Raw genomic sequence first — 144,179 nt, 5'->3', positions numbered from 1 at the left:
CATACGACAACCAACTATCGTACAGAAGATAACGAGCAAAAGAATACAGTAGGTGGGCCATGTAGCCCGTATACCAGATGGAAGACAGGCGAAGACGGCACTAGCGGGGAAACCAAACACCAAACGCCCCATTTGACGGCCAGGACAGCGCTGGATGGAGGACCTGGCGAAGGACCTAGCAGCCCTGGAAATTGAAGACACCTGGAGGAACCGGGCACAAAACAGGAAGGTTCAAATGGCTCTGAGCACTATGCGACTTAACTTCTGCGGTCATCAGTCGCCTAGAACTTAGAACTAATTAAACCTAACTAACCTAAGGACATCACACACATCCATGCCCGAGTCAGGATTCGAGCCTGCGACCGTAGCGGTCGCTCGGCTCCAGACTGTAGCGCCTAGAACCGCACGGCCACTCCGGCCGGCAAAACAGGAAGGAATGAAAGCAGTTTGTGGAAGCAGCGCGTGGTCTGCAAGGCCTGTGATCGCTGAATATCTATTTATCTATTTCACGTGTCTGAAATGTTTGTAATACACACGTGCATGACATTTTATTTATAGGCACTGATTTGAACGTGAGGGATGCTCTCAGGTCGTGTAATTTGTCCATTAAGCTGAAAGAAATTGGCTAAGATAATTTTTTTTCTTTGTAGTTTAAATTATCGTTTTTCCTTTCTCCGATGACGGTTTCGAAATAACGAGGACATTCTGTTGTGATCTTGGTAGTTTTCGCAACAAAATAATGGAAACTTTTTTCTCAGATTTCATCTAGGGTGAACATGTATAGGGGCTGTATAGCCCATCCTCTGTCATCTTTAATAGGCGGCAGTGTTGTAGTTTTTTTTTCCACTTCACTGGACGCCACAATATAATGGGGTGTGAATTGAATCCTGCAGTCGAACGTAAGTTCTATGACGAATTTGCTTATAAAATAAAATGGACTCTACCTATTTTCGCGGTAAGAGGACATTTATTATCGTTTCGATTGTGTTCCTTTTTAATAGATGCTCGATTATAAGGGATGTGTTAGCGTTAAATACATCTGTTACAGTGAAATGTCTTCCTCGCAAAACGGCGGGCCTATTGGAGGCACTGAGGGTGTGCCTATTCTGTCTGCTTGCCGACACAGCTGCGTCCTGTTCAGAGAAGAGCGTGAGGATTTTCCCCGCTCGTCCGCCGCCGGGAATGTCGTAGAGAAACTGGGTGACGCGCGATAGCAGCTGCCTTTTTCCGATCAGCAGATGTTTAAAAAAGCTATCTGTAGAGTTCTCTGGAATTTTTCTTATGTTCCCCGGTGTCCAGTCTTTCCAAGAAATACGTTTAAAAGATTGCATGAAGTGTCCTGTTCTTGTCTTTTGTTAATCTGTGACTGATGTGTAATTAGAACAGTGAAGTATTTTCCATCAATTGTGTTAGCGTATAATGGCTTCAGTTATCTGGGATGCAGGGCGATTGTCAAGCAATTTAGGGGGATTCGTTTGCAGCGAAATCTGACGTTAGAAGCGATAGGTACAGTCATTAGCTGTATGCTTACAGGTCATACAATAATTAAACTCCCCTCTGTCCAACACCAACTCCTCGTCAGTTAAACAACTTCCCACCAAATATATAAAGATAGTACCTGCGACACCATCCTTTTTCCTGCCAGCTTGTAGGCGAAGGGTAGAGTTTTAGCAAGTCTGCCACCAGTTTCGAGGGCTATTGTAAAATTTTCTCCCAGGAGGAGAACACCTGTTGTATGGAAATGTCAAGTTTTGAGCTGTGTTGCGATTTTAGGCACTCCTTGTGTGTGCTATGCATATGGTTGCATAATTAGAACCGATCTTTATGTTTAACTATGCAATCAGGGCCGATTTTTACTTCAGTTATCCAATCAAAATAAATAAAGTGTACTTATCTAACCTTCCTTTCCTGCATCTGGACAGTTTCGATGTGTTAGGGGTGCATTTGTGCATTCTGTCCAGAAGGATCAGGTTTCGAGTCACAGAAAGGGGGCCGCCACTTTTAGTTTCCCACCAATTCCCTGATAGGGTGGGACGTCAGCACAGCCCTTCGACAAATAAATATTTCTGCCAAAATTCGAAATTCCTGCCAGTAGGGTAGGTGGGCAGGGGGCACGAACGCACGTGTCAGCTGAGGAAAACACATGACATCACCTCGGGGTGGGGTGGAGGTGGGGGAATAATTAATTCATCAATTTAATTAATTTGCATATCAATTTAATATCAAAATTTGGATCAGAGACTCATCACCCTAGTACAGGTGGTTACAGCACAAGGTGCACTTTAATTACAACCACCAAAGCGTACGGCATTTAAATCCGTAGAAACAGTAATATTTACAGACAATGCACAAGTCACATCCTCATCTATGACAAAAGGAAAAGAAAAGGTAAGGGAAAGAAGTAGACAAAGTCGGAAGCTGCATACTGCGGTTTCCAGTGCCGCTTCTTTATGTGATTCTAAAATTGGTCACTGGACCGTATCGCTGACCATATAACATCTTTTGTTGTAGGTTCTAAGTGCACTATACGCCAGATACAACACTCTCCCCTCCTAATAAAATAAAAGCTTAGGAACTTGACAACGAAATTTCTATGTGCATTTCTCACTAAGATTAGATACCAAATGAGCATAAGAAATTTCAGTATAAGTTTTTGATATTTAAGAAACCGCAGTATTATGAATGGCGATTATCATAATCAGTCAACGATGACGACGGACAGAGTATCTTAGAGCAGTAGCGTCATTATGGTAAAGCCATAGGGCTCTGTTACGTAGATGAAGAAATACATACTACTGGCTGGTACTGCTGCAGTCACCCGACGTATAATGAGTGTTGTGCAACACAAATAGTGCGCACAGAAGGCCTGTGAAAGTGGTATGCACGTGAGGTGACCAACCGTCATCAATTTTCTGTGCAAGTAGTTATAGACAGTCTATCTGAAGTTACATGCTAGTGAAACAGGTGTTGATTTCACCCTAGTAAAGAGGGTTTGGTTTCTTGATGGATATCTCAAAGGCAGCAAATCATTTAGTGCTTGGAGTTGAGAAGCCCATCTCACAACCTGACTCCAGCAATGCATATTTGCACAGCTGAGAGGAGCACGGAATTAGCAAAGATTTAGTTTCTTATGAGGGTAATGGACACCATCAAGAAATATATTATTCACTGTTAAATATGTCATTCAATTGATTGGGTTACTAATGTTGGCATACAAGTAAGCATATAGTACAGTATGGTTGTAACTGAGGCTCCTGAACTCTTTGTGGCTGGTAGGTGGTCACAGACTCGAGTACGTAGACACACTGGGGAGGAACAGACATGCTTTACCCCGCTCAGTATTATATTTATTGATGTTTCCTCTGTTGTGTTTATCTCATACTGTATATGATGGGTAAGGGACAAGAACATTTTGTCGCTTAACGTAATAATTGTATGTGTTAAATTCAGTTTTATTGGTACCTGTTTTCGGTAAATTCTAGATTCATAAAAGGAAATTCTACAAAATTTATGAGAAAGTTTCACTGCTACTGTTTGTAAAAAACTACCATCATATACCACGGTCCTATAGCAACCACATCCACGCAGGTAAAGAACTGCACTATATCGTATCGTCAGACACTAGGCTTCATGCTTGTCTTCTCCTGATACGTAACTATTCAACCATTCATACAGTATAACATGGATGCTTGCATAAATGTGATAAAACTTGTTTTTTTTATGCAATTGCACACATCCTGATTTCCAATCTAAACGACCTGAACATTCTCACTGACGCCATCATAGCACCTTTACACATTAAAAATATATTTAAATTTCAAACCCAGAACACAGGGTGTATCAAAAAGAATCATCCGATTTCGCACTTCTATATTTCTGAAACTAATAAACATACAAAATGAATTTTGTTTGACATACACAGTGAATTTTGTTTCTTGGTGAACAGGAAACCCAAAAAGTTTCTTTTCGTACCTTTTCATAGGTGTTCTATGTGCCCCCCTTGAGATGCACGGCATACGCCAATGCGGTATTCAATTTGTTCCGACACTGCAGAGAGCATGCCTTGAGTTACAGCTTCCACAGTTGCTGTTATGCGATGTCTCAGTTCATTCATTGTTGTTGGTGACGGAGGCTCATAAACAGAGTCGTTGATTAACACGCACAATAAATAATCACATACAGTCAGGTCCAGTGACATTGGAGGCCACTAATGTAAGGCTGAATCATTTGGTCCAGTGCGACCGATTCAGGGTTCAGTAATCCCTTGATTTAAAAATTCCCGCACTTCCAGATGGCAGTGTGGCGGTGCCCCATCCTGTTGGTAAATGAAGCCGTTCGAATCAGTCTCCCACTGTGGGAAAAGAAAATTCTCACGCATATCGAGATATGTGCTTCCTGTAACAAGGTTCTCAGGAAAAAAAAGGACCATACACCTTTTACCGTGAAACTGCACAAAACACATTAAATTTTGAAGAGTTCCTCTCATGCTTTACATGTGGTTGTTCCATATCACAATTTCTCACATTATGACGGTTCACCTTTCCATTGAAATGGAATGTTGCCTCGTCACTAAACAGTCGAAGAAAATTGTCATCCTGCATCTTCCCAAGAACGAAATTACAGAACTCCACACGTTGTTGTTTGTCACCTTCAAGAAATGCTAGCAGTAGTTAGATACTGTATGGCTTCACGTGTAAACGTCGACGTAACACACTCCAGACGGACATCTGGGGCATGTTGATCTGTAGAGATGCGCGGCGAACGGATTCCTGTACACTCCTTGTGAAACTATGGCGCAAGCGTTCGACGTCTATGTCTGACACCCAGGGACTCCCCGGCGATTTGCCTTCACACAAACAAACTGTGTCTCGGAATTGTTCATACCATCAACTAATGCTCTGTGCTATACGAATATTCACACCATACCTAGCGCGAAAGTCGCGCTGAATGGTTATTACTGACGAGCACTGCGGAAAACGTAGAAAACAAAATGCTTTCTGTTGTCCCGACACAATTTTTACTAGGAATGAAGTGGGCGCACACTGTTGCTACCTAACGGGCACCGTGTAAGACGCGAGAGTTTGCTCTTTCCAGCAGTATGTTGTTCACTCACTTATCTCAAATAACATAACAGTTATGATTTTTCTAAACCGAATGATTCTCTTTGATACGATCTGTATGATTGCCGAAAATCTGCACACCTATAATAATCGTGTAACTGATGAAAGTAATAAAATGCTGAAGCGGTTATAAATTGTCATTAACTATAGCTACTTCAAGTTTGGTGATTTTTTTATTCAAAAACAGGGACTAGCTATGGCTTCTCCATTGTCTAACTGTATGGCAAACATTTTATAGGTTTCAACACGATTTGGAGCAACAGCAACCATATTACGGTATAGAAATCCTTGCTCCCTTTCGTTATGTTGATGACGTTCTCTTTACAAATAAAGATCAGGCTTTTTGTTGTTCCCTAGTTGACCACCTGAATTCATAAGAGTCCGCTATTCAATTTATAGCCGAAAGTAGTGATCATGGCACATTCCCTTACGTTACCGTCTTAATCGCATTAAGAAACAGTATTTTTTTCTGATATTTACCGAAAACAGTCAGTAACGAGAACGTGCTTCATCGTTTTCCACATTATCGCATGAAGTGTAGAAAGGCTGTTCTCCGTTCGTTTCTTCACCGCATCCATTAAGTTCCCCCAAGCCCCAAAGGTTTCGACTGTGGATATCAGGTATACAAAGTATTGCAATTGATAACGATTACAATGTAAATTTTGTTCACAATATTAATAAAGAATCATTGAGGAAAACAATTTCGTTCACTAAGCACTCCACATTTTCTTCCACTTCTTCAATGGTTGACCAGGATAATAATGAGAAATACTACCGCGTTCCTTAGTGCGATCCCTTTTCAGAAGGAATCGGTAAAAATTTAAAAAAGAAAATGCCGCGTTTTTTATACCGCAAATTGTAGGTGCCAAATATAGACACAATGAACAGTCACACAGCCAACCATGTAACAACAAAGGGGTTAACTCGATTTCTTGTGATGACTGCCCTCAGAACTACATTAGACAAACTGGCAGAGGTGTCGGCATTCGCTTCAAAGAACATTTCAATTTCATTAGTTTGAAATCCACAGTAGCATCTCACTTACACGATAAACAACACTCTGTTTCAGATCTTCATAATAAATTCAAGATACTATATAAATATATCAAGGGTGGTGTTTTAAATGTTCTTGAGAAGGCGTATACCGTGAAGTCCTTAAGAGAGTGCCCTCATGATACTCAAAACAACTAAACGCGATTAAGACAGAGAGCTTTTCTAAGCGATTCTAAGTATTTGAATTTTCGAAGTATGGGATCTCAGCATCTAACTAGTTGGACAGCATGCTGCAGGTTTTTTTTTTCCATTTTATAATAATATCCAGGTTACTCCTACTGCCGGTCGACGTATTGGTCATTGTGATTCATTTATTGTGTGCACTGTTTTAATTTTGCGCAAATTAATAGCATGATTTTAAAAAAAATCACCTTGATAATACTATTACATTTGCATCACCCACGTTCTATCCTTAAGTAATACAGATAGCAGAGTCGAACAGTTTGCGTGGCGACCGCATTTCCTCAGCATAGCGCTAGCAACGCGTTTCTCGTATCTTCCGTGTTGCTCGCGTTGGTTCGATTTCCTTAACCGTCTCAGCAGCAGGATGGGAGCCATCGCGCACAGCCCGGCAACGTACCGGGACACCTCCTATGTTGTGTTGTCAGGCACTTTGATTACTATTTTGTTACTGAGAAACACATAAAAGTGTGTCGGCTTCCGATAAGGTCAACCTTCAGCATAATCTGGTCCCTTTTGCCCACTGGTGACCCTCAAAACATGTTTAAAAATAATTTTATACGGTGTGTTTGCATACATTAATTTTATTAGCTTCATCATTAACTTTATTTATTTGCAGTCTTCAGTTATTACAGGATTCAACATTTTCCTGGGTAGCATTAACAAGGGGCATTACCCATTGCTTGACAGAGACCACAGGTACACTTTTTAATCGGTCAGGTGATGCCAATTTATTGTGATTTTGACACAAGTCCCATTTCTGTCAGTTGTTTCCACCTCATACAGATTTTAATTACTGCTCCACTGCTTATTAGTCAGTGATCACGTTCTGATTATTTATTCCATTCCTTCGCTCTTATAGACTGGAGATTCATCAATGATGATGGTTTTACCATTGAAGAAGACTGAGAACTTTGCCTCTCGACGCCAATTGTTACTCTGCGGCATTTCGTAATAGCTTCATATATCATAGGACATACCACAGTTAGTAACCATCTTTTGCCATTAAATTACAAACCCTATTCATTCTACACGAATAGGCCCGTTCTTTGTCGGGTCTACGTGATTCACATCTAGTTTCCTAACCGGATAGATAATATTTTCTTCCTCGGTTAAAGTTATTGACTCAGTAATTTAAAATATATCAGATTAATTCATTTCCGCGTTATTAAACTATTCATTTGTAAAAATGTCTGTACAGATATATACCATAACTGCAACTTAAACGTTGCGAAACCGGTTTTGCGATTCTGTGATCGACTTCAGGAAATGCAGCTACTGCGGACCACACGACTCTTAATTCAGTTTCATATTTTAAAAGTATTAATCTATATGTAAACAGCTATGTTATACTTTAATAATGGTCAGCCAACTACACATAATTACATCAGTTGTGGCTGCCCTAGTTTTAAAATTATCTTCTCCTGGTAACCAGCATAAATTTCGCAAACGTCAATCATATTATGCTAGATTCGCATTCTGCGCGCTTGGTATCCTTACGGATCAAGATAAGTGGGAAAATTCAATACTCCAAGTTTTCAAAAAGTTTTTTGTTACAGAAGGCAAAGGTATAGTCCTTATAAATAAAATTCACGTGGGATATTTAACGTTGCTCTGAGTTCAACCGTAACGAGGTGTCTTGAACATAATGACGTCACCAACTAGCATGCGTTCCAGAAACATCGATCATGCGAAAACAAAACTGGCACTCTAGCCCTATGACGTACAACTATCGAATAGACGAACATAAACGGTATCAAAGGAAATTTGTGAACTGACTGAGAATTCCTTCGTAGGGAGGACGCGGGATGTTAGCTTGCAGGTAACTTACAGATCTAGTTTCCTAACTGGATAGATAATATTTTCTTCCTCGTTTAAAGTTATTGACTCAGTAATTTAAAATATCTCAGATTAATTCATTTCCGCGTTGTTACACTATTCATTTGTAAAAATTTCTGTACAGATATACACCATAACTGCAACTTAAACGTTGCGAAACCGATTTTGCGATTCTGTGATCGACTTCAGGAAATACAGCTACTGCGGAACACACGACTCTTAATTCAGTTTCATATTTTAAAAGTTTTAATCTCTATGTAAACAGCTATGTTATACTTTAATAATGGTCAGCCAACTACACATAATTACATCAGTTGTGGCTGCCCTAGTTTTAAAATTATCTTCTCCTGGTAACCAGCATAAATTTCGCAAACGTCAATCATATGATGCTCGATTCGCATTCTACGCGCTTGGTATCCTAACGGATCAAGATAAGTTGGAAAATTCAATACTCTAAGCTTTGAAAAAGTTTCTTGTTACAGAAGGCAAAGGCATAGTCCTTATAAATAAAATTCACGTGGGATATTTAACGTTGTTCTGAGCTCAACCGTAACGAGGTATCTTGAACATAATGACGTCACCAACTAGCATGCGTTCCAGAAACATCGATCATGCGAAAACAAAACTGGCACTCTAGCCCTATGACGTACAACGATCGAATAGACGAACATAAACGGTATCAAAGGAAATTTGTGAACTGACTGAGAATTCCTTCGTAGGGAGGACGCGGGATGTTAGATTGCAGGTAACTTACAGATGTGCGTCAATAAAATGTATTGGGACCCTTCCTGTGCATGTTGTGGGAGAAGAGTAAGTCTCACAGGTCATCTCATGCTGAAACCACTGCGGACGAGTGACGCATTGTCACAACAGAGTACCTGCTATGGGTTTCCTGCAGAGAAAGCCCTGCTGCGGTACGGGTATCAGGTGCATCTCAGTGTGGGAGTGAGATGGCGCGGCAACTGTAAACGTATTCCAAAGTTGTGAAACGGGGGCCAGTACAATTGTTGTGGCCGAAACCTCTAAACTGCACACAGTTTCAGCGTGAAATTCTGGCGGTGTATAGACCAGATGCGCTGTTATGTTCAGCCGTAGAGAAATTCTGCAAACTACTGAACGAAGGTCGCAGAGACGCGGGTGAAGTAGATCGTGAAGGAAGGCCATGCATATTGGCCACAGACAACAATGACCAAACAGTGGAGGAACTGATTCGCAACAGTCACAGATTTGACGACTATGAGGACGTTCACACAGCGGTTCTCGAATCGCCTCGTGATAAAGGGACGGATTTCTATCATCGTAAAACTGAGTGATTGGCACAATGCTCCGCCTGTTGTTCACATAAACTTGGTGACTATGTTGAGAAGTAGTGTCATGCATCTGTGTCAATATCAAATGCAATGCAGCAATCAATAAAAGTTTCTTGGCCTGCCACAACAATATTTAGCTTATTTTTGAAAGAGTTACGTTAATGTGCTTATAGATTATATGAATAGTAACACCAGATATTTTGCATATGATGTAGCTATTCGTAATGAAATAATCGCTGAAAAAAACTGCATAAATGAACGGATACTGACAGTAGAAGGAATTTTTCACTCTATAGCTGAGTATGCGCTGATATCAAACTTCTTTGCAGATTAAAGCTGTCTGCCAGTCCTAGATTCAAACTAGGGGCTTTTGCCTTTCGCAAGCAAGCTCTCTGCCAGATGAATTAATGTTTCTTTCAGAAGTGCTACCCCTACAAGTGACTCGGACAACTTCTACGAAGTTCGACAGATATCTGACTAGGTAATGGTGTAAATACAGCTGTGAAGACAGGTCGTTAGTTTTACTTGGGTTGCTGAGTTCGTAGAGCACGTTCCCGTTAAAGACGAAGGTCCCGAGCTCGAGTCTCGGTCAGGTAGGTAGTTTTTGACGTTGATGTCATTTCAAAGTAATACTAATGTTAGTAACTAGCTCAAAATATCAAAAAAAAAATTAAAATTTTGCGGTCCACAGAAAATTGGTATCGCATTTTTACAATATTATAATGCAAATCAGTATAAAGGCATCGGTATTGGTAGGAAAATTTTGTCGGTTTGGATAGTTATGCACAGTGTGTATGCAGTAGTATGACATCCAGCATACCAACGAATATAGTCAAATGATATCACTTTTGAAGTCAATATGCAACACTATCATTGATATTACCTATATCGCGTCATCGAACTTCTTTGCTTTTACTCATTATGAATTTTGTAACACTAATCTCTTTGATGTAATATTCATGTAAATGTTTCATTCATTATTTATGACAATTTATGTAATTGTAATGAATCTAATATAATATTCTCTAAAATTATTTAAATGTTAAAACTGTACTTGTTATACCGGTAGATGCATAGGGAAAGTAGGGAAACATGAGGGAAGACCCTCTGCAAGGAAACTAGGTTGTCGGGAATAGAAAAGGTGGAACTGATGGTTGAAATGCACAGTTCCTTTGTAGAATGAGTTAGTTGATGGCTATTAGGCAAAGTACGAGCATCTTTTGAACTGAAACAGGATATAAGACTGCAAGATTATATAACATAGCTTCGGATGTGGAACTAATTTGGGTTGTCATTCATGGCATACTTTTAATGCCTTTGTTCTACGAAAATCTGACGCTAAGCAAATAACTTTGAGAGCGTGTTACACAGCAGGAAACATGGATACTTTTACAGTCTTTTTCGAATAGCACAGGAGATTGACACTGCCACCACCTAAATCACATTTTATCATTTGAGTAGTTTAATTGCCTGGACCAGTTATATGGTCCTCTTTTAAATAGTACGTTTCCGTTCCGTAAACTTTGTGAGGAGTCACGTTGTTTTATCCTTAGTCGTTTACCTAGACAGGGTCATATCCCAAGTGCTACGACAATTCTGAGTATCCTATTTTTCTGAACTGAAAAACAATTGTTTTCCTTAACAAAAGTTAGTAAACTTTGTGGAGTGGAACCGTAAAGTACATAATTATTTAATGAGGATAAGTTTTGAAACACTGCAAGCAATTTTCGTAAAGGAATAGTTAAATTTTCGTCAGAGAGATTGATAAGAGAATATTTAAAGTATTAAGTTTAAAGATGTTTCTTAATGGGATAGCAGTGTTTATTATTCCACGTGTCATTTAATCAACAGTGTGTTGTTACTTAAATGTTCGGGCTAGGTCGGAATTGACAGCCAATTGTTGCCCAAACGAATTAATATTCCTCCTGTGTTCATGTCAAATCACTGTTACTTTTCTTGTTACTGTCTTGTATCTCATCAGCAAAACAGCGTTACAGACAGGATCAACTAACGTAAATCTCAGTAAATAACTTTCCTTACGAACCATGCTAGTGCTTGGTACAACTTTGCCTAATTACACTGGCAACAGTTTTAGTTTACATAACTACAGTTTATTTGCTTACTAATAGAACCTTCGTTCGATTCCCGTTTGTTCTGATACTTCTCCCTTTCTACAGAAATCTTTAGAGAACCAAACATAGTGCGATACGTTTTCATTACGTACGATCACGGTCAAATAAGTATCCTTTCACAGGAGTAACATTCTCGATGTATTACTAGGATAGTAGTAGCTCTTAGTGTTATGAGTAGTGCAGTATGTAACAAGACATGAACGATTCACGTAGTAGAGAGTGGAACTCGGTATGAAGACAGTCGGCTCAGTAGGGTGTTAACGTGCGCGTATGTACTTTATTTGCAGAAAGGAAACAAAACCGTAGTGACAGTGCGTGTTGTATACATAAAGCCCGACTGTGACGATTCCACGTGGAAAACCGTTACCATGTGTTGAAAAAGCAAAGCTCGATGCCCAGAAGGAAATGGGACTACCCTCTCGTCATATCACCAAGGCACTGAACCGTTCAAATGCAGTGATTGACAATTTAGTTAGAATGGGCTCACGATATGGACAGAGAGGAAAATATGAGAAAAGTAGAAAATTATCTGAGGTATTGAAGCAGTTATTTCTGCGCGAAGCAAGGGCCAAAAACATGATTCTTCTCAGCTTGTTGCTGACTTGCAGTTGCCAATCACTGCCAGACGTGTACGACAAATTTTATCAAACGGCAAACACCTTGTATTCAAGAAACGAGTGCAGAAACCTGCTCTAACGCCCAAAAGTAAACAGGCCGGATTACAGTTTGTTAAAAAACGAATATAATGGTCTTCAGTCGTGAGAAGCATAATGTAGGTGGTCTGGTGGCTTCTCAATATGATTGGCGTGATGTGAGAACAGAGCAGCAGGTTTGAAAGAGCAGATATTTTTGAAGTGGAAGTGCTGTGATTTGAGCAGTCATCCTGCGCTGATGGTAAATCACGAGGTGCTCGGCTGAACACTAACATGATTTGTAACATGTTAACTAAGTTGCTAGAGACATGTAGAATGTATGAGATCGTAAGGGACGTAGGTCTAATGTTTCAACAAGATAATGCATCTGTCCACATTTCTCATCCAACCAAAATACGATCTGAAGCCGGGTTGGCCTGCACGTAGCCCGTGTTTCAGCCCCGTAGGAAATCCTTGGAGAATACTTTCGGGACGTGTTTAACGCAGCGGAAGACAATTCGAGACAATATGTGTGTGCTACAACGAACGATACGAGGAGAGTGGGCGCCTATTTAACTGCAAAAACTATGAACCCTAACAAAATCAGTCAACAGAAATTTTGAGGTAAGTAGGAAGGACGGAGATTACACAAAGTACTAACAAGGCAGCAACACAACAGGACAATAAGTGCATTCGTGCCAGTCTCCGTCACGGAAATGCAAACGCCTCATTGTGCTACTTGTGTTATAACATACGTATGTGTTACATATATCTACTACGTTCATAATAAATTCCATGCATGTGCGCTCCAGATATTGTACTAGTTCTTTCTTAGGAAACCTGTCTTTATATTGTGTCAATAGGTCATACCTGGAAGTAGGTAACCCATACAAACACTTGTATGAAACAATTCGTGAGCATATGAATAGAATTATCACAAAGGCTCATTGTCGGTAAAGCAGGTAGTCGACTCACTTCATTGGTAGGATACTGGAAAATTGTATTTCTGAATTTCATTACGAGAGAGAGAAACGTCTCCTGCTCGTATCTCATGAGAGGGTAACGATAGCCGGCTGGAGTGGCCGAGCGGTTCTAGGCGCTACAGTCTGGAACCGCGCGACCGCTTCGGTCGCAGGTTCGAATCCTGCCTCGGGCATTGGTGTGTGTGATGTCCTTAGGTTAGTTAGGTTCAAGTAGTTCTAAATTCTAGGGGACTGATGACCTCAGAAGGTAAGTCCCAAAGTGCTCAGAGCCATTTGAACCATTTTTGGTAACGATACACTAAGAACGAGGACGGAGGAAAGCTACGGTAGAATGTTTACTGTCTTGCTTATCAGCTAATACTTCTAAGAGTTAAAATGAAAACACAGATTTCTACTATACGTATACTGACAGGAGCATATTACCTGTGACACACTGAAGAAATGGTATCTTTAGACGTGGGATGTATAAACGGCATGATGTACCCAGTATACACCTCATTCCTATAAGATTTGAACTTAGGTAAGTTATCGTTGACCCACTATAGCAGTCAAACACTAAACCTGTGTCTGGTAAACCAGTGCGGAGATGTGACCTAGGTTTGATATCAAAACGTAAGTCAAAGTCTTCTTCTCTATCACTAAAAATGGTTGCATTATCAGTGGAGTATCGAAATATCCACAGCCATAACCCTCAAAAATTGATTCATATTCATGGTCTCTGGTGTCAAAAATATAATGAACATACGCGATAAGATTAGTACTACTCCTCGTTCGCAATTTCTTCAACAGTCTCTCACGGCAGTTAAAAAAATAGTTTATTAAATAGTACTATTTGACAACGAGCAAGCGAAGAGTCGGGAGGGTTCGCAGAAACGCGTTTTTGGTCTGTTTAATGTAAGATATACTAAATAAGAGCCGAGAATGAGCCCCTATCGTAACCGCTGAGGTGAAGTCCAACAATGATGCTGAAGGTTCACTTGCTGGCGCCACTCTGTGAACATGTTATTGTTGCAGTCTTCAGTCCAAAGTCTGGTTTGATGCATCTCTCCATGCTACTCTATCCTGTGCAAGCCTCTTTACCTCCGAGTAACTACTGCAACCCATATCCTCTGAATCTGCTTGCTGTATTAATCTTTCGGTCTCTCTCTACGGTTTTTACCCCCACACTTCCCTCCAGTAGTAAACCCTTGATGCCTCGGTATGTGTCCTACCAAACGATCCCTTCTTTTAATCAGGTTGCACCAAACTTATTCACAGTTGTATTCAGTACCTCCTCATTAGTTACGTAAACCACCTATCTAATCTTCAGCATTCTTCTGTAGCACCACATTTCAAAAGCTTCTATCCTCTTGCTGTCTTAACTGTTTATCGTCCCTGTTTCACTTCCATACATAGCCACACTTCTTACAAATACTTAAAGGAAGGACTTCCCGACACTTAGATCTATACCCGATGTTAATAAATTTCTCTTCATCAGAAATGCTTTTCTTGTCAATAGCCAGTCTACATTTTATATCCTCCCTACTTCGACTATCATCAATTATTTTGCTTCACAAATAGCAAAACTGATTTACTACTTTACAGATTGAATAATATCGGGGATAGGCTACAGCCCTGTCTCAGTCCCTTCTTAACCGCTGTTTTCCTACCGTGGCCTTCGACTGCCATCTGGTTTCTGTAAAAACTGTCGATAGCCTTTCGCTCCCTGAATTTTATACCTGCCACCTTCAGAATTTGAATGACAGTATTCCAGTCAACATTGTCAAAAGCTTTCTCTGAGTCTACAAATGCTATAAACGTAGGTTTGTCTTTCCTTAACCTATCTTGTAAGATAAGTCGTAAGGTTAGTATTGACTAGCGTGTTCCTACATTTCTCCGGAATCCAAACAGATTCTCCCCTAGGTCGGCCCCTACCAGTTCTTCCATTCTTTGTAACGGATTTGTGTAAGTATTTTGCAGCCGTCACTTATTAAACTGGTAGTTCGGCGTATTTCACATCTGTGAGCAGTTGCTTTCTTTGGAATTGGGATTATTATATTGTTCTTCGAATCTGAAGGTATTTCGCCTCTCTCATATATCTTGCTCACCAGATGGAAGAGTTTTGTCATAGTTGCCTCTCCCAACACTACCAGTAGCTCTAATGGGATGTTGTATACTTTTGGGGCCTTGTTTCGACTCTGTCAAATTCTTCACGCAGTATCATATTTTCCTTCTCATCTCCCTCTACGCGCTATTCCCTTTCCATAATATTGCCCTCAAGTATATCTCTCTTGTAGGACTCACCATATACTCTTTCCACCTTTCTGCTTTGCCTTCTTTGCTTAAGACTGGTTTTGCTTCTGAGCTCTTGTTATTCACACACGTGAGTCTCTTTTCTGCAACGATCTCTTTAATTTTCCTGTTGGCAGTATCAAACATACATGCTTCTACATGCTTACATTTGTCCTCTAGCCATTCCTGCTTATCCATTTTGAACTCCCTGTCGATGTACTTTTTTAGACGTTTGTATTCCATTTCCTCTGCTTCATTTATTGCATGTTTATATTTTCTCCTTTCATCGATTAAATTCAGTATCTCTCGTGTTACCCAAGGATGTCTACTAGCCCTCGTCCATTTACCTACTAGATGTTCTGCTGCCTTCACTATTTCATCTGTCAAAGCTATCCATTCTTCTCCTTCTGTAGTTCTTTTCCCTGTTCTTGTCAATCGTTCCCTAATGCTCCCTATGAGACTCTCTCATAACTCTGGTTCTCTCAGTCTATCCAGGCTCCAATTCCTTAAATTGCAGTCTTTCAGCAGTTTATTCAGGTTTATCTGCAGTTCTCAAGCAGTAAATTGTGGTCAGAGTCCACATATGCTCTTGGAAACGTCTCACAATTTAAAATTTGATTCATAAATCTCTGTCTAATCATTATATAATGAATCTGAAACCTTTCGGTGTTTCCTGATCTCTTCCACGTATACAGCATTCTTACATGATTCTCGAACAAAGTGTTAGATATGCGGCTCCCTCCTTCATTCCTTTCCCCCAGTCCATATTCACCTACTACTTCTCCTTTTCTCCCCAATGACTATTAAATTTTCGGCTCCCTTAACAATCTGAACAATTTCCGTGACTAAAACCAGAAAAATAAAATACTTTCAAATCAAGGGTAACAATTTTGGAAACTTTTCAGTTCTTCGAAGGTTGTTCGCAATAATAAGGTGAAACCCCAATAGAACTTGAAAAATGAGAGTGTACACTGAGGTTTCGAAAGTCATGGGATAGCGATATGCACATATACAGATGGCTATCACGTACACAAGGTATTAAAGAGCTATGCGTTGGCAGAGGTGTCATTATTACTTAGCTGATTAATATGGAAAGGTTTCCGACCTGATTATCGCCAGACGATGGGAATTAACAAACATTGATGGCGAATAGGTTTTTGGAGCTAGACGCATAGAACATTCCATTTCAGAAGTCGTTAGGGAATTCAGTGTTCCGAGAGTCACAGTGTCTAGAGTGCACTGATAATACCAGATTCAAAGCATTACCTGTCACCATGGACAAGGCAGTGGCCGAAGGATTTCACTTAACGACCGAGAGCATCGGTGTTTGCGTAGAGTTGTCAGTGCTGAAGACAACCAACACTGCGTGAAATAGCCACAGAATTCAATGCGCGTCGTTCGACGAACGTATTTGTTAGCGCAATGCGGCGAAATGTGGCGTTAATGAGCCATGGGAGCAGACGTAACAAGCGAGTGCATTAGCTAACAGCATGACATCGCCTGCAGCGCCTCCCCTGGGCTGAAAACCATATTGGTTGAATTACGGACGACTGGAAAACCGTGGTCTGGTCAAATGAGTCCCGATTTCAGTTGTAAGACTGATGGTAGGGTTCCAGTGTGACGCAGGCCACACGAAGATATGGGCCCAAGTGACAACAAGGTACTGTGAAAGTTTGTGGAGGCTTCTTTTATGTGAGCTGTATTTACGTGGATTGGACCGGATCCTCTGGTTCATCTGAGCTGATCATTGACTGGAAAAGGTTATGTTCGGCTACTTGGAGACCACTTCCAGCTAATCATGGACTTCATGTTCCCAAACAACAATGGAATTTTTATTGATGAAAATGCGCCATGTTATCACGCCACATCTATTCACAACTGGTTTGAGGTATATTCCGGACAATTCGAGCGAATGATTTGGGCCACCCATATCACCCGACATGAATCCTATCGAACATTTGTGGGTAACAAGCGAGAGGTCAGTTAGTGCATGAAATCCTAGACCGGCCACATTTTCGTAACTACGGATGGCTGTACATGGTGTTTCAGAAGTGATGGTCAATATTCAGGCATATGACACGAATGATTATTCGAAACAAAAAAGTCAAATAAACCAGATCTCTAAAATGCATACCTTCAGAGCTATCAGCAATTCTTGATTTTTGGTATGTGAAACAAATCTCTTCTATTGCAACATCTTTGCTTTCCATTTTTTGGGAAGTTATAAGCTCTTATCATTACAAGAGTTGTGCTTAAAAGTAGCGAAGATGATCAAGTGCTCATAGCTCTTAACTTATGCATTGTAGAGCACATGTTTACTGGACTTTTTTTTCTTTTTTTGATCCACACTACCCCTTCCCAAAATATGGAAAGCAAAGAGCTTACAGTCGAGGATATTTGTTTCACAGTATCAAGATCAAGAGCTGCGCGGAGTGGCCGCGCGGTTTGAGGCGCCATCTCACGGATTGGGCGGCCCCTCCCGCCGGAGGTTCGAGTCCTCCCTTGGGCATGGGTGTGTGTGTTGTTCTTAGCATAAGTTGGTTTAAGTAGTGTGTAAGTCTAGGGACCGATTTAAAATGGCTCTGAGCACTATGGCACTATGCGACTTAACTTCCGAGGTTGTCAGTCACCTAGAACTCAGAACTAATTGAACCTAACTAACCTAAGGACATCACACACATCCATTCCCGAGGCAGGATTCGAACCTGCGACCGTAGCGGTCGCTCGGCGCCAGACTGTGGCGCGTAGAACCGCTTGGCCACTCCGGCCGACTAGGTACCGTTGACCTCAGCAGTTCGGTCCCCTAGGAACACATTTTTGGAGATCAAGAATTGGTCATAAGCTCTTAAGGTATGCGCTTTAAAGCCAAGGTTTCCTTGACTTTTTTCCTTCGAATGATCATTCCTGTAATATCCTTGAATATTAACCATTAGTTCTGAAACGCCCTGTACAGACAGCATGGCTCAGCATTTCTGAAGTAAGCTTCCAACGGCTTGTGGAGTCCGTGCCTCGCTGAGTTGCTGCACTACGCGGGGAAATTGGAGCTTCCACACGATATTCGGAGCTATTCCAAGATTTTTATCAGCTCATTGCATAAGCGGCTAGTGTTGTCAGTCGTGGCATTTCCAGTCGAGTACGCAGTACCCAACGCCGAGTCATCAGAATCAGTACAACAACGGAGCCTCGAGGTCACTATGAAGTGACACATTGATGGAGCAGTAGTAAGGCTCATAGATGTCTGTATACAGTCAATGAAGGGCAATAGAATTTCCGACTCCACCAACTCCTGCCTGTTAGAGAACAAGCACTGTAATTCTTGTGTCTAGTCGCAACGATAAACAGTTAACATTTTCTATGTGACAGAATGTAGTGAGGAACAGGCGCTGTCTTGCACTTTTCTCCAGTTGTGAGCAAATAATCAGATTGTGTATTGCCAGGTTACTCGTCTCTGATTGCGAAAGGTGCGACGCAAAAACCTGAAGTTGCTTGAAAGGGCCACACTTCAGAGTGGTGCTGTTTACTCACTGATTCGGAAAGATATGCAGCGCTGTAAAAGACCTCTCGAATGAGGTTAAACTATTGGGAAAATAAATCGTTTTTAAACTGAATACATAAGTGATTGCATCCCTATTCACTTCCTACGAATCACTACGTACACCTACATAATTACTCTGCAATTCGCAACTAAGTTCCTGGTAGAAGGTTCAACGAACCGCCTTTAAGCCACTTGTCTACCTTTCAATTCTCGAACAGCTGACGGTGAAAACGACCATTGAATCTTTCCGCCTGCACTCTGATTTTTCTTATTTTATTTATGATAGTAATTTATCCCTATGTAGGTGGGCGCTAGCAAAATATTGTTTCATCTTTGCCTAGGTGGTGTGTCGTCTTCCGGAGCCTTGGCTTTGCTCTACCACGATTGGTCCGTTTGCTTTTAAATTTCGGAGGGCGCTGCGTTCTGTGGAGAGATCTGCTGACGACGAGAGTATCGAGTGCTGCTGCCGGAGTGTGACGGGCAGTTGAGTTTCCGGTTGTGTGGCAGCGCAATGTTGCGGGAAAGGTGGTATAACTTCCTGTGAACGCTCGTGATTGCTACGAGCGTGTGTACTCGGGACGGCGGCAGTCGTTCTGGACGGCCTGTGTGATAAGGAAGCTCGGCGTGGCAACTGTTGACGCGGAGTGTCCGCGTTGCCATGGCGGAACTGGGGCGATTGACGTAACTCGATTTGGTTCTGGTTGCAACCCGTCGCCGAATGCTTGTATACCTTGTGGACTAACGGTGAGAATTTCTTGACTTGATGTGTCTCACTCAATTTCTGCCAGTGTCTTCGGGTGTGTTTTGCTCTAAGGTCGTGTGCCATGGTGTTTCGCAATTTTATTAGGCTCAGGCGTGCCCGAAATCCCGATTCAGTGATCTGCTGTTATATTGTCAATTGTAACTATCACTAGAAAAGATTGTTCACTCGCTGTGCCGTAATAACGGAACCTAAAATATTATGTGGTTGAAATTTTATACTGACCCAAGTGCAATAACGATCTTGTATTTTACTGAGTGGGATTATTATTTAGTACTTGCCGTCACATTTACTAAGTCGAAGATTTACGAAGGCCAGTGGGCGTCATTAACAGTTCCTGCCTAGATAGGCTTTATATTTTGAACCATGTGTTTCAATGTTTAGTAATTTTTATTTTGTGTTATAGAGAGTTGCTGTCATGCCCTATGTGGACGATTCGCCACGTTGAAGTTTCTAGTTCTGCTGGTCTGTGCCATATTGCTAAAGCAGGCAGTCCTAGCACAGCTGATTGTAAATTTTTCCCCCGGTGAGGAGCATGGGCTAATTTAAAGTGCTAACTCAATAACTTCAACCATTCTCAAATATTTATTACTGCTGATGTTCAGGCCCTTCAGGCCGAGTGGCGACGTCACTACCCCTGGTTATTAATTTTATATTGTTAGCTTGTTTCATGAAAAAAACCTTTGGTATATGAATTTGTCTTTTGGTCTTTACTGCTCCATTGGACGAAGTAAATCAACTGTTTGCTTTGCATTCTTGTAGCATTATCAAAACAGTATTTGTGGTTATGTGATTGGTCCTTCTGGCCGAAAAATTCAAGTCATTCCTTTCAGTAACTTATTCTATTGGTCAATAATTAATCAAAAGTGTTGGGTCCTTCAGACCGTGATTATCTCCTTATGTTGTGAATGTTCAGCGGCCCTTCAGGCCTGGAGTCTAAAAAAAATTTATTGTGTTTTATATTTCACTATACTTCAAGCATACGATTGTTGTGATTATATACAGGGTGTTTCAAAAAGACCGGTATATTTGAAACGGCAATAAAAACTAAACGAGCAGCGATAGAAATACACCGTTTGTTGCAATATGCTTGGGACAACAGTACATTTTCAGGCAGACAAACTTTCGAAATTACAGTAGTTACAATTGTCAACAACAGATGGCGCTGCGGTCTGGGAAACTCTATAGTACGATATTTTCCACATATCCACCATGCGTAGCAATAATATGGCGTAGTCTCTGAATGAAATTACCTGAAACCTTTGACAACGTGTCTGGTGGAATGGCTTCACATGCAGATGAGATGTACTGCTTCAGCTGTTCAATTGTTTCTGGATTCTGGCGGTACACCTGGTCTTTCAAGTGTCCCCACAGAAAGAAGTCACAGGGGTTCATGTCTGCCGAATAGGGAGGCCAATCCACGCCGCCTCCTGTATGTTTCGGATGGCCCAAAGCAATCACACGATCATCGAAATATTCATTCAGGAAATTAAAGACGTCGGCCGTGCGATGTGGCCGGGCACCATCTTGCATAAACCACGAGGTGTTCGCAGTGTCGTCTAAGGCAGTTTGTACCGCCACAAATTCACGAAGAATGTCCAGATAGCGTGATGCAGTAATCGTTTCGGATCTGAAAAATGGGCCAATGATTCCTTTGGAAGACATGGCGGCCCAGACCAGTACTTTTTGAGGATGCAGGGACGATGGGACTGCAGCATGGGGCTTTTCGGTTCCCCATATGCGCCAGTTCTGATTATTGACGAAGCCGTCCAGGTAAAAATAAGCTTCGTCAGTAAACCAAATGCTGCCCACATGCATATCGCCGTCATCAATCCTGTGCACTATATCGTTAGCGAATGTCTCTCGTGCAGCAATGGTAGCGGCGCTGAGGGGTTGCCGCGTTTGAATTTTGTATGGATAGAGGTGTAAACTCTGGCGCATGATACGATACGTGGACGTTGGCGTCATTTGGACCGCAGCTGCAACACGGCGAACGGAAACCCGAGGCCGCTGTTGGATCACCTGCTGCACTAACTGCGCGTTGCCCTCTGTGGTTGCCGTACGCGGTCGCCCTACCTTTCCAGCACGTTCATCCGTCACGTTCCCAGTCCGTTGAAATTTTTCAAACAGATCCTTTATTGTATCGCTTTTCGGTCCTTCGGTTACATTACACCTCCGTTGAAAACTTCGTCTTGTTGCAACAACACTGTGTTCTAGGCGGTGGAATTCCAACACCAGAAAAATCCTCTGTTCTAAGGAATAAACCATGTTGTCTACAGCACACTTGCACGTTGTGAACAGCACACGCTTACAGAAGAAAGACGACGTACAGAATGGCGCACCCACAGACTGCGTGGTCTTCTATATCTTTCACATCACTTGCAGCGCCATCTGTTGTTGAAAATTGTAACTACTGTAATTTCGAAAGTTTGTCTGCCTGAAAATGTACTGTTGTCCCAAGCATATTGCAACAAACGGTGTATTTCTATCGCTGCTCGTTTAGTTTTTATTGCTGTTTCAAATATACCGGTCATTTTTGAAACACCCTATATATATATATATATATATATATATATATATATATATATATATATATATATATATAATACCAGTGAACAAGTGTTTTTTTAATGTTTAATAAAACTAAATTGTGTTTGAAACTGTAACCTGATTTGGGTCTTCGCTTTCACTCCCTGCAGCCTTTGAGCTCTGCTTACCTTACGTTTTGGTTAAGTTTTCCCATACCATGACGTTTCAATTGTGACACTCCGAGGAAAAAGTTGCTGACTGAAATTTCATGAGAAGGTCCTGCACCAGCGAGAAACGCCTTTATTTTAATGACTGCCACCCAATTCGTTTATCATACCTGTGGCGCTCTCTCCATTACTTCGAGATAATGCGAAACGGGCTGTCCTTCTTTGAAGTTTTTCCTATGTCCTCCGTCAATCCCGTCTGGTGCGGATACCACACTGCAAAGGAGTACTCCAGAAGAGGGCGGAATAATTTATTATGAGCAGTCTCTTTAGAAGACATGTTACATTTCCTGAGAGGTCTGTCAACAAACCGCATTCTTTGGTTTAATTTCGCACAACATTATGTACGTGATCGTTCGATTTTGTTACTGTAGTTTTAAGTATTTAGTTGAGTTTCCAGCCTTCAGATTTGTGTAATTTATCGTGTAATAGAAATTTATCGGAATCCTTTTAGTACTCATGTGGATGACACTTTTTATTATTAAGAGTCAACTGCCACTTCTTAAATCATACCGATGTATTGTCTAAATCATTTCACAATTCGCTTTGATCATCTGATAACTTTATAAGCTGGTAAATCACATCATCATTTACAATCTAAGAGCGTTGCTCAGAGTGCCTTTAACACTTCCGTGAGGAACCCCAGATAGTAGTTCTGATTTCACTGGATGATTTTCCGTCATTTTTTTAGGATCTGTGATCTCTATGACAGTAAATCACGAATCCAGTCACACAACTGAGAAGATATTCCATAGGCACGCACCTTAATCAGAAGACGCTTGTGAGGAACGATGTCAAAAGCCTACAGGAATTATTCTCTGAAAATCTAAAAATATCGAATAACTTTTAAACGACCCCTGTGGATAGGACTCATTATTTGGTGAGAATTAAGAACTGTCTGTTTCACAAGAACGATATTTTCTGAATACGTATTGGCTATTTGTCAATAAATGGTTTTCTTCGGGATGATTCATAATGTTCGAGGACAGTACATTTTCGAAAATCCTACTGCAAATCGACGTTAATGATATGCGTCTGTAATTCTACGGATTACTCCTATTTCTCTCCGTGGGTATTGGTGTGACTTGTGCAACTTTCTAGTCTTTGGATACCGATCTTTCTATCAGTGAGGAGTTGTATATGATTTTTAAGCACAGAGCTGTTTCATCAGCTTACTCTGAAAGGATCTGACTGACATACAATCAGGACTGGAGGCCTTCCCATTCTTACATGTTTTAAATTGCTTCCCTGTGTCGAGGATGTCTGCTACTAAGTTCCTCCTATTGGCAGTTGTTCTTGATTCTAATTCTGGAATATTTTCTTCGTCGTCTTTTGTGAAGTAATTTCGTTCGATAGACACCAGCGCTAAGCAAGCCAGAAGACTATCTTCCCCTTATTCCGTTCAAGGTTAACTGACAGGCCTCACTTCATGATAAACACTTCGCCATCAACACCCTGACTGCGTTAGGTAGGCCACAATTGTACTCCATCTGGTAGTAGAATCCGTGCCGCAACGTGACGTAAATGGGTACTACTTACAGTTATAAATGGGCAGCCGATATGCTATCTTCATGTCACAAATGGGCTGGCGGATAAGTCCAGAAATAGTTGTTGTAGGGGTACGGCGTGAGCAGCACTTCGGCAGCTCTAAAAGACAAAAACGTGTTCAGTAAGACGGGTCTGCTATCGTCGGCTGGCAAATTCTGACAAGAGGTACTAACAAAAGTAACTTTTTACTGTGAATTTACACTGTAAGTTTAAGTAGTAGATATATTTTGTCTATATAAATCGTAGGGAAGCAAATAAGATTTTATGTCTTACAAAAATACGCTTTTGATAAATGTCGTCTCACAAGATTCTCATTGACCATGACAATAAGGATAGGAATTTTAGTGTTTTAAATGTTATTAAGCGCAGATTTTAGAATTCAATATAGGGGAAGGAAATATGTTCTGCGTAATGTTCTTGTCCGCTCTGTGCCATTTATATCGTCATCCAGAACTATGACTTCCGTCACCGTTTATTTTTCTGATAGAAGTGAGTAGCATGGAGGAACGGCTTCGCGAAATTGTTGACTGACTGACTAACTTACTCTGCAAAGATGTTTCTTGACTAGCTTTCGATCGTGGTATTTAGGGGCAAATCGAAAAACAAAGCCGTTCTGGATTCGTCAGCCACCGCAGTCTTTAAAACATCTCTGTGACACTGACGCTGAGCATACGAAGGCGTCGTCCATTTTTAAGAATTTGACCCATCATCCCCCTCTCGTGAGTATTATCCAATTTTTAATAAAATTCCATGTACTTATTATGTTCACATTTTTACTTCATACCACTGAAAATATCTATTAGGATTCTCGGAATTCATTATATAAAACACGGTGTTATCGGTCATAATAATGGACATTCTCTAGATTAAAATGTTGGGGTGGTATTTTCGTAACCACCTCCTCCCCCCCTGTTGCCCTTAAATGAGCTTTGGAGAGATTCTGCTGGACCACTACCCCACTCCCCCTCCCATCATTCTGAGCCCACGTATTAAATGGGCGTCTCCAAACCACGACGAAGTGAGTGGCTTTTCTATGAATCTTTACTATCTCCTCCGTTAACCGAACTTGATAAGCTCGTGAAATAAATGCTGCAAAACAAATTTCTTCTTCGAAAAAGGGTTCGGAATATATCCCCTGTAGATCAAAGTATGTTTTCCTCTTTCGATTGAATCCTGGAAGCGCACGTCTCAGAATGTAAATTACTGAGACCCGAATCTGAAAACTTCTGAACCCATTCGACTAGATGAGGTAGATCCATGTAGAATATGAGGAATAAATGATTTCTTTTGTACGAATAGTTTATTGTTCGTCGCTGACAAAACGGAATGTGCCACGTTATTGAAAAATCAACATTTGGTCACTTGGGTATTTATGATGGAATATGACAGGACTTCAGCCTGCTAGAAGCTCTCCATCACTGCGCATACGACCTTCCATTGCCGTCCTGCACTCAGATACGCAGTTTTATCCTACAGAAAGCGAATATTAGCGCCGCTGTTGTACATGAGGTTGCTTGTTGAACCACTACCGTCGTTACAACTCGTGACATATATCCCTGTCCACTTACCTGTGTTATCCAGAGCTATTGGTGTTGAGTGTTTATTCCGAACTCACAAGAAGAGGGAATTATTAATTTTGTGGTAAAGTATGAAAAGAATCATAAATTGTCAGAATATGGAAAACATTTCTTCACAAGAGGAATGCATCATTTATTAAAAGTCGATTGCGAGGTAAGTTTAGGATATGACCCACTACCTAAGGAACACATTATTTAAGGGATATATATCTATGATTTTTTCAGGGTCGTTTTTTATACACTTGTGATATTTTTACTTTAGATTTCATAGTAACTTCGTCCTTAAACATTACGTGATAATAACATGATCGATATTCTTAGCGTATCGCAATGAGTTATAATTATCAAAATGAGGTTTCCGGCAGGTAAGGACGTTCAAAGGAGAGAATATTTTCCTTCGCAGCTTTGTCTTTTTTTAACAACAAACTATAGCTAGTGATATATTACAGGGATATATTAATCGTAGTTCCATGGGAGAGAAACACAACACTACTATGAGCCAAAATGTACTTCAAGCTCCAAAAGAAATTAATTTTCTGGACAAACTGTGTATCCAATATTTAAGGCGATTCGTCTGTACACCACGGTCGAGCAGTTCATATCCCGCTCACGACAGTAAGGAGACGTGCACATTTACTTTAAGGTCAGAACCACCGATGAATACGAGAAGTTACTCTTCAATAATACTACCGCCTTATTTTGAAGAATAATGGTGATCTGCGGTTAGTCTGAAGGTACGGTGCAATCACTGATAGGGGATAGAACGAGACCACATCGACAGTGACAGGACCTACAGAGGACAGTCTTCGTAATGCATGAACGCACAGTCGGAGGATCACGTTTAGCACATAAATTTTCAGGGATGAAGTAGTGCAATTACATGTATGACCGTCATACAATCAGTGTGCAGCACCATTTTTGCATTTGGTGGCCAAAATTGATGTGTAAATCGATTTTGCATTGGCCATTAGCGTATTATTTCGCTGCTATACGATAATTACAGCCTACACTGGACCTTCGTGAGTAGCTACACTTTAATTATAACCATCCGGTAGTATGTGATATGTCTCCAGTAGCGACTGCCTTAGTTCCATACTCAGGAGCTTCTTAGGCGAGACGACAAGCCCTATGTTTAACTTGTTCATAGACAGGCATACTTTCCAAAGGTGGCAGCGGAGGCAGACACACAATATTTTCGGTACTTATGCTATAGCCATATAGAGACATTTACGTGAAGAGTCTTCTGTGTTCACTAGGAGCAGAATATGAGTTTTCGAAGAGACTTCGGTAGAAAAAATTACATATTTTCCTACATTAACCCTGCAACAGATACAGTCAGTCGCTTTCATGATTATACATCTTTCCGTGAGTATTAAACAATGTTACAATAATATGTGTAGTTTCAGCCTACCAGGTCTTCGAGTTTGCAAGATAATGACACCTGAAGGCAGTAAAAAACGTTCTGAGAGAAACGGATTTAAAGTATATAAGTCCATAAAACAAATACTTATATTACATTAATACATTCCTAAGCCATAAGCAGTATCGTGGTCATCGTCTGCATCTTAATTGCCTGGCAACTTTACGATATTTGTGATTTTATAGCTCTTCTGTCACTGAGACTTAGTTCATACATAATATACTAATTAACGATGTTAAAAACTTTAGTCCTTGTTAACACTCCACCACACAAACAAAACTGCATTATGGGCACCGGATTTTATTCTTTCATACAATAGGAACACATTTTAGGTACTCTAGCCCAGCTAAAAAAATTTCAACTCCCATTTAAGGTTTTGAGTTTTTCTGTGAAACTATTTTCTCAAAAAAGTCTGTCTCTGAGAGATGTATGAACATTGGCGTAATGGTGTTCGTAACATTCGCAAGAAATGAATGTTTTTGCTGAGACATATGTTCCATAAGCATTAATTTCTGATTCCAGAACCTTTTATGAGCCGAGCTATAGCTGAGGATTTTGATTTGTTAATAGTTTGTAAAAATAGTGGCCCATGCTGCCGTAATAATTCTGCATCAAGTCTATGTGTGATTTGGTGAGGCAACTGTTGCCGTCCAGCACTCTCGTATCTCAAAGTTCCTAATTAGTTCAGTCATTCATTAATTTTCTCAGTCTTAAACGCATTCTTTTCAGCACATGTTCTATATATGCATTTGTTGGAACTGATCGATATATATTTTCTGTAACAGCTGTATCATTATGCTTTGCTGTTACAGCCTGATAGGCCGCCAGTATAACGACGCCCAGTATCTCAACTGAACGTTCGCTAACATTCAACGCACGAGACACATTCATTTCACCAATCCCCTCGTCATAGTTTTTATGACAGTTGTAATCAATGGCAATACAGATGAAACACATTTTTGGCGTTATTTCTACATTCCTCAATTTTCCCTGTATCAAAGGAGGGGCCTGAAAGTATTCCTTACATTGAAGTGTGATGACATATCTGCCAGCTGTCATCGAAAAATGTGGACCTGTGTTGGAGAGTGGCGTTTGGAAAATTCGAAAGAACAATTACATTTATCAGGTAATGAAGCAACCCACTATCATTCAGAAATTAAAAAGTAGGAGACTGCAATGGGCTGGAAAAAGAGATGGGGCCCCTCCACGCCCGCACCAACGTGGTGACCAAACCAAAAGTTCTACTGTCACCTCCGTAAACGTGTTAGTTGTCTAGTAAGTGGATCACAGGATGCTTGGCTGTGATGTTGTCCGTGCGTCTGGGTAAGGCTACGCATTAACACGGTCCATCAGGTGATAGATAGTGGACGAAACGCGAGTGAGGGTAGCGATTTGAAGAGCAGAGGGAAAAAAGTGCCATGGCTCGTGCCGTGGGAAAAAAACCTCTGCGACAGTGCGATGGGTAGTAAGAGCAGTAGTGGCTTACTAGCTGCGATAGCTCATGCAAGGTTGGATTTGTTAGTATAGGTATCATGCATCATTACCGTAACAAGCGATGGCGCTGTGTCCCAGTTGCTGCAGCTGCTACATTCCTGGAACAATCAAGATCGTTATACAGTAGTGGGAGATCGGCCATAGATCATCTCACTGTGTGGGGGATGTGTGGAGCTTGTTTGCATGCAGTGTACGGTACGGTGTGGTGCCAGTTATTCGACAGTGTATTTCAGCTGGATATCCAGTAATGGCGTCTGATTAACAGGGGCTCACCTGTGCCGTTATGTTTGCGTATGCTTGGCCATAGATGTTATGTCCTTACAAGTATGTCTTTTGGTCTTTTATGTTTCCATCTATGGTTGTGGTCGTAGTTCCCCAGATTCAGAATAAACGGGTTCTGCGAATGTCTGGAATTTCTGTATAGTCTTGTGGTGAGTTTGTGGATTAGCTCCGTGAGGGTCTCAAGTCGGTATTCCCGGTGAAGGTCCGCGATGCGTGTGTATCGTGGAGCATTGCTTATGATTTTGAGTACTTGGTTTTGTATGAGCAGCAGACGGCGCAGGCGTGTAGGCGCAGCGTATCCCCAGACAGGAGCTGCGTACGTCATCAGGGGTCGGATAAGTGTCATGTACATGGACCTCGACACCCTTCTGTTCAGTGTGCTACGCCTGTTGAGCATAGGATAGAGCTGTTTGAGCCTCGCGCTAGCTCGGTTGGTCATGTGTTGTATGTGGTCCCCCGAAGAGTAATTTCCGGTCCAGCCGGAAAGGTATTTGACTTTCTCGCGGAAACGTATTGGACGTGCATGTAGAGTTATTGGTCTGCAGTAGCGGTGTTTGTGCAGTTGCTTCGGTCTTCTGGTGAACAGAACGGCTTCGCACTTGTCGACGTTTACTCTAACACGCCATTTCTCCAACCAAGGCTCGGCCACTCTGAGTGCAGTCTGTAGGCGTGACGTAATGTTTGATGGTTTCCAATCTTGCGCAAGGATGGCTGTGTCATCCGCGTAGATTGCCATCATTGTGTTGTGTGTGGTTGGGAGATCGTTTATGTAGAGGTTAAACAGTAGGGGCCCTAGGATGCTTCCCTGGGGTACTCCCGCGTGTATACCGTGTCGTGTTGATTGTTTTCCCTGCACGTCAGTGTTGAAACTCCTGTCTGTGAGGTATGAGTGTATTAGACGCAGCAGCCCGTCGGGGAATCCCGGGTCGCTGAGTTTGCGGATGAGGCCGTTGTACCATAGACGGTCGAAAGCCTTTTCGATGTCCAAGGAACACTGCCCCTGTAGCTTTGTTTATGTTGAAGCCATGTGTTATATGTTCAACGACCCGTAGGAGTTGTTGTGTTGTGGAGTGGTGATTCCTGAAGCCGAATTGCTCCGGTCTCAGGATGTCATTTGTTATGCAGTGCCTAGTGATGCGTTTGAGAATCACCTTCTCAACAATCTTACTGAGCGAGCTCAGAAGGCTGATGGGTCGGTAATTTTGTCGGAGGCTGTGGTCTTTCCCCGGCTTCCTGAACATCAGGGCCTTGGCCGTCTTCCAAAAGGCGGGGAAGTGTTGGTGTTTTAGTACGGCGTTCGTTATGTGTGTTAGGTACTCAGTTGCTTTATCCGTGAACTCCTGAAGGACACGGTTTTGAATGCCATCATGACCAGGGGCTTTCCTAGCAACGGAATGCATTATAGCCCAGGAGACTTCGGCTGTGCTAGCATGTCGAATGTCGTCGCGCGATGGTTTGGCTAGAATGCGTGTAACCTCTTGGTCAGTAGCAAGTTTGAACACTGGATCTGATGGTACCAGGTTCGGTGTGAATGACGCTGCGAGTGTTCGAGCCATTAGCTCTGCTTTCTCTTCCGCTGAGTATGCAGGTCCGTCAGGCCCTTGAAGCGTTGGGGTGTATATTTTCTCCCTGGTGAAGTGTCGGGCTAGTTGCCACACGCCAGGTCGTGCGGTGTCCAGCCCTTCGAGTTTTTGATTCCACTTTTGTGTTCTATGTGTTTGTATTTTATCGTGTATGATGCCCTGTAGTCTGTTAATGTGCCGTTTGAAGTATGGACGCCCGGTGCGCTGCCATTGTCTCCTGAGGCGATTCCTCATTGAGATTAGGCCCAGGATTTCCTGGGGCAGGGCCGCACTGCGTTGTTGTGAGGTGCGATCAGGTATGGTGCCTGCCATTGCGTCCCGGACGGCGTTAGTGAGGGTTTCTACTGCCTCGTCAATTTGTCCTGTTTCGTTAATTTCGTGTATAGGTAGGATGACTATCAAGCGTTTGCTTGAACAGTCCAATTCGCACGCCCGTAGTCCTACATCTTGCGTTGTTCCATGTGCTGCAGTGTTTCCTCAATGTATAGTATTACAGGTTGGTGGTTTGAGGGCAGATCGTTTTCAAAAGCAACGTTGAGTGTCGCTGTAATGCCCTTGATGATGGCTATGTCTATCACGTCTGGCCTGTGTCCCCTCTGATAGGGAATGTGCGTCGGTTCAGTCGGCGCTAGTATAATGTAGTTTCTGCCTAGCGAATGTTCGTACAGTTTTTTGCCGTTGGGATTTCGTATGCGTGAATTCCATTCTGGGTGTTTTGCGTTCAGATCTCCAGCGACTATTACTCGCGGTGAAATGTTGAGTAATGTGCTGATATCGCGTGTTGAGATGCCTACAGGACTGTTGTATACCGATATCAGTGTGGTGTAGGCTCCGTTGAACTTGACTCTGACGGCCGTAGCCTCGATTTTTTCCAGTTCAGGGAGCTCTATGTTTGTGTGCTCAATGTCTTTGTGTATGACGATTGCAGTTTCACCTGCCACGGCGTCGCCTGGTCGGTCGGTACGATACACAATAGCCAGGAAAGTTTAACTGTTTGTGCGATTTAAGTTTAGTCTCGCTCAGTAGCGCGACAAGGATTCCCTTGCGCTCCATGAACGCGGCAAATTCTGCCCTTTTGTTGTGGATCGAGTCTGCATTCCAGAACAGGATCTTTGATAGTGTATGCGGGTCTGCGTTGTGGGCCGGGTGTGGTATATTATTCATGTAAGAGTGTGAAAGAGTGTTGTGATGGCAGTGTGTATGACAGCCCAGTATTGCCCGGGTTCGGCGCTCATGAGCTGGGTGATGAGTGTAGTGACGGCCGTCAGCACCTTGGTAAGGATTTGAACGGTCGTGTGTCGGGGGAATAGTGTTTCCAGTATTCCCCCAGGTGGTGTGTTGGTGTTGGGTGTGGCAGCCTGAGGTGCTGTTGTGGAGTTAGCGGCCGCTTGTGCGGGTATTGGTGTGTTGTTAGGAGCGGCATTTGTGCTTTGTGACAGAGGTTGTGGCGCCTGTGTTACTTCTGTGGTGAGGGGGATGGTAGTGTGAGTTGCAGTCTCGGTGTCTTGTTGACTGTTTTCCTGTGTGTTGCTGTTCTGTTGTTGCTGTGTGGCCTGTTGTGGTGATTTCGTGTTCCCCGCCCTGTGTTTGCGTGTACATCTATTCCTCCTCTGGGCTTGGGGTTCGGGGGGTTCTTGTGTGGGTGTGTTTTCCTGTATATGGTGCGTTTCTTCGCAGCACGTGATTTCCGGGAGTGGGGTCGTATTGTTTGGGGGCATAGGTGTTGGTACCGATGCTTGGTGGGTTTCAGGTGTTGCCTGTGGCTGTTGTGTGGCTGTTGCAGCGGTTGTTTCACGTGTGTGTGTAGGGCGCTGAGGTTCCGCAGCCTGTGCCGTTCCGCCAGGGCGTGCAACCGTGGCAAACGTTACGCCGTTCCTTACTGGGTTCGGCGCTGGCCTTGTTTTCGCTTCAGCGCCTGTTTGTATGAGTTGCACTGTCTGAAGTTTGCCGCATGGGGCCCACCGCAGTTGGCACAGAGTCGCTGGTTTGGTTGTTTGTGTGCAAGTGTTGGATCTGTGATTGCCAGCGCATCCGCGGCAGCGAGTTGCCAGGCCGCAGCGGAGGGCCGAGTGGCCGAAGCGCTGGCAGTTGTTGCATTGTTGGGGGACGTTGGGTGGTTCGTCAAGTTCTACACGTACGTCCATCCGCAGAAAGCTCTTTATCTGCAGGATGGCGCGGGAATCAGCCGAGTCGGCTAACTCAACCATGTAGTGTGGTAACGGTGCGTGTGTACGGAACCCTGTCATCCGGGAGGCACTTTTACAGTCGAATCCCAGATAACAAAGGGCCGCATGTACTGTCTCGTTGGGGGTACTGGGATCCACTCCCTTGATCACGTACTGCTGGGTTCTCTCGTCCAGCGTTCTGTACGTGTAATGTTCGATCTTTGAGGAAGGTCAGAAGATCTTTATATTCGTTGTCTGTGGCAACGTACAGTGAGGCCCTATCCCCCGAGTACTTTGCATGTAATGTGCTGTTTATGTGCCTTGCCGCGAATGCAGTGTTAAGGGCACTAAGGTTCCCATAGTTTGTGTGGGCACTGCTGTGGCTTTGTGTGCTTTGTTGTTGTTCGCCACAACTGTGTTTGCGTTTTGTTTTGTGTTAATGTTGCTAGCCTGAGATGAGCTAGTGGGTGTAGGCAACAGCGCCTTTCGGTTGCCTAGCGAGTTTGGTTGCTCGCTTGTTTGTGCTGGTATTTTTTTGGGTCTGCGTTTTGGGCCCTCCACCTGCCAGGGCTCTGTGTAGTGGTTTTCTGTATCCACATCCACCGCCGCTGCCTCGGTCTCTTGAGGCTGCGGCGCCGGTGGGAGAATGGTACATGACTGTCCAGTGACAGGTGAGTGTAAAGTGATGTTGAGTGTATTTGTTTTGGTGGGAGAGACGTCCGCCCCGAAAAGTTCGGTGATTACGCGGCGCGACTCGAGCTGCTTTTGCGCTTTCGCGCCAGCCGCTTCCTTCGGTAGCGGGCGGGGCGCGAGTTTCGGCGGGTGCAGTCGATCCTCGCGCCTCTTGTGTTGCAGCCTTGCTGCGGGTGACAGCAGGGGAAGTGCTAGTAGCGTCCGCCATCTCGCACTTAGGATTATTTATTTGGTGGGAAGGGGGAAACGACAATTTTACTTTTCTCGATAGGCGAGAGAAGTGTTATTTGTTCCATATGGAAGTGGGTGGTCCCTACTTTACCCTAACATGCGCTGTTCGTGCAAGCGCGGCACCTAAAGGAGGTGCGGAAGAAGAATGGCCTGCAGCACGCGGGCTTGGTCCCGTGAAGGAGCCCTGGTACTGCCTCAGAGTCCCTAAAAGAGCGTGAGAATCACGTTGGGGGCGTTGGGTAACCGGAGGCTACCGGGAGCTGCGAGCCGAAGCTCTTTCGCGGCAGTCCGCGACTGGTTGCGCGGCTTTGCGTCGAAGGGGAGCAGGCTCAACCCTTCGGCGCTCGGCCGGTTGCCGCTGGACATGTCTTGAATGGTAAACAACAGAATCACCAAAAAAGCATTTGAAGGAACTCTCCAGGCAACAGTACAATTGGACCGACCTCGTACAACGTTGAAAGGAGACACAAAGAAGGACATCGCAGCATTAGGAATTTCCGCAGGGTGGAGAGAGACTGCGAGACATAAAAGGCGGTGGAAGCTGATAGTCGATGTAGCGCGTGGTCTACAGGGCTTGTGATCGCTGAGGACAAGAAGTCGTGGTATTGCGGTGAAGGAATAGGTGGTGATTTTCGCGAGGTGTTGCTTTCCTTATGAATGTAATTCAAATACGACGAGATTAACAATTTTTTGTTTGTCTTACTGTCTGGATGAAATGGTCTTAGATAACAATCTAAACTGCTTTACCTTTTTGTGTGTGTGAAATCTTATGGGACTTAAACTGCTAATGTCATCAGTCCCTATGCTTACACACTACTTAACCTAAATTATCCTAAGGACAAACACACAAACACACACACACACACACACACACACACACACACACACACACCCATGCCCGAGGGAGGACTCGAACCTCCGCCGGGACCAGCCGCACAGTCCATGACTGCAGCGCCCAAGACCGCTCGGCTAATCCCGCGCGGCTTTACCTGTTTGTTGGAGAGATTCATGTTCTGTACCTACTTCCATGCCGACTATAACACCTGAGGAATGAGATGCACTCTTCTTTCCCTACGGAAGGAAATTATGTTGCAAGACAAATAGTTTCTAGTGTAGGACAAAAAGGGCGAAATAGAGCTGGGCGTTCCAGAACGGCGTAAAGGTGAAACTACTATCAGGCGGCTGGCCGCTACTGCGGTCGCACTGCATCTGACTTTCGCGTCAGACAACTAACGAGTGGTTCTCACGAAGCAGCTACGGCTTGCGGCTGATAGCAGTACGTGAGAAAAAAAGAGTTTTCCGATATTCGTGCAGTAAAATGGTCTGTATATAAATGAAGCAAAGCTACATCAGCTCTTGAGTTTCCTGATAGAGGTCCTGCTTTTCCTATTACAACTTAAAAAACCACTTCTTTCAGATTTCCGTGTTTTCTTCACTACGTAATACTTCTCATTTGATTCTGAAATAATTAAGACATGCAAAATCCACTGTTTAGTATCTTATAGTTTCACATTATAGCTTGATGATGAAGTGTCTATTTTTTCGATTTGGTTATAGTTATTGTGATTACTGATTTCCAGTTACCCTATCGCATAAAATTTGTGCTGTTTGCAGTGTGGTCGTTGGATACTTTACTTTTGGTTAATTTTAGGTGATACACCGGTGTTTACGAAATACAGATAAAATATCGAATTTTCTTAACGCTGTAACGAATGCCATATCACACTACACTATGGAGAAAATAGGGGTTGAATAACTTAATCTGAATGACCTGGCATCGAGCACCCTGCGTGAACACGCCATGTGCAAGCAGTCAGCAGCCCAGTCGTGAGAAGTTGGTGGGTGTAGACACTCATTTCTCAAAATGAGTGAACGCGATTTCTTGTTGTACATACTGCTGCAAGAAAGTGATGAAGAACATATTCTACTGCAGCATTTAATAATGGAAAAGCTGAATCACATCCAATATTTAGGTCGAGGCTTGATTGCCATGATTGCTAGTTGAAGCAAGATTTTCTGGTGATAAAAATGTTTCATTATTAATTTCTGGGGATGTTGAACATGCTGTTTGTTGGTTAGAATTTTCTAGACAAAAAGTTCATACTCAGTATTTTCACGGATGTAGCTGTATATCTGAAAAATGAATCGCCATCGTCATCAGTTATCCGAAGATTTAATAATCTTTTGTCATTCGATGCACGTAGCATAAAAAAATTCTGAAATTGACTCCTGCCTTTTACTAGTAGATGAAACTGAATCGACATTTGTATCGATATTCTTCACTGCAGTTATTGTATCATCTTCATCTTCCTTGGCACTGACGTAAGAATGTTGAATGTTGAATATACACTACAGGCCATTAAAATTGTTACTCCAAGAAGAAATGCAGATGATAAACGGGTATTCATTGGACAAATATATTATACTAGAACTGATATGCGATTACATTTCACGCTATTTGGGTGCATAGATCCTGAGAAATCAGTACCCAGAATAACCACCTCTGGCCGTAATAGCGGCGTTGATACGCCTGGGCATTGAGTCAAACAGAGCTTGGATGGCCTGTACAGGTACAGCCGACCATGCAGCTTCAACACGATACCACACTTCATCAAGACTAGTGACTGGCGTATTGCGACGAGCCAGTTGCTCGGCCGCCATTGACCAGACGTTTTCAATTGGTGAGAGATCTGGAGAATGTGCGGCCAGGGGAGCAGTCGAACATTTTCTGTGTCGTTAGAGGCTCGTACAGGACCTGCAACATGCGGTCGTGAATTATCCTGCTGAAATGTAGTGTTTCGCAGGGATCGAATGAAGGGTAGAGCCACGGGTCGTAACACATCTGAAATGTAACGTCCACTGTTCAAAGTGCCGTCAATGCGAACAAGAGGTGACCGAGACGTGTAACCGATGGCACCCCATACTATCACGCCGGGTGATACGCCAGTATGGCGATGTCGAGTACACGCTTCCAATGTGCGTACACCGCGATGTTGCCAAACACGGATTCGACCATCATGATGCTGTAAACAGAACCTGGTTTCATCCGAAAAAATGACGTTTAGCCATTCGTGCACCCAGGTTCGTCGTTGAGTACACCATCGCAGGCGCTCCTGTCTGTAATGCAGCGTCAAGGGTAACCGCAGCCATGGTCTCCGAACTGATAGTCCATGCTGCTGCAAACGTCGTCGAACTCTTCGTGCAGATGGTTGTTGTCTTGCAAACGTCCCTATGTGTTGACTCAGGGATCGAGACGTGGCTGCACGATCCGTTACAGCCATGAGGATAAGATGCCTGTCTTCTCGACTCCCAGGGATACGAGGTCGTTATGATCCAGCACGGCGTTCCGTAGTACCCTCCTGAACCCACCGATTCAATATTCTGCTAACAGTCATTGGATCTCGACCAGCGCCAGCAGAAATGTCGCGATACGATAAACCGCAATCTCGATAGGCCACAATCCGACCTTTATCAAAGTTGGAAACGTGATGGTACGCATTTCTCCTCCTTACACGAGGCATCACAACAACGTTTCACCAGGCATCGCCGGTCAACTGCTGTTTTGTATGAGAAATCGGTTGGAAATTTTCCTCATGTCAGCACGTTGTAGGTGTCGCCACCGGCGCCAACTTTGTGTGAACGCTCTGAAAAGCAAATCATTTGCATATCACAGCATGTTCTTCTTGTCGGTTAAATTTCGCGTCCGTAGCACGTCATCTTCGTGTTGTAGCAATTTTAATGGCCAGTAGTGTTCTTTTGAGAAGTAAAACGAAATTAAAAGCTTATGTCCTAAAAAAGTGCAGTATTATTTCATGATTAAGAGTGAAAGTTAATGGCACAGGCAACGGTGTACCATAACACTCTCTCTAATGGTTTACTCTTCCAACAAATGTAAACTTATCGACCAGTCACCAGTTCTTACATTGATTTGAAGTTGAAGACCCATTTACTTGTTCTTTACTCTGTCCTTTTTTGTACCTATCTTTGGTATTCCAACATCTTCTCTTATAATTTTCACCTGAAATGTGTCAGTGTTAATTAGGTTCATGGGGAAATGATAGCCTTTTACATCATTAACGTTTGCGTTCAGAATACAGCACAGTTACATAGAATAGAACACAGCACATTGTCATTTCTTCTAAAGAAATTAGTGTCTGTGTTTTCTTGCAGCCACCCCCATCTAAATAAATAAGACGAAATATGAGGTCTTTGAACGTAAACGAAGTTTCCCAAATTTGTGTTTGAGCTATCAATGGAAACGTGCGTTTTTGCTCCTGCCCGCAATGGCTCCCTGTTCTATATTTACAATCATTTGTTTCTCCACTGTGCTGCTTGCTGTAGTCGATGCTAACTACAAGTTCATGCTCAGTAATGTTGTCTCTTGTGAAAGAAATGTGATAGGGGAATTTTTGACAAGAGTGAGTTGGGTAACATTTAATATGTTACAGTACGTTTCCATCTCGATGTAAACCGCCCTATTCTGACGCCGCAAAGTCCGTCCTAATCTTAAGCTACAGTTTCAGTACTTACAAGCAATCACAGTAACTCACTGTAGCCAGCTTATGGTTTTTATACTAACCAGTTACCAGAAAGGATTACAAAACGGAGAGTCTGTGACAGAATGCTCGATCTAACATTATACAAGCCTATCTCATTGTACGTTCAGCTGTCGGTCGCGACTTGCACAACACACTACGTGGACTTTACTCACCTCTAAAATGACAGTTTACGAACAAAATCCGAACCTACAAGTGTTCGTCTTTCTTACATGTTTCACGTTCACTTTGCGGCTCTCCAAGTTCAAGTTTGTCTCATTGTTACGTAAAATTATTACACCTACTCAGAGCTCCTTATACAAGTGTCCTTACATGATGATAGCTGAGCTCCAAACTTCCTTACACTTTTGAAAGCAATTCCTTTAGCCCACAAAATACACTCCAATGTCCTGTCCTATGACTGATATACGTCATAGCCAATCCGATATCAATGGTAAACCCGCGCTGTCCCGTGTCGTACATATGCCCAACTTAATAGCTTTTGTGAACAGTTTATTGAGTAAACAAGTTTGGAAAATAGTTATCAAACTGACTTCCTTAAAAAACAAAATCATCATGAAATGTTTCTTGTTTTCCAGACCTATAAACTGCCTAGTTGCACATTACTATATTTGTTTGATAGTAGAGTTCACTCTGACAACCACTAACGTATACTCAGTTAACAGATATATCAGTATCCATTTGTTATATTTCTTTACATTCACTGTATCATTCACACTAGTAACAAAACTTACTAAACCATAAAAAATTCATAGAAAGTCGTAATAGTAACAACTAATACAATTTTCTTTCCAAAATGTACTGGTTTAATTACGTATGATTTCATTGGCCGTAAGATGCTGTCATCTTTCGGCCTTAGCCGTATCTACTTGCAGCTAGCTACTGGATGGGATCGCACATCTGTTACGTTGGAGCTATGACTCATGTTTGAAGCTATATTCTCCCCACTCGCTGTCCCAGGCATGATATGAGGCGCTAAGCCTCAGTACCCATTATAATATATATTTCTGGTGTATAAAATTTGATGTAATTGCAGTAGACACTACTAATAAATCACTAAAATAGAGTGAATACGGTGTTGTTCTCCAGTTTCCTTCCCACGCCGTCTTTCACATTCTGATCTTTATACAAAACATTGGGTACATAAGAAATACATGGAAACTTGGGAACCATTTCCACCAATGTGGATTAAAGGCATCAGCTGACCTTGGCAAAACAGCACCTTTCTCATATTTAAATAAAGACCCACACATATTTTGTGGCACACACAGAAAACAGATAATCGCCCGCAGAGAAACCTAGTAAGAGCTTGAAAGGGTTTCAGAGAGAGGAGCAATGGCGAGATAGATTCACCTTTTGTGGAAGATCTACTCGCATGTTAGTGCGACTCTCGATGCACACGACCGAGACAGAGGCTGAGAGAACGGACAACTGTTCTCTGGACAACGTTCCTTTTCGGTTTGACAGTTTCGTCAATTAAATTCATCCGATAGTGACTTTCCGACAACCTGACTCTGGCTAACAACTCAAGCTGGCACGTCCTGAAAGAACTATCCCCGCAGGGCAAGGGCAAGCATATCCAACAGCTGGCACGTCGCGGGTCACAGAGAGCAACAACCAGCTGGTGTGTCCTGGGCGCTGTGTCTCTGGCGCCAGACTGTCGACGAAGTCAGTATTCATCCACCTAACGGCCGAAATCGGCGCATCTTTCCTTGCACCAACGCTTGCAAATCAGCAATCCTGGACTCCTTTTCTTGACATGTTACTACTAATTTCACTGTTTTAGTTCTTCCATTTTGAAAGGAGGTGAGCTAACAGCGACTATGTTTTCTTTCTTTCTTTTGCTGGTGCCTCGTCCTGCGGTTTCGCAGGGTCGGCACGGTTAGGAACAGATTTGGCAAGGTTAGTTGTAAGCGGTGGCCGGATGCCCTTCCTGCCGCCACCCCGTACCCCCCCCCCCCCAGGTCGGAATTGGTGTACCCCAGCTGTCTGCGTCTAGTGTAATCCATGAAAAAGTGCGAACGTGTTCAGATGTCTGCGAGTCGAGTAACTGAGGCGGAACGTGGGGACCAGCCCGGTATTCACCTAGCGGGATGTGGAAAACCGCCAAAAACCACATCCAGGCTAGCCGACACACCGGCCGCCGTCGGTAATCCGGACGGATTCGATCCGGGGCCGGCGCGCCTACCCCAGTCCAGGAAGCAGCGCGTTAGCGCTCTCGGCTAACCTGGCGGGTCTAACAGCGACTATCTAACATCTGGAAATGAAGTGCTGCAGCTTTCCCTGAACAAATGAATACGATGCACCACTAATTTTCTATATTAGGTTGGTGCATAGGTTTCGTAGCGTTTTTATTTAGCATGTTGGTATTACGATTGCTAAAGGTATATTTATCGATTGTCGTTTTCCGTATTTGTAGCTCACTGTTGCTATTTGAGTTCACATATTGTCATTTCGTCATTTGGAGACAGCGAATGGAGCTGTGGACTCTAGAAAATGGAGTGCCAAGTGGAGAAACAGGAACATTTCCGTCGTGTTCTTCTCTTTGAGTTCAATAGGCAGGTGACAGCAGCGGAGGTAGCCAGAAACATTTGCACCGTGTATGGGGGATAATGTCATGGAACAGAGCACGGCAAGAAAATGGTTTTCTCGTTTTAAAGAGAATATTTTCCGTCTTAGTGACTCTCCGTGTTCAGGAAGACGTTCAGGGTTTGATGAAGATCGTTAAAACGCATTCATCTAAAATGATGCACTTCATTGTATTCGATAACTGGCAAATGTTATGATCTGTGATCATTCCACCATCTTGCAACATTTGCATACAATTTATTTAATCGTATGGCTAGGGCCCCCCGTCGGGCAGGCCGTTCGCCACTTCGGCGACCTGCAGTCGATGAGGATGATAGGATGATGATGACAGCACAACACCCAGTCCCTGGGCGGAGAAAATTCCCAGACCCAGCCGGGAATCGAGCCCGGATCCAGAGAACTGACAATCTGTCACGCTGACGGTTCAGCTACCGGGGACGGACTTTTACATACAGTGGGGAAGCGTCAAAAGTGTATAGGTACGGGCTTCTCTCATCCAAAATGACAAAAACCAGTTGCTGGCCATATACGCATCTCTGCTTGCTCGTCATCAATTGGCTCGTGAACAACAGCGACCATTCTTATCCTGTATCGTTACTGGTGACATACAAGGAAAAGAAAGAAGTGGCTGAGCCGAAACAAAACAGCAACTCCCACTACAAAGACCTGTGCGCATCCACAAAAGATAATGTTTTACATCTGGTAGAACAGTGACAGTGTGGTGAACCCCGAATTGCTTCCCCGAGGTGTAAGCATCACTGCTGACATTTATTGTCAACAACTGAGACGTTTCGCAGACGCAATCCAAGGAGAACGACCAGAAAGTCTGCGTGAAGTGATGCCCTCAGATTCTCGCCTTTTCCATTCTCTGTCGAACAACCGTTAATGAACTTCCTTTCCGGGTAAAAAAGCTCTCCGAAAATTGGTCGACGAGCTGTTCCGCTCAAAACCACGTTATTTCTACAGTCGTGGAACCGGAAGTTTATCCCAGTATTCGCAGGCTGCTGCAAATAGTACAGGAGAATGCATTATCGACGACCAAAGTCTCTGTTAAGTGTTTATTAAAAGTGTGTTTATTACAGTTATCGATAGACGCTACGAACCAGTGAAGTAACCTAATAATACGTTCGATATCAGTAATCAACTCCAAGAACATGCAGTATCAGTTTTCGACTCACAGTAAGCCTTATACTAGTGACTGCAAGTTGCTGTCTGTGTCACCCACAGGGACGCGAACATCCATCTGCAGCACACAATGACTCGCCACACTTGCACCTTGGTGCTCGTGTTGCTGGTGTCGGCTTGCGACGCCCATCGGTTTCGACCACGTGGTCCAAGATGGGGCACTCGGCATACGGTGCCGATGACGAGCAGCAGGATGCTGAAACAGGGCAGCCACATCCACAGAGGACCGGCGGGGGCAACTCGCAGCGTGGCACAGAGTGGCAGTCACCACACTCCAGCCCTGATGACCGCCAAGGCGGCCAACCTCGTCAGGTTCCACTTTGCAGACGACCAGACGACGGAGCAGAACCTGTTAGCCAGCGGTCGCTACGTTCCCAGGTCCGCCGTTCCGTTTGACGTAACAGGTCAGTCTCCAGCAGCTCGCTTGTCATCAAATATTATTCGCGTAATTCAAAGACGCTGCTGGACCAGTACCACCCTTTCTAGCGCTCTGCAGAGCAGTCAGAATTTGCTCCTGCCCCGAACAGTCCGCACACTGTGTCAGCGCTCATCACCTCCAGAAGACGCATCCGTCATACGTTTACAGGTCGGCAGGGTAGCAGTGGGCTTACGATATGAACTTGGCCTTGAGTACCAAGTTACAGTTGTAGCAGTTGTGATTTTATCTTCAGGCCACCGACTGATGTGGTGCAGCAGTTAGCACACTGGACTCACATTCGGGAGGACGGCGGTTCAAATTCGCGTCCTGCTACCCTGATTCAGATTTTCCGTAATTTTCATAGATCGCCTTAGGAAAATGATGGTACGGTTCCTTTGAAAGGGCATGACCGATTACCTTCCCCTTCCTACTCTAATCCGTTTATGCTCCACCTCTAATGACCTCTTTGTCGATGTGACGTTAAACACCGATCGCCTCTTCTAGGCAGTCCATCCTTCTCCCCTCCACATCCTCCCCCCGGCACTCCATGCTATCCTTTTGGTCAATAGCGTTACGTGAAAATGTAATCATACGCAGTTATTCTCGACCAATGGCACATAAGTGTTATTAACTGCAGTTGCTCTTTGCCTATAGCCCCAGTGTCCCGCAGCTATCGTGCAGTTTGTTCTCGACTAGCTGGAATGATTGAAGGTCTCTTCCCTGTAGTGAGAGGACGATAATTAATTTGGCCAACTGTATGGCGCCAAAACCATTAGTTGGTAGGCTATGCCATAAAATTTCAAATTGACAGGGTGGGCCATAAAATTAGCAGGAAATTGGTAGGAAAGCCAAATTTACAGGAAACTGGTAGTATAAGACGTAAAATTGGCAGGACATTGGTAGGATAGGATGTAAAATTGTCCGGATAGGCCATAAAACTGGCCAGTTCCACGGATAGACCACATTTGGTAGGACAGCCTAAAAATTGGCAAGAAACGATGAAATAGGCGGTAAAACTGAGCAGTGAGGCCCCGCCGCTGTGAGACAAGTCCAACGGCGCATGATGAGGTTGACGCTTGACAGCGTTGGCATTTATACGTAACGCTGTTGGGTAAATGCTAAGTGGGTGGGGAGGAGAGGAGAGGAGATGAGGGGAAGAGAGTATTAGGAGTGGAAAGGGTTAAGAGGGGATGGGAGGGGTAACCTTGGAAGGTAACAATTGCATCAACTGTAAGCTGATACTTAAGGTGAATCCTATCTCATGTGCCCAAGGTACCCTTTTCAGTTGTCTCGTCCAGTGCGTCATGCGGCGCACCATTTGGCTAAAATTCTATCAGGTATAGCAGTGTTGCAAATAAATGACAGCATTTGCATTTTAAATCTTAATAAAAGGGTCCATATTCGTCTTGAACTGATGATGACTGAAACCCCTTGGTTATATAGCATTAGAAATTTTCACAACTAAACTCATTACCTCTAATGGTTAATGAAAGCACATTTTTCTTTCGAATTTATCAATGTATGGGAGTTGCAAACACATAAATAGTCCGTATTCTGTGTATAAGACGCCCTACCAAGCCACTGATTGCTCCATTCATAGCTAGAGTGCCGTCTGTTGCCTCGAAAGATGATAATCCCAAGGAAGACCAATCTTCTCTGTAACTGCACCAGTAACGTCAAACCTAATTCTACAAAATGTTGGTCTCCATCAGCAAACAGCATATTGGTTGTCTTAAAGTGCTATAGATGGCGAAAACTAGTACCAGGCGACCATGCGAGCTCCATTGCTGATGTAGGTCATGGCTGAGAAGTGGAGTGTATGTGTCAGTTCGCAGTCATATGTAAGGAAGCAGCAAAGAAAGATGGCAGAATGGCGGAGAGGTAATGCTGTGTTTGAACGCGTGAATTAAGATGCCCAATTTGTTGCTGTATTATCACTTACGTTCAACGTTTCTGCAAGTAATTGTATAGCACTCGCAGCTACAGCTTTTTTTTTTTTTTTTTTTTTTTTTTTTTTGGGAGTAAGGACGGTGGTCGTAAACTACATCCTAACCAGCAGAGGCTGTAGACAGGTGTTACTCCTTGTCAACGACATTTTGTTTCGAAGGCGACAGGAATTGCTGCTGTAAGTGTATGCAGTTTGTGAGGACACACAGCGAAGGGAGCAGCTCGAAGTGAACGCATGGAGTCGGGAACCTCGCGAAAGCCATTGCTCAAGCAGCACGTAAGGCTGCATGTTTTCGACGGTCCGAACAACACAAAAAAATGGCCGGTAGGTAACTGGAGACATGTGATATGGTCTGACGAAGCACTATTTGCCTCTGGTTAAATGATGAAAGTGGTCGGTTGCTCCGATGGTCTCATGAGGCAAAGCACGGTAGGTTCCAATTGGTCCCGAGATTCTGAGATATCGTTGGTACAGTATGGAGTGTATAGTTTAGGCTGCAGGTGGTTCTGTGATGTTTTCGGAGTGTATTTCGTGTCATGACTTGGGCTCATCCGTTCAGGTGACTGTGTCCATAGACCTATTGGTTTTTTCAACATTCTTGCTGGCCAGTTTATTCTTTCATTCTACATTTGACATTCGTAGCGCAGCGCGAAATGTCTGGCACTATCTGGAACAGCAGGTGGAACGTAGGAGTCAATATCCCCGCATTTAGTAGCTCTAATACAGCTAATCGTGAGTGAGTGGATTCAGCTGGACATGTCATACCTGAAAAAGCCTGTGGATTGTTATTCTCGCCGACGCCGTTATCGAGGCCAGTGTTGTTGTGCATATCTTGCCTGGAATGAGGTATGATATCTCCTCCCTGTCCTAATAAGAACTGCTAGCTGTGCTGCGTCTGGTAAGTCCAGCGGCTCGTCCAAGCACAAAGGAAACTGTAAAATATTGAACTGAATACCCTGTTTCTCTTTTCTAGTCTTTTATTTTATTTATTTATGTTTGACTGGTTAGATATGGGCCTTCACGAATTCCTCTCCTACGCATCGTCACATGCTCGAAGTGGCCTTGGCTTGTTGTTCACAACGCGGTCGAGATGTTGTGACTCAAGGCTGTTCCACTCTCCGATGGCGGCCCACCTGAGGTCGACAATGTGTGACGACGGCTGCCGTAACAAAGCCTCGTAGGTTCCAACTGGTCCCGAGCTTCTCACATAACGGTGGTACTGCCATTCCGTGGAATCTTACCTCCTGGAGGAAGATGTGCCCAAGACGGACGCCGTGTGCATGTTTATTATTATTCTGAATGATGAAACAAGCGGCGAGCTGTTGACCGTTGCGCTGGACAATAATCCAGATGACCCTGTTCCAGTACTGAAGAGCCACTCAGTTACCTTTAATAGTGATGAGAACCGTCAGGCACCTGCACATGATACTGCAGCGACACGTGACTGAACTGAATCGTATGACTTTTTTTCGTGTCTGAGAGAAGCATTAATATCTGGCCCCTACCCCACTCTTCTCCTATGATCATCATGCATCAGACAAGCACGGCTTTCATCCGTCAAGAGGCATCACTGTCAAATGTTCTATTCCAGACGTTCCATTATCAACAGTCTTCATGTGCCACAGAGATAGGGGCATTCATTCTTGTTCTTAATACCTATTTGCTGCTGAGTTGATACAGTAGGAACTTTTGTGTAAAGGCCCCCTGAATTCCAGTTCCTTCCTGTTCTGGATGATCTGTATCCATAATTTACAGTACGTAGAGGGTGAAAATGATTTAAACTAACAAACGCTGGGAGGTTGCACGGAACATTAAAACAAACTTTCTCTCTATTGTCATAATTACCTGTAAGCATTTTTCATCCGGCGTACGGCCTAATTGCTGTCAGCACTCAGCTCCTTCCTGAGCAACTGTTAATCCATTTGGCGTCTACACAACCTGGAACCGGATGATTAACACTCCCGTTCTCTGTGCTGTTTACAGATGAAGCAATGTTCTGATGTGATGGGTCTTCAACGTCCACAGTTCCCATGTTTTGAGTGAGGTTAACCCACATTCCACGTTTACTCGCGTTCCTCTCTGTTGCGGTTCCACATGAAAATGTGTGCAGATATTGTTGGTGACTATGGAATTAGGCCGTAACTCCTATTTAAGCCATTAAATGGCTGGAATTATTACAGCTTCTTGGCCAGATAATTGTCAGAGTTGCGGTTTGTTGTGCTTCTCGCTACACGACAGCGCATCTGGTTCCGGCCTGACGGAGGCCGGCACATGTCAGTCGTCCTGGGCCTCTCGAACTGACAGTTTCCAGAAAAGCGGAATGGCAGTGGTTTCCCGTTGTCTCGATCACGTTATTTGACCCCTATGGACCATTTTCTGTGGCGAGACTTGTGCACCCTTGTTTACAAAACCCCTGTTCAGTGATAAGAGGATCTTGCGGGCCTGATAGTAGCAGCAGCAATAGGAATTAAGGACTTTGACCGTGTTAGCCGGCCGCTGTGACCGAAAGGTTCTAGGAACTTCAGTCTGGATTCCGCGCTGCTGCTACAGTCGCAGGCTCGAATCCTGCCTCGGCCGTGGGTGTGTGTGATGTCCTTAGGTCAGTTAGGTAGTTCTAAGTATAGGGACCTGATGACCTCAGATGTTAAGTCTCATAGTGCTTAGAGCCATTTGAATTTTTTTTTCTGTGTTAGACGGAACATGACCCACCTGTGTAACCTCTGTTCACAAGTCAATAGAGGTGTTTTGGAACCTCTGCTGAAGCTGAAGCAATTACGTTGCGTAAACATGCTTGTTTCTTGGTAATAAAGAATTGAAATTTGTTTGCGTTCATTTCTGTCACCACAGGAAAACACATTACAATAAGTGCTTTCAAATCCCATGCAACCTCCAAAAGCTAACAGCTTAGTTAAATTCCACCAAGAGGAAACTCTATCAACTTCGGAAATCATCACAGGAAAATATAACTTACAGAAAAATATTGGTTTTAACTCTTTATAATGTATATACACACATAAAAATGATTTTGCATCACCCCAGCTCCCAGAACTCCCTAAGATAGACATTGACACTGTTCAGAGATGTAAAGAACCATGCATGTGCAACTCCTATTACAGAGGTGGTCCGACAGTCGATCAGTTCCAGTCATTCCACAAGGAAGGAGGTACACGGCTCGTGTTGTCTGTCGTTCAACCATGCCTAGGTGGTCAATACCGCAGTTCGATCACGTCCGCATTGTTACTTTCCGCCAGGAAGGGCTCTCAACAAGGGAAGTGTCCGGGCGTCTCGGAGTGAACCAAAGCGATGTTGTTCGAACATGGAGGAGATACAGAGAGATAGGAACTGTCGACGACGTGCCTCGCTCAGCCCGCCCAAAGGATACTACTGGAGTTGGTGACCGCTACCTATCGATTGTGGCTCGGAGGAACCCTGACGCCAACGTCACCATGTTGAATAATGCTTTTCGTCCAGCCACAGGACGTCGTGTTACGACTGAAACGGTGTGCAATAGTCTGCAGGATGCGCGTCTTCACTCCTGGCGTCCATGGCGAGGTCCATCTTTGCAATCACGACACCATGCAGCCGGGTACAGATGGGCCCAACAAAATGCCGAATGGACCGCCCAGGATTGGCATCACGTTCTCTTCACCGATGAGCGTCGCATATGCCTTCAACCAGACAATCGTCGGAGTGTCTGGAGGCAACACAGTCAGGCTGAATGCCGTACACGCTGTCCAGCGAGTGCAGAAAGGTGGCGTTATCCTGCTGTTTTGGGGTGGCATTATGAGGGGCTGACGTACGCCGCCGGTGGTCATGGAAGGCGCCGTAACGGCTGTACGATACGTGAATGCCATCCTCCGACCGATAGTGCTACCATGTGGGCAGCATATTGGCGGCGCATTCTTCTTCATGGACGGCAGTGCGCTCCCCGATCGTGCACATCTTGTGAACAACTTCCTTCAGGATAACGACATCGCTCGACTAGAGTGACCAGCATGTTCTCCAGACATGAACCTTATCGAACGTGCCTGGGGTAGATTGAAAAGGGCTGTTTATGGACGACGTGGCCCATCAACCACTCTGAGGGATCTCCGCCGAATCGCCGTTGAAGAGTGGGACAATCTGGACCAACAGTGCCTTGATGAACTTGTGGATAATATGCCACGACGAATACAGGCTGTACCTGTGTGTACAGCAATCTGGACCACCATCTTTGAAGGTCTCGCAGTATGGTGGTACAATATGCAATGTATGGTTTTTACGTGCAGTAAAAAGGGCGGAAATGGTGTTTGTGTTCTGTATTCCAATTTTCTGTACAGGTTCCGGAACTCTCGGAACCGAGGTGATGCAGAACTTTTTTTAATGTGTGTATATAGGTTACTGATCATGGCCGACCACTCTAACACCGCTTATCAATATTTTGAAAATTCGAATGACTTCGCTATTTACTTATTTTTATTTATGTATTTATTTATTTACTCAATTAATACTAAGTTCACTTGGCTTTCTCATGCTTCTAACCAGGCATTCAACGTATTCTGTATTACGAGGAGCACTGTATGTAGAAATTTGGGATCCAGCATTCGAAAACTACTATAGTACAGAAAAAAGTATAGTTTACCTTTATTCATGAAAAGTACAGAAATAAAGACAAAATGCTGGAGGGTGGATTAAAAAATTGAGCGCTAGCTGCAATGGACTTGACAGATGGGGTCGAAGAGCGTCAGAAATAAGAATGTGATTGTGGCGGTAAGCTCACATAACTATGGGTCAAGTAATGAGTAGTTTTGTGTGAGGGTAATCTGTATTCTCTTTCATTTCAACTGTAATGGTGGCCTCATAGTTGAGGATTTGATCCTGACTTAAACAGCAAGTAACTTCGCTGGCCAAATAGAGTGTTTCTTGCTGTACTGTAACTGCAGTTTCTAGATCAGTACTTACGAGCAGGTCCTGGCTGCTTCCAGCTGCAGGAGACGCCAGCTACTCTTAAGTGTTAAGAAAATGCCCGCGCTTACGCCTCTGGTTGTGTTGTACCGATAACAACTTGACCCATTCTGACTATAGGCGAGCTAGAAATAACGTAACTGCCACAAATTACGGAAAACAAATGATTCAGAGCTATCGTAATAACAAATTATCACTATCTGCTTCCAGTAATAACGAAAACAATTCACCATCTGTTTCACGACATTCATCCAAACATAGGCATCAAATTTTACTTCGACTGGAATATTTTACGTCTGTTCTCAAGAACAATATACACTACTGCCCATTAAAATTGCTACTCCAAGAAGAAATGCAGATGATAAACAGGTATTCAATGGACAACTATATTATACTAGAACTAACATGTGATGACATTTTCACGCAATTTGGGTGCATAGATCCTGAGAAATCAGTAGCCAGAACAACCACCTCTGGCCGTAATAACGGCCTTGATACGCCTGGGCATTGAGTCAAACAGAGCTTGGATGGCGTGTACAGGTACAGCTGCCCATGCAGTTTCAACACGATAACACGGTTCATCAAGAGTAGTGACTGGCGTATTGTGACGAACCAGTTGCTCGGCCATCATTGACCAGACGTTTTCAATTGGTGAGAGATCTGGAGAATGTGCGGGCCAGGGCAGCAGTCGAAAATTTTCTGTATCTTGAGAGGCCCGTACAGGACCTGCAACATGCGGTCGTGAATTATCCTGCTGAAATGTAGTGTTTCGCAGGGATCGAATGAAGGGTAGAGCCACGGGTCGTAACACATCTGAAATGTAACGTCCACTGTTCAAAGTGCCGTCAATGCGAACAAGAGGTGACACCCCATACCATCACGCCGGGTGATACGCTTCCAATGTGCGTTCTCCACGATGTCGACAAACACGGATGCGACTATCATGATGCTGTAAACAGAACCTGGATTCATCCGAAAAAATGACGTTTTGCCATTTGTGCAACCAGGTTCGTCGTTGAGTACACCATCGCAGGCGCTCCTGTCTGTGATGCAGCGTCAAGGGTAACCGCTACCATGGTCTCTTAGCTGATAGTCCATTTTGCTGCAAACGTCGTCGAAATGTTCGTGCAGATGGTTGTTGTCTTGTAAACACAGCCATCTGTTGACTCAGGGATCGAGACGTGGCTGCACGATCCATTACAGCTATGCGGATAAGATGCCTGTCATCTCGATTGCTAGTGATACGAGGCCGTTGGGATCCAGCACGGCGTTCCGTATTACCCTACTGAACCCACCGATTCCATATTTTGTTATCAGTCATTGGATCTCGACTAACGCCAGCAGCATTGTCAGTATACGATAAACGGCAATCGCGATAGGCTACAATCCGACCTTTATCAAAGTCGGAAACGTGATAGTACGTATTTCTCCGCCTTACACGAGGCATCACAACAACATTTCACCAGGCAGCGTCGGTCAACTGCTGTTTGTGTATGAGAAATTGGTTGGAAACTTTCCTCATGTCAGCACGTTGTAGGTTCCGCCACCGGTGCCGACCTTGTGTGAGTGCTCTGAAAAGCTGATCATTTGCATATCACAGCGTCTTCTTCCTGTCGGTTAAATTCGCGTCTGTAGCACGTCATCTTCGTGGTGTGGCAATTTTAATGTCTAGCAGTGTAACAGCTAACCCTAGCATTATAGCTTCCGAAGCTGCTTACCATCTACTGGCCAAAATTTGTACTTCTTTCCGAAAACTTTCCGTCACGCTATTGGCTGTTACGTTATTTTAACCTTTCTCGAGAACATTTTCGATGCATATTACTAAATTAAAGTCCTCCGCGGTGTTTGCCTCTTTGTAAGTGAGCGATTTTTGCGTCACCAAGTAAACACTTCCAATCAATCTATCAAGCAAGGAAAGAAAAAAAAAAAGTTTCCGAGGATGATAGGTTTATGTGCACTGGGTGGTTATAATTAAAGTGTAGCTACTCACAGAGATCCAGTGTGAATTGTAATTATGGTATAGCAGCGAAATTGCTATATGTTAACGCGTAACCGAATTCTAACAGAAATTCATTCCAGTTTTGCTACCGGAAGCAAATGTGGCGCTATACACTGTTTGCATGACGGTATAACAGCTACGTTGTCATTTGACAAGGTATAACGTGAGTGAACAGTATGGTTGTCGAGAGGGGAGACCGTGCTGTTAATGAAATTGTTTTGTGAGAGCGACAGGCATTACATTTGGGTGTTAACTGAGGATCGCCAGTTGAAAGATCTGAGGAGAGGTCTGATCTCATAAAACGTCTTGAAGAAGATGATAACAGAATTCGAAAACACGTGTGAGACATGTGTGGGATCTGGAAGAGAAAGATGTCCTGTCCCACTGGAAGCTACCGACGGAAACACGTGCCTTAGGCGGTCCTAGTGCTCGTGGAGTGTTACGAAAATTATCCCTCCCATGGTCTACAGCAGCTGAAATTTTGCGGTCTGTATTACTGTGGTAACCGTACAAGATCCAGATGTTGCAGCAACTGGATCTTCATGATCCACAGCAACGTTCTGAATTTGTTGAAAAATGTTCAAATGTGTGTGAAAACTTATGGGACTTAACTGCTACGGTCATCAGTCCCTGAGTCTACGCACTACTTAACCTAAATTATCCTAAGGACAAACACACACACCCATGCCCGAGGGAGGGCTCGAACCTCCGCCGGGATCAGCCGTACAGTCCATGACGGCAGCGCCTAAGACCACTCGGCCAATCCCGCGCGGCTCTGAATTTGTTCCTCGGTTTCTAGCAAGGACTGAAGTTGATGAGACGTTGCCGGCCTATATTCTATGGAGTGACGAGGCATTTCTATACTACGTCGTGCAGTCATTATACAGATTTGCTGAATTTGGGGTACTGTTAAACTGCGTGTTGTTCACGAGGAGCCATTGCTGTGTGTAACAGTGTGGTGTGGATCACAAGCACGTTTATTCTCCGTTTTTCTTTGAAGAGAATACACCTAGAGGGACTGTCAGATACCGCTATGCTGCACATTATCGAGGCCTTCTTGTGCAGTATATGAATCCATTCAAGACTGTGCAACACCACATGTCGTTCTGCCGGTGAAAGATATGTTTAATGGAACCTTCCAAATGCAGGGCCTGCAAGATCACCTGATTTGAATGCATGTAATTTTTGGCTCTGTGGATATCAATAGTAAAAGAACGCGTTTATGAGTCACAGGCACGTTCTCTACCTGATCTGAAGGCCAGTACACAGGGACGCGTTGTTCATCTTACACCGGAACAGCATCTCGTCGACGTCTGTTGTGCTCACACTGAAGTGGCAGTTTGTAATATAATCAACATTATGAATTTCTCACTTGTTTGACCTTTTCTCATGTTTAGTTTCTAATCCATTACATATGGAAACATATGCACGTGCCTTTCGGGAATTCACACTGGCAGATTTGCACCTGGTGTCCAAAATTCGGACTACCTATTTTCCAGCGTAAAACGGTACTGCATTAACGTATTAGAATTATAAGTTTTCTGCGATAATATTATTACAGCCCACACTGGATCTTCATGAGTAGCTACACATTAATTATAATCACTCAGTATGTTGAATGATACATTATTAACTGACATTTACTTATTACTGAAAACAATTCTCAGACTAATTACGTGACGTCATAGTGCAGTGGCTACAGGTAGAAAGGTAACGAAGACGACCACTCGTCGCTCACAATTTTCAAAAAGAAACCACAACCAAATGTGAAAAAAATATTAATTAGTTACACAGATATAGAATCTAAGCACAAAATTTTTCACAATTTTTAGGGAAATATAACGGTTCGTCATAACTGTGAGGTTTAGGAATGAATCAAAAGATGGAAAGAGCCCAAAATGTTCCAATGTTGGCATGTTGCCAAGACTGATTGTATTTTCGCATAAAAAAACATTTTTGTTCTGGATCCTCTTTTAAAAGTACATCAGTAACACCGAGAGATCATAATAGGTAGTATGAGATTGTAAGAGTACGGAAACTTAGTTTTGGGTCCAGGCTTTTAGTTTCATTTACTTCTTCTCATCAGCGTTTCGAAGTGCAACGCTCCCCATAAATCTAGATTCCAGATTGAACGGCAGTTTCACGTCACCCGTTAATGTCATGGTTGGCATTGTGCTGCGATATTGAGTCTGCCACATATTACCTAATGGGAGTCCGGCGTGGGAGCTCGCTGTTGCCGGTATCAATGTGCGATCACTCACATTACAACATGGACTCGAGAAAACATGTTCAGTCAGTCCACGTGGATAAAAGAGCGCTTGCAGATAAAATAGCTATTCCACAGTAATTATCCCATTTGCAGTAGAAATCCCGCCTTCTAATTTCATCTCTACGAATAATATTTGACTAAAAGTAGATGTTACCGATAACAGTGTAACAGCTACGTTGATAAATAGCAGCAGGGACAGTTACAATTTTGGTTATAGCAAGTGCTGAGGGATATATTTTATTAATTCCTAAAATACTATTTAATACTATTATACACTCCTGGAAATTGAAATAAGAACACCGTGAATTCATTGTCCCAGGAAGGGGAAACTTTGACACATTCCTGGGGTCAGATACATCACATGATCACACTGACAGAACCACAGGCACATAGACACAGGCAACAGAGCATGCACAATGTCGGCACTAGTACAGTGTATATCCACCTTTCGCAGCAATGCAGGCTGCTATTCTCCCATGGAGACGATCGTAGAGATGCTGGATGTAGTCCTGTGGAACGGCTTGACATGCCATTTCCACCTGGCGCCTCAGTTGGACCAGCGTTCGTGCTGGACGTGCAGACCGCGTGAGACGACGCTTCATCCGTTCCCAAACATGCTCAATGGGGGACAGATCCGGAGATCTTGCTGGCCAGGGTAGTTGACTTACACCTTCTAGAGAACGTTGGGTGGCACGGGATACATGCGGACGTGCATTGTCCTGTTGGAACAGCAAGTTCCCTTGCTGGTCTAGGAATGGTAGAACGATGGGTTCGATGACGGTTTGGATGTACCGTGCACTATTCAGTGTCCCCTCGACGATCACCAGTGGTGTACGGCCAGTGTAGGAGATCGCTCCCCACACCATGATGCCGGGTGTTGGCCCTGTGTGCCTTGGTCGTATGCAGTCCTGATTGTGGCGCTCACCTGCACGGCGCCAAACACGCATACGACCATCATTGGCACCAAGGCAGAAGCGACTCTCATCGCTGAAGGCGACACGTCTCCATTCGTCCCTCCATTCACGCCTGTCGCGACACCACTGGAGGCGGGCTGCACGATGTTGGGGCGTGAGCGGAAGACGGCCTAACGGTGTGCGGAACCGTAGCCCAGCTTCATGGAGACGGTTGCGAATGGTCCTCGCCGATATCCCAGGAGCAACAGTGACCCTAATTTGCTGGGAAGTTGCGGTGCGGTCCCCTACGGCACTGCGTAGAATCCTACGGTCTTGGCGTGCATCCGTGCGTCGCTGCGGTCCGGTCCCAGGTCGACGGGCACGTGCACCTTCCGCCGACCACTGGCGACAACATCGATGTACTGTGGAGACCTCACGCCCCACGTGTTGAACAATTCGGCGGTACGTCCACCCGGCCTCCCGCATGCCCACTATACGCCCTCGCTCAAAGTCCGTCAACTACACATACGTTTCACGTCGACGCTGTCGCGGCATGCTACCAGTGTTAAAGACTGCGATGGAGCTCCGTATGCCACGGCAAACTGGCTGACACTGACGGCGGCGGTGCACAAATGCTGCGCAGCTAGCGCCATTCGACGGCCAACACCGCGGTTCCTGGTGTGTCCGCTGTGCCGTGCGTGTGATCATTGCTTGTACAGCCCTCTCGCAGTGTCCGGAGCAAGTATGGTGGGTCTGACACACCGGTGTCAATGTGTTCTTTTTTCCATTTCCAGGAGTGTATATCAAAACCGGAAATACCAGTTATCTAAAGGTAACGTTAATGGGGGCAGTAGTTGTTAGAAACTAAGCCCAGTCGTACTTCTGATCTCGTTTTGCAGAGAAAGTGGTCTACATTAGGACTACCATTTAGTGTTTGAGACATAACTCATGTTTTGTTCAAAATAAATTAAAGAATGTTGGAGTAAACAATGCTTTGAAGTGGTCTGCTTTAAACCATTACTATTAAATGCAACATTTATTATTCTGTGTTTAAAAGCATATTAGTAAGCTGTCACAATTTACAGGTTTGATCTAAAGTATAATTAGCCCTAAAACTATTGATGTATCATTGCAAGAATTTATTGAAATGAGTGAAATACAATTTATACATGTGTAATACAATATTAAAAACACGTTTAAAGCAGATGAAAAATAATAGTGCTTATTTTTGTTTTCAAATCACAGAGGTTTATCTAAAATGTGGTCAAATGATGTAAAACTTTGTTTTGTTGACAAAAGTCACAAATATAAGTATTTTTACAATCCCCCGCACATTTATTGTGTAGCCACATATTACACATGATGTAGATAACAGACAGCTCTCTTTGCACTTCACCAGAAGTTTCCTGCACTAAAACGGCGTTCTGCGTCGTCAATGTCTGTCTTGTTTTTCGTAATGGGGAAGTCTAAATCACTCAGGTCTCACCAACGAGTGGCGTGACCGGTTCACCAACCTGTGATTCATGTGTAGTATCTTCATGCTTTTCTCGTAGTTTACTTCTGTATTTTTTATTTTTCTCTTCAACGTTTTTGGAGGATTTTTCACACTCTTTCTTAAACGTCAGTTAATTTTTCACAGAGTTTCGTTTGGGAACATAAATAGAGCTTATTTCTTGAGTAACAATATTTTTTACATTCTTTTGTAAGAAGTGTCAGTTACCAGGGCAGATCCCATTGCTTTATGTCCTTTGTCGCTTTTTGCTTTGTTTGTCGTAAGAACGGGAATATTATCGTAAGGACCATCAGCCGATAAGGTTGATCTGATATATTAAAGAGTGTGACACCTCACACGTTAACAAGATAGACCTATCCCAAGTGGATGGGAAGTTTTGTGAAGTTTGACCCTGCACGAATCGCTTGGTCGTATCTGTTTCGTTCCATTTCTTCCTCTTTCCCAGCGGGATAAATTTTGGCTTTGTTCTCGGTACTGTTGAATGAACACGTCTCAGGGTAGTCATATTGAAAAAATGGTAGAAAATCTGGCTATAGTCCAAATTTAGACTGTACGTAATAGCGCGAATTTAGACCATTAGTACTAAGTATTTTTAGTTTAGTTACGAAACAACGAAAATAGCAGCTATTGCGGATAAATATATTCTGAAAGGGAAGATTGCTTTTAATACGACATACGAGAGAGGAAAATATTCGTAAGCACAGAAACTGGATGAAAAAAATAACGAATGCATATCTGCAAAGGTTTTGAGATGGTAGATATCGAGTTTAACTACATTCGCATGTGTCAATGAACTGCCGTGGCAGTTTTACAGAACAACTAATGTGGCCTGAAGCATTGTTTTGCATTGTTTCCGCTAGGCTGCCTTACCTTCCAGCGTTAAATATCAATCTAGCCCCGTTCAGACCCTAGCCTAGCCGAAATCTTCTTTCCTCTCCTACACACTGCCGTCCCTCTTATTTTTACCGAATTCAGACGGTAACATTCTTTGCCCTCCCCTCGTCGACGCTAGGCGACTGGTTTAGGGATGAATCAAAAGACGCGAAGGACCCCTAACGTTACAATACGTTATATGGAAGGTGGGTATTAATATGCCTTCTCCCAAGGAAGTAGCCAAAGGGGATCTTAGGAGCTCCGGACGTCCTTATCACCTAAATGATGTCAGACACGACGTACTTGTTGTGCAGTGAAACTGGAATATATTTTGATTTTCGATGATACAAGGAAAAGACATACGCACTGTCTACAGTCAACAAGGCCATCGACCGATTTAAATAATCGATGTATCGATATCAATGTCAGATATTGCCCATTCATACTTTAGCCGAGATCAACTACTGCACTTTGTTGATGTTACTTGAGCTCAAGTGTTGTTTTGCTGATCAGTTCAGCTCTTAGTTGCAGTTGAACTTAGTGCTGCGTTTATCGCGTTTCTTCTGTGTGCTGTTGTGACAGTTTCTAATTACAGGTGAGTTTGTAAGAAGAAAGGAGAGAAAAACCAATTTCGATTCTTCCACTAGCGATACGGTAAATTAAAAATATGTAAGCACTACTGTAACAGCCTAATTACCTAACTATAGCAGTTTAATGTTAGCACTGTAGTCATTATTTGGAGACTGGCACAGCTTTGGGGTTGCAATATTTCAGTATTTTACAAGGCAGCGGAGCGCAAACATAACTACAAATAACATTAAATATAAATCAGTGCATGATAATACACTTCACTTAGCCTGTGTCACCCAAAAATTGCGTTGATCATCAAAAATATCGGCTAAAGGGCGCATTTCTTCAAAAAATCTACTCAGAATTCTATCACCAGTAGCCTAAGTGTCAAAATATCGCCCAATCTGGTCACCCGGACAGTACGCAGTTACGAAAACCAGTTTAGATACGGAGCAAAGGGACGGGATTTGTGGAGAGCGGGAGGGGCATGTGATGACAGCGCATTCTATTGTTCGTTCATTCGTAAAAGATTCTTTTCAGCGGGTTGCTTAAATTCGTCTGAGCCAAATTCTCTCTGCATCCCCTCCGTCTCTGCCCCTCCCCTTCCGTCAGTTACTGCTTACGCTCTTGTAATACTGTAATAACTGAAGCTTATCAGGTGTTCCACGATTTTCTTCAAACTGCAATGTTTTAAGTTGTAGGAACAATTCTACGACAAATACATTTTTCGTTGCTTTTGTGACAGTACTTACCTTGATTTGAGGAAGAGTTATTTATTCCTCGGGAATACAGTACTCAGTTTTCATGATGGTTTGAGCTTACCTGTACATACAGGTGGCTCGCTTGTGAAACGGCGATATATCAGGTCTAAAAGTTCTACGGTGAAACGTTTTATTAATAATATCCTTGGAACAGTGAGTCCAACCGTCACAACTCTAACGTATTTGCAAATAAGTCATATAAGCGACAACGTGTTATAAACCACAGAGGCGTTTATTAGTATCAAAGACCGTATAACCATGTTATCTTGAAAGAACGTTGACTCATTTGCGAGGTCGCATACGTTGCAAGTCTAGTTTAAATCTATGTGTGAATCAATGTTAAGAACCCAAAACTGTGGCTCATAGTGTTTGTGTATTTCATCTTGTTTTATAAAGAAATTTCATTGCTACAATATCAGGCTGAATGTTCAAATAATAATTTAAAAAGTATTTCTTGACCATTTAAATATACTGAAGAATTTTAATGACATGAAAATCACTTTAATAAAATTTGAGATTGATTTGAGGAACTTAGATGATTTCATGTGCTGAAGGAATTCGGACTTGATTTCAACTGAGATGGAAGTTTAAATACAAGATTGTCAAAAGAGATTTGAACCCTTTAGCATTATAAGTTATTACACCCAACGTTAATTTCCTCTGCCCTGAGATAGTGAACCTTATATTAGAAGACTGAGCAGTTGGCAATAGAGTGAAGTTATCAATTGCAAAAAAAAGAAAGGTTTATTTCACACATACATAGGCTGCAGTAGCTCGTCGTTGCATACCATCAGGTGTGGTTAGTATGTCCATTCCCCACAGAAAAATGTTACAGGCTTCATATCCGAGACCGGCCAAGGTACAGGTCCTATACGTCCAGTCCAACGACATGGAAACAATTCGTGAAGACATGCTGTAGCGCTTTCTGTGCTGTGGACTGGGCAGCCATCATGTTGGTGTCACAGATCCCTTCTAATCTGCAGAGGAACGTGTTCTATTATCTGTGGAAGATGACCTGTTAGGAGGCTACGATACTTTCGTGTCTTCATTGTTCCGTGTATGAAAAACGAGTCTATGAGCTGATGGTTAATTATCTCACTCAACACATTTACATTGCATGGACGGTTGTGTGACACCAGACGAAGCCAGTGGAGATTGTCAACAGACTAACAGTCCATGTTTCGGCGGTTTACCTGGCCATGATTGGTAAATGTGGGTTCATCACTAAACAAAACACGTGGTACATCTGGGGTATCCTGTTATAGTGACCATGCGCAGAAGGTAACGCGATCCTCACCATCGTTTCCTTGCAGCTCTTCATGGAGTGAGGTGTGGTATGGATAGAAGCTATGTCGATGGAGAATGCGTAGGTTACTTCCCTGACTCATGCCCTTTCTTCGAGTGATTGCGATCTTGAGTATCCTGTTCTAATGCCTTAGTACTGCAGTTAACACGATTCTTATAATTGTTTCCATGCAGCTCTTGACAGGAAGAGATGTGGTAGTGATGGAACTTATGTCGTTGAGGAATATGTAGAACACTTCCCTGACTCACGCCACTTCCTCGAGGGATTGGCTTGGAGCTAGCGTAAGGTTCAGCTGCAACAGCAGCTAGAACATTAATTTCTCCCTCTTCTTTCCTCACTTGTTTCCTTCTGTTACTTTGTCTAGGTGTCACACTAATACTTCCAAGTAACTGGCTGAGGAGGTGATAATGACTGCCGAGATCGTTGACCTTATTGGGGTATTTTGCCGCATACACTGTGCAAGAACGAACTGGGTTCTTCCTACATTCTCCTTACACCAAGAGCATGTCGATTTCTTCTGCAATGGTGAATTTCATCGTCCACTCACGAGCTACTGCTTGGACGGTCACACACTCAATAGCAACTCGCTATTCACTCAAGGAACACACAATCACATTGTAAACAGATATAACATCATACCTAGAAACTACGCTGGTTTAATGGCACAAACAAGTGTCAGTATGGGAACTTTTGAAAACACGGCTCGCACTAGAATCCTCCAAGAAACGCCACTGAAATTCTGATTTACTGTAGTTTTATTTTGTTACTGTCCATAGACATCCACTTAAAAAGTGTATGTTTGTTCAAAATACAGAATTTCTAAGTGTTATTAAAGTCTCTTTTTTGACTAATAATACGAAACCTAGAATACCAAGGCTTTCTGTGAAAACCGGACACTAGTAGCACTTTCCATTTCCGCAATATTTGCGGTGCAAGATTTAGGTGACATTCTCTCTCTCTCTCTCTCTCTCTCTCTCTCTCTCTCTATCTATCTATCTATCTATCTATCTATCTATGTATGTATCCCAAAAGCAAATTATGTACATAAAATAAAAAAAAATTAGTAAATTTGATTTCAGAATAAATAAAGACATGGGCCTTTCTACTTCAACGAATCGGACTCATGTACAACTAGATCCTGGCTACGTCCTTGCTTCGTCTCCAAGTAATACAATATGAGCGTGTTCTGTGAGCCGGCATGACGGACAGCCTGCTGTTCTTCCGCAGCGGACGCCCTGAGCCGCGGCCGGCTGTTCGTGTCGACGCCCTCCACCAGGCTCGGCATACCCGCTTCGCTGAGCACAGTGCCCTCTGGCGGCGCCGCGGACGCCCCTCTGACACCCTACCCCAGCCTGGAGCTGCACCGCACCACGGAGGACTCCATCACCGACTGCAGAACGCAGCTGGTGTCCATCACGGCTACCGCGGTGGGTAGCCATCCATGTAATGTCCGTCAAGCGTTCCCAGTGTCATAAGGTTTTACAGGCATGTCCTGAGAACGTTATGAGGCTTCGTGGTGTAGCAATATTTATACATTAGGTCTTGTGACACCTGAAACTCTATTACAGACATCTTCAATATTAATTGGGTGTGATATAGGAGCAATTTATGTAGAATAATTCATAAATGGGGACGAACCTTCTGTTAAAATGTAAAATTAAAAAAAAAAATTGAGCCGTCTGTATTTTCAATGTAAGTTGTTTATGCGACCAGTTTCGGGTTTCTCTTCGCCATCCTCAGACATCTACGTAAAGAGAACAATAATAATGACAGTGTACACTAATGAATTATGTTTATGGTTTATTACATTGTTTCATTAAAATGTTACTAAAAAAGTGTCAACTTATGAATCTGTGATCAATATATCATTTTGACGTAATATTAAATTTATGTTTTTATTAGCACACTACTGTTTGGAAAAGGTGAAACACCAAGGCCGAGAGATGTGATCACAATTAAATTTATTCCATCAGTTAGGGTCATGACACTACAGAAGTAATTAGCATTACAGACCCGTAAATGCACTAGGACTGTAGAAATCCAGTACGGAGTACCGGCTTCATGTCCAGCCATCAGTGCCGCTAGACGTCATGTCACGGGATCGAAGAGTGCCTGAATATGCTGCTGGGGAATACTCTGCCACGCGATCTGTAGGCGCATCCACAAAGCATCAACTGTGGCTGCAGGAGGACCTGAACGAACAAACTGTCAACGGTCCATATTCCAGACATGTTCGACGAGCGGCGTTACTGGAAACAGTGGTACCCGTCGTTATTCGAAGAAGCCTTCTCATTGCTCGTAACATACGGCAGGGCGTTGTCCTGCTGAAATATGGCATGCGGAACGGCCTGCAGGAGGTGCGGTGCCTAGGGCTGTAAAGCCTTCCTGCTGTAGCAATAGCTGTTAAGATTGCCCTCAAGATGTAAGAGGCGAGATCGAGTGATACAGGCAATGATGCCCCAAACCATCATACCCGGCGTTTGTACGCTATGGCGCTCACCAATACACTCCGTCCGATTGCGTTCACGGCGGCGCCGTCGAAGGCCTGTGCGACCATCACTGTAGAACAAATGGGAAGCCGACACAGTGGCTTGCGTGCCACCAGTCTAGCCCACAGAAGAGTGTGTCGAACGGTCCACACCCGTCCACACTCGTTGCAGTTGCAGTTCTCCAACGCCGCGGGTGTTCTGTCTGTTATGGCCAAGAGGACACGGTGGCGGTCATCACGAGCTTTGACCGTAGTTTTTTATCTAGTACCCTGTCGGCGCTGTGTAAGGCCCTCTTCTCTCCAGTGGTTCTATGTACGTCTCACTGATTAAGCAACGTGCCATATGCTTCACGGAACGACAGACCCGATTCCCGCAGGCGAAACATTCTGCCCCGTTTCACATCCTCACATGCCGATATTCCACCCTGTGCTGTCGGCAAGGCATGTCGGCACTTCGTTACACGTTTCCACTTCGTATGACGGCTACGCACCAACGGAGCATCGCGTAACGTAGATGTGTCCGGTCGCGCCAAAGAGGGCGCTGTTGGCCCTACGTGTATGCCATTTCGCCTGCATTTAAATTACTTATAATGGTTTCGCTGTTCTGTTCATCCTCATATCGTGGCGTTTTGAGATAAATGCTTCTGAATGTTTCACCACTCACGAACAATAGTGTACATGATACGCGATGATACAGGCAGTTAACGTGGGGCTGACATCCGATAAATTACATTACATTTTACTATTACACGACAGCATAAAAATGCTCTACTCATCAATGTACAACTGTCATTGTTTTGCTTCAATTTATTTACGGCATTTGACATTAGCATGACATAGTATTATTTGTCATATGAGAACAATACTCAGCACTTAATAACCATTCAAAATTACATAAACACTGTAACAAAAGTCAGGAATGGTGAAGCCTTTCAGAAAATCACGAAACTCTATGAAAGTACTTTATTTGCAACTACGGGTTTCACTTCAGTATAGGTGCATCTTCAGGCTTGTAACAGTTACATTTCCACACTGTGTATGGACAACTGCGGAGTCCCAGCTTCCGATAAGAATCAAACCACATTGGTAGGCTGTCATAATAAAATTGAGCACACCAAAAACTGTTTGTGAAAATCTACAAAGTATTACTGTGTAATGTGGCAGGCCGGACAATACCTCATAGAATATATTATAATATCCGGTATACACCAGCTGCATAAACCGTATCAATAAAACTTAAAATCCCGTGTATTGTGCTCACTTCTGCATCTATAGCTAACAGGCCGATGTAATGTAAGAAGCCCGTGGAGGCTGTGATTTGGCTTGTAACGTGGACAACTTTCCGAAAGCTGGAATTTCGATATTGTTGATCTACAGTACGGAAATGTAGCTATTACAAACCGGAAGAACCGGTAGTTGGGAATAAAGCACCTTCATGCGGCTTTGCGGATTTTGGAAACACCTCATCAGCTCGACTTTTTAATTGTTAATGTTTTATGATAATTTGAATGTGTATTGAGTGTTCAGTTTTGTTTTTGTTATTCATAATGTCTCTGAGATGTTTTTGCCTCCAGAGAACGTTGTCTGTCGTAGCTATCTACGAATGATACGTAATTCTGACCTCCAATCATTAGGTTCACTTCACAATGATATGGCGCATATATTGTGTGTTCGAGCACCTCGAGTACCTGCTTTAAGTAAACAATGCTGTAGCTACATAAAAATTTGCAAAAGACTTTCTGTACGCGAACTAACAGCTATTGATGGCTTTGTCCCCAGTACGTCTTATCATGAAACTACAATGGATGTGTCGGGGTCCCGGCGGATTCGCCCTCTGGTCCCTAGAGTGGAAGTCTGGCGCGCTACCACTGAGCGAGCGGGTCGCCTTGAAAACATCGCGATCTCTGGCAGGTACAACATACGCTGTGATTCTTTGTCCAGATCATCTGGCAACAGGGAAATCTCATGGCCACTTGGAGAGCGTAGCGCCATGTTCCCTTAGTTTAAAAATGGTGCGTTGTCGACCTACACAACGTTAGTAATTTTGGTTCCTATTGGCATCAGCTATCCAAGGTTAAAATTTCGTGACACAATTTTTCTCCGGCCTGTATATTTACGCATTTTGGAAATTTGTGGTAAGTTCCTATGGGACCAAATTGCTGAGATCATCGGTCCCTACGCTTACACACTCCTTAATCTAACTTAAACTAACTTACGCTAAGTGCAACGCACACCCATGCCCGAGGGAGGGCTCGAACCTCCGACTGGAGAGAGCCGCGCAAACCGTGGCAAGGTGCGTAAGACCACGCGGCCCCTTGCACATTGTTCCATAGTTTATATTCATACACTGTAATCTCGTCTTATTCTTTATCAAATTATTTTTTGATTCCATACAATGTACAGTTTGTTTACTGTTAATAGTTTATTACATATTACCACTGTATTAATTTGTTTCTTAAATTTTGCACCGCCTCTTTTATTATCTAGTTCACTATTGTAGTTATTTTTACATATGCGCCTGAAGATGGCGTAGTAACCAACCGAAACTGTTGGTATAAAAATATTACCTTAAAAATTCAAACGGCTGAAGGTTTTTTTAATATTACATTTATACTCAACAGCCGAGGTACCTGAACCATGTTGTACGAAGACAGGCTTACAGAAATACTCCGATGATCACTGCTGCACAATAACTTAAGAACAATTCTAATGTTTTCTCTTGTGCTTATTGTTTGCACAACAAAGAAAAACCTAATCATTTGAGGACAAAGAGAAACGTCGTCTTTTACACACTATACGCTTTCAGAGATACTATACATAGCACACAGCCGGCCGCGGTGGTCTCGCGGTTCTAGGCGCGCAGTCCGGAACCGTGTGACTGCTACGCTCGCAGGTTCGAATCCTGCCTCGGGCATGGATGTGTGTGATGTCCTTAGGTTAGTTAGGTTTAAGTAGTTCTAAGTTCTAGGGGACTGATGACCACAGCAGTTGAGTCCCATAGTGCTCAGAGCCATTTGAAACATAGCACACATCTCTGTCCTGTTTTGCATTGGCAATCGGTTACGAGATATGCGCATAAATATTTGTCATGACAGAGCACGATGATAATAGTATACGCTATAGACGGATGTAGTATTTCTTTTCATCCTAATCTTTTTCAGCATAGTGGACATGAAATATTCTTCCATGAAGGTACTCACAAGATAGACGAATCTCATTCTATTGTATCATGATTTTATTCCGTAAAATATTTTGGAAAATTCGACATTTGAGGCGAGGAACCTTGTGACATAACTGGTCGTCCAGAACTACATGCCTTGACTTCGTCTTTCACTATCCAACTATACTCTCGTGATGAACGTCACCTGTAGGAACTGAAAAACGTTGCGTCTGGGGAAAAAACAAGTGAGAATAAATACGGTGTAAGCTGGTGTTATATCCTAGCCAGTAATGCCAACCGAGCCCGCTGCCAAAAAGGTTGGCAGCATCAAAGTCCGGACGCCGTCCGCATAAGCAGCGCCAGCGATACAGGAAATCGCCGCAAGTCTGTGCGCGCCACCGCTGGCTTCTGGCTTCTTAAGCGCTGGAGTCGCGAGCGCTAGGACAGTTCTGTATTCGCCGCTCAGTTGTATACTCGACCGAATTGTGTACTTCCTAGTCAGTTGTGTGTTCATCGCAGCAGAGTTGTTGTTTGTCGTCAGCCGACGCTGACCTAGCCGCTCCGACTCGAACTAGACAGATTTCTGTAGACCATGTTCACCACTGTGTTCTGTATCGTCGTTAATAAAGATAAGTACCGACTTTCATTTAATCCGAGTGTTTGGGTTTTCATCTTTCTGTTCACTGTTCCAGCGGACCGGTCGGCCCGCTGTTAAAAGTGTGGCGGTGACTTCGTAGGCCGTTTCTACAGCGAAGTGTGGTCGCTACGAAGGCCGTCACAAAAGCTGGAAATTTCCTAAAGAGATCGGTGTACTGTATGAGTGACAGAAAAACCGGCAACTTTGCAGAACTATTCTTTTGTATTTTCAGAGTCTTCGGCTTTAAATTCTCTATTTCCTTCTCATTCGCAGGATGTATGATCAAGGAAACCATAAAGCAGATGAAAACACGATGCAAAGGAAAATGACATGGTTTCTGATTTTTCCGTCGCTTCTTGGTGGGACAACTTCACAACGATCAAATTAAAAACAGAATATTGTGAACGTTTTTCAAAAGAACATCCAGAATACTGTGTCTTTTTTTATGAAAAAGAGGGCTGTAAACTAAATTATCTAAAGATCCGATTATCTTACACAAAGTGATTCATATAAAGTGTATACCTCTGTAATCTAAAAATAATGGGCAGCAGGAATATTTACTGAGATAGGTCCACATAAGGAACGTTACACTTTTTTCAGGGTTAAGAATATGGTTTATGGAATTATTTCCAGAGAGCTACTCCAACCAGATGATGATAAGTCCCATACTCCTTTACAGAGCGTAGGGGAGCAACGCAGGAGACCCATTGCCTTCCTCCGACCGTAATGGGGATGAATGATGATGATGATGAAGACGACACAACAACTCCCAGTCATCTCGAGGCAGGAAAAATCCCTGACCCCGCCGGGAATCGAACCCGGGACTCCGTGCTCGGGAAGCGAGAACGCTACCGCGAGACCACGAGCTGCAGACTACAATTTCTTAAATAGAACATTAGTTTTTTATCACATAACTGAGGCATTAAACCAGCTAAATTCAATCCATTTTAAAGCACAATTCTTTCAGGTTTAGTTTGGGAGCTAGAAACTGTCAGTGTCAGGGGTGTGTGCAGATGAATGATCTGGTGGAGGAATGTTGATTCAAGTGAGGTATTTAAATGTGTGCCCGTATTCCTGAAGGCGCAACACAGTGATCCTTCTAAACGACCAGCAGACGAAATGTAACGACGCTGGTGCCATGGAAACAAAAGTTTACTCGATGCGGCCTTTGAAGTCATCTGTGGTTATAGGTTCAGTGACATAAACACTATTCCTTAGCCATAAATATACGGATGTTATGTAGGGTGACCATGTGTGCCGTTCCTGAGGACAACGGCACCCCATCCGTCTTCCAGGTAATGTGGCTGCCTAGACTCTTCAACCCGGAAATCTCATGGCATACGCAATGGCTGTCTCATTGGCATCGTGTCGGTATTCGCAGAGCATCAGCAATATTTGAGTGCACTTGTCGGATGTGTATGCCATGTAAATTCGACGTCAATATCCACGGCACACTGAACCCCGTTTGTTTGTGCAGTCCGAGCTGCCGTGTGTATGGCGGTATAAGGCGACAGTCGGCTGTCTAACCGAACATGGCATCTAGCAGCGCACAGAGGAAGTTTGACGCGCCATGACACCGGCCGGCGACGTCACATCCCGTGCACAGGTCCTTTAGAAGGAGCACTGCGTTGTGCATTCAGGAACATCGGCACACATTTCAACATCTTACTCAAACAAACATTCCGGAACCAGAACATCCATTCGCATACAGCCGACTGTGAATGTTTCTAGCACCCAAATTAAACATGATATAAATGTGATTTAAATTGATTTGTACACAGCTGGTTTACGTACATCAGCCAAATACCAGAAAAAGCTAGTGTTCTATTTAAAAAATTGTATCTCATTGCTGTAACTCTCTGGAAAATAACTCAATAAACTAGGTTTATGATCCCGCAGAAAGTGTAACATTTCTTTCAATAAATAATCCTGTCACCTATTATTTTCTAAGTTACAGAGCTATACACTTTATCTGAAACACCCTGTGTACTGTAATTGGTCAGGCAAATATAGTATTAAAATATGAAATGACGGTTTATTGAAATAATTCTTATACCATCTCCGTCTCACAAGCGGGAGGGAAGTGATCGTTGGAGTACTTTTGACTCTCTGCGAAACCGACTGGACGGCAGACATGAACAGAGAGAAACACCTACACGAACAAGGGTTAGGTAATGTTTCGGATCGAAGATACTTGAACAAATGTCGACAATGAAGACGCGCTAGCTATGATGGTTCAAATGGCTCTGAGCACTATGGGACTCAACTGCTGTGGTCATAAGTCCTCTAGAACTTAGAACTACTTAAACCTAACTAACCTAAGGACAGCACACAACACCCAGCCATCACGAGGCAGAGAAAATCCCTGACCCCGCCGGGAATCGAACCCGGGAACCCGGGCGTGGGAAGCGAGAATGCTACCGCACGACCACGAGATGTGGGCGCTAGCTATGAAACTAGTCTGCCGTCAAAGACGAGTCTCGTCAGATCTTCAGATATCCAGATTTGAAAGACGGTGAAATCGTCATGCGACGGCAAAGTGTTAGTTGTCCCAAAAACATTCATAGGCATGGACCTAAGAACTTGACGCTTTGGTGAGGCATGCGAGGCCGCCATCAGTGATGGACGTTGGTTATAGTGTTAAACGTAGCAAAAATTTCTTAGAGAAGAGTGTACATTAACGTTGTTGAAAATCAAGCACCTCTGCAAATAATCCATACTTACTTTATTGTTAATGCAAAGATGTAATAGGGTACAGCAGCAGTGGTCTTGGTCTTGCCCTCACGATGATTCAGTGGAAATAATCTGAATGGTTAGCTGAAGCTTCTGCGTGCATCGCATCGGCGAATGTTTCAGACAAAGGTCGTAATTTACGAGTATGCTGCCTCAGCACATGCATTACAGCTTGTAGACAGGCACCACTGAACTCTTTGTAGAACATTAAATCTTGGAAACAATGCACCACGAAAACTATACGCTACGACAGGTTTAATCATGTTATTTGATGGCTTACATGGACATTCGCATTCCAGTGTAAAACTAGTCTATGATACTAGTCTAGAATCCTCTTAGAATGATTGAAAGAGTTTGTGATGATGAATACAATTCACCAAAAATCAACAGCAGGTAATGATCAGTATATGGTCGACCAACGACACTGATTTTGAAGTGACTTGCACTTATGGTTCCGACGCAGTCTCCTTGCAGATCAGTGTACTTTGTATAGTGTTAACCCACTAAGCGGATTCCATCTCTAATGTATGTGCCTACCATGTCAGAAAAAGTACCCATTGGTTGATACAGTCACCTTCTCATTGATCTCAGAAACGTTAGCGAGTCACGAATTTCTTCCGGTGTTAAAAGGTGTGATGGTCAGAAGGTGCCAAATCTGGCGAAATGAGTGGATGAAGCAATAGCTTCCCCGTAGACAATGAAATTTAGCGACGGGTGATGGTGTTCACTGCACTCTCTTTCTTTCCATTCTAGCCCCCCCCCCCCCCCAATCCCGTATTCTCACAGACTAATGGCTCGAATGATTAATCAGTTCTTGTTTTACCTCCAGAAAATTATTTTTCATCCTGAAGACGCTGGCCATAACACTTCCAGCAGATTGAAACTTCGCTTTTTTTGAGACAGTACGACTGCTGTTAATGGCTGTCAAGTGTTTAGTTTAAAAAAATCTATCCTACCAATTTTTTTCATTAAATGTACCCATTTTGTGTGACATTTGTCGAAGCCTGTGATCGTGTTACAAAATTTATAAAATAATTGTTTTCGTTTCGCTTTCTTTTTATTTACCATAGACAGGACGGGTACAATGAAACTTTCAGTACGTAGTCATGTAGACGTAAGTCTATTAACAAAATGAATACCCACCTTTATAGGAATAATATTCAGATTGTACGCTGCAGGATTCGCGTTGTTAGCAGTGTTACAGTCGTAATTTGCCATTATACGCTGGTACTGGTCCGGATACGTAGGGCTGGAACACGTGTACCAGTGTCCATTACAGTCGCAGACAGCCGATATCGGTCTGGACAAGATGAACAGGGCTTTACTCTTACAGTTGTTTTATCATCGCTGCTCTTCGCGAGTCACTAGGCACTAAAGGAATGTAGGGAGATCCTCTCTCCGCACCGGTGTCGAACATGATTCGGAAGTTTGGGTTAACTGGCAGTTTAGGAATTGTCCTGAGAGAGGCCGACGGCCAATCGCGTCACAAATTGTTGAAAAGATTCTGTTGCCATATCTGAGAATGCTGGACGTGACGTGCGATATTCAAGCGGTTCACGAGTTGGGTTACGACAGCTGAACATTCCACAGCCCATCGTTGTTTCAGGTAGCAACAGATAAAACACTACTGCGGTTCTAGGCCGTCGTGGATGCAGACGCTCGTCACAAAGAGCAACGTATGTATTTAATTTATATATCACCAGCCACATGTCAAGAGCTTAATGAGTTCGTGCTACAACAAAATACAGGCGTTTGGCCAGTCAAACCCATGCGGTGTAACAGTGACGTCATAATACTCTGGATGACGATTGTTATCGACCCAGTTCATCTCCAGATATCTTCTCAGCGAGTTGAAACGACATGATATCTGGAGGGCAGAATGAAGATGGATGTTGTACCGGAATTGTGATGTAAGAGGTTTAGCTGTCTGACAGAACTCTCCTACTTCAGCCACTCGATACGCTACAGTGGCTCACGAGAAACTATCATGTCCCTAATTTGCCTTCACGTTTAGATTCTAGTTTGCTGTTGATTAGTGGCGAGGCTCTGTAGAGTTGCGAGAGCTCAATACGATCTAAATTCGTGCTAGTGAAAGTGAAACATAAGTGCGTGGTTGCTTTAGTTTTTGTGAAGTCACGTTTAAACGTCTGACTTTCTAGAGAGTTGTAAACGTAACAAACATTAAATTAGAGTTATGTTAGTGTCTGACCTGTGTTAGCTCAAGGAATTTAATAACGAGAGTCTAGCCTGTTTTTCCACACTGTAGTTTTTCTTCTTTGGTGCTGTAGCACAATATTGTTCTAGCTGTTTGTTTCAGAAAACGTGGTCCGACGATGACACGCTGTACGCCCTCGACTGTGGCGTCGTGGAAATAACGACGAATCCTAAAAATGTGTGTCCACCGAAAATTATCATCTTCGACTTGCGCACTGACGAGATTGTAAATATCACAATAATAGAGGACGCATTTTTGGAATCGCAGTATGCTATAATTTGGGTAAGTTTTGATTTATATGCTAATGTTAATTGTTATTAGTTTTACAATGGAAAAATCTTTCGGAGGCACTAAGATCTACTCACAATTAACATCACCGCAAATTTAATAAACATCTGTATACGAACTCCCTTGGCGTGTTCTGAAGTTACCTCAATATACGCTTGTAATATGTCTGTGCATGGTTAAGCTATTAAGACCAGAAAGAATGACTCCCGCCAGGTAATAACGCCCCAGGCACCTCCATAGATGCAACTTTTAGTTGTGGAAGAGACCATACGTTGTTGTTGATCTGCAGCTGAACAGTACTGCACGAAGTCCGTGTTTTTCTACGGACCACACAATTTTACGATCGTACAGAATATCTTCTGTAAGACTAAGGGACAGACATCGAGAAAATTATTTCACTATATAGAATTTTCGAGGACAAATTTTTGATAAGTATGAGCATTGCGTGTGTGAAAACGAAGTATGTTATTACTTCATTTAATCACGAACATATGCTACCGTCTCATCCTAGGAACGTGCGTCTAAAGCAGATAAGGTTTTTGCTACAAGCAACAACCCCTGTTCAAGAATCGCACCGAGTAATATCAACAAAGCGCTGCTCTAATACTTATTTCCTTCTTCGGAACTTTTCTGCAAACCGTTCACGAATGTATGTCTGTACTTTATATGGTACTAGAAGCTTCCAACTTACTTAACCACATTTCAGAAATCCTCTATCTAACTTACCATCTACCATTAATCCTCACTACCTTAGATTCTATCCAATCTGCAAATCTGTAGATATTCACAACAGAAGCCACTCACTGACATTCCAACGCCTTGATAATGTCCTTCGTGGCGCCGCTTTCCAAAGTTTGTAGCACACTGGGTCCACCCTTATTGTTATCAAGCCCGTCCATACCAACATTCTTGATCGCCATCAGCTACGAATCTATGACAAACTTATTACACACTATGAAACACCAGGATTGGCATCGAATTCGCCCCGTGCTTAACTGCTCGAAGTAGTGAAGAGAATTCTACGGACCTGCTAGAAGGCCAACTGTTACTCATTTCTCTATAACAACACGTTCTACCTGTCGACCAGCTGAAGGCTATTCTCTTGACATTCTAGTTCTCAGTAACTTTAACTACTCCCTTATCCTCATCGTTCACCGACATCTCATCGATACAGCAACTAATAAGCAGTAGACACCATAAAAGAGACTGAGTTAGGTGTGTCTATAAGAGAACACGACATTAACAAATCAATAAATAAATAAAAATATGAATAAAATATAGATACCACTGCCTGTTGTTTCAAACTTAAAAAGCTATGCACATGTCTCTCACTTGTCACCATGAACAACACAAATTACAGCACCTTCGATATTACTGCAAGCGCATCCCTAGTCTCTGTGGTTTATACGATCTTATAATTGCTTTACACTGCGACGCACCCAAATCATCCCCCTCTTGTCCACATACCACACTATTAAACAAGATAGTTTGTGAAGGGTAAAATAAACAGTTACGAAAAAACTTTGTCATAAGAATAGCTACGGCTCTTTAAGGTAAACCGTATCGTAACGTGAGCAATAATTACAAGAGTTATAATCAGCAGCTTCTGTTCAAATCATTCAAATGTGCTCATGCTACTCCTGCTTTCACATCTTGAACATAACTATTTTCTGCACTTTTGATTAATTAATTAACACATTAGATGTCTCATGCTTACTGTCAGCTGGAAATTAATACGAAACCCGCTCCTATCTACGGTGAACAGGAGGTTCACAGTTCGAACGTTCTACTGAAACCACTCACAAGTCAAACAGGGCTACCGTAAACCCCACGGCTACAAATCGTTGATTCAACCTGGTATCTCATATTTGAATAACGCCTAAACTCCAGTTCGCTAGAATTATCACTTCCATCAAACTCATGAACAACGTGCACCCAATATAGCTTTCCAGTTGTGCTTACTGTCCTAATCGAGTCTCTTATCAGCAGTTAAGGTTTTCCCTCTTCTATTCCACACTGAACCCCCTAACACGCCCACACATGTTGCAATTTTAAACCTCACGATCGGCTTAATATGCAGTGCTACTAGGTTGCTGTATATACACTCCTGGAAATGGAAAAAAGAACACATTGACACCGGTGTGTCAGACCCACTATACTTGCTCCGGACACTGCGAGAGGGCTGTACAAGCAATGATCACACGCACGACACAGCGGACACACAAGGAACCGCGGTGTTGGCCGTCGAATGGCGCTAGCTGCGCAGCATTTGTGCACCGCCGCCGTCAGTGTCAGCCAGTTTGCCGTGGCATACGGAGCTCCATCGCAGTCTTTAACACTGGTAGCATGCCGCGACAGCGTCGACGTGAACCGTATGTGCAGTTGACGGACTTTGAGCGAGGGCGTATAGTGGGCATACGGGAGGCCGGGTGGACGTACCGCCGAATTGCTCAACACGTGGGGCGTGAGGTCTCCACAGTACATCGATGTTGTCGCCAGTGGTCGGCGGAAGGTGCACGTGCCCGTCGACCTGGGACCGGACCGCAGCGACGCACGGATGCACGCCAAGACCGTAGGATCCTACGCAGTGCCGTAGGGGACCGCACCGCCACTTCCCAGCAAATTAGGGACACTGTTGCTCCTGGGGTATCGGCGAGGACCATTCGCAACCGTCTCCATGAAGCTGGGCTACGGTCCCGCACACCGTTAGGCCGTCTTCCGCTCATGCCCCAACATCGTGCAGCCCGCCTCCAGTGGTGTCGCGACAGGCGTGAATGGAGGGACGAATGGAGACGTGTCGTCTTCAGCAATGAGAGTCGCTTCTGCCTTGGTGCCAATGATGGTCGTATGCGTGTTTGGCGCCGTGCAGGTGAGCGCCACAATCAGGACTGCATACGACCGAGGCACACAGGGCCAACACCCGGCATCATGGTGTGGGGAGCGATCTCCTACACTGGCCGTACACCACTGGTGATCGTCGAGGGGAACCCATCGTTCTACCATTCCTAGACCGGCAGGGAACTTGCTGTTCCAACAGGACAATGCACGTCCGCATGTATCCCGTGCCACCCAACGTGCTCTAGAAGGTGTAAGTCAACTACCCTGGCCAGCAAGATCTCCGGATCTGTCCCCCATTGAGCATGTTTGGGACTGGATGAAGCGTCGTCTCACGCGGTCTGTACGTCCAGCACGAACGCTGGTCCAACTGAGGCGCCAGGTGGAAATGGCATGGCAAGCCGTTCCACAGGACTACATCCAGCATCTCTACGATCGTCTCCATGGGAGAATAGCAGCCTGCATTGCTGCGAAAGGTGGATATACACTGTACTAGTGCCGACATTGTGCATGCTCTGTTGCCTGTGTCTATGTGCCTGTGGTTCTGTCAGTGTGATCATGTGATGTATCTGACCCCAGGAATGTGTAAATAAAGTTTCCCCTTCCTGGGACAATGAATTCACGGTGTTCTTATTTCAATTTCCAGGAGTGTATGTAAACCCATAAGTCTTCCTCCAACGTAATTTCAACATACTTCCATTCCTAGACATTCTAATGTAGGTCCTTATTTCTGGAACGTATCTGTCTTATACAGCTCCAACCATCTACCCTCTCATTAGGGAACTCTGCCCTCTGCCACATTTTCCTCTACGTGAAAAGAGCCCGGCCTTCGTTTTTTGAATCATGTCATACAACCTCCCTCATATTAAGACTGCTCCTCATGAACCAAGTAGCCTCCTCGATTGTTACCCCTAGCTATACTCCACTACAGTTCTCTTCCCATCGTATCCTATGCACGTTTCCATTTCAGAGCTGCTAACAGATTAATTTAATCACATTCTGCACTATCATAATTCTTATCACAACATGTGGTTTGTAATATCATCGACATTTAACTAATCGAGGACTCAGAATTTGACATATAACAGGGCTAAGTTTGAAACTTTGGTATGCTTTAGTTACTAGCGTACACGCATTATAATTTGGCCCGACAACGTTAGGGTGAGCATTTTTATTTAAACTATTGCTGAAACTGGTGACTGAGACCAACACTGGTCCGTAAACAGATGAAACGACCAACTTTTCTTGTGCCTAGGAGCTTATAAAATATGTAAATTATTACCTATTTTAGTCTATTACAGGTGGCCTATGTTTATGTATGTATGTAATTGTTTCGTTATTTTCCTAGTGTTGATAAAATGACGGAATAGCTCCTTCGGAAGACCACGGCCCTTTTCATTCAGCATCCTAACGTAATCCGAACTTGTGCTCCGTCGCTAATGGACTCGCTGTCGACGGGACGTTAAACACTAATCTCTCCCTCCAGTATAGATATAGCAAATTAGCGGTTTCTGGAGACGTGCGTCTTATACATGAGGAGCATAAAAAAGTGTGCAGATGTACTTCTGATCTATGTGACCCGTTTTGACCCTTTGAGTCATCGTATTACACTTTTACTGGTAGGCGATCGGGTGAGAATGTGTACGTCCAAGAAAACATCCGCGTGTCATCTCCTCAGATAAGTTCCCTCAGTCACCTGTCTCTGCAATACATGGGGTGTCTGAGCTACAGCTATACAAAAACATTTGTTTATATTTCAGTACCTGTTAAGATTTATAACTTATCTGTCCAGGCCGGCCGAAGTGGTCGTGCGGTTAAAGGCGCTGCAGTCTGGAACCGCGTGACCGCCACGGTCGCAGGTTCGAATCCTGCCTCGGGCATGGATGTGTGTGATGTCCTTAGGTTAGTTAGGTTTAAGTAGTTCTAAGTTCTAGGGGACTGATGACCACAGATGTTAAGTCCCATAGTGCTCAGAGCCATTTGAACCATTTGAACCTTGTTCTGTAAACAATGTCCCCGATGAAACCCGCATGTATTGAAAACCAGGGGAATCACATCGGGAGTCTGAGGTGGCCAGGTAATTTGAACCCCCTAGCCCCTTCTCTCCATCTTCCGATCCTACGTCAGGAAACATCTCATAGACAAATGTTGTAATATCCCTATGGTCATGGGATGGGGCACCATTCTGCTGGAAAATGTCGTCGGGAGGTTTTGTGGAACTGCATAGTTCTCCAATATGTGGAAATATGTGCTCTCTGTCACTGACCGAGCAACCTAAAATGTCGAGTTCTTTCGTTATAAAGATTTGTTTGTGTATACGTATATCCCGGTCACACTGCACTGTCCCGTGAGGCCAGTCTCCTTAAGCGTCTGTTACACAATGTGTAGAATCACGTCTCTGCGGATCTTCATTATCACGACAGGTCAATGCGCGTGACGTTGTACATCTACATCTACAAGGATACTTTGCAAATCTCATTCAAGTCCCTGGCAGTGGGTTCTTCAAACCACCTTCAAAATTCTATATTATCCCTAACTCGTATAGCGCGTGGAAAGAATGAACACCTGTACCTTTCCGTGCGAGCTGTGATTTCCCTTATTTTATCGTAGTGATCGTTCCTCCCTATGTAGTTCGGTGTCAAAAAAATATTTCCGCATTCGGAGGAGAAAGTTGGTGATTGAAATTTCTTGAGAAGATTCCGTCGCGACGAAACACGCCATGAAACTTCCTGGCAGATTAAAACTGTGTGCCCGACCGAGACTCGAACTCGGGACCTTTGCCTTTCGCGGGCAAGTGCTCTACCATCTGAGCTAACGAAGCACGACTCACGCCCGGTACTCACAGCTGTACTTCTGCCAGTATCTCGTCTCCTACCTTCCAAACTTTACAGAAGCTCTCCTGCGAACCTTGCAGAACTAGCACTCCTGAAAGAAAGGATATAGCGGAGACATGGCTTAGCCACAGCCTGGGGGATGTTTCCAGAATGAGATTTTCACTCTGCAGTGGAGTGTGCGCTGATATGAAACTTCCTGGCAGATTAAAACTGTGTGCCCGACCGAGAATCGAACTCGGGACCTTTGCCTTTCGCGGGCAAGTGCTCTACCATCTGAGCTACCGAAAAGTAAAGTTTGGAAGGTAGGAGACGAGATACTGGCAGAAGTAAAGCTGTGAGTACCGGGCGTGAGTCGTGCTTCGGTAGCTCAGATGGTAAAGCACTTGCCCGCGAAAGGCAAAGGTCCCGAGTTCGAGTCTCGGTCAGACACACAGTTTTAATCTGCCAGGAAGTTTCATATCAGCGCACACTGCGCTGCAGAGTGAAAATCTCATTCTGGAAACACGCCTTTCTTTTAATGATGTCCAACCCAAATCCTGTATTATTTCTGTGACACTCTTTCCCATATTTCGCGATAATGCGTAACGTGCTGCCTTTCTTTGAACTTCTTCGATGTACTACGTCAGTCCTACCCGATAAGGATCCCACACCACTCAGCAGTATTCTGAAAGAGGACGGACAAGCGTAGTATAGGCAGTCTCCTTAGTAGATCTGTTACATTTTCTAAGTGTCCTACCAGTAAAACGCAGTCTATGGTTAAGCTTCCACATAACATTTTCTATGTGTTTCTTCCTATTTAAGTTGTTCGTAATTGCAATAGCTAGGTATTCAATTGAATTTACGGATTTTGGATTAGACTGATTTATCTTGTAACCGAAGTTTAACGAGTTGCTTTTAGCACTCATGTGGATGACCTCACACTTTTAGTTATTTAGGGTCAACTGCCACTTTTAGAACCATTCCGATATTTCTTCTAAATCGTTTTGCAGTTTGTTTTGATCTTCTGATGACTTTATTAGTCGATAAAGGACAGCGTCATCTGCAAACAACCGACGACCGCTGCTCAGATTGTCTCCCAAATATTTTATATAGATAAGGAACAGCAAAGCGCCTACCTTGGGGACCGCCAGAAATCACTTCTGTTTTACTCGATGACTTTCCGTCAGTTACTACGGCCTGTGTGTCCTCTCTGACAGGAAATCACAAATCCAATACATAACTGAGACTATATTCCATAAGCACGAAATTTCACTACAAGTCGCTTGTGTGGTGCAGTGTCATAAGCCATCCGGAAATCCAGAAATACGGAATCGATCTGAAATCCCGTGTCAATAGCACTCAACACTTCATGCGAATAAAGAGCTAGCTGTGTTTCACAGGAACAATGTTTTCTAAACCCATGCTGCATGTGTGTCGATAGACAGTTTTCTTCGAGGTAATTCATAATGTTCGAACACAATATGTGTTCTAAAATCCTGCTGCATGTAACTTTAGGTCGCTAGGCTCTGTCTCTATGAGAGCCACTTTATCGCTGTCTCCAGTGGGCTGCCTGCCCTGTTTTCATAGCATCCATTTGAAGTGATGAAAGCGTTGTTTTCCGTGAAGGAATTCCACTATTTTTCTTGTGTTATACGTCTTGCATATGCCACGTAACAAAATGGCTCTGAGTACTACGGGACTTAACTGCTGAGGTCATCAGTCCCCTAGAACTTAGAACTACTTAAACCTAACTAACCTAAGGACATCACACACATCCATGCCCGAGGCAGGATTCGAACCTGCGACCGTAGCCGTCGCGCGGTTCCCGACGGTAGCGCCTAGAACCGCTCGGCCACTCCGGCCGGCGAGCCACGTAACAGACCAGCAGAATTTAGGCAAGGCAAGTTGTCTCTCTACACAGGTGGAGGAGTGTCCAGCTGGCCGTGTGGTAGTCTACAGTTCCGACTCGCTGGGCTCCACATTGACAGTGACTGACCTCATCATGGGAGTCTCCAAACACCTCACCAGTCCGTACATACACCCAGTACCGGAGCTGTTCTACTTTGCGGCCGGCGGTCCCCCGTACTACATGGGAGATGGCTCGTACGGTGTGACGGGTGACAAACGCTGTGATGGTAAACTCTACTTACAGGCCTTCTGCAGTAACATCCAAGCTGCCTTGGACAAAAAGATCATCCTGGACGCAAGCGACGGTGACATTCTAGATGCCGTGACACAGGTAACGCAATTTTTACCCTAATGTTAATCAGATATGGCTCTCTAAAGGTGGGTTTACACTTGTGCCCCTTGTGGTGAGTCGCTGTGCGGCTGTAGCTTGCTCCATACTCAAGCAGAGGCGCCCAATGTGAACACAGGTATGAATGGAATTATGGAATTACTCGTACGCATATGTGGAGGAAGTGGCATGCAACATACATGCGTGCCTCTGCCTGCCTGTGGGAGAAGCACAGTCGCTCGGCAACTAGGTGCAAGGCGCTCAGATGTAAATGCACCTCAGACTGGACTGCTTAGGAACTGTATTGAAGAGAAGAGCCGTAAGAGTACAACGAGAGGTAACTCAGCTTTCAAAGAACTTCATGTAACGTCATTAAAGGATGTTTAGGGCCTAACACCTCATTGACGGTTTGGTGAATAGATACACAGTAAGAGTTAGGACAGATGAGTCAAAGAACCAACTGTATCGATATCGAAGAAACCATAGCGGCGATTCCGAGGATGATTCTCTAAAATCACAGGAGACATGATTCGGAATGGGCGGTGATTCGAAATGGACAGGACAGAATTTTAACTCTGTTCCTCGTCAATGCGAACCCAGTGCCTTAACGCTCCACCATTAGGCTCAGTATCTAGTAAAGAACTGCTAGCATCTGCGTCGTGAGAAGTACCAATGCATCGTTTGAAATTTGATAAAGTCTGTCTTTCAGAGAATGAGACTGATATTCACGTATAAGGTAACGCTCGACTGACCTGCTGGACATTACCTTACACACACTTTGTGACAAATAAAGTCGATGCCATCGTCGTCTTCGCTATACAAAAATGAAACGTTTTAGAACAGAATGTGATGTAGGAAATGTCTTGTTTTCAGAATTAAAGATCAAAAACTGAAATATTTATTAAATCCGAAAATATCGCACATACAGTTTCATGGGCCACCCTGCATCCTAACTTCTATTGATACACTGTTTAGTTAAACGTCCCAATAATAACCAGTAACAGAGAACATGTCTGTTCATTTCAAGATCACCAGTCAATTAATTGAGCAAAATCCAAGAACAAGCAATGTTAGGCTAGCCAGGAAGGTAGACAAACGAGTTAATTTGAACACTGATTTTATCTGTTTAAATATGAAGGTAACTCAATTTCATGAACTTAAAATCAGGAATCACTGGCACAGTAACACGAGAAGTTCATACAGTTTATTTAAATCAGAACTGCAGATGGAAAGAAACTTTAAAAGCAGTTCATATAGTCTCATACTCACACATTTGTTTACAGTTCATTACGAGCCACAAAAAAAAATACTTTTTAGTTTTTACCATTATCTGTATGATTTCATATTCGAATGGGATTAGAAGATTACGATTGGACAATTATAGAAGTAAGATTTATATTTGATTACTATGTTTTGATAATCTACGTCGTATTAGAAACAAGTGGTAAGAACTGGTGAAACCAACTGCTTAATTTACAGTACTGGGGAAGAATACCTAATAGGTAAGCCAAGGGAGTGAAGGTAAATAGGTCAGAGTTCAGCGTCCCTTGGCATGGCCGACACTACATAACCTTAGGTGCAGACAGAAAATACGAAGACAAGTGTCCTTGTTATTTCTGGAAGTCATTACCAGGATATTTCGTGTTCATGTTGTATTTAGTAGTCAATCCGCGTTTGCCTCCAGCGACTACTACAACACGCTGCGTGTATCAGTTCTTCACACTCTCCCCAATAAGATCACATATTGTAAAGCACTGTGAAGTCCTCTCTTAGTGTCGACAATTGCTTTAAATCTGAAGGAAGAAATTGAAAGAGGCCTTGCACCCTCATTTTCTGCATTTTTTGCGTCTTTCTCCATGCTTCCCAGAACCCAAATCACGTATCTCAAATGCTGCACCACTTCACTTGGTCACAGGAACAGCTTCAATATTGCTTTCCTGTCTGGCTTTACTAATCTGCTGATTCTACAGATTTTGTTCGTTAAATCGCAAAAACATTTCAATTCTTAGTTAACATGTGGTCACGATTGCTCAATATTCTCAAAGCTATTTAAAAGTGCAATAACTATAAAGTTCCAGGAAGCGATAAGAAACTTTTAATTTTAATACCAATTCTTCTATCTTATGTTTGACGGGTAGACAAGTTTCGCAGCGTGCAATATTTGGTGTGGAGCTATGTCACATAAAAGACGAATTTTACCATTAACAGAAGCTGTGACATAGTCACGAAAAATTTTTCAGGGAATGACGAAAATATTTGATTTCTTATAATTACAGTCTTGGGTCACTACGTTTATTTGTAATGAGCTAAGTGAGACAGCTGTTGTCAACTTCATGTGCAGTATGTACGCTTAAATTGTGCCCTTTACATATTACAGAAAAACATTGCGATCCGAGACTAGAATTACAATAAGGCAAACATTTTATCAGTAAATTCAATGTGTCACGTGATAGATTTCAAAACTAGGAATTCAGTGATGAAGAGTTTTCTGTTTCACCAGAGAATATAGAGATCGAAACTTTCTGGCAGATTAAAACTGTGTGCCGGACCGAGATTCGAACTCGGGACCTTCGCCTGTTAAGTTTGGAAGGTAGGAGACGTAAAGCTGTGGGGACAGGGCGTGAGTCGTGCTTGGGTAGCTCAGTTGGTAGAGCACTTGCCCGCTAAAGGCAGAGGTCCGGCACACAGTTTTAATGTGCCAGGAAGTTTCAAATCAGCGCACACTCCTCTGCAGAGTGAAAATCTCAGTCTGGAAACATAGGGATAGTTTATACGGTCATTTAAGTGACACGCAAAATCCAAAAACATCTAAGAAAAAGTGGATTGTTCATTTAGTCATCTTTCTTGAAGACAGGATATATATTTCAGAAATAGCGTTATGTTCTGAAGTAGAAATATTAATCAAGTGTAGCTGTTGCTTTCCCTCTGAAACAGAATTTGATTTTCTTAGATGAGTCAACACTATTAGAAGATATACTTACTTTGTGTCAGTTTTGATATCGCAGATAGTATTTCGAATTATGGTGACAGCAGTTACTGGCGTTATGTGAACAGGCTAAATGAAAATAAAATTTCCATAAACAGCGTAAGAGAACACAGAATACAGATTCCTTAATATTCTAATGTGGTATTAAAAATATAGCGGCATAGAAACAAACAATGGTATTGATGTTAACTTCCTGATACAAAGCATAGTCTCCGTTACCAGTTAGCGGCTTTTGCTGCTGGTAGCCTCATGAACTAGCGTATGTTTGGCTTTCTTGTTTGTCAACACATTATGTGATATTATGAGGTTAAATATGGTCTTAGAGTGGCAGTATACCTTCACTGAACACCGGTTCAAATAAAGCTGTCGTTATAACTGTGCGAGTAGATCGTACTGGCGAGGTATGTTTTCTCCCAAACTTTCAGACATTTCCAACGGAAGTTTCGCTTCATCTGCGGCAGTAAAAATCCTTTGTCAGCACAGTGCCTGTCCTCGTATGTAATCTGCTAGGTCCCAGCTCTGAGGTTTATCCTCTGCCCATCCCTTTCCCGCAACAACTGCAACACCACACTGCACTGAAAAAGTGCATTTCAAATTCTTCAGCAAACTGCAGATACACAATTGATACCACGTCGGTGGCAGGCATCACTGAACCAGCCTTCTCTGCACTTGTCCCAGGAAGACTATAGCATCCGCACACTATTTCCAGCACTCATTTTCTGAATTTTGAAGCTTGAACCTGTATAGAACTGATGGTATATACTATTATTACCTTCCTGAACTGCTAGTCTCTTGTGATGGCATTCAAAGTCGGACACATGGCAACTTCTTTCGGCTCAATTCGTCATTCCCAGTATGTGGGAGATTATTTCCTTACCTGAAATGAAAAAAAAGAAGAATCCGATTAGTTTCACCTTATTCTGTCAGTATCACTGCACAGAATTTAATTATTGCATGTAAAGTAATTGCGTAAGTCCTATCCGTTATCTCTCATGCAAGTTACAAAGTAGAGCAATTTCCAGCTTCTATCACAGTACTTACAAGGGAACCTCTCCATCGCACCCCCCTCAGATTTAGTTATAAGTTGGCACAGTGGATAGGCCTTGATAAACTGAACACAGATCAATTGAGAAAACAGGAAGAAGTTGTGTGGAACTGTGAAAAAATAAGCAAAATATACAAACTGAGTAGCCCATGGGCGACATAGGCAATATCATGGAGACAGTTAGCACATGAGCGCCGTGGTCTCGTGGTAGCGTGAGGAGCTGCAGAAGGAGAGGTCCTTGGTTCAAGTCTCCCCATCAAGTGAAAATTTTACTTTCTTTATTTTTGCATAGTTATTATCTGTCCGTTCGTTCATTGACGTCTCTGTTCACTGTAATAAGTTTAGTGTCTGTGTTTTGCGACCGCATCGCAAAACCGTGCGATTAGTAGACGAAAGGACATGCCTCTCCAATGGGAACCGAAAAAATTTGATCGCAAGGTCATAGGTCAACCGATTCCTCCACAGGAAAACACATCTGATATATTCTATACGACACTGGTGACGGCATGTGCGTCACATGACAGGAAGATGTTGTCGACCCACCTAACTTGTACACTTGGCGAATGGGTAAAAAGATTCTTCTACCTTGCCCGATTTAGGTTTTCTTGTGAATGTGATAATCACTCCCAAAAAAGTGATGAAAACATAAGAGTTTGTCACATAAACTGAAAATAAAAAATTAAACTTTTCACTCGATGGAAGATTTGAACAAAGGACCTTTCGTTCCGCAGCTGCTCACGTTACCACGAGACCACGGCGCTCATGGGTTTCCGGCGTCCTTGATGTTGCCTATCTTGCCACGGACTACTCAGTTTGTATTTTTGGTTATTTTTTCACAGTTCCACACAACTTCTTCCTGTTTTCTCAATTGATCTGTGTTCAGTTTTTCAAGGCCTATCCACTGCGTCAACTTATAACTAAATCTGAGGGGGGTGCGATGGGGAGGTTCCTTTGTTAGCTTGCTGAACATACACTTGCAGTATGTTCATTAATCAACAGAGATACATTAGAGAAATTGAGCTTCAGACAGAAAGACATACATTGCATGCTACGGTCAATGTGGAAGTTATCAACTAGCATGAAGAGTCTATAAGTGTCACACCATTAACCTAGGACTTACGAAAGTTTCTGGGACTGCGCACAAGAAGCACCACTTAACCAGCAAGTAAAGGGAGGAGTGTGGGAAAACAAGAAAGACAAACCAGAAACTATTTGGTATAACAGAGACAAATTAAGTCACCAAATGACTCACAAAGTACAACACGCAAAGACAAAATAACTTGTGCTGATCGACAGTGGTTTGTTTATGTGAAAAATGGCAAATGTGTGATTTAGGCTATAATTGTGAATAAATTTCTTCCACTAACGACATCGAGTTTCATGTTCATTTCGACGTTCTCGTTAAATGGCCAATATACAGCAACTGAAGAATACGATCTTCTGACTTTTACGTAGGCTATACTGTCCACCATTCTTCGGACAGAGAACGGTGTTCATTGCAACAACAGAGTTCCGAGAACACCGTTAACGCTAAACAGACTTGCGTTAATTATGCCCAAAATCGTAAGCGACGAGGTATTCTACATTTTGAAATGGGAAGATTTTTCTGTAAAATGTATAAATTCTACTATTCTAAAATCTGGCAAAAGAGTATTTGTGGCTACGTACATGGAAACATTGTTACTCAGATTTTACAGTCGTATGATATACATCGGGCACCCAGGAAACAACTTCTGCTAGGAAATTCAAGGAAGAACATTAAAAATGGAACAAATAAGTTCAAGTAAAATCTACTAGCGGTCTCACCGTGAAGTCTGGCAGCATCACAGTTCTCTATGATCAGTATTCGCTACCTCTACGTTCACTAATTCTTGTCTAAGACGACGCAGTCGTACTAAGTTTTTTTGTTACTACATATTTCCTCTCGTAACTATAATCATAGTTGTTCTTCCGTTTTCAACCACCACTTAGACATGCTTACTTTTTCACAATCGTAGTATTACAAATTAAGTAGTTTTATGTCGTCTTTTTATGACTGCAATAAAGTCTTATTAACACGAAACGCGTTTCGATTTATTTTAAAGCACCATCAGGGCTCAATGTAACAATATTCCTTTTACTAAAATTTTGTTTCCAAGGCGCATGAACAGTTCTCATTCTTTCATTTACCACAGCAAATAGCATTATATTGTCATCGTTACTGACTTTTATTTATTTATTTATTTTTGATATAATTCTTCAAGTTCATAGACATATATGAGGTAGATTTTAGCGAACGGCACTTTCACTGACACTAAGTATATTGTGCGAAGCACACTTGCGTTTAGCTGACACCGAAAATGGCAACACCCCTCTCTCCTATATATTGCACGAAGTTGAAGAACACACTAGTAGTCCCATAAAACCGTTAAAGAAAAGACAGAATAAACAAGTAATGACACTTACGGACAAAGAAATAAGTCAAAGAGATAAGTCAAGAGAGACAAATACGTCAGTTCTACGCGTGTTTCACATCCTCGAAAACACCAAACTTGAGGATGAATAAACACTATTACTACCGAAAAGTTTAGAAAACCATGTGGGCCCAAACACAAAAATTCATCGATATTACTTATAAATCATTATCACAGACTCTGAAACATAATGTTTCGAGAACAGACACATGACAAAAACACCATGATCATAGACCTAACAAGAGGACTAATAGGCAAATAAATTTAAAACATTTTAGGTAAACGGCATGAGAGCTGTTATTTTTTATTTTGGATGAGCTATTAATGATAAATTTCATAAGTGAATATAGGTATTGAATAGGTACTGTGAATACCTCGAGTTCCTTAAATAACTGTCTGCAACGTGATCTTGGGTGGGTTCCTTCTGTTATTCTGATTACACATATTTTTTCTCTTAATGATGAATTGCCCCAAAATATGATGTTAACTGGAATACTCTCTTTCAAATTCTGAAGGTGGTAGGGGTAAAATACAGGGAGCGAAAGGCTATTTACAATTTGTACAGAAACCAGATGGCAGTTGTAAGAGTCGAGGGGCATGAAAGGGAAGCAGTGGTTGGGAAAGGAGTGAGACAGGGTTGTAGCCTCTCCCCGATGTTATTCAATCTGTATATTGAGCAAGCAGTAAAGGAAACAAAAGAAAAATTCGGAGTAGGTATTAAAATTCATGGAGAAGAAGTTAAAACTTTGAGGTTCGCCGATGACATTGTAATTCTGTCAGAGACAGCAAAGGACTTGCAAGAGCAGCTGAACGGAATGGACAGTGTCTTGAAAGGAGGATATAAGATGAACATCAACAAAAGCAAAACGAGGATAATGGAATGTAGTCGAATTAAGTCGGGTGATGCTGAGGGAATTAGATTAGGAAATGGGACGCTTAAAGTAGTAAAGGAGTTTTGCTATTTAGGGAGTAAAATAACTGATGATGGTCGAAGTAGAGAGGATATAAAATGTAGACTGGCAATGGCAAGGATATCGTTTCTGAAGAAGAGAAATTTGTTAACATCGAGTATAGATTTAAGAGTCAGGAAGTCGTTTCTGAAAGTATTTGTATGGAGTGTAGCCATGTATGGAAGCGAAACATGGACGATAACTAGTTTCGACAAGCAGAGAATAGAAGCTTTCGAAATGTGGTGCTACAGAAGAATGCTGAAGATAAGGTGGGTAGATCACGTAACTAATGAAGAGGTGTTGAATAGGATTGGTGAGAAGAGAAGTTTGTGGCACAACTTGACTAGAAGAAGGGATCGGTTGGTAGGACATGTTTTGAGGCATCAAGGGATCACAAATTTAGCATTGGAGGGCAGCGTGGAGGGTATAAATCGTAGAGGCAGACCAAGAGATGAATACACTAAGCAGATTCAGAAGGATTAGGCTGCAATAGGTACTGGGAGATGAAGAAGCTTGCACAGGATAGAGTAGCATGGAGAGCTGCATCAAACCAGTCTCAGGACTGAAGACCACAACAACAACAACATGATGTTATACGAAAGCAGACAATGAAAATAGGCAGAATACAACAATACTTAGATACCTACAATCAGTTACTACAGGAACACGTAAGAGGAATAGAATTCTTCTTAGAAGAAGGATTGACAATGGGGTGTCCCCTTCTCAGGAAAGTTAGGAAATATTCTGATGAACAAAACTTAAGAATCAATATTCCATAAGATAGTACCAGGAAAATACAATATACGATACGGGTGAAGATACAGGGACGATATCTTGTATTTGGTAGGTGAACCAGAAAATAAGATAGAACGACTACATATAGAGGTAAAAACACTGCGCAAAAACATAAAGTTGGCTTTAGAGAAAGAACAAACGGGCCAAATGAACATTCTAACTACAGCCTGGCTAGATTTAAACTTTCGCGACTTGAGCCAATGTAGATTGGAAAAATATTTACCGTATCGTACCCCACTTTATAGACATGATTTTAAGACTGTGCACGACAAGGTTTGTTTTGTTAATAGTGTGCACTGCAGCTGCAGACAGTCAATATGGATCTGAACGAGGTGAGCAGCGCTTTACTTGTAAAGCTGTTTTATTAAAATAAAAGCGGTAGAGCTGCTTCTTTTCGCGAGTATCGGAGCATTAAAGGCACATGGAGAAGTCATTTCTCCGCACCATGATTGAAGAAGATGATTCGGAAGTTAGTTCTAACTAGCGATTCGGGAACTGCTCCTGGAAGAAGCATATGGCCAACAGCGCCACAGATTAAACTGTTGAGTAAGTTACTGTTGCCATGGCTGAGGATGCTAAATGCAATATCTATCTTCAAATAGTGCACGAGCTGTGTCACGAAGGTTGAAAATTCGATGGTTCGCCCAACAGAACAATGTTTAGCGCGGTCCAGGCTGTCGGTGATGCAGATGATTGTCGTAATGAGAGACCTTTGTAACCTGGAACGTAAACACGGTACGCTATTAGCAAATGTTTCCCCGTGATGTGGAAATTAGACATCGATTGTTTCAATGGTTTATTCGTTATTTATCTTCACATGCCCTTACAAATGTTTCTGCAAAGCGCTGTCGTGTGGTTACTCGTGTTTCATGGGAGTCCTCACTAGTAGCAAATGTTTAATTATAATCACATTGCATATCCATCACTAAGATAAATAAACAGCAATCATCAAGAACATACAGGAATAGCACCACAATAGACGAAATACTGCCCTAGTCGTCTGAACAATCCCAGTACCAAGAACAGGCAGCTCTAAAGATATGCAGGGTGTTACAAAAAGGTACGGCCAAAGTTTCAGGAAACATTCCTCACACAAAAAGTAAGAAAATATGTTATGTGGACATGTGTCCGGAAACGCTTACTTTCCATGTTAGAGCTCATTTTATTACTTCTCTTCAAATCACAATAATCATGGAATGGAAACACACAGAAACAGAACGTACGAGCGTGACTTCAAGCACTTTGTTACAGGAAATGTTCAAAATGTCCTCCGTTAGCGAGGATACATGCATCCGCCCTCCGTCGTATGGAATCCCTGATGCGCCGATGCTGCCCTGGAGAATGGCATATTGTATCACAGCCGTCCACATTACGAGCACGAAGAGTCTCTACATTTGGTACCGGGGTTGCGTAGACAAGAGCTTTCAAATGCCCCCATAAATGAAAGTCAAGAGGGTTGAGGTCAGGAGAGCGTGGAGGCCATGGAATTGGTCCGCCTCTACCAATCCATCGGGCACGGAACCTGTTTTTGAGAAGCGTACGAACACTTCGACTGAAATGTGTCAGGAGCTCCATCGTGCATGAACTACATGTTGTGTAGTACTTGTAAAGGCACATGTTCTAGCAGCGCAGGTATAGTATCCAATATGAAATCATGATAACGTGTTCCATTGAGCGTAGGTGGAAAAACATACTGACGAAACTAAAATGAGCTCTAACATGGAAATTAAGCGTTTCCGGACACATGTCCACATAACATCTTTTCTTTCTTTGTGTGTGAGGAATGTTTCCTGAAAGTTTGGCCGTAACTTTTTGTAACACCCTGTATACTACGCAGACTAAACACAGTACCACTCGACAATCACAGTTAGAATAAGGAGCTGGACATAATAACAGGGATATCAGAAATAACGGATAACAAGAATCTCTAATTACAAAACTGAATAAATAAGGAAAAAACAGAGATCTACAGCAGCCACCACAAACGCACACAGCTACAACACCACCACTATACAACACAGTTGCTCAACAGACAAGCTGGTACATACTCACACACAAAACCAAACTGATACACACAACTGGCAGCATCCTCAACAAACAAAGGACAAAAACAGCATACCAAAGGAATAACTCAATTCAGAAATGTCTAAAGGAGGATAATACTGATATATACAAAAAAAAATCTGGCGTTTACCAACTCCAATGTAATAGTTGTGATACTCTGTACTTAGGACGCATCAGCAAAACATTCTAAATAAAATATAAAGGGCATAAAAAGCATGGAAATACGGCATCAGGGATTCATCATAGGCACAACTCCTCCGACAAGAAAAACACCACCCTACCACAACAGAAACAGAAGTGAAACTTACCGTATTCAGTAACAAGAAGTATATTCTGACCCTACAAGAGAAGATCCAATTTAAAAAGGCAATGACAGAGAAGAAACATTGATCCATAGAACTGGGAGCACAAACGTTAGCAACCAAATGTTATTAAAAATTAATAAATTCATAGTACAAGGAAAACATCGCTCCTAAATGCGACAAAATTGTTATCACATAAACAAGGCAATATATACACTCAAGATCATCTACTATTGTATCCTGGTGCCGCAGTGAAGCAACACACGCGCACAAAATGTAGGACATATTAGCTATCCTTACACACTCGCTCAAACACACACACACACACACACACACACACACACACACACGCACAAAGACCACACAAGCAAACCAGGACATGACATCTCATTCCCTTGTCCATACATGTAATTCGCAAATTCTCGAAACATAAAAACATACACTTAGAACAGTAGCAACGCTCTTGCTGCTACGAAAGCAAAACAAAATCTTACCGTAATATAAACAAATAGTACTCGAAATAGTGAGATGACAGGACACCTTCGCAACACAAAAACTTTAATATATTTAGTGCTACTGAAAGTACTGTTCCAGAGGTTGCCCCCTCAGTCTGCAAGATCAGGGCGGTCGCAGAGTGTGGGCTTACTGGTAGTTGGGAGCTCCAACGTCAGGCGCGTAATGGGGCCCCTTAGGGATATGGCAGCAAGAGAGGGGAAGAAAACCAATGTGCACTCCGTGTGCATACCGGGGGCAGTCATTCCAGATGTGGAAAGGGTCCTTCCGAACGCCATGAAGGGTACAGGGTGCACCCATCTGCAGGTGGTCGCTCATGTCGGCACCAATGATGTGTGTCGCTGTGGATCGGAGGACATCCTCTCTGGCTTCCGGCGGCTATCTGATTTGGTGAAGACTGCCAGTCTCGCTAGCGGGATGAAAGCAGAGTTCACCATCTGCAGCATCGTCGACAGGACTGACTGCGGACCTTTGGTACAGAGCCGAGTGGAGGGTCTGAATCAGAGGCTGAGACGGTTCTGCGACCGTGCGGGCTGCAGATTCCTCGACTTGCGCCATAGGGTGGTGGGGTTTCGGGTTCCGCTGGGTAGGTCAGGAGTCCACTACACGCAGCAATCGGCTACACGGGTAGCAGGGGTGGGGTGGCGTGGACTGGGCGGTTTTTTAGGTTAGATGGCCTCGGGAAAGTACAGAAAGGGCAACAGCCTCAATGGGTGCGGGGCAAAGTCAGGACATGCGGGGACCAAGCAGCAATCGGTATTGTAATTGTAAACTGTCGAAGCTGCATTAGTAAAGTACCGGAACTTCAAGCGCTGATAGAAAGCACAGAAGCTGCAATCGTTATAGGTACAGAAAGCTGGCTGAAGCCAGAGATAAATTCTGACGAAATTTTTACAAAGGCACAGACGGTGTTTAGAAAGGATAGATTGCATGCGAACGGTGGTGGCGTGTTTGTCGCTGTCAGTAGTAGTTTGTCCTGTAGTGAAGTAGAAGTGGATAGTTCCTGTGAATTATTATGGGCGGAGGTTACACTCAACAACCGAGCTAGGTTAATAATTGGCTCCTTTTACCGACCTCCCGACTCAGCAGCATTAGTGGCAGAACAACTGAGAGAAAATTTGGAATACATTTCACATAAATTTTCACAGCATGTTATAGCCTTAGGTGGAGATTTCAATTTACCAGATATAGACTGGGACACTCAGATGTTTAGGACGGGTGGTAGGGACAGAGCATCGTGTGACATTATACTGAGTGCACTAACCGAAAATTACCCCGAGCAATTAAACAGAGAACCGACTTGTGGAGATAACCTCTTGGACCTACTGATAACAAACAGACCCGAACTTTTCGACTCTGATGATGGCACTGAAATAGAGGATGACAGGCGTAAAGCTGAAATACTAAACACCTTTTCAAAAGCTGTTTCACAGAGGAAGACTGCACTACAGTTCCTTCTCTAAATACTCGCACAAACGAAAAAATGGCTGACATCGAAATAAGTGTCCAAGGAGTAGAAAAGCAACTGGAATCACTCAACAGAGGAAAGTCCACTGGACCTGACGGTATACCAATTCGATTCTACACAGAGTACGCGAAAGAACTTGCCCCCATTCTAACAGCCGTGTACCGCAAGTCTCTAGAGGAACGGAAGGTTCCAAATGATTGGAAAAGAGCACAGGTAATCCCAGTCTTCAAGAAGGGTCGTCGAGCAGATGCGCAAAACTATAGATGTATATCTCTGACGTCGATCTGTTGTAGAATTTTAGAGCATGGTTTTTGCTCGAGTATCATGTCGTTTCTGGAAACCCAGAATCTACTCTGTAGGAATCAACATGGATTCCGGAAACAGCGATCGTGTGAGATCCAACTCGCTTTATTTGTTCATGAGACCCAGAAAATATTAGATACAGGCTCCCAGGTAGATGCTATTTTCCTTGACTTCCGGAAGGCGTTCGATATAGTTCCGCACTGTCGCCTGATAAACAAAGTAAGAGCCTACGGAATATCAGACCAGCTGTGTGGCTGGATTGAAGAATTTTAGCAAACAGAACACAGCATGTTGTTCTCAATGGAGAGACGTCTACAGACGTTAAAGTAACCTCTGGCGTGCCACAGGGGAGTGTTATGGGACCATTGCTTTTCACAATATATATAAATGACCTAGTAGATTGTGTCGGAAGTTCCATGCGGCTTTTCGCGGATGATGCTGTAGTATACAGAGAAGTTGCAGCATTAGAAAATAGTAACGAAATGCAGGAAGATCTGCAGCGGATAGGCAGTTGGTGCAGGGAGTGGCAACTGACCCTTAACATAGACAAATGTAATGTATTGCGAATACATAGAAAGAAGGATCCTTTATTGTATGATTAAATGATAGCGGAACAAACACTGGTAGCAGTTACTTCTGTAAAATATCTGTGAGTATTCGTTCGGATAGATTTGAAGTGGAATGATCATATAAAATTAATTGTTGGTAAGGCGGGTACCAGGTTGAGATTCATTGGGAGAGTGGTTACAAAATGTAGTCCATCAACAAAGGAGGTGGCTTACAAAACACTCGTTCGACCTATACTTGAGTATTGCTCATCAGTGTGGGATCCGTAGCAGATCGGGTTGACGGAGGAGATAGAGAAGATCCAAAGAAGAGCGGCGCGTTTCGTCACAGGGTTATTTGGTAACGTGATAGCGTTACGGAGATGTTTAATAAACTCAAGTGGCAGACTCTGCAAGAGAGGCGCTCTGCATCGCGGTGTAGCTTGCTCGCAAGCTTTCGAGAGGGTGCGTTTCTGGGTGAGGTATCGAATATATTGCTTCCCCCTACCTATACCTCCCGAGGAGATCACGAATGTAAAATTAGAGAGATTCGAGCGCGCACGGAGGCTTTCCGGCAGTCGTTCTTCCCGCGAACCGTACGTGACTGGAACAGAAAAGGGAGGTAATGACAGTGGCACGTAAAGTGCCCTCCGCCACACACCGTTGGGTGGCTTGCGGAGTATGAATGTAGATGTAGATGAAATATGTATACGATTTTTGACTTTCCGATGAAATAATACCTGAATCGTAAACTGGTGTATTAACTCGCTGTAATATTGTATACTTTTGAAATGGTTCAAATGGCTCTGAGCACTATGGGACTCAACTTCTGAGGTCCTTAGTCCCCTAGAACTTAGAACTAGTTAAACCTAACTAACCTAAGGACATCACAAACATCCACGCCCGAGGCAGGATGCGAACCTGCGACCGTAGCGGTCTTGCGGTTCCAGACTGCAGCGCCTTTAACCGCACGGCCACTTCGGCCGGCTATACTTTTGATCGTTGGTTTCTATTTATGGGCTCAAAGGTATTGACAGTCCATTGGTGGTCTGAAAACAGATTGTTATACGTTATGATGATTGCACATAGAAAATTTTTCTTACTTTATTGACCTGTTTCAGAAGGATAACTGGCCACATTAATATACAAAATTAGGCGTATGAATGAAACTCTGTATGCACATTTACAATTGTCCTTTCTAACTCTATAAGTATTTACTGATTAATAAAGATATGTGACTCTCATATTTGTTGACAAAGAAGTTTACTACAAGATTTATGGTCGTGGTTAACCATATTCTTTGATCTTTGATGGTCATATGGCTATGCTGAGTTTTGTATACGCTATCTTTGGCAGTTTGTCATGTTATAAAATGTGAACTGATGAGCACGATTACCATCTTTCGAGTTTTGTGATCGCGCTCTTTTCACACACATTTTTCTAATGATCAGCAAATATCATACGTTTTTTGAGTTCTATTTTGCTACATTTGGCACTTCGCCACGATATAAGGCGTAACCTGACGAGCTTGATTACCATGTTTCAGGTTTGTGATATTGATCTTGTGATAAAACTTATTTACAACGCATTGTTTCAATAACTTGATAGCTGTAGACTGTTGCTTGAAGAAAATTATAATCCTCAGTATTTGCTGGGGACGTTAGTTTACAACATTTGTCTTGCCCTGCAGTTTCTACAGTCTACAGCTCCCTCTAGTACAATGGAAGTTAGTCCCTCACGTCTCAACGCATTTCATATCATCCGGTTCCTTCTTACTTCATTGTTTCATACACGTTTTTGTCCTTTTCAATTCTGTGGAGAGCCTCATCATTTCTTATCTTATCAGTCCACCTTTTTTGGAAATCCTTCTTTAGTTCCACTATCTCATACACTTAAATTCTGATATTTTCTGGGTTTCGCACAGTCCATGATTCACTTGTATACAATGTCGTGCTCCAAATGCACGTCCTCAGAAAATTCTTCCATAGTCGAGGCCGAGCACGTGGTATTCTCGGTAAAGCAACCTCGTGTTGTGCCAATTGCTAGCCTCTCAGGGAGCGCACTTTTCGTTGAGTGTATTTGGGTTTGGCGAGCCCCGGTTTCCGTAGTTGAGGAATGGTTAATGCCGCCATCCGCTTCAACCGTAAGCTCTGGAAATGCTTCAGCGTCACCATGAGGTGCGGCGGTGGAACACTGTATGCCAAAGGGATCTTGTTCTGGACTTAACCGTCCGGATCACGAGATTGGTACAAATCTCCATGAAAAAGTTCACCTTCAAAGTTTGCTGTGTGCTGACGAGATGGATAGCTGCTAAGATGCTAAGGTGGGACAGTCGCTGGCGGGCAACGTGTGGTGAGGGGGGGGGGGGGGGGGGGGGGGACTGACCACATCTCTCTTTTTTAATGCTAACCAAGGCAAACGGAGTCTGTTTGGGTGGATTTGTGTATTCCTAGTAATCGTGGGAACTCCATGACGAATCCAACACAAGAAAAAACACACTCCTAAACGCATCGGTGTAGCATCTGGGAGCAGTAACGCCCAATGAGTTTTCGGTAGCCAACCGCGAGCTAGAGCTCACAAAAGAACGCCTATTAGTAATCTACATTATTGGGTTCCAAATATTTTTCTGGTGTGGAAGAGATGGGAGAAAGGCTTCGAAAACTTGTCGCATTTCCATGTAAACAAAGGATTACAATAGATAGCAAACACATTAATACCTGCAAGAGCTCGAGGAACGGCACATGACTGTCGGAAAATGCCGCATTACGTCAAGCTGTATCACTACAGCAAGCCGAAGTCTTGGGGAAGGCCAAATTGCTAATGAATCATATAAGACGAGTAGTAAGAGACTTATTGGATATCGACGTAGACGAACTGAAGAAAGAGTGGAGATATGCGTCATGGAGGTCAAAAATCAGGTGAAGCGTGTGAATGAAGAACTATTAAAGACGCCTACATTTATTCTGCTCTTTAACTCTCCGGGCATATTACAGCAGGATTCATCCACTTGAAAGTGAGAGGTCATGTCCTCAACCAAATCACTGCTTCAAGTGTCAGCACTAACTACACACCACAGAAGCACCCAATGGATGAGCAGCATGTGGGGAATGTAGTGAAGTTACACACAGAGAAGGGAACCATTGTTCAGCTCCCCCGCCACTTGTTAACTACGAGGCAAGTGTGCTACTTGGAGCCACAGTTGCCAAGTGTTCCTAGATGGTAAGCAGATTAAGGAGAAAAGACACGAGGAAATTATTATACTCGTATGTGGATGAAAAAGAAAGCTGTATGTAGCACACAAATCACTTCCTTTTGCAAGTTCATTTGCTACAACGGTGGGAAAGACATTTCAAAAATGGGACTCCTCAACACCGGCTTTGTCAATGGAAGCTATCACAAGTTCTGGCACCTGCATGAACTCTTGCAATAATGGTTTGCTTTAAAGGTTCTAGTCCGTCCTCCCCCACCCCCCACCACCCCACTTTTCCTCTAACCCCGTTCTCACGGACATAAACCAAAGTTCAGCAGTGTGTGCACGATAACAAAATCATCAACTCTTCCATCTAAGGAGAAATGCACGCTGAGCAAGTCTATATCGAAGAAAAGTACTTCAAACCCGTCAGACCACACCGCACTTGTTAGGTAAATCTGATGCAGAACAAACTGTAGACAATATGGCCATTAAAATCTGACTGAGGAAACAAACTAGCCCTTTCAACAAACCTCCTTGACTCGTAACATCCCCACGTCAACTGGCGGACAAGAAAAGCAATCAACCTCTCAGTTTAAGATGGCTCTTATTTTAAAGTGAATCGCCGGCCGTGGTGGCCGAGCGGTTCTAGGTGCTACAGTCTGGAACCGCGCGACCGCTCCGGTCGCAGGTTCGAATCCTGCCTCAGGCATAGATGTGTGTGATGTCCTTAGGTTAGTTAGGTTTAAGTATTTCTAAGTTCTACGGGACTGATGACCTCAGAAGTTAAGTCCCATAGTGATCAGAGCCATTTGAACCGTTTTTTAAAGTGAATCGTGAAACCTTATACAGACATGGAAGAAGCTAAACTTCTAGCTCAGAGAAGGCTTTAGAATTTGTACTCACAAGAAACCTTTTCCGTTATCTGACACCAATGTTCTACGTTATTACACACACCACATTAACGAAGCCAAAAGCGGAGATAGAGCTAGAGGGGGATTCACCATCTTTGTAGATGATATATATCATACCTTCTCAACATCCACCTCCAAGCATACATTAAAGCACGACGCAGTACGCGATTGAAAACACCAAAAGATTCCTTCTCAACATTTTTTGAGCTTCACAGCTCCTTGACATGTGGAAGAAAGCTGATTTAATTCCCCTCGTCAAATATGGGGAGGTTTGTATAAGCCCAAGTACCTGCCGTAGTGCTGTCCTAATCAGCTGGGAGGCAAAGACCTTGGAACTAATGTTCAGCCACCGTCTTTTCCGGATGTTAGAATCCAAGCAGCCCTTTAGCCGCATCACTGCGACTTCAGAAGGTATCGCTCCTCCACAGATAAAGTGACTCTGATGGAGGCGACTATACAACAGCCTTTCTTGCGTAGGCACCACATAATAGATATCTTTTTCGACAATGACAAGGCGTTCTATACTGCTTGGATGCTTAATATCCTCGAAAAATTACACATATGAGGCTCTTGGGGACGTCTTCCAGATTTTGCCGTGGCTTCTCCTGTCTCCACGTTACTTTAAATACAGAGACGGGTAACGTTCTACCAAATCGTTTCATGATATCAAAAAATGGTTCAAATGACTCTGAGCACTATGGGACTGAACATCTGTGGTCATCAATCCCCTAGAACTTAGAACTACCCAAATCTAACTAACGTAAGGACATCACACACATTCATGCCCGGAGCAGGATTCGAACCTGCGACCGTAGCAGCAGCGCTGTTCCGGACTGAAGCGCCTAGAACCACTCGGCCATTGCGGCCGGCACAAGAGAAGTTTTAAGAAATGTTTCATCATTTTATTTCACACGTTTTAATACTTTCACTCATTTTAACTAAGATATACAGGTCATAGAGGCCCGTCTGAGGCCTGCTATCATTTTCATGTTAATAATTGGCAACCACTGCTGTACAATCGCAATAAAGTCATGAGATGTTCAACTGACTCTTTTATTAGAACATGTTATGCGTTTCGGGATTACACCTATCTTCAGACATCACAAACTTCAACTCCTTCCTAATCATCTAGGCGTCCAGCCTTGACAACTCAAAGAAAGTGTCCAATATCATACGACTACAACTGCGACAGGAGCAGTCTTGACGCAGAGCGTATACTCTGCTTCAAGAGCGCTTGTGATGCCTGAAGATAGGTGTAATCCCGAAACGCGTAACATGTTCTAACAAAAGAGTCAATTGAATATCTCATGATTTTATTGCGGTTGTACAGCATTGGTTGCCAGTTATTATCATTTTTAACTACCTTCAGCTCCCTAGAGTTCATTAACGGCAATGAAAATCTCAGTGGTGTGCTTCCAAGTAATTCTGTCTTCATACACATCATCTTCTATTTATTGTGTTTTACGCCTTTCCCTAATGTTGAAAACTATTTTTTCGGAATTTAGCACATCCTGCACAATTTTACACTATCGAATGCTTTCTCTAGGTCACCATATGCTATGAACGTTTAAGGTTTATCTTAAGCCATACTGCATTATAATACCGTAATAATTTCGTAATTTACTAGCAGTTATTTTGGAACGTAGACAGAGTGATTCTCACTGAAGTTTAGAAACCCCCGAAGCGACACAGATGACGCAGAGATAATTAATTTAATGTAAAACACATGGGGCCACAGACGTCGGGAAACATCCGAAAAGTTGGTTATAAGTATTGAACGTCGCTGGAGCGATTGGGATTGATGATCCTACTTACCCTCGTCAGTAGGGTAAGAGCTGTACGTTTCTCCACCACACTACTTTGTTTTCGAAGAACTTTTCTAAATGTGATCTGAAGTAATCTTAGAAATTACGAAACTGTTGTCCTCGCTGCAACCAATCAAAAGCTGACATTACCTTATATTTCCGTCCTTTTCTCCCTTCTTTTTCTTTCTTGTTTACAGACTTCATTTAATAAAGAACACGTAAGTCAATTACTGGTAGTGGAGCAATTTCGAATCTTAAGCCTACTTACTTGTGACGCAATACGGCAGCATTTTGTTGTACTGTACTATACACATGACCAGCGAAGACCACAAGACCGGTAAATAAAATCACAAATCTTACCTCAATTTACACACATAACTGTCCAACGCAATTCTAAATAACACTGCTTGCCAGACGCAAGACGCTAAATTTGCCCCACGCGCTAAAGTCGCACACGTAGGCCTTCAGCCGCACCGATGTGAATACTTGAGTTTGGTTGGGATGATCAGGTGCGACAGGCCGATGGATTCCACCGCTGCACGTGCGGCGACGTACGTCGTCTGGAGACGTCACATTTTCGACATTTGTCATCCACTCTTAGGGTATTTCCCGACATCTGCGATCCCATGAGTCTTATATTAAAATGGATGTCTCAGCGTCAACTATCTCGCTTCGTGGGTTTTTAAACGTTGATAAGAATCACCTTGTATAGAATAACCATCGCTTCTAAGCGGAAGGGTTAACGATGCGTCTATTGGAAGATTTTGGTCGACCGATGCGGGAGAAAGATGCGGAATGTGTACACCGACCATGAAGACGATGAGGCCATATTAGACATTCCCGGTATGGACGCTTGTCTCATCAGAGAGATTTGTGAAAATAGTCAAATGTTCAAATGTGTGTGAAATCTTATGGGACTTAACTGCTAAAGTCATCAGTCCCTAAGCTTACACACTACTTAATCTAAATCCTAAGGACAAACTCACATATCCATGCCCGAGGGAGGACTCGAACCAAAATAGTCTTCCATGCAGAATTATGTGGGATGTGAAAGATATGCCGTGACTCGACAACCGTGTTATTAAGCTACTGGGAATGGAAAGAGCATCTACCCAGTTTCAAACGTAGCCAATTAGTAGTAAGTAAGCAAAAAAAGAAATGAAACCAAAATCAGCGCAAAGACACGTTCTACAAATTCGAAAGTAAACTTCTATCTACCGTTCTGAGAGCAAATTCCAAGACGTTTTGGTCCTACGTCTAACCAGTAAACGAACCAAAGCCATGCGTTCAGACACAAGTGGTTATAATACCAACGCAACGCCGGATCACAGAGAGAAGGTCGAAACAGCAAATACCTTTCTACTTTATTGTTTAACTGAAAACAATTGTGGTGTGGCAGTTCTCTGAAATAGTAACATGAACGCCAGAATGACATATCGAAGTAAGTGATAGTGGAATACATAATCAAGTAAAATCGCTCGACAGGAAAGATGTCTGTACTTTGTAGGATGCCTATATGATTCCACATTACAAACAAGAACTTGCTCCTCTTCTAGCAGCAATCTACCACGGTTCCTGGGGGAACGAAGAGTTCATAGCGACTGCAAAAGGGGACACATCGTCCCCGATTTCAAGAAGGACCTCTGGATAAACCCACACAATTGTCGGCCTGTAACGCTGACGCCAGGCATTCTCAAATTTTGAAGCATGTCTTTACGACCTTTCTGCAGACCGAAAATCGCCTCTGTAGGAATCAACACGCATTTCGCAAACAACAATGGTGTGAAACCCAGCTATTTCTGTTCGTCCACGAGATCTAGAAGGTGGCAGATATGTATGTCCAGATTACTGCTGTTTTCCTTAACTTCCAGATGGAACTAGGTATGCTTTCACGTTGTCACCTAGTGAATCAAATGACTGAACTGATGAGTTTCTATAAAACTGAACATAACATTTCCTTCTTAGCAGAGATAGATGCGAAGACGTAGAAGTAGCTTCTGGCGTACGGTTGTGTACATAGGATGTTCAGAACCCCCATCAAACTTCCAGATCTTGTAGAGGAGAGCGAGTACATAATATCTGGATAGGAACCGACGTCTGTAAACGTACCGCTTCCGTTCTATGGCGGTTTCAGTTCAGGTGTGTAACACATCAACGTCTCCTGAGGCAAACAGAAAAGTTTCAGAGTTGCTTGTCCTGGTATGTGATAGGGTAGACAGCATGACGTGTACTACGGTAGACGATAGATGGTCACCTGATACCACTGAACGTCTGCCTTGCTGCGAAACATATTCAATGCCCGTGCATCTCCTATACAATAAACATGGTTCGGTACACGTTTTCGGAATACACATACATGCTCCTTGTGTATGGGGAAGCTCGAGGAAATGGAAGAGATGCTAGTCGGCTGTATCACGAGCGTTTACCGCAATGTACCACGCCATCGCAAAAGCTTTTGCAAAAGTTACGCAGTGGCTCAAAGAAACATGTACCTTCATCATGAGGAGGCAGGACTGTGGTGCTTCACAGGTACATCTGTCGTCTGAGACGTTCTTCGTGCACAACAATTATATACCTAGTACTTACAAAGGATACACGCTGTGTACCCAGTCGATTTTCCACAACGCGTTGACTACTGCACGTGGTTCCTGCACACTCCTCCGTTTCCACATCGAATTCTGTTCACAGATGAATATAAGTTCAATAGGAACTGTACTGAATTCGCAAAAAAGGCATGTCTAGGGAGACGAAAACCCTCGTGCTGCTGATGTTCATGGCTTTCAGCACCGATTTGGTACTGACGTGTGGGCAGGTATTCTGGGCGGTCTGGTGATTGGGCCATATCTCCTTCCACTGAAGCTAACTGGTCCTGCATTAGTGACGTATCTACAAACGAGGTAGTCCAACCTCGCGCCTCGTGGCCGCCACGGTCGCAAGATTTAACTCCTATGGTTCACTTACTTTAGGGTCGAATTCAAAGTTTAATGTACAAGACTCCTGTAGGGACAGAGGGAGAGACGCCGGCCTCTGTGGCCGAGCGGTTCTAGGAGCTTCAGTCCGGAACCGCGCAACTGCTACGGTCACAGTTTAGAATCCTGCCTTGGGCATGGTAGTGTGTGATGTCCTTAGATTAGTTAGATTTAAGTAGTTATAAGTTCTAGGGGACTGATCACCTCAGCTGTTAAGTCCGATAGTGCTCAGAGCCATTTGAACCATTATAGACAGAGGAAGAACTGCTGGCACGAGTTCTGGCTGCTGCACTGGAAACTGAAAAAAAAAAACCCGGTGAGATTGAGAGCGTGTACTAGAACATGGTTTGCAGGGAAAATGTCTAGTGAAGCTGGTGGTTGCCACTTCGAGCCGCTGTTGTAACGCGTTAGTACTGTTCTCTACTCACAGTATTCTGGGTTCTTTTATGATTTGAAATCATGTGAACACGTAATATTTAAGTATTAATACAAACAAATGTGCTTAAGTTATATTCAATGTTTAATTACGTTCCTTTTCGAATTGCTACCTAATACCTGTACTGTGACACCCTGTTGTGTACATAATTCCGCTTAGTCAGCGCATACACAACTTTCCCACTAGAGCGCGCCCCGCCAAGCCCAACAGCGCAGGCGCAGCGCTCGTCCGTCTCCGCACTACGAGATGGCGCTGTCTTAGAGACGGACCAAATTCTGCTTCCGCCGATCCGCGTATTAATATGTTACGCAGCCAATGAGATTTCTGCTAATGTAGAACCTTTTCTCCTCGCGGATCACACTCGCACAGTGATACCTGAACACTCGAGGTATTATAACGAGTGTACAGACCTCCGATTAGTCATTCTGCATTAGTCTGCATCAGTCTGCATTTGTCTGCACCAGTCTGTACCAGTCTGCATTAGTCTGTAGTCACGTTTCAGTCTGCGCCTAATAAGATTACCATATTCCAGTACATAGCCATGAAGATAAATGTATAGACACTTTGTCAAATATCGGAGATATGTGAGAATAAGATAAACTTACCAAGACCAAAGGAACTTCAGATTGTCAATTGTAAATAGCATCCAGAATCTAGTTAAGTAAGGTTTATCATTGTTATTATTTTAATAAATGTGTGTGAAAATTAATCAAGTTCTGTTTAAAGTTGGTCACCATCAATCTGCTACTCTAAGCGTGCAAGTGGCATTTCTATCGTCTGACCTAACGGCAGAAGATAAACACGCCACGATAAGACCACGAGACATAATGCTGACTCTCGCCTACTTCGCTAGAGCGACAAGTCAAATAATCTGATGGTGTGTGCACTGAAGGTCTTACAGTACGCACACCACACACCCCTAATGCAGTTCTTCAAACAGAAGTGGATGAGTGAAACGCCTTAATTGAAACCATTGTGAAATGAAAACTATATCTTTCTGGAGATGAGCTTCTTTTCAAAATATTGTGTACCTACTCCCCTGTACAAGTCCTAGAAGTTCGTTAAGGGAATTTCCGAACACCCTGCAGAGAAGCCAGAACGGAAGAAGAATTTAAGCAAAATGAAGGTCGATCTGTGGAAGATCGACGCTTCTTGGATGGATTATCAGTTGACTTTAACATAGAAAAATTTCATGTACTGTGCATAAATAGGTGTAATGACCCTCTATTGTATCATTGCTCGATCATCGAGTAGCCACTGGAAGCAATCACGTCCCTTAACCATCACGAAGCTTGTCTACAGAGCGATTTGAAACGGAACGACCTCATAGAACTAATCATAGGGAAGTCAGATGCAGGAATGAAAGAATCCTCAGGAAGTGCAGTCCACTCATCACTGGAGGTAACCGCAAAAACCCTCGTTCGACCGAAACTTGCTCGCCATTCTGGAACTCTAAATTGGTACAACTGAGAGAGGAAACAGAGAAGGTTTGTAGAAGAGCAGAGGATTTTGATACGCGTCAATTTAGTAAGCACAAAGGCGTCAAGGACATGCCCATTCAACTCCAGAGGCAAGCACTAAAGAAGAGGTGTATGCAGCATGTTGTGGTTTATTGTTAAAATTCCGAGATCGCACGTTCCCGGAAGAGTCAATTAATTTATAGCTTCCTCCTATATTTTTCGCAAAGACCATAAACGTAAAATTAAAGTTTTGAGCCGATACGAAGGCTTACCAACAATCGTTCTTTCCGTGCACCATTCACGACTGCAACAGGGAAAAAGGAAAAGTGACATGGTCTAGAAATACCTCCCGACACACACGCTAAAACTCTCTTACTGGGCATAGATACAGATATAGATATAAACGTCTATGCGTCAGTGTATATCATGATTTCACGATTTGGATGTTTTTTTCTGTTCACTAGCAGTGACAGTAGCTGAGCAGAGTGGGAATCGTGTTCCAGGCGGCGCTCCCAGGAAAGCTGTCTGGGATCAGCGGTCCACTGGCGGTGGATGCCAACGGCGAGCTGCTGTTCTTCCCTATCCAAGACGAGCTAGCCATCTACTGCTGGAACACCAGCAAGCCGCATCGTCCGCACAACTTCCGTCTGATCGCTCAAGATAGCAAACGTTTGCAGTTTGTCGCCAACATGAAAATAGATCCCACGAGTCAGCTGTTGTATATCCTGACCAACAGATTTACTTCGTACGTGTGGAACGTCACCGACTATTCTGAGGACAACTACTATGTTTTATACATCAACATAACTGGAGTTAAGTGCTAAATATGGTTTCTATAAAACGTATAGCAGGAAAAAGTTGGAATTTGCACATCGACAATATTCTAGACAATACGAAAGTAAATGCTTGAAATTTTTACGATGTGTCTCTAAGATGAAGATTTTGAAAACGAAACTTTTCTTCATATTTTTATCCGTTTCCGAGATACAGAAGTTCACATTTACACTACTTCTAAACGTAAAATACGCACGTAAAGTTCGGTGTGAGGCGAAAACGTAGTTTATAAAGTGACGTAGAACGGAGAAATATGCTTCAACGTGTTTCCATTATCATCCATGTTGTAAGCTGAAACACATGCAAAATTTTTGTGCAAGTAAAATCCGGTGAAGGGTGTAAGACAAGTTTTGTGTTATTTCTGTTTCGTGTAACTTGTTTACCAAAGTTTTACTGACCCATGCTAACATGCTCTGCTGTGGCAGGGAAAATAAAGAAACCTGCGGTTAAGTGCACTTATAGGAGCACAAAAAGGCGGTTATGTTAGTGTTTCAAAAACGCTGACTGAATAGTGGGGTACCAGCTGCCTCATTTTTTCTTCCTTAGCACATTTAAACTTTTTCCAAAAATTTTGGCATCCGAATATATCGCGCCTTTTTTGCTGAGAGAGGAGTAGACAGTGGCAGCAGGAAAGTGACAGAAAAATAATAAATACTGGAAGACACTAGACAACGTTTGTTGTATAGAAACAGCCAAGGATACCATTGCAGTGTGAGAGAAAGAGAGGGATACAGTGACAGAGGAAAATATTTGACAGTGACAGAATAGTGCTAGGATAAGAGTGAAGGATACGTCGCCAGTGAGGCGCGGATAAAAAGATGAAATGGGAAGGGGGTGAGAGCCAGTGATAACAGAGTCTATTACAACGGCAGCGAGGAAGAGAGGTACAAAGACAGTGAGAAGAGACAGCAGAAATGGAAAGGATGAATGATGTAGGAGCAGTAACAGAAAGGAAGAGGGAGATAGTGACAATTAGAAGAGACATATGTAGTAAGATAGAACGTAGGAGACTGCGACTGTGAGACGGGAAACAGTGACAATTGAAGACTAAAAGCGATAATGAAGATGAGTTGAGCTGAATGAGTGAGGGAGTGAGTGAGAATGGGAAAGTGGGAGGGAATGGGTACGAGCGACTTATAGCGATGAACTATTGCCACGGTCGTCAAACCGCCTCCCGCGCACCGCATGTGGCCCGAATCAAATACTTGTACCCTTTGTTATCTTACATACTTTGTAACAATATGCATCTAATAACTGACAGCCGTATCAAAAAACGTCAGCTAAAGTTATGAGCTACTTAAGGGTGTGGGTGTTTTGCCATTAGCTGACAAAAATACTTACAGAGACCTTAATATTTTAAGATGTGCTTAGTTTTAATTGACGTTTGTGGATTGCGTGCGTGAATAATGTTAAGATGGCTACTAAAATCAGGGGCAGAGCGATAAGTACCGTCGCCACTGTGGGATGAGGAGACGTCATAGGGGGAATGTTTTATTGTTCGTCTCCTAGATCTGGAAACCCAGAGGCATATGTGCCTTCTACAAATCACCTGAATAAGAGGAGAGATTAGATGAGCACCTCGCTGAAAGTGTAAGGCGGGCTCACAAGCAGATATCTAAGATTACTGGAAGCAAAGAAGCATATATTTTACGTTAGAGTCAGGTTACAGAAAGAGGGCACTGAAAGAAATTGATCAGTATAAGATAATTACTTGTGTTCAGTTTCAGAAAAATAAAATTAATTTGTTTCATCAGAACATTACAGGGCTGAGAACCAAAACATTTGAGCTGATTGCATGCGAAGAAGATGTCGAAAATTCAACTGATAGATGTTCTGTGCCTCTCTGAATAATATGTAACCACAGTGATGGGCAATTTAAATACCATTTGGTTGTACACTTAACACGGAAAAAGGAGAAATTGCCACCACAAACTCAAAAATATTGAATCAAATAGCTTTCGTATTTATCGGAACCTAGAAGTATGTGCTTGTGGGTTGTTACTGCAGAATACTTCTGACAATTGCAACAATCTACAGATCCTACTGAGCTACCTGTCAGACAAGAAGAAACAGTTACGACTTTGTGGAGATTTCAGTGTAGATCTCTTGAAAGATATGGACAGGAAAAATGATCTAGAATTATTATTTTTGTGTTTAATCTAATTTCAGTATACAGTTATTCACCTCATGAGCAGAAAAACAGTAGGACACAAATTCTTAACATTTTTATAAACAACGCTCAAGCTGAAACAATTAATGTGTACTTAACTGCATATCGGCTATCTCATCATGATGCACAATTAATAGAAATAAAAAGTATGGTATCTTGAAAACCTGAAGCAGATTCATACAGATGAATGAGGCTTATTAATGAGATTGGGACAGAACGTTTTAAGAGTAGGTTAACAGGGATGGTATTGGATGAGGTTTATGCAGAAAGAGATGTGTATGTCATATGCAATTCTCTTTATAGTAAATTTGTACCGGTATTTGAAAGCTGGTTTTCTAAAAGAATATCCAAAAGATCCATTAAAAAGCAACAAATTTGCTGTGGATGAGTGGGGGAATTAAAATCTGATGTAAGAAAAAAAGGGAAATACTTGTATAGGCCAGAATAATTCAAGATATGACATTAACTGCATACTAAGAAAAGAAATACCGTAGCGTTTTAAGGTTAGTCACTGAAATGTCCAGAAGAATGCATGTATTGACAGAAATAGATAATGTAAATAACGAACTGAAGACTGTGTGGGACATTGTGAAATACGAGATATGATAGCCAGGTAGTTTACAAGGTTCCATCAGAATTACACTAAATGACAATGTTGCAAGTACTTTCCAAAAATAGCAGCAAATATAGCATTAAGTAGTTCACTTTAAAAAGATAGAGGATATACTGAAATTGTTATTCCACAAAACTTTACGCAATTAGAAGTAGACCAACACCGTAAGCTGAAATTAATACAATTATAAAAATTCTAAAAACCAAAAGCTCATGTGGGGTTGATGGAAATTCAGACATAATTATGGAATGTTGTTCCAACTTAATAAGTAATATGCAAAGTGATATATGCAATGCATCACTGGCAGATGCAATTTTTCCAGACAAGATAAAATATGAAATTGTTAAATCACTTCATCACAAAGCGACAAGACAAACTTAACCAATTAAGATTCAAATTCTTACTGATATGTTTTTCCATTGTAGTCAGAAATGTAATGTACTCAAGAGTAGTCACATACTTAAGTGGAAACAATTAACTTAGCATATCACACTTTGGATTCCAGAAGGGTTGCTCACCTGAGAATACTATTTGTACAATCACTTAAGGAATAGTACAAGAGTTAAAAAATAATACATTGCCAGCTGGTATTTTTTCGATCATTCCAAAGCGTTTGATTGCGTAAATCATGTTACTCTATTAGAAAACTCAATTTCTATGGGATTCATGCCTTTTCTACAGCTGGCTTGAATTGTACTTAACAAACAGAATGCAAGAGGTTGTGCTGAATAATGCGGACAAAGTCGGAAAGGTAGAAAATTTTAGTGATGCAGAAAATAGAAATCATAAAGAGAGTCCCCTTAGTCTTCAGTTTTGGGTCCAGTCCTATTCCTTATATATCTGAATGACCTTCCACTTACCATTTAACCACAAAACTTGTACTTTTTGGAGACGATACTAGTGTTGTAATAAATCCCTTTAGAGTGAAAGCAAGAGAAAAGATGGTAAATGATACTTAACAAAAAATTACTTAGTGGTTTTCTGAAAATGGTCTCTCCCTACATTGAATTCTGTATAACAAACAGAATGATACCAGCAATTGATGTAGCACATCAGCAGGAGTCAGTAAATAGGGTACAACGCTCCAAATTTTTGTGGCGTACATACTGATGAAAACTTGAGATGGAAGAAGCATAGTACTTAGCTTCTCAAGCAATTAAGTTCAGCTAGTTTAGCTCTTCGTATAATTGCTGATCTTGGCAACATAACTATGACTTTCCTGACATATTTTGCATGTATCCTCTCAATGATGTCTTACAGAATAAATTTCTGAGGATAACTCATCACCTAGTAATACTGTATTTATTGCACAAAAGCGAGCAGTAAGAATAATGTGTAGTGTTCACCCATGGATGTCTTCAAGGAGCTAGGCATTTTAATTGCGCCATCACAATACATATATTTGTTAGTGAAATTCGTCATAAGTAATACCTCACAATTTGGGAAGAAGAACGAAGTGCATACCTACAATACAGGGAGATATGACCTTTTATGCCACTAAAATGACATTTCTGACAAGAAGCAAAAGAAATTTTAAAAGTAATTTAAAATCATTTCTCCTGGACAACCCCTTCTATTCAACTGATGTATTTCTACACAAATGCTGGTAGTTGCAAGAGTAGGACTAAAAAAGTAGTGTGCTCATTTACGTCGACACTAATCAGGTACATATACCATATGAATTGACTCATTCCATATCATTTCGATAAAAGAATCGATCAAATAATCTGAAGAACTTGTAACTAGTTGAGGTGGTATAAATTTAAAATTGAAGTAACAAGAATGCGCGAATGCGCTTTATAGAGACAGATATCTTCAAAATGCGGTTCATATTTGTTATAAGCTATATGAAATGAAATTAAGGCTTTCGTAATACAAAGCAATAAGAAGAAAAATTACATTCAAACACTTAATGAACATTCGTAATAGTGTGTCATGCTACATAATGCATTTAAATACACAATGATCAATGCTTAATGCAACCACCTGGTGCAGATTTTGTTTCCGGCCGACCGGCAGCGGCGCTGGCAGTGAGTGCATTTACCCTTTCTCTGAAGCTTTTGTTTGCGCAAGTATCATGTGTTTATTAGGCTACACAGTACAAAGTGTTTTGAGTGAAAATGTTTCAAGTAAAATGGCGAAACACCAGCATTCCTTTCCCCAAAAAGTGTTCATAGATGATTCATGTGTACGTACAGTATCAGCTCGAACATACGGAGATTATTTAAAGAGGAATTTCTTTATGTTCGAGTTCCTAATCAAAGTATAACTGATAAATAAATTTCGCAAAACAGGAAGTGTTCTTGACCAGAAGCATAGACAACCATGTACAGTATATACAGAAGAAACTCTTTATAATCTTGGGTATGGTCTGAAAGGTCTCCTAGAAATTAAATGCGGCATCTTTCTCAGCAAATGGGGATTTCCTACGCATTTGTTCAAACGGCTACCATGTTACTGAAGTTACGGCCCTGTAAAATAATGGCAATGTAAGAACTTCAACGATGTGACCCTGCGAAAAGATTGCGGTTTTATGAATAGATTTTGTCAGGTTTCATGATTTAGATATTGGTCCTCCTCTAACTTCCTCTTCTGAAAAATCGTGGTTACATCTAAGTGGATATAATAATTCACAAAATAATCGTTGTTGGAGTTCTGAAAAGTCCAACTCAATACACGAGGCACACCGGCATCATAAAGAAACAGGAGAGTGGTTCCCTGTTAGCTGGCGAAAGAACAATAGACCCTGATTTTTCCAAAAAAACTGTTAACAATGACAGATATGTCGAAAATGTTCTGCAGCCTATTTTGGGTAATTAACTGGGATAGCTAGTGCTTTAGCGACCCTTCGGCAGTACTCTTTGATGGTACATAGGATAGGTATTGTTAGTCAATTAGTCGTTCGCTCAAACAGAGAACAGCAGAATATTTCGTCATTCAGTTATAGTATAACAGATTTGGAGTCTTTGAGGATGGCAGCAATCTGAAACATAGAAAAGTCGATATGATGTCTTATGAATGATGCCCAGTTTTAACGATCAGTATTTGATGGAATGCCGCCCGATTATTTCACCGTTACTATAGCTGCTAAGTAATTTATGTAGATTACCAGTTAATAATAAGATCGGTAGCTAAGTGGCTCGAGGTGCCTTCCTACGACGTCAGTATTGACCCCTAGGCATAAAAATTTGATGAGTACTGGCACTGGTGCACTGGTGCGTGCAAGTGAACTGCAATTGGCGGATCTTGTGGAAGTGCGAGGTGAGATGAATATGTTCGCATGCCAAAAAGTTTGGGAAAAATTTTAAATCTGCTAAGGAAGGTACACTCAGAGTCTTTTAAACGTGGTTTTTTTTAGTGCTTCAAGGAGCATTTTTTACGCTAGTGGAATTATTACTTGAATATTTAAACATGTGTTTAGATATTCTTGATTTAAAGGCAAATGTGACTCATGTCTCTTTCAATAAAACCTGACAATTCACAAATTATTTCGACAATCATGTGAAAATGCGCAAGTTCTCATACATAACAATTTTATATTAAGAAAAATTTATTTCTAGCCATAAAACATTTTGTATTAATTTTAATAAAAATCTATTTTTTTACTATATTTATACTTGAATCAGTGTAAAAGAGTGACTAATAGCAAGTTGTTTAAAGGACAGTTACCGTATCCACAAGCAACCAGACCACGAGTCTGGTCATACCTTCTGTCCTGTGCACAGTTGTCCTGTCACTCTGCTACCTCAGGTGCTGGTCAGCAGTCAGCTGCAGACTACATCTGCAGGCTATCACGTAACTCTTGTTATTTGTTCTTATATGCTTCGTTTCACAGTGAGGTACGTTTATTTTACGAAAATCGTGAAACTAGCTCTGAAACTGATTAGGCAAGTGATAAGGCTATTATGATCCTTCAGAGTGAACTCAGTACAACAACCATACAGGTGCTGTTACCAGAGCCATATGGCACTGCAAAAATTAATTCAAAAGACAATTATGTTTTATTGAAGTGGAAATAAAATTGTTACTACGAGCAAAAGAGTCGGATTTGTTTGAAATCGTAATAAAACTGTCTTATTATCTTCATGAATAAGAAAGCAGGATCCCTGTTGCTTTTTTTGTGTCATTTGATTTGGGTCTCTCTTGTGACCGTTTGCTATTTTTACCTCTGTCTCGTAAGTGAACGGTCATATCCTGTTAATAAAAAAACATATTTCGTGTTCAATCTATTGATTAACGTGGTGAGAGAACGTTATTAAGTTTTAAAACCACTCTTATGAAAAATGTCACTGATGTGACCTACGTCTTGTGTGATGTGAAACAGCGTTTCTTTAATGAGTCAGTCCGACTTCGGCTATTATTTGATCATCAAACATTTCTGAAATATTTCTCTGCTCAGATCGCATTCAAGTGTGTTACGTGATCCGGATGTAGAGTTCACAATGCTGAACATATTTTTGTAAAATTTGAAACCGTATTTTGAAGGCTTAGGCATAGTCAAAGTGATATTTCAAGTGGTTGGTTAAGTAAAAAAAGGTAAATTCAGACGACAACAACAATAAAACTGAAGGATTAATATGAAATGGAAATACGATTAGTTTTAAACTGCTGCATTAGCATCACATGCATTCGTTATTTCACTGCCTAATCTGTGTATAGGTTGAGTGAGGAGGAAAAGATACATCATCTTCAAAATTATCCGTAAGACCTGAATTGCATTTCGCCTCATCTGTGTACAGCTGTCTTGCAAATCCTCTGCTCTCTTTTCGGTTGATTATACATAATGGCTACTACACAACAGACAATCGCTCGGTATGCCTAACAATCCATATGCAAATTAATTTTACGATAATGCAAACATCCTTTCCCCATGAACCATGGACCTTGCCGTTGGTGGGGAGGCTTGCGTGCCTCAGCGATACGGATGGCCGTACCGTAGGTGCAACCACAACGGAGGGGTATCTGTTGACAGGCCAGACAAACATGTGGTTCCTGAAGAGGGACAGCAGCCTTTTCAGTAGTTGCAGGGGCAACAGTCTGGATGATTGACTGATCTGATCTTGTAACATTAACCAAAACGGCCTTGCTGTGCTGGTACTGCGAACGGCTGAAAGCAAGGGGAAACTACAGCCGTAATTTTTCCCGAGGACATGCAGCTCTACTGTATGATTAAATGATGATGGCGTCCTCTTGGGTAAAATATTCCGGAGGTAAAATAGTCCCCCATTCGGATCTCCGGGCGGGGACTACTCAAGAGGACGTCGTTATCAGGAGAAAGAAAACTGGCATTCTACGGATCGGAGCGTGGAATGTCAGATCCCTTAATCGGGCAGGTAGGTTAGAAAATTTGAAAAGGGAAATGGATAGGTTAAAGTTAGATGTAGTGGGAATTAGTGAAGTTCGGTGGCAGGAGGAACAAGACTTTTGGTCAGGTAATTACAGATTTATAAATACAAAATCAAATAGGGGTAATGCAGGAGTAGGTTAAATAATGAATAAAAAAATAGGAGTGCGGGTTAGCTACTACAAACAGCATAGTGAACGCATTATTTTGGCCAAGATAGACACAAAGCCCATGCCTACTACAGTAGTACAAGTTTATATGCCAACTAGCTCTGCAGATGATGACGAAATTGATGAAATGTATGACGAGATAAAAGAAATTATTCAGGTAGTGAAGGGAGACGAAAATTTAATAGTCAGGGGTGACTGGAATTCGTCAGTAGGAAAAGGGAGAGAAGGAAACATAGTAGGTGAATATGGATTGGGGGGAAGAAATGAAAGAGGAAGCCGCCTTGTAGAATTTTGCACAGAGCATAACTTAATCATAGCTAACACTTGGTTCAAGAATCATAAAAGAAGGTTGTATACCTGGAAGAATCCTGGAGATACTAAAAGGTATCAGATTATATAATGGTAAGACAGAGATTTAGGAACCAGGTTTTAAATTGTAAGACATTTACAGGGTCAGATGTGGATTCTGACCACAATCTATTGGTTATGAACTGCAGATTGAAACTGAAGAAACTGCAAAAAGGTGGGAATTTAAGGAGATGGGACCTGGGTAAACTGAAAGATCCAGAGGTTGTAGAGAGTTTCAGGGAGAGCATAAGGGAACAATTCACAGGAATGGGGGAAAGAACTACAGTAGAAGAAGAATGGGTAGCTCTGAGGGATGAAGTAGTGAAGGCAGCAGAGGATCAAGTAGGTAAAAAGACGAGGGCTAATAGAAATCCTTGGGTAACAGAAGAAATATTGAATTTAATTGATGAAAGGAGAAAATATAAAAATGCAGTAAATGAAGCAGGCAAAAAGGAATACAAACGTCTCAAAAATGAGATCGACAGGAAGTGCAAAATGGCTAAGCAGGGATGGCTAGAGGACAAATGTAAGGATGTAGAGGCCTACCTCACTAGGGGTAAGACAGATACTGCCAACAGGAAAATTAAAGAGACCTTTGGAGAGAAGAGAACCACTTGTATCAATATCAAGAGCTCAGATGGCAACCCAGTTCTAAGCAAAGAAGGGAAGGCAGAAAGGTGGAAGGAGTATATAGAGGGTTTATACAAGGGCGATGTACTTGAGGACAATATTATGGAAATGGAAGAGGATGAAGATGAAATGGGAGATAAGATACTGCGTGAAGAGTTTGACAGAGCACTGAAAGACCTGAGTCGAAACAAGGCCCCGGAGTAGACAACATTCCATTAGAACTACTGATGGCCTTGGGAGAGCCAGTCATGACAAAACTCTACCATCTGGTGAGCAAGATGTATGAGACATGCGAAATACCCACAGACTTCAAGAAGAATATAATAATTCTAATCCCAAAGAAAGCAGGTGTTGACAGATGTGAAAATTACCGAACTATCAGTTTAGTAAGTCACAGCTGCAAAATACTAACGCGAATTCTTTACAGACGAATGGAAAAACTGGTAGAAGCGGACCTCGGGGAAGATCAGTTTGGATTCCGTAGAAATGTTGGAACACGTGAGGCAATACTAACCTTACGACTTATCTTAGAAGGAAGATTAAGAAAAGGCAAACCTACGTTTCTAGCGTTTGTAGACTTAGAGAAAGCTTTTGACAACGTTAAATGGAATACTCTGTTTAAATTCTGAAGGTGGCAGGGGTAAAATACGGGGAGCGAAAGGCTGTTTACAATTTGTACAGAAACCAGATGGCAGTTATAAGAGTCGAGGGGCATGAAAGGGAAGCAGTGGTTGGGAAAGGAGTGAGACAGGGTTGAAGCCTCTCCCCGATGTTATTCAATCTGTATATTGAGCAAGCAGTAAAGGAAACAAAAGAAAAATTCGGAGTAGGTATTAAAATTCATGGAGCAGTAGTAAAAACTTTGAGGTTCGCCGATGACATTGTAATTCTGTCAGAGACAGCAAAGGACTTGGAAGAGCAGTTGAATGGAATGGATAGCGTCTTGAAAGGAGGATATAAGATGTACATCAACAAAAGTAAAACGAGGATAATGGAATGTAGTCGAATTAAGTCGGGTGATGCTGAGGGAATTAGATTAGGAAATGAGACACTTAAAGTGGTAAAGGAGTTTTGCTATTTAGGGAGTAAAATAACTGATGATGGTCGAAGTAGAGAGGATACAAAATGTAGACTGGCAATGGCAAGGAAATCGTTTCTGAAGAAGAGAAATTTGTTAACATCGAGTATAGATTTAAGTGTCAGGTAGTCGTTTCTGAAAGTATTTCTGTGGAGTTTACCTATTTATGGAAGTGAAACACGGACGATAACAAATTTGGACAAGAAGAGAATAGAATCTTTCGAAATGTGGTGCTACAGAAGAATGCTGAAGATAAGGTGGGTAGATCACGTAACTAATGAGGAGGTATTGAATAGGATTGGGGAGAAGAGAAGTTTGTGGCACAACTTGACTAGAAGAAGGGATCGGTTGGTAGGACATGTTCTGAGGCATCAAGGGATCAGAAATTTAGCATTGGAGGGCAGCGTGGAGGGTAAAAATCGTAGAGGGAGACCAAGAGATCAATACACTAAGCAGATTCAGAAGGATGTAGGTTGCAGTAGGTACTGGGAGATGAAGAAGCTTGCACAGGATAGAGTAGCATGGAGAGCTGCATCAAACCAGTCTCAGGACTGAAGACCACAACAACAACAACAATGCAAACATCAGAAAAAACGTTATTAGAGTTGGCACATCCATTACGCCTGTGAAATCAAATTTATTTCAATAAACTACATTTCAAAAAGAAAGTTTCAACTTCAAATTACACTAATAACATTTTTGTGCTGGACTCGACCTTGGACGCTAATCCAACAACTATTGATCCTGTTAAACAGCCAAGAAAGATCTCAAATACGGTTTCAGTATCAAGTAACAAAGTGTGTGCAGGTTTACATTTGAAATGACATGCGATAAAGATATGAGTTGTACGGGGATTCGAACCCAGCACCGTATCGGATTGTTAACCGAGCACAATCAGATGTTACTTATCAGAAATTTTCACCAGGGCCAGATGACTCAATCTAAAATGACAAGACGAAAAACTTTTTCCATGCCGAGATTCGAAGACAGTACCTATTGTTATTGACGTCTTGTCACGAAAAGACGTTAAAATTGATTTATTTCACCAACAGAGAGATGTGTGCATGCCTGAACTGGAAATAACATGACGTAAAGTTCTGTGCTGACTGGGAGTCGAAACCTGCCCGTATCATCGTTGTTGACGAAACGCGAAGAAGCACGGACTATCAAATTACTTTTCCCCAGCAACTAATTCCTATCGTCTAGGGGTTGTGACTTTGATTAGTAATAACAATATCCTAGGTCGTGGGTTTAAACCCCACCACCACTTAATTTTTTTAAAAAAATCATCAGCCGTGGCGGCCCAGTCTGGCTTCAGTGCCCTCCTCTAGAGAACATGCCATATTACACAAGAAAAGGCGTTTATTATCGAATTTAAAAAAAAAATGTTCAAATGTGTGTGAAATCCTATGGGACTTAACTGCTAAGGCCATCAGTCCCTAAGCTTACACACTACTTAACCTAAATTATCCTAAGGACAGACACACACACCCATGCCCGAGGTACGACTCGAAACTCCGCCGGGAACAGCCGCACAGTCTATGACTGCAGTGCCCTAGAGCGCTCGGCTAATCCCGCGCGGCTATGGAATTATTTTTCACCAGTAACTAAGAGTGGTATATGTTAAAATGATATGATATCCTACCAAAACACATGTTCCTCGTGGAAACTTTGGGGTGTTCGGAATCTTGGGCATCCATAAAAGGATGGAATTGCATCATCCTAAGGGAGTCAAAGCTGGCGAAAAGAGATCGGACACCAGGACAGCAGAAAAATTTTCAACATCTCAGATTCAAACGGAATGTGAAATATGCGCTCTGTGACCTTACATGACGTTTGGCTCATCAATTCTTCCTCCTAAAGACGCAACCTACACCGACTCTTCACGGACGAGTAGCGAACGGAAATCAAGTTTAATGTGAATATGAAACCACGGTGCAAACCTAAATTATTCGACCGGCGTTATTAGATGTACAGAGGCTCTGTTTGTGATTGTTAAAAACTGTTGCCTGATCTATGAAACAAACCCAGACCTTAGGCACACGTAGCTAGAATCATTCCAACCAACCACCAACACGTACAGAGCTTTGGTTTCTATTTGTGTCTTAGAGAAGGATGCTCAACACTGATAAAAAAATCTGATTCCTTGAAGGATGATGAAGACTTCTTCGATATGTTCATTTACTTGTTTGGCACTAGCTCTCTTGGCTACCCAATGAGTGCTTTTGATTTGATTTGTATTCACAGAAATAAAATCACATAAGAGTAAGGTGCACCAACTGTCAACACAGTAGGATACGCAAAAATTCTGCTGGAAGTGTTGGTTTCCATTTGTGATTCTATGCTGATACATGTATTTATGGTCTACTCATGGAACAGTTTGAACGCAAAGGCCAGATATTGGGAGCTCTCTCATCTTCACATTTTTAAACTGCGTTTCGTTTCATATGACTACGTTGATTAGGGCGTAGCAATCCTTTCTCACCCAGCAAACTATGTGAAGGATACTGATGTAGGTAATCCACCTGGGCAAAGTGTACTTAAGGAAGCGCGACAACTGTATAACTCGCGCTCCGAGAGTTTTGTCAGACATAATTATGTTTATAGATAATAATAATAATATAATAATATCATGTGGTGCAGTGTCCTAGCTTCTAATGGACGCCCAGTGAATTGTCTCTCCCACATCTACCCCAGTTACCAATTCGGGAAAGGGGAATCTATAGTTTAACGTGGAATCCGAACCATGTGTTTTTCTGCCGACTACTCACATCTTTGAGAGGCTAGGTTTAAAAGGATGACTCAAAAATCTGTGACCCCTTTTTATCAAGAACGGGTAGAGGTATGAAGTTAAAGTTCATGTCAAATACGATCCGGCGAACTCTTGTTTTTCAACGATACACTTTGCCGCTTTTCTTTCTTTTTTTCTCTTCAGTTTGTTCGTCATCTTTCTTGGCATATGGTCTCGGCCGACGCCACATGACATCCTTTCAAGTTCACGGTTAACTACGTCACTCAATTTTCATATTACAGATGGCTGACAGCACTCTGAGCGAAGACGAAGCTTAACGCTAGACCGGAAGGACCATCACTTACATTGATTCTTCATGTATAGGATCTGATTAGTGAGTCTGTGAGTATCAAAACGTATAACATACTTATACAAAGACGTACCTTTTGTCTGCATGGGCTTACAGTCTTAGATTATTTACACGTCCTAGAGACCCCAGAGTTTCGTATTTGACATGAACTTCAACTTCATACCTCTACCCGTTCTTGATAAAAAGGGGTGTCGAAAGACAGCCGTATATTTTGATTGCATTTACGCACAACCCTAAGTTTCTTACACTATCAGGGGACCAAAGGCACTAGTATCCGACATACATTTGAACTCGACACCTCCACCCGTTACTTAGAAAAAAAGATGCTGACAAACGGATAAACAGAAGACCAACAATTATCAGAAATTTTATTTCAGAAAACAAAGGAAAACCTTAATCAGGATTGTTAGGTGGGGTTTTGAACCACTGTATTAACTTCATAAACAGAAAGTAGCGATTTGCATCCAATGACAAGAACGGCATCCTAGCAGTGTCTTCATCGCAGTTCTAGTTGGCATCTCTTTCAGCATCTGAGGCGCTTTGCCGTCGCAACATACGAAACGCGACCAAGGACAATGCAGCTAGTATTGCTACTGTACGAGGACGCCTCTCTACCCTCTAATGATTTCAAAATAGAGCCTCCCCAGGAGCTTGGTTGGAAAGCAGTCCCTATAGCCTTTCTTCTTCCTTTCCAGCGCTCTTTCTCGCTCCTTAGCGAGCAAACATAAACAAAATTTTGTATTGGACGAAAATATACTTAAAACTCTCATTGACGACTTCTGTATCTCTAAAGCGTGGAATCCAAAAACTTTGTATCAGATAAACTTTGTGTCAGATAATGGGGAGGGGGAAGAAGGTATTGCTGGTAATTAATTTCTCTCTGTAAGTTTGTCAGTTACATTCAATAAACCTACGAGAAACCCTGTAAATATATGCTCTGTTCCAATGCGACAATTTATCAAGATACCTTTAAGCCCAAAGTCTAATTCAGTAAAACAAATATGTCTGTAATACGAGCGTGCCCGAGAGATTATACATTAACAAAATATTATGTACTTTTGAGCTCGACGTAATCTGTGTCTCCTGAAGTCCCTTGTCCTATCCAAGATACATTTCGGGATTACCATGAAAATATATGAACCTCGCTGTGACACCGGACTCAAAACAAAATCCAGTCAACAAACTATTCAATGCTACGCATAATCAATTAATTAAGTATTCACAAAAAAACTCAAAACAGCGATGACATTCAGATAGCGAAGTTAAGAGTTCTTTTACGATTTTCTATGTGGAAGCTTATAGCTCGATAAGTAAAATGATTATTAGCAGATAAAATATTTAGGCTTCTAGTGAGATTAGAACGTAGACCTAATGCGGCATTCCCTATACAGAGCTGCCACACTGTCACTAGCAAGCTGGGATGTGATTGAACGTGGCGTCAGAGCTCTTCGTGCCCTTTCCGGAATCTACGGGCATTAGGTGACGTGTGGGCGGATGTGGTGCCCACTCACTCCAGCGACCTACGAAGGGATCTTGCCTCCATACCACGCCGCAGCGCCGCTGTTATCCGTGCCATGGGTGGACATACCGGCTATTAGGTAGGTGGTCATAATGCTCTGGCAGATCAGTGAACAGTGAACACTGAACGAAGAAGTTCAGTGTTTTACGAATTTAAAGAACCAAAGGTAATTTATTAACAAACAATCACCTCAGTACAGAAACAAGAAAAAAATTCAGCAAGACATATACTTAGAATACTCTAGTCTATGGTTGTGGAGGGTGGAGTCTGGGGAAACAAGGAAAGGAAAAATTAGAAGCAATAGAGATATGGATATGGAGAACAGATACATAAACATCCTCGACTGAAAGAAAATCTTAATTAGCAAATACTGAAGACAGGGAAGGGAAAGGGACACTGATTAACATGGTACAGGGAACAGAAAGCTAAATTAATTGGGCACCTATATCGACGTAGTAGATTCAAAACAAACTTCTTAGAAGGAAATGGCCAGAGGAAAAACTCAAGACTTACACCCACAACATCCATATTGCAAAGTGTTATCAGTGGAATGTAACGCTGAAACTGCAACCATATGCTACAGATGGTGAAGATGGCGAGGGATAGAGACGGATATCCTTTGGTGTTGATGATGGCAGGAATTTCTACCCAGTAAACTCGTTGAATTTTCTGTAAACTTAGGTAATTTGTTTTTAACTATCCGCACACCGTATTTACGCCGCATTTGGTTGCCCGCATAAATACATTTTGCAGTGATCTGCGATGGAAAAACTTATATTCCTTATGAATATTTCGGAAAAGTTCTGAACCCAACTACATTTCGTCAGTGGAGAGGATAATGACCTGTGGTATCACATTTTATAAATGCAATCTGGCAGGATATACGGGGAGCCAGTTTCATTCCTCAATCAAAGGCCAACGACATAGGCCTGTAACACTAGAGTTCATTTGGAAGCACAAAATTGCAGACTTAAGACATGTTCAAACCCTCCCCCATCCACCCTTCACAAATATACGCATGACATGCTGCCACAAAGGACTGGTGTCATTAACAGAAGGGAGCTAACTGAAACGTTTCATAGTGTGGGGCCACACACTTGGTGTATCGCGTCTGTTTAAGAATGCTCGTTTTTATTAATCGCTATACATAAAAGGCAATACCCTGACTGACTGATTCATTCACAGATTCATCATCGCCCAGCCCAAACCACTAAGGGCAGAGACTTCAGATTTACAGAGGCTGTTGATCTTATACTGTAAGCGTCGTTTAAGAAGCTATATTCACTATGCCAGCCCTAAGAGGATGAAATAGGGGATGAAAGGCTTTGTGAAAAATATGACGCTGTTACGGCAATTTTGAAGCTAGATCTATGAAAATTGGTAGTAGTAGGGCAACAGGGACATCACCCGACTTCGCAAAATTTCCAGATTTATCCAGGATGGTGGATCCAAGATGGCGGCCATACATATGGTGAAGTTGTAATGACATCATGACGGGAAGTTCAAATTTTTGCGGGAAAATAGGTCAATTGGGCTACCTCCACTAACCTAAGTCATCCAAGCACCACATTTTCCTTGGTGGGAAAAGGACTGAATCTGTGCTGGGCTGCTGGATAGGATGTATGTATGTCTTAATTTCGTTTGCATCGTTTATTGAAACAGTTTAAGTTTTCATTGTCAGTAGCTCCATCCAGTATATTCACCAAGAGGTCCGGAGTCCAACTGACCTACTACACAGTACCACCACCAGATGGCACTGTTGTCCCTACCAAGATGGCGGTCTGGGGAAAAATGGTGGAAAAAGGATTCAGTCTGTGTCCAGCTGCTGGAGAGGAAGGAGTGTACTTTACTTATTTTCAGTGGGAAGTTGGAAAAGTTCATTTAAGAATGGATGTCACATAGTTTATTTATTACACTGATACAAACCACTCGTCCTGACGTGCTTGGGATCACAACAAGTGGCCTACAGACTGGTAACTACTCGTAAATTACTGAAATTGTGCAGTACATTGATGTACAGACAGGCAAACAACTCGTAAACTTACAAAATAATGCATGTTAAACGCTCTGCAACACACGCTCACTAATTGTAAACTGTCGAAATAACGCACGTCACAGCCCACAAATATGTTCAGAAAATAATGCAGTACACTGAGGTACAGGCACGTGCACTACACGTAAAATTCGTAAAATAATGCATGTATAACGCTCTGAAAACACGCTCACAACGCTTAAACAGCACAAACACTCCTTGCATGTAAAAACGGTTTCGAACTTTCGTTAAGAAATTCGACCACGATGTATCAGCGAACAGTTCCCTACAGAGGTCCAAGGCAGAATGATCACCGCATGTGTCGGGCGCGCACGCTGATCCAGCCTCTCACACATGAGAGATGCGTCTAGACAAATGCAAGTGTTTACCTGTCCAGTGTGACTGATGAATTGACGCACTGCCTTCGTACCTGCAGGTCCAGCGCCAGCCTCATTGCCGAGCGAGATGTTTGCCTAGTAACTCACACTCGCAGGCACAGCCAAATGGTTGTCAGTGCTATAGTGACGCCTCATGTCTATTTAAATAACAGCCAAGTCTCCCTCTCCATGCGCTATAGAAATGCGACAGCCCATCCATTATACATCAATCCTTCCTGGAAATTGTAAAGTGCCAAAGAAATAGTTAACAGGCATTGTTGTTGTAGGAAATTTCGTGAGGTTTCACCTTGTCTGCATTGAAATTCTTGTCCTAACAGGCCCTGTTTACGAAAATATTCCGGAATAACACCGAATGCATTCTTCTTGATGGTCCTAATAAAGCACCCTGTCCATCACGTGCTACCCTTTCCAGAAATCATAACATCCTGCTTTCAACTTATGTCTCAGAAACAGTAAACGTTCACTCATGTTCTCACCAGTAAAAACCTTCATCATGTCTGTGCATTCTTGCGAAAACACCATTAATCATATAAGCATGTTTGTTATTTATAAAGAGAGCACTGTCTTAGCACAGACAGGAACATCGAACAATTACACAAACAGAATTAAAAGCACTGTTCTACAGAAGAGAAAAATGGCTGGAATTTGCAGTGTTCTAAAACTGTTACTGGAAATGTCCTAATGCCACAATGACCGATGAGGGACAGTATCCCGCCAAAGGTGGATGGTCTGCTTCAACTTGTCTTTGAAAACTTGAACAAAGAAGACATCACGTTATTCTCAAAACTTTCTGTAGATACGTTGCCCCATCTTGTTCGAATCGGTGTGTAGAGGCTCCGATGCCCCGCCCGCATCTCGTGGTCGTGCGGTAGCGTTCTCGCTTCCCACGCACGGGTTCCCGGGTTCGATTCCCGGCGGGGTCAGGGATTTTCTCTGCCTCGTGATGGCTGGGTGTTGTGTGCTGTCCTTAGGTTAGTTAGGTTTAAGTAGTTCTAAGTTCTAGGGGACTGATGACCATAGATGTTAAGTCCCATAGTGCTCAGAGCCATTTGAATCCTATGCCCCAGCACAAAGGACGTCTTGTGAATAAATGGAAAATTCTGATGGGCTCTTATTGAATTTACCTATCAAATTGTTGCTGTTGCTGGTACAGGAGTACTGTCCGCCATTTTTTTCTGCAAACAAGACTTTCGGTGGTAAAACTATTTTGTGCAGATCACCATATTGCAATGGCAGTTAAAACCTGCAAAAGTGGTCTACAGATCTTCAAATATGGAAAGACACTTTCTCAATTACAGTGCTCTGCTATCGCATAGTAAAGCTTGAACTTTTTGATGCGAAAGCCGCCAAATGACTGCTGCTGATGTTGGAGCACTGTCCGCCATTTTCTGCAGACAAGACTTTCAGCTGCAAAACTATTTTGCACAGACTGACGTATTGCACTGCCAGTTAAATCTTGTAAACGTAATTTACAGATCATGAAATATGGAAAGACACTACCTCAATTACACTGCTCTGCTACTGTCGAAAGCTCGAATATTTCAGCGTGAAACCGATCTCCAATCTGGCTTATCACCATATACCATATCCATTCAGTAAACGCACAATTTTTAACCTGCCCCATACAAAATCACCAATGCATATAGTTATCGACCACCAGAGACCCTTACATAATCCATGAAGACAGGCAGCATAAGCACATGCACCATATAATGCTCGCTGCACTAGGTATTTCCCACAAAGCTGGGTGGTCATCTACTGCAGCTGACCATCACAAGCCGTATGTCCCTGCACACACACTGACCCATAGCGTGACCGGAGCACCCTCAGCGGACCGAGGGCACAATCCCAACAGTTGTACAAAAGCTGCGTCGGTTCCCCTCGGCACAAAGGAGTTACTGTTTCTGACCCCGACGTACTTGCTTGCTTGCTGTCTACACCCAAGTCTAGGAATACAAGAACATATGTAATTTCACATGCTTTACCTGACTATCATACCATTTACGACACACTTCTGGATATCAAGCTCATGGCAATATCGCTTTCATAGCAGTAACGGTTGCACAGTATAATTCCGAAGCTACAGACTGAAACTATTTCTCTAGAAACCCGAAACTTGAACGAGGTGAAGCGAGGCGGAACGTGCTGTAAACCAAGGAGAAGGAGAAACTTATCTCGTCTGTGAAGACCTTTAAATCAAAACTAAAAAAAAAGAATAAAAAAAGGAAACTTAAAATTCCACTCGCGAGTACCGATGTCAGTCATGTAACAGATTGCAAGTCATCCTTATGATTTAGAAAGTCAGCTAATAAGTCTCTCATGTCTAGAGAACCAGAAAACGTGTCTTCCACCTGTCGCACCTGCTAGATGCACACCACACACAACACAATCGATGTTCTCTCAACCAAATAAAGACGGGAAATGTGCAGAAGCAGTCAACTAGACAATTTGCATGAGAGGGAATAATACTCCAGCGCAAACACTCGTCCATATTGAATCATCTTAAATTTCCACAGAGAACACAACTGATCACGAAAGGTGTCTTACATATGTGGAGTATAAGTTCGCTATTCAGCCGTCTCGAGGACGACACGATTAGGTCAGCTATATTCCTGTACCCCAAACGCCATTTCCATTCGGACAGCTCCTTCCATAACCGAGAAACGTGAATCGTTCTCGCCACAGGCCACCGCCCCGCGCGCCACGCACCCACCTCCCCCCCCCCCCCCCCCCCACAGAATCGCTGTAATTACAATTGAATATTACGATTGCAGTCTCATTCGGACAACATGCGACAATGAGCAAAGGACTGGAAATACCCCTTCCTAAAGAATGTAATTTTCTAAGTAACAAAAAAGAATCTTTCATTCCGTTTGTTGCTATCGCAGTTTTCCATATCAAACCCATTTTCTTTGCGCATATCGTAACACACACACACACACACACACACACACACACACACTTAATATCCTGATACTCAAGTTAAATCTATCACGCATCCCCTAATACTAATACTTCACCAATAACTCAATGCTGGTGATACGAAACAATACTCAGCGAAAATTAGCGACGGGTGGACATGTCTGATTAGTTGTTCTTACGAGTGTCTTAGAAAGGAAATGTAATCGTCTTACAAGCCGCCAAATGTCAGAAACACGATCGCAGTGACTATGTTACTGTCACAATTGGTCTTGGTTCTACAGGTTCTCAGAAGCATCGCTCACGATATTGATGTTCAAAACGATAAAAGCCTTATAAATTGAGGTGTAGCCCACGACACTGAATATAGATGGATATCGCCTGAGTGCAGATTAACAGACCAACAGTGCGGTTACACGTTGCCGATGGTGTGAGCTCCTAATAAAATGACCGAACTTTGAAAGTCATTCAGCTAAGGAATGTGGTATGATGCCAGAATTTGCAACTCCTTCACGTCGTCGCTATATATTTCTCCAGTATTTATAACGCTTTTTGTCTTGATGCCACGTCAGAGGTTCTGCGATATATCCACTGGATTATAAGCGATGATTGATTGAGAATGATTACATACAGTAGCAAGAAATGTAGACAGGCTTTTCAAATCTGTAGTGCTACGCTTTATGGTAGAAATCCTGTTTGAGATTTGGAATCAAGTATTTCCATTCAACCACAAACCTGCGTTGGATCCATGAAGAAGTCTTTAAATGATTATAGCCACTAGTGAATCATATTCGTGACACTCTCTTACCTCAAAACGAGTCACCTTTTTCGAACCTCTCTGTTACAGTAAAATTCCAACATGGTTTTAAATAGTACACATGCATCTTGTAACTGCTCCTCAGCCTCTCCCCTGCCATCCCCGTCGCTTCACGCATGTGTTCGTTCCGATTTAAGTCGGTTCTGATGATAAGCCGGAGAGAACTGTATCTACCACATGCTGTAACCCCTGTGGAAACAGTCTAAGTTGAGTTAGTGCGACAGGACGATGTTTTGACCATTTGATGGAAATGGGAACATGTTGTAGCTCGCCCAACTGTGTGATGTGTAAGGTCAACGCCAAATGAAGCCTGCTCCTGCAATAGGAGGCAGAACAAAGGACAGTACAAACGACTACAGTGGTTTGCCTTGTCAGGAAAATTAGGAAGATTCAGAATCATACAGGTACTGCAGTCCGAAGCAGATCACCATCCCTCAGGGTCCACTCACATTACCCCAATGTTCTATTATCGTTACTCTGTGCCATCCAACAGAGAAAAATTACGAACTACACTCCTGGAAATGGAAAAAAGAACACATTGACACCGGTGTGTCAGACCCACCATACTTGCTCCGGACACTGCGAGAGGGCTGTACAAGCAATGATCACACGCACGGCACAGCGGACACACCAGGAACCGCGGTGTTGGCCGTCGAATGGCGCTAGCTGCGCAGCATTTGTGCACCGCCGCCGTCAGTGTCAGCCAGTTTGCCGTGGCATACGGAGCTCCATCGCAGTCTTTAACACTGGTAGCATGCCGCGACAGCGTCGACGTGAACCGTATGTGCAGTTGACGGACTTTGAGCGAGGGCGTATAGTGGGCATGCGGGAGGCCGGGTGGACGTACCGCCGAATTGCTCAACACGTGGGGCGTGAGGTCTCCACAGTACATCGATGTTGTCGCCAGTGGTCGGCGGAAGGTGCACGTGCCCGTCGACCTGGGACCGGACCGCAGCGACGCACGGATGCACGCCAAGACCGTAGGATCCTACGCAGTGCCGTAGGGGACCGCACCGCCACTTCCCAGCAAATTAGGGACACTGTTGCTCCTGGGGTATCGGCGAAGACCATTCGCAACCGTCTCCATGAAGCTGGGCTACGGTCCCGCACACCGTTAGGCCGTCGTCCACTCACGCCCCAACATCGTGCAGCCCGCCTCCAGTGGTGTCGCGACAGGCGTGAATGGAGGGACGAATGGAGACGTGTCGTCTTCAGCGATGAGAGTCGCTTCTGCCTTGGTGCCAATGATGGTCGTATGCGTGTTTGGCGCCGTGCAGGTGAGCGCCACAATCAGGACTGCATACGACCGAGGCACACAGGGCCAACACCTGGCATCATGGTGTGGGGAGCGATCTCCTACAGTGGCCGTACACCACTGGTGATCGTCGAGGGGACACTGAATAGTGCACGGTACATCCAAACCGTCATCGAAACCATCGTTCTACCATTCCTAGACCGGCAATGGAACTTGCTGTTCCAACAGGACAATGCACGTCCGCATGTATCCCGTGCCACCCAACGTGCTCTAGAAGGTGTAAGTCAACTACCCTGGCCAGCAACATCTCCGGATCTGTCCCCCATTGAGCATGTTTGGGACTGGATGAAGCGTCGTCTCACGCGGTCTGCACGTCCAGCACGAACGCTGGTCCAGCTGAGGCGCCAGGTGGAAATGGCATGGCAAGCCGTTCCACAGGACTACATCCAGCATCTCTACGATCGTCTCCATGGGAGAATAGCAGCCTGCATTGCTGCGAAAGGTGGATATACACTGTACTAGTGCCGACATTGTGCATGCTCTGTTGCCTGTGTCTATGTGCCTGTGGTTCTGTCAGTGTGATCATGTGATGTATCTGACCCCAGGAATGTGTCAATAAAGTTTCCCCTTCCTGTGACAATGAATTCACGGTGTTCTTATTTCAATTTCCAGGAGTGTATAAAGCTATCTTCATTCAGTAGAGAACTTGATAAGATTTTTACCGCATCTTTCTCTTCCGATACGAGCAAGTACTGTATGTACAGTGCCTAGGAAGTCTGCATACTTGGTTCATTTGACAAACAATAAAACAACTCGTATTAATGAGTTTTATTACAATTAATCAAATATAAAAGTTAACTTTGGCAGTCACACAGATGTATCACAAGCAAAGGGTGAGACACGAAATAGTCAGTCTTTGCAGTGATTGCTGATGTCTAGCTAACAAAAGCCTTTCCTGAATTTCTATCGAAGTAACTAATCTTGAAGGTGCCATTGAACTGAACTCCCACCAATCAGGGGTGCAGCTTATGTTGCCTTCACCTCGAGGCTGCCGCTGTCGCGTTTCTTCCTGGAAGGGAGGCTGGTCTGCGTGCAATTGGCTGACTTCTTCTAACAGTATTCGCTTCCCTGTCGTTTCCGATTATCGTGCTTCCACTTGACTTTATGCCACAACAATATGCGTGCCAGCATCGAGCATGCGCGCCGATCCTATTAAATATACAAGCATTGATCCATTGTGCAGACCAGTGTAAAGTGTCAACGCCCACACTGTAGGTGGAGGAGAGCCATATCCCTCTCTATCAGTCGCAAGAGAGGCTCTCAGTGATCGTGTGTCATTGTTAGAACAACTACTTTTTCTTCTGCTGTAACACGCTTTGTACACTGCCATACATTTTTTCCACCACAACTTTGAGGCCTGTGTCAGGTTCTGAACTGACATTAACACGTTTCATTCCATTGCCTCTCGCAGAAATCTAGACATAGCACAGTGTAAATCATGTTGCTGTTGCTGCTCCCACAACTCGCACATACGCACGCACGTACACATACACACACTCACGCACACACACACACACACACACACACACACACACACACACACACACACATACTGGTTAACTGAAATAAAAGTCATAGCATAAGGTCCCCCCCCATGAACCATGGACCTTGCCGTTGGTGGGGAGGCTTGCGTGCCTCAGCGATACAGATGGCCGTACCGTAGGTGCAACCACAACGGAGGGGTATCTGTTGAGAGGCCAGACAAACATGTGGTTCCTGAAGAGGGGCAGCAGCCTTTTCAGTAGTTGCAGGGGCAACAGTCTGGATGATTGACTGATGTGGCCTTGTAACATTAACCAAAACGGCCTTGCTGTGCTGGTACTGCGAACGGCTGAAAGCAAGGGGAAACTACAGCCGTAATATTTCCCGAGGACATGCAGCTCTACTGTATGATTAAATGATGATGGCGTCCTCTTGGGTAAAATATTCCGGAGGTAAAATAGTCCCCCATTCGGATCTCCGGGCGGGGACTACTCAAGAAGACGTCGTTATCAGGAGAAAGAAAACTGGCGTTCTACGGATCGGAGCATGGAATGTCAGATCACTTAATCGGGCAGGTAGGTTAGAAAATTTGAAAAGGGAAATGGATAGGTTAAAGTTAGATATAGTGGGAATTAGTGAAGTTCGGTGGCAGGAGGAACAAGACTTTTGGTCAGGTGATTACAGGGTTATAAATACAAAATCAAATAGGGGTAATGCAGGAGTAGGTTTAATAATGAATTAAAAAATAGGAGTGCGGGTTAGCTACTACAAACAGCATAGTGAACGCATAATTGTGACCAAGATAGACACAAAGCCCATGCCTACTACAGTAGTACAAGTTTATATGCCAACTAGCTCTGCAGATGATGAAGAAATAGATGAAATGTATGACGAGATAAAAGAAATTATTCAGGTAGTGAAGGGAGACGAAAATTTAATAGTCATGGGTGACTGGAATTCGTCAGTAGGAAAAGGGAGAGAAGGAAACATAGTAGGTGAATATGGATTGGGGGGAAGGAATGAAAGAGGAAGCCGCCTTGTAGAATTTTGCACAGAGCATAACTTAATCATAGCTAACACTTGGTTCAAGAATCATGAAAGGAGGCTGTATACATGGAAGAAGCCAGGAGATACTGACAGGTTTCAGATAGATTATATAATGGTAAGACAGAGATTTAGGAACCAGGTTTTAAATTGTAAGACATTTCCTGGGGCAGATGTGGATTCTGACCACAATCTATTGGTTATGAACTGCAGATTGAAACTGAAGAAACTGCAAAAAGGTAGGAATTTAAGGAGATGGGACCTGGATAAACTGAAAGAACCAGAGGTTGTAGAGAGTTTCAGGGAGAGCATAAGGGGACAATTGACAGGAATGGGGGAAAGAAATACAGTAGAAGAAGAATGGGTAGCTCTGAGGGATGAAGTGGTGAAGGCAGCAGACGATCAAGTAGGTAAAAAGACGAGGGCTAATAGAAATCCTTGGGTAACAGAAGAAATATTGAATTTAATTGATGAAAGGAGAAAATATAAAAATGCAGTAAATGAAGCAGGCAAAAAGGAATACAAACGTCTCAAAAATGAAATCGACAGGAAGTGCAAAATGGCTAAGCAGGGATGGCTAGAGGACAAATGTAAGGATGTAAAGGCTTGTCTCACTAGGGGTAAGATAGATACTGCCTACAGGAAAATTAAAGAGACCTTTGGAGAGAAGAGAACCACTTGTATGAATATCAAGAGCTCAGATGGAAACCCAGTTCTAAGCAAAGAAGGGAAGGCAGAAAGGTGGAAGGAGTATATAGAGGGTTTATACAAGGGAGATGTACTCGAGGACAATATTATGGAAATGGAAGAGGATGTAGATGAAGACGAAATGGGAGATAAGATACTGCGTGAAGAGTTTGACAGAGCACTGAAAGACCTGAGTCGAAACAAGGCCCCGGGAGTAGACAACATTCCACTAGAACTACTGATGGCCTCGGGAGAGCCAGTCATGACAAAACTCTACCATCTAGTGAGCACGATGTATGAGACAGGTGAAATACCCTCAGACTTCAAGAAGAATATAATAATTCCAATCCCAAAGAAAGCAGGTGTTGACAGATGTGAAAATTACCGAACTATCAGTTTAATAAGTCACAGCTGCAAAATACTAACGCGAATTCTTTACAGACGAATGGAAAAACTGGTAGAAGCCGACATCGGGGAAGATCAGTTTGGATTCCGTAGAAATGTTGGAACACGTGAGGCAATACTGACCTTACGACTTATCTTGGAAGAAAGATTAAGAAAAGGCAAACCTACGTTTCTAGCATTTGTAGACTTAGAGAAAGCTTTTGACAATGTTGACTGGAATACTCTCTTTCAAATTCTGAAGGTGGCAGGGGTAAAATACAGGGAGCGAAAGGCTATTTACAATTTGTACAGAAACCAGATGGCAGTTATAAGAGTCGAGGGGCATGAAAGGGAAGCAGTGGTTGGGAAAGGAGTGAGACAGGGTTGTAGCCTCTCCCCGATGTTATTCAATCTGTATATTGAGCAAGCAGTAAAGGAAACAAAAGAAAAATTCGGAGTAGGTATTAAAATTCATGGAGAAGAAGTAAAAACTTTGAGGTTCGCCGATGACATTGTAATTCTGTCAGAGACAGCAAAGGACTTGGAAGAGCAGTTGAACGGAATGGACAATGTCTTGAAAGGAGGACATAAGATGAACATCAACAAAAGCAAAACGAGGATAATGGAATGTAGTCAAATTAAGTCGGGTGATGCTGAGGGAATTAGATTAGGAAATGAGACACTTAAAGTAGTAAAGGAGTTTTGCTATTTAGGGAGTAAAATAACCGATGATGGTCGAAGTAGAGAGGATATAAAATGTAGACTGGCAATGGCAAGGAAAGCGTTTCTCAAGAAGAGAAATTTGTTAACATCGAGTATAGATTTAGGTGTCAGGAAGTCGTTTCTGAAAGTATTTGTATGGAGTGTAGCCATGTATGGAAGTGAGACATGGACGATAACTAGTTTGGACAAGAAGAGAATAGAAGCTTTCGAAATGTGGTGCTACAGAAGAATGCTGAAGATAAAGTGGGTAGATCACGTAACTAATGAGGAGGTATTGAATAGGATTGGGGAGAAGAGAAGTTTGTGGCACAACTTGATTAAAAGAAGGGATCGGTTGGTAGGACATGTTTTGAGGCATCAAGGGATCACAACTTTAGCATTGGAGGGCAGCGTGGAGGGTAAAAATCGTAAAGGGAGACCAAGAGATCAATACACTAAGCAGATTCAGAAGGATGTAGGTTGCAGTAGGTACTGGGAGATGAAGAAGCTTGCACAGGATAGAGTAGCATGGAGAGCTGCATCAAACCAGTCTCAGGACTGAAGACCACAACAACAACAGCATAAGGTCACTGGAAGAATTTTATGGCTTTTTGGAGCGTTTCCAAACTGATTTCTGAGGGTTATTGGCAGCCTCTAAATTTGATCTCTCACAGTGACAGGATAGCTGATGGCTGTGTGTTCCACTTCGATTGATTCCTCATATTGCAGTCGTGTACATGATCACTGTTTCAGTGCTACCCATCCCCAGAAGGTGTTACTCCTCCACCAAGACTCTTTCTCCATATCAAAGAATACAGTCATTATGTGATAATCAACAGCATACCAGTGGATGGATGGGAAGGAAAAGACACCGTCGATGTACCATAACAGCAAGTATCGCAGCTGATAGGGCGAACAATTTTAGCAATTTTACAGTAATTTCATCACCAACTAATAACATGATAGCATGCTTCCCAATTATGTATAATCGCTAAACCACCCCTCCTGTACTTTCCGAGTACCGTTGCGAATGCAGATATATGACTGTGCAGTAGGTCCATTCATTGTCAATTCTCGAGTATATACATCAAAGTTTACCAGATAGCGATCTACATGTTTCTAGCACTTCGAGCATAGTGCGTAGTTTACGATCTTTTTCTATGACATTCTCGCATTGTTAGGATAAGGCCAGATATTGAAAGACCTACTTGCATTGTCTTTGACCAGCCCGCCCTGTAGCAGTGTCCCCGATTTCATATAGAATATATACAACTGACCAGAAGCAGACTGCTACTCTCCGCATCTCGTGAAGGACTGGTGCATGCCAAGTCCGTAACTACTGTCTTGCACCCATACTGCAGCACGAGATTGCTCCAGCTGAGGGCATGCCGAGGAGGTTAGCACCCCTTACCACGTATAGTAGTGGGTATGAAAGTGGTGTGATGTAATAGCAGACAGTGAAGCAGAACCAGAACTACATGGTTTTCATGCATAATGGAGCTTCAGCCAGATGGACTTCGAAGCATATTATATAAATCAACCACGCTATTAATTCTAAAGTATTTTTTTAGTGTCTGGGATCAGTACCAAGAATGTATTGGTAAGAGAGAACATAAACACAAGCATGACTAAGGCTACACAGTTCTGCAGTATAATGTTACATTGTCCCAGTTGACGACCTATTAGTCGAGTGGAATGCACTTCTGTTAATATTCTAATGTCATTAACATATTTCCAGCTCATGACATACCACCTTCTTGAAGATTTCTCTACGACAAACTGAGGTGACAAACTGTAGAATGGAAAAACTACATACTTAAAATATCGATTCTGTATGATACACGCAAATACAACTTTCCGGAGGTGTATAGCGTCCACTATTCACATCCAAAGTTCAGAAATTATACTGTGCTTGCTTCACTAACATAAAATAATCGTTAGTAACGAAAAGTAACTCTTACATGGAGGCGGATAAACCCATAGCAGCGGCGTTTGACATCTGAAAATGCATGTTATTTCACCACTAGCTCTATGAACAGGATATTTATCAAGAAATTGTATACACGGGGATTGCAGTACCTCAGAAACAACGGACACCAGTCGCTAACTTAGAATCACCTTAGTTATGAAACTGAAGCCTCGATTTTATACCCAAGATACGACAGGGGAATGGAGTACGTCGCATAAATCTCCGTTAGGTTAGAGAAATATGTCGAAACTGAGACACATGAGATCTACATCGACATGGATACTCTGCAAATCACATACAAATGCCTGGCAGAGCGCTCATCGAACCACCTTCACAGTTCTCTATTATTCCAATCTCGTATAGCGCGCGGAAAGAATGAACACCTGTACCTTTCCGTACGAGCTCTGATTTGCCTTATTTTATCGTGGTGATCGTTCCTCCCTATGTAGGTCGATGTCAACAAAATATTTTCGCATTCGCAGGAGAAAGTTGGTGATTGAAATTTCGTGAGAAGATTCCGTCGCAACGAAAAACGCTTTTCTTTTAATGATGTCCAACCCAAATCTTGTATCATGTCGGTGACACTCTCTCCCATATTTCGCGATAATGCAAAACGTGCTGCCTTTCTTTGAACTTTTTCGATGTACTCCGTCAGTCCTATCTGGTAAGGATCCCACACCACGCAGCAGAATTCTAAAAGAGGACTGACAAGCGTAGTGTAGGCAGTATCCTTAGTAGGTCTGTTATACTTTCTAAGTGTCCTGCAAATAAAACGCAATCTTGGGTTAGCCTTCCCCACAACATTTTCTATATGTTCCTTTCAATTTAAGTTGCTCGTAATTGTAATACCTAGGTATTTAGTTGAATTTACGGCTTTTAGATTACACTGATTTATCGTGTAACCGTGAAACGAGTTCCTTTTAGCACTCATGTGGACGACCTCACACTTTTAGTTATTTAGGGTCAACTACCACTTTTCGCACTATTGAGATACCTTTCCTAAATCGTTTTGCAGTTTGTTTTGATCTTCTGATGACTTTATTAATCGATAAACGACAGCGTCATCTGCGAACAACCGAAGATGGCTGCTCATATTATCTCCTAAATCGTTTATATAGATAAGGAACAGCAAAGGGCCTGTAACACTACCTTGGGGAACGCCACAAATCACTTCTGTTTTACTCGATGACTTTCCGTCAGTTACTACGAACTGTGACCTCTCTGACAGGAAATCACAAATCCAGTCACATAACTGAGACGTTATTCCATAAGCACGCAATTTCACTACGAGCCGCTTGTGTGGCACAGTGTTAAAAGCCTTCCGGAAATCCAGAAATACGGATTCGATCTGAAATCCTTTGTCAATAGCACTCAACGCTTCATGTGAATAAAGAGATAGTTGTGTTTCGCAGAAACGATGTTTTCTAAACCCATGTTCACTGTGTGTCAATAGACCGTTTTCTTTTAGGTAATCCATAATGTTGGAACACAATATATGTTCCAAAACCTTGCAGCATATCGACGTTAACGATATGGGCCTGTTATTTAGTGGATCACTCCTACTACCTTTCTTAAATATTGGTGTGTCCTGTGCAACTTTCCAGTCTTTGGGTACGGATCTTTCGTCGAGCGAACGGTTGTATATGATTGTTAAGAACGGAGCTAAAGCATCAGCATACTCCGAAAGGTACCTAATTGGTATACAGTTTTGCCAGAAAACTTGCTTTTATTAAGTGATTGAAGTTGAGTCACTACTGCGACGATATTTACTTCTACGTTAGTCAAGGTGGCAGCTGTTCTCGATTCGCATTCTGGAATATTTACTTCGTCCTCTTTGGTGAAGGCATTTCGGAAGGCTGTGTTTGGTAGCTCTGCTTTGGCAGCAGTGTCTTCGATAGTATCCCCATTTTTATCGCGCAGAGAAGGCATTGATTGTTTCTTGCCGCTAACATACTTCACATACGACCAGAATCTCTTTGGATTTTCTGGCAGGTTTCGAGACAAAGTTTCGTTGTGGAAGCTGTTATATGCATCTCGCATTGAAGTCCGCGCTTAATTTCGAACTTCCGTAAAAGATCGCCAATCTTGGGGATTTTGCGTCTGTTTAGATTTGGCATGTTTGTTTCGTTGTTTCTGCAACAGTGTTCAAAATTGTTTTGTGTACCAAGGAGGATCAGCTCCGTCGTTTGTTAATTCATTTGGTATAAATCTCTCAATTGCTGCCGATAGCAATTCTTCGAATATAAGCTACATCTGGTCTATACTTGTATTATTAATTTGGAATGAGTGGAGATTGTATCTCAGGAAGGCGTCAAGTGAATTTTTATCTGTTTTTTTTTAATAGATGGAAGTCTTATGACGACCGAGAGGTTTGCTGTTAACGATCGCAAGTAGACAGTGATCTGAGTCACACACAGAAGATACGGTTGTACACCAGTTGAACGCAGGCAATGTCACACAACTCATGCATATTGACAGAACAACGGAAAAATGGTCAAATAACGTGCAGCAACATTTCCCTCTCTCTCTAGAATGCCTCACCAGTCTACCATTAAATTGTACCTCGTTACAACTCCATCTCAATCGATCACTCCATCCGCTCTCTGTCATCCTTTAATGCAGGTGCAAGTAAGTTTAAATGATGATGGTTCCCTGTTTTCCCAGGAAAGTGTCAAATACAGCAGTCCACTCGTGTGTATCATTATTACCTCAACAGAGATAGAATAAAATGTTTCCTGAATGAAAAAATGACTGTTTTCCCGGTTCCCTATGTTACCATGTCAATGTTTTCTCGTTTACCTCTTGCTATCGCATACTCGTTCCCATGTACAAGGATTGTTCCGCGTCAACCAGAAGACACACAAGTACTCCTTCAATTTCATTGAATTTCGGTGTATTTTCCCTCATTTTATACGTATTTCCCGTAATTGTATCGATTTTGTGTCGCTTCTAGCCATACGATCACGACATCACTTCTCGTTCCATGCTATAAAATTGCATATAAACATAGTACAGCTGCTAACACCTAACGCAAATGCACGACTTTTCTGGTCGAGTGGCATAGCAGGCACAGTATAGCACTGTACTCGAATGCATCCAGTCACCTGCAGCCACATATTCAAATTTGAACTTACTGCCATGAGATCATTGCGACATTGCCACGACTATTATCGCCATCTTGCGTCCACCATCTTGAATAAATATGGCAAGAATGCAGAGTGGGGTGGTGCCCCTGTTGCCCTACTACTGTTGGTACGTGATTTCTCGGTCAGAAGTAAAGAAATATGGGTACAGTATTTCTAGAAATTTAATGTCTCTGGAGGTCCAATAGTGGGTGAAAGATTTTTTGAAAAAAAGTTAAATATTGCATGAAAATATTTATGGTAATATTTCAATATGGAAGCATTTCGGAAGCTAAATCTATGAAAATTTGTATTTGGATTTACTGTCAGAAATAAAAAAGGAGCGATTCACTGCTTTTGGGAACTCAGCCCTTACGGCGTGAAATAGGGTGCGAAATGCTTTATGAAAATATTTTATTGTGACAGCATTTTTAAAGGAAAATCGTTGAATACTGGTATTTGGCTTCTTGGCTAGAAACGGAAAAATATTGTGTCGCGGTTGTTGGAAATTCAACCGTTGAAAGGTAAAATAGGGTCAGACTGATTCAATGACTCGTCATCGGCCGGCCCAGACAGGTAAGGATAGAAACTTGAAATGTGAAGAGGGTGTGGAACTTATATTGTAGGCATCTTTTACGAAGGTATTGTTCGAAATTCCACTTCTAAGAGGGTGAAAGGCTTTTTGAAAATATGTCAATATTAGGGCAATGTCGAAGCCGGAACTACGAAAATTGGTGTTCGGTGTCGTAATCAGAAAAAAGAACACACCAAAAAGAAAAAAAAAAGTGTTCGGCGTTCTTTGGAAATTCAAACGCTAAAGGAGTAAAATAGTAGAAGAAACTTTTTCTCGAAACTAAATCATTATTAGAAAACTACTAATACAAGAAAGCTACAGATTGAACACTACAGCTTAGCCATAGTACCTCAACACAGAAAACCAGTGGCATAGCCTTCTGGCACAGTCTTGTTATATAAGCTTATATTGGGACCTATAATCGACTTGGCGTTGCCTAAGAGAGATTTAATTTTTTCTGGATTGCAGAATGCGCACTACCAATCCTTCACGACATGGCGTGAGCGTATGGAATAAAGGTAATCTCTCCTACTTCCGGCTGCATGTTGTGTAGTGTAAGTAGGCAGCCAGCTGCCTAGCACTACAATGGCGAGTATTACAACAATGCAAAGCAGCCACAGACTGCACACAGCACAGCCAGTGATTTTCATACAGAGGTGGCGTTACCAATAAAAAAACCTAAACAGCCTACATACAGTAGTAGCAACACACTAGACCAGGTCTTGTTCGATTCAGCTTGATACTCCTACTGTCAGTGGCAGTTAGTGCGACTCTCAGCTTTATGTACATGTAAAACTAAAACTGCAACGTAGTCCTGACTCCGTTTCAATTCCAGATAACCTTTCAACCCGTTATGATCATCATTATGTCAGAGGAAAGCAAAGATACACCACTTAAAATCGCGTCATTCTTGGTGCTCTAGGGGAAGGGCGGACATACCTGCCAACATACGGTTTGGCGTCTATTTTTACTAAGTTGGAATGAGTTTAAACGTACGAAGTCATAGTGTGTACAGTAAGCCTATCCTCCTAACTGCATGATTTTTCTTTATTTTCGTTGGATGAAAGGAAGTTTCCTAAATAATCAGCGACCTGAAAAATGCGCAAGTGGTCGTCGTCTCTAAGGGGATATAACATAATGGCCGCATAGCTAAAAACGATTAAACAAACTGAGGCTGTTTTAACTTTGAGAAAGTATATTGAGGGAAGCGCGACATACTTAACGTGCAAATTACGTGTTGAGAGAAAAATTAATTACACTAGTATTCACAAAAAATTGAACACCTCGCAAGACTAGGGATAAGACTTTCATATTCACAGGACATGTACGTTAGGATGTTTTTCATAAATGATAATCATTTCGGTGACCTGTGTTTAGCATGTGTCCTGTTGTCTAGTAGGCACAGGATCCACCATGGGCCCTGTTGACTAGCTCCATACGTGACGTCATCGACCTATAAGGCGGGAATACGGACTTGTGGTATAGCCATCCATGCTGCATTCGCCTTGTCCCAAAGCTCCTCATGGTGGTTGGCATTGGATTATAGTGCTGCACCCATCGTTTCACCACATCCCACACATTTTCGATTGTTGACAAGTCTGGTGACCTGGCGGGCCAGAGCAAACGGCTGGCATCCTGTGACAGCAAGAGGCACGTGTTCGTGCAGCAACATATGGTAGTGCATTGTCTTGCTGAAAAATGACGTCTGGGATGTTATGCAGAGAGGGTATGGCTGCGGGCCGCCGTCTGCCATTCACGTCGGTCACGTTGGTCACAGTCCCCTGGATACACACCAACTGTGGTTTATGGTTGCACCCAGTAGCACCCCACACAATAAGACCTTGATCTGGCGCTTTTGCGAATGCAGTCACTGTGAAGCCGCTCCCACTGAGAACGAAAATGAGGACATCATTATGAGACAGAACCTGAATTCGTCAGAAAACACTATCTGATGCCATTATTGTTCCTAGTGACGTCGTTCCATACACCATTGCCGTCTAGCATGTTTCTGCAAACTCGTCAAGGGTATGGGGAAAAGTGGACGACGCGTACGTAACCCATGCTGTAATAAATGACGGCAGACTGTCACCCACGATAATGCACGATGTGTTACACTGTTGTACTGTTCCGCCAGAGCCGAGGAGGACGCAGATCGGTCTTGCAATGTCATTCAGATTAGGTGTCGAGCTTCTCGTGGAGTGGTCTGCGTGGTGCGACCTGACCTATCGTCGTGTTCTAAGGCCTTGCTTGAACCATACTGCACACACCCGTTGCACTGCCGAAACACGTCTTCCTACACGAGCAGCAATTTTCCGGATGGATGCGTCACATTCTCTCATGCCAACAACGCGCCCTCGTTCCAACTCACTGATTCGTCGATCCTGTTGGCGCATACGTCTGCGAGGCATCCTCCACGTTCGCTCAAGTGACACTCATCCACGAGAGCTGCACACATATGAAACAGGTAGGTGGTGTTGCGCCGTGATTTCGACGTTGAGTTTGAATCCGCAGACCGACATGGGTAAAATGCTAATCATTTCTGCAGAGCATAGTAATGTACATGTCCTGTGAATGTGAACGTTCTATTTCCATTCGTTAAAGGTGCTCTGTTTTTTCTGTACCTGAGTGTACATAATAAAACTACCGTATTTTTAAGAAAAAAATCATTATTTCTACCGAGAAACTGTAATTTAAAGTCATTCGAAATATTTTGTGCACAGTTTTCGCACAGTCACTTTTGTCCTCACCACTAGTAGCGCAGTGTTCCACATCGCAGGCACTTGACCTCATTCTCAATGGCGGAAATCTTTTCTGTAATCCAGCGCTCCAGCCATTCTGGTTTCCTTATTAAAACTGAGGAAGATTATTTGTCTCGGTCGGTTCAAACGCTGCACATCGCAGAACCATAACCGTCAAGTTCGAAAATCTTTCTCCAGTAATAGAACATGGTCGTTAATTTTCTTTTCTCGATTTGTGGTAAAAACAGACTGAAACCCTCTAAATAATTTCTGTTTGTCAGTAACACGCAGAATTATCTTCAGTATTTTCTTCAGTAAATTCTTTGCAGCTTGATAGGCGGTTGCAACTATTTCCAAAGCAAAAGCCATGCTGGCCTTCACTGCCTGTGTTACACTATCTATGTCACATAGCTTTAATAATTACCAGTATAATTCCTGCTTGCAAGTGCAAACCATCGCTGTATGGAAAAATTAATTACTTTTATTTATCAATCTTCCCGGCGGGGTCAGGGATTTTCTCTGCCTCGTGATGACTGGGTGTTGTGTGATGTCCTTAGGTTAGTTAGGTTTAAGTAGTTCTAAGTTCTAGGGGACTGATGACCATAGCTGTTAAGTCCCATAGTGCTCAGAGCCATTTGAACCATTTTATCAATCACTATTGATTATTATTGCGTAGTTGCTATAATAGTGTTAGTTACTAAAATCATTATTATTTATTATGATTCGTTACTTTCAATTTTTGTTTATCCACCCAGAGAGTCGTGCGTGTTATAGCGCCGCTTCCGGGACAGCGAGGTGCACCGGTGCCAGGTCGAATTCACCGCCGGATTAACGGTGGGCAGCGACGTGCCGGCAAGCCTGGATGTGGTTTTTAGGCATATCCAACACTACACTACGTTAGTACCGGGCTGGTACCAAATTCCCAATTCAGTTACACGAGTCCCAAACATTTAGAGAACTAAATCACTTTCGTATGACTAGCATCACACGCAGATAGTTTTGGTACACACATTCCCTTCTGGAAGAAAGGCGGGGACGACAGGACGGGGGTCCGGCCACCCCTTAAACTAACCATGCTGCATCCGTTCATAATCGCGCTTATCCTTTGCCGAAGCCGGCAAAGGAACAAGCAAAGTAAGAAGACATTTAATATTTGTTTACATAAACAACAGCAACAATGAGAGGTAAAACGTTTTATTTTAGGTGGCGATTATTAACCATAACTGGCGGTGGTCTTCGAGGAAATCGTCGACATGACATGTTTTCGCTAAGTAATAACTCTTTCGCAACAATAATGTTAAAAAAATATAAGTTGTTATGTAAATTTCTAATAACAGCTTGAACTGAGAACTTGACCTTAGATCACAAAGCCTCAAAACCATATCAACAGTGACTGTGTGGCCGGCCGCCGTGGCCGCCCGGTTCTAGGCGCTTCAGTCTGGAACCGAGCGACTGCTACGGTCGCAGGTTCGAATCCTGCCTCGGGCATGGATGTGTGTGATGTCCTTAGGTTAGTTAGGTTAAGCAGTTCTAAGTTCTAGGGGACTGATGACCTCAGTTGTTAAGTCCCATACAGCTCAGAGCCATTTGAAGTCACTGCGTGACAATGCGACAACCAGGCTCCTTCAAATGACTATGCGTAACTGAAGGGACTTTGAGTGACACCTTTGTGCAGTTATCGTACGGGTGAAGCACGATACTGACTCACAAATTGAAATGCCCGTTATGCCTCCACTGGCCATTATAGGCCCCCAAATGTGTTCAAATCAACAGATTCATGGCGGTTCTAGTTTGGTAATATCTGGCGCACACTGAGGTCAAGTGTTTTAAGAACCCAAGAAAATAAAATTAACAAAGTTGATTTCTGCTATATTCCTAAAATTTTCAAGTGTAGGTTGGCAACTACAGAGAAGAAGGTGCTGCTCATGGCTACACCGTCCGTCGTGCGAATCACCATGATAAAATATTATCCTGTGAAAAATGTATTTTTTGAGAACATTTCTCGCGGAGAAACAGCAGTCTGTCTAAAAGTACTTTAAAACAGATTGAATACAGTCTCGACAGCAAAAACATTTATTTCGATGGTAAACAGTTTCGCACAGTATTTGATCATCCACAGACCCTCATACGATGATGGTAGGCGGTGTCAGTGAATGGAGCCGGAGTTGTTACCCGCTCCTTTAACCGAAATAAACGTTTTTGGGTCGAAACTGTTTACAACCCATTTTTAAAATACCTGAAAAAATGCCTTTGTAGGTACATCGCTACACAATCTAATTTTTCTCAAATTTTTCCAGAACCTCTGCTAGTGGAGATCTCTAGGGAATGAAGACAACGTCGTGTATGTCAATAACGTCAGTAATTTCAAATGAAACAGTATTGTTTGCATTCGCACATATGTCTGATAAGGTAATTTGGGATCTGGTGACAAACAGGTCAAGACGTTGATATACATACCGCTGAGTTGTTTTCAATATTTATGAATATTAGTGTCAGGGAAGATCCGTAATCGATTCAATCGTGCTCACATTATACGAAAGTCTCGGTCATGAATTACGGATTGTATCAGACTGTTTAGCGATCATCTACCCAGAAAATAATACCCATGTTCCATGAATTTTCCAAAGTACGTTTCCTTCTTCATTGTTTCTTCTATTACTTCATACTACAATTTACTACCAACCTTTAAATGTCAGAAGATTTTCCTTGCTCCAACTTCACAGATTTTTCTTTCAAATTCTAAATCCCGATAGAAATACATAACATACTTCTCTCCCTCTTCTCGAATTTTATGGGACATGGAGTTTTTCATCATAATCATATTTCTGGTACCCAATGTCCTATTTCTTGTAATTGATCTCTGTGATTAAGATCGATTTCGCAAAGTTTAAAATTTACTGCAGCCTGATGTTTTGTGAACTGCAATTTTAGACAAATTGGTACGTACAGAATGTATTAAAATTGATAGGGAATACTGACATGGTCAGATGTATTCCAAACCAGAAGTAAAAACTTCCAGTAAACAAATGGCCGCAGCCGTGCAGTTACCGAGATAACTTCGAATATGTTGTTACAGGTCGGCATTTATAACTGTCTAATTAATTACAAATTAATGTGAAATGTAAGCTGTTTGGTTAAATCGCCATTACGACTGGGCTCATGTTGCACTAATGACAAATGGATGCGGAATGTCATAAATGCACGGTGGAGCACCGGCACATATCGTTGTTAATACAAGAACACATCTAAACACGCCAATATGGACCAACGAAAAGATAACTTTCTACGAGTTAGAGCGTGGAATGTCAGAAGTCTGAAAGTGGTACGGAAGCTAGAAAATCTGAAAAGAGAAATACTCACGCTACATACAACAGGGATAAGTGAAGTGAGTGGAAAACAGGTAAGGATCTCTAGTTAAATGAATTTAGGGTAGCATCAAAAGCTGCAGAAAATTGTGTAAAGGGAGCAGGATTCGTCACGAGTATAACGTGGGGCAGGGAGAACATTAATGTGTACAGTTCAGTGACAGGATTATCGTCACCTGTATTGACAGTAGACCAGCAGCAACAACAACAATCGTTTAGTTAAATGAGCGACGTCATAGGCAGAAGATGAAGAGATACGGAAAACGTATGACGATGCTGTACGTGTAATTCAGTATTTAAATTAAGATGGTCATAATCAGGCAGAGTCTCCCAAATCAGATACTGAATTGTAAGGCGCACTCAGAAGCAGACATATACGCAGATCAGAATTTTGCACTGATGAGGAGTAAACTGCAGTTAAGAGAATGGTTCCGAATGGTCAATGCAGAAAGAGGGGGATACTGAAGTGTAGAGGTATGAAGTGCGTTTGGAGTTCTATGAGGATATAGATACTTCCATAACGAATACCACAAGAGGCGGTTCAGCTGAAGAGCAAAGGACATCTCTAAATTGGGCAGTCACAAAAGGAAAACTTCAAATGACCGACGAAAGAGGGAAGCAAATAAATGCTCAGGAAAAGACAGGAATCGAGCAATTTGTTTAGGTATGAATAAATAGAAAGCCCAGGGAATCCAAGACAAAATGGCCTGAAGAAAATTGGGAAGGCCTAGAAAATGAAATGGTTTTCGGAAGGATTGATACAGCATGTAGAAAAGTTAAAACAACATCTCATGAAGTTAATAGAAATAATGTTAAGACTGCAGGAGCAATTCCACTATTAAACGCAAAAGAGAGAACGGATAGAAAGAGAGAGTAGGCTGAAGTCCCCTGCGATTGGGAGGAAGACGAAATGGGGGCTGATATGGAAGGTACTGGGGTTTCAATATTACAGTCACAATTTAATAGAGCTTTAGATGGTTTGTGATAGAAAAAGGCAAAAAACATAGCAAACATCCCTTTTTAATTGCTAAACTCATTGGGCGAAGTGGCTACCAAACGAAATTCAAGTTAGTTTGGGGAATATATACATTTCGAGGTATGCGCTATAAGGAAGAGAGGAGTGAGGAGGAATTGCAGGACCTGTTGAATATGACACACTATGGACAGAGAGTAAACCGAAGTAACAATAAAGTAATACTTAGTAGAAGAAATGAATTTAGTGATAAAGTTGACAGCAAATTTCTCCAGATCTCTTCCACGTATACAACCTTCTTTTATGGTACTTACACCAAGAGCTAACGATGATTAAATTCTACCAGACGCCTTCCTCTTTGTTCCTTTCCCTCAGTCCATATTCACCTACTAATTTTCCTTCTGTTTTTACTGTCGAAATCAGTCCCTCATCACTAACCAATTTTCGTTTCCTTTAACGATCTGAATAATTTCTTTTATCTCATCATATATTTCTTCAGTCTCTTCATCGTCTGTTGAGCTATTGGCATGTAATCTAATACTATTGTGGTCAACATGACTTAATTGTTTTACACCTGTACAGTTTTTACGGGAGCACATGAACTCTAAAATACATGACGCAAAATATTAAATGATAAGGCAGCCACAGCTGTGGACCCTAAGCACAGTGGGAGAGACTCACATTATGGATTGGATCGCTAATATTCCCAACTTTTCGCTACATCAACTTTACGAGTTACACTTTGTAACTCGTTCAAGATACTAATTTATCGTCCTCACTGTTTTACATATATTCAGTTTTGAACACAGTCAGTAACTGTGTTGAAGAATTACAAAACTCTCCCGAATAATGATCGAGTCATC

General features: G+C 42.7%; 1 protein-coding gene across 1 annotated transcript; it reads left to right on the top strand.

Moving 5' to 3' along the window:
- The first annotated feature begins 24,190 nt into the window (after positions 1 to 24,190).
- On the top strand, positions 24,191 to 103,934 carry LOC126252583 (protein yellow-like). The gene is made up of 6 exons (XM_049953483.1): positions 24,191 to 24,281; positions 41,934 to 42,295; positions 60,613 to 60,812; positions 70,721 to 70,900; positions 78,476 to 78,793; positions 103,492 to 103,934. Exons 2-6 carry the CDS (start codon positions 41,962 to 41,964, stop codon positions 103,810 to 103,812), a joined length of 1,353 nt encoding a protein of 450 aa, XP_049809440.1. The 5' UTR covers positions 24,191 to 24,281; positions 41,934 to 41,961; the 3' UTR covers positions 103,813 to 103,934.
- The last annotated feature ends 40,245 nt before the right edge of the window (positions 103,935 to 144,179 follow it).

Source organism: Schistocerca nitens, chromosome 4 (assembly GCF_023898315.1).
Source record: "Schistocerca nitens isolate TAMUIC-IGC-003100 chromosome 4, iqSchNite1.1, whole genome shotgun sequence".
Classification (NCBI taxonomy): domain Eukaryota; kingdom Metazoa; phylum Arthropoda; class Insecta; order Orthoptera; family Acrididae; genus Schistocerca; species Schistocerca nitens.
This window is presented reverse-complemented; position numbering and strand designations above follow the sequence as displayed.

Excerpts from the sequence above, each read along its gene's own strand:
- LOC126252583 (XM_049953483.1), top strand. The coding sequence starts at position 41,962 with ATGACTCGCCACACTTGCACCTTGGTGCTCGTGTTGCTGGTGTCGGCT. Across the intron at positions 70,901-78,475 it reads CGCAGTATGCTATAATTTGG|GTGGAGGAGTGTCCAGCTGG; the intron begins GTAAGTTTTGAT and ends CTCTCTACACAG. Across the intron at positions 78,794-103,491 it reads TTCTAGATGCCGTGACACAG|GCGGCGCTCCCAGGAAAGCT; the intron begins GTAACGCAATTT and ends ATCGTGTTCCAG.